A 133,659-nucleotide genomic window follows, 5' to 3' on the forward strand; every position below is an offset into this window, starting at 1 on the left:
CACATACAGGTGCTGCTTGCATGTTGTTAATGCATCAGTAATAACATAATGACTAGAAAATTCCGGAAGAAATTTTGACTGTGTGCCTACTACTTGGTGCATATCCGAGTAACACTAGCTAAGTATTAATAGCAGTAGCTGTATTGATGTACATAGGTCACGCTGTCACTGAGAGAGACAGAATAAAAATTTTTAACAATAGCAATAGGGAATGGATGGATGGGCTTACAAGACACCACAAATGCATACAGGTCAAGACCAGAGTACAGCGTAGTAACACTTACAGAAAGGTTAAAGTACTGATTATTTACATGGAGTCTGGTGAATTTAGGATACTTAAAGTACTGATTATTTACATGGAGTCTGGTGGATTTAGGATGCCTAAAGTACTGATTATTTACATGGAGTCTGGTGGGTTTAGGATGCTTAAAGTACTGATTATTTACATGGAGTCTGGTGGGTTTAGGATGCTTAAAGTACTGATTATTTACATGGAGTCTGGTGGGTTTAGGATGCTTAAAGTACTGATTATTTACATGGAGTCTGGTGGGTTTAGGATGCCTAAAGTACTGATTATTTACATGGAGTCTGGTGGGTTTAGGATGCTTAAAGTACTATTTATTTACATGGAGTCTGGTGGGTTTAGGATGCTTAAAGTACTGATTATTTACATGGAGTCTGGTGGGTTTAGGATGCTTAAAGTACTGATTATTTACATGGAGTCTGGTGGGTTTAGGATGCTTAAAGTACTGATTATTTACATGGAGTCTGGTGGGTTTAGGATGCTTAAATTACTGTTTATTTACATGGAGTCTGGTGGGTTTAGCGACACGAGCCTTAGCAATACAATATATATATATAATACCCAAATTTTGCTTATATTTTAAATACATACAGTGTTTTTTTAACGGTGAAGTGTTAAGTGTCTTAACCCTTCAGAGATAGACCTTTTTAAAACCTATTTGAGACCTTTCTGTTTACCAGAAACAGCTATGAAGTAGCTGGCACTAAACCCACCAAACTCCATTTAAAAATCAGTACTTTTAGCGTGTATAGAGCCAACAAATATTTTCACATGTAAATCAGTAAACAATGTGTTTATTTCAACCAACACTAGAGTTGTGATGGTTGGAAAAATGTAGAGAAGATGAAAAATGGCTTTTCATAGTTTTGTTTGGTTTCTGTCAACTTTGAATGGAGTGTGTTTTACGTTGCGACTATTTTTGGGGGCTTTTCCCTTTTATTATGAAGTGACAGTGGATAGACATGAAAGGGGGGGGGGAGAGAGATGGGGAATGACACGCAGCAAAGGGTAGCAGGTCAGATTCGAACCCACGCCACTGCAAAGGACTCAGCCAACATGGGGCGAACGCTCTCACTGGCTGAGCTAGATGCTGCTAGATGCCCCCCCCCCCCTATAGTTAATATCATTAGTAACAGCTGATCTGAGCTACCTTTACTCTGCTGTTTGACATGTCCTGTAAAGAGAGGTCAACACGGCCTACAGTAAAGAGTCTTTATGATAGGAGCGTAAGAGGTGTGTGTGTGTAAGAAGTTGTTCCTATGGTGATTTCCACAGTGAGGGAGGGGGAGACAGTATCTTCCATGGGTCAAACATGTCCATTTAATGATAATTATACCTCTTAAGTTTGTTCTGTAAATCAAAACGGTGGGTCCAAACAGCAAAAATATTATCATCACAAGAAAGATATAGGTCTGGGGAATGCATTGATGTGGTTTTTATGTTTATGGTGTCAAATATATGCGACACAGAGCAGGTAACAAACAGGGAACTGCCTGCGTACTTCCAGATATTTAATTTCATTGTTTCTATCGGCAGTTGGTATGAAGAAAGCCAAAAGTTTAGGTCTGGTGTATTCCATAGTTACATGTCTGCGACCGACACAAGATTTCCCACATTTTTTACCAAAAATGATGTATGAAGAATGAAAACTGTAGGGGAGAGAGCAATTTGTTTGGAAAACTTTCAGAGAATCATAATGCAGCTCCACCCTCTGTCCCCCCTTCTGGTCTTCAACATTCCAGCCACATACACACACGTGCGTGTGTGTGTGTGTGTGTGTGTGTGTGTGTGTGTGTGTGTGTGTGTGTGTGTGTGTGTGTGTGTGTGTGTGTGTGTGTGTGTATGTGTGTGTGTGTGTGTGTGTGTGTGTGTGTGTGTGTGTGTGTGTGTGTGTGTGTGTGTGTGTGTGAGTGTGTGAGAATGTGTGTGTGTGTGTGTGTGTGTGTGTGTGTGTGTGTGTGTGTGTGTGTGTGTGTGTGTGTGTGTGTGTGTGTGTGTGTGTGTGTGTGTGTGAGAATGTGTGTGTGTGTGTGTGTGTGTGTGTGTGTGTGTGTGTGTGTGTGTGTGTGTGTGTGTGTGTGTGTGTGTGTGTGTGTGTGTGTGTGTGAGTGTGTGTGTGTGTGTGTGTGTGTGTGTGTGTGTGTGTGTGTGTGTGTGTGTGTGTGTGTGTGTGTGTGTGTGTGTGTGTGTGTGTGTGTGTGTGTGTGTGTGTGTGTGTGTGTGTGTGTGTGTGTGTGTGAGTGTGTGTGTGTGTGTGTGTGTGTGTGTGTGTGTGTGTGTGTGTGTGTGTGTGTGTGTGTGTGTGTGTGTGTGTGTGTGTGTGTGTGTGTGTGTGTGTGTGTGTGTGTGTGTGTGTGTGTGTGTGTGTGTGTGTGTGTGTGTGTGTGTGTGTGTGTGTGTGTGTGTGTGTGTGTGTGTGTGTGTGTGTGTGTGCGTTAAAGTACTACACTCCCCACAATCCTAAGCGTAACAGCAACATCTCTGATTGGTGGAGATCACGGTTGCCAAGCAAATGTCTAGGGAGCCAGCAGAATAATTTATTTTTTCATTGTTTCTATCGGCAGTTGGTATGAACAGAGCAAAAAGTTTACGTCCGATGGATTCCATAGTTACATGTCTGCGACCGGCACAACATTTCCCACATTTTGACCAACAATGATGTATGAAGAGTGAAAACTGTAGGGGAGAGAGCAATTTGTTTGGAGAAAATTCAGAGAATCGTACCACAGCTCCCCACTCTGTCCTCTCTAACTATGAAGACTCCGGCCCCATACACACACATTGGGAAATCTGAAACGGTCTGAAAAGAGGACGATATGTAAACTGTGATTTGGTAGAAACCGTGCTTGATATCAGAATGCCCATTCAGCCCAATAAACGCCAAAGTATTGTCTTCGGTTTAAACTTTTAATTATATCTCCACATAAAAGTATGGCGATACAGCAAGGCCCCAAAGAGGGGTTGTTTTCAGCGATGTTAAGTGATTTCACGAAGATTTCCCATTCAACTCTACGGGGGACATTTTGTGCCGTTTTTTGCCGATTTCGTGAAAACCGTGCGGAAAATCTCTTTGAAAATACATAGCACACCATTCCCGAGCATTACACACATTTTGATGTATTTTGTGTGCACGTGTTGGCAACGCTCCGTGACTAGTTACGGGACAAAAAACAGGCGGAATAATAATAATAACTATGAGCAATAAGAGCCGATTGCTGCTATTGCAGCACATCGGCACACTGAATTACTTTTACACTTGATTCATTTTTCTTTCAAGTAGCCTACCTCTGTACTTTCACTGAATAATGGAGTATTTTTAGTGTGTAATCATTTCTACTTTTAGATGACAATATACTCCACTGGAGGAGAGCTAGTAAAAGGAATCAGCCTAACCAGTCCAAAGTTCCGGAGGCAAAATCCCCTTCATTTTCATGTTGGGTGACAGCCAAAATTGGAGCACCTCCAAGGCATTGATTAGCATGAAATGCCTAACTGCAACAATTAAGTTTTTATTTTCTACAGCTCTGATTGAGTCTATGGCTTCTTTTTCATAGCTACGGATGAGGCTCATCATAGGTTGAGCCATCCTCAAACTTTATTAACGTCTCAAGTTTATAAAATCAAAGGCCCAAATGAACAACAGATAGAGGAGGGGGGGTGTAGAAAGGGGTATAGGGTGTATAAAAACTGCAGTAGACCACAACACCATGAGTGAGTCAGGAGAAGGAAGGAAAAGAGGAGGAGGAGAGAGACAGTGAGAATAAATTCCATATGAATAAATCCCAGATGAGCTCTATATACAACATCTGTGGTCAAAGGTCACAAACAACGGACATACATTATAGGCAGTTGCAGCGTGTGACAAGTAGCCTACTGTCAGGAATCAATTGCAAAAGCTGGCATTTATGTGCAAACTATACAGTATTTTAGACTTGAGGCGGAGGTTGGTGTCAGATACCCAATGCAACATTAAAGAAGAAGCACATCACTGCAAGAGAATGTTCTGAAGAGCTCAGATGACAAGAGCTGAATGGGATGTAAGAAGTTGTGCAGCAGAGGGAGCTCTTTGGCCAGATAAGATATGAGTCTTCAACCTGCCACATCACCAGTGCAGAATGTAACTGCAGGTCTGGAAAGAACAGGAGAGGATACAGTATTTAAGACCTCTTGCTCCTCCTGAAATAGGGTTTGTTGGTCTAGGGGCATGAGTCTTTCTTAGGGTGCAAGAAGTCCAGGGATCAGATCCCAGATGAGCCCTGATTTTAGCCACTGGGGTTCAAAGTTACAAGAGCCAGGTCATACACATCCAACTTCTACAAGCCAAAACAGAGTGTGTTACTGTGAACAAGTCCAGTACTCCCTGGCCTAAAGTGGCAATAAAGTGTGTGGTTTCTGAAATGCTCACTTTAACTAGATCCCATCACCAGCCACAACGCCAAATCTGGCCAGGGGACGTAAAGTGTGTGTGACCCATCTTTGAACTCGGCTTTCATTTTGATCTCAACTACACACCTGCAAAGTTTCAAAGTTTTCCGCAGACATATAAACACCTGGAAAAGTACTCAAAACGAGCTTCTGATGTGGTTCTGGACTTGTCTGTACTGACCAACAGACAAACAACAGATATTAACATTTTCACATAAAATGACAATAAAGTAAAAATGGAAAAAAAGAAGACACAACTTTAGAGCACTGGCGTAAGGTATTTACAATAGGCCCCAGTGCAAGCAGGGACTGCCTGCGATTTTCCTGCGGAATTAGGCTACTTTTGAAATGTTGCCATTGGTTAAATGTAATTGTCCGCTAGTTGGGTAGACCAGACACACACACACATACGCACACACGCACGCACGCACACACACACACACACACACACACACACACACACACACACACACATCTTTGTGGGGACCCGTCATTGACATAATGCATTCCCTAGCCCCTTACCCTAACCTTAACCATCACAAATAAATGCCTAAACTTAACCCTTACCCTCACCCTTACCATAACCTAATTATATCCCTAATCCTAAAACCAAGTCTTAACCCTCAAACAGCCCTTTAAAGTTGTGGGGTCCAGCATTTTGGCCCCACAAAGCTGTCCGGACCCCACAAGTATACTGTATTCCCGGTTTTTGGACCCCACAAATATAGTTAAACAAGAACACACACACACACACACACACACACATATACACACACACAGAGACACACACACACACACACACACACACACACACACACACACACACACACACACACACACACACACAAATGACGTGCCCCTACAGCCAGCTGGCACCTGCCTCTCTAGCGAAGGACACTAACTAGTATGGAGTTTACAACTAGCGGGCTAACAATGAAGGATAACAGAGTTAAAACAAAAGTAAAAAGTAGGCTACAAAACAACAGGTTAGTTTGTGCGTCAGTAAATTGGTCTACATGTTTGGCAAAATTGCTTTACATGCTGAAACACTGAACATTTATGTTACTTAGATAGTAGATATTACAAAAAACATTGGCAGTTATAGAAGAGCTTGGAATGATGAAGAGCTTGGAACAAATCATCTCTCAGTCTATACAGAATAAAACGGATCCATACCAGTTACCAGTACAACAGGAGGAGATCATCTTCGGAGCCACACAAGACACCCACATTGTTCCAGTCACAGTTCACAACCAACCCATAAAGTAAACCTCATCATTCACATATATGGGGGGTGCACATAGACAGTGCATTGTCCTGGACACACCAAGTGGATTTCAACTGCAATAATGTAAAACGGAGGATTTACTTTTTAAGGAGACTTAGGTCATATGGAGCCAGTAAGAAAATTCTCTATCTGTTCTTCTGCTCGACCATTGAAAGTGTCCTGCAGTATGGAGGCTCAGTCTGGTACAGTGGCCTCTCAGACCAACTAAAAGGTGGTGGGTCACTCTGTGGAAAATTCCTTCCTCAAGAGCTGCACTAAGCATACCCACAGACTGGCGGGGAAAATCTCCATGGACCCTTCTCATGTTTTACATGACAAATACCAACTTCTGCCAAAAAAGGAGCGCAAGGAGGTGATCAACAACCCCCCCACGCACACATCCCCCCCACTTGGGACTGTGCTGCGCCCCCCCCAAATCCACCCCACTCAACACGCACTGTGATTATACACCCCCCATTTTGTGTGACCTCATCTTAAGTGTGAAACACTTAAGAGTTACCAGTTATTTATATCTGTGTTCATAAGTACATACATACATACAAAAGTAGGAACAATGCTTTATAAATGATGCATTAAGTATTTCCTAATACTTAACTGATGCTTCATAGTGTGTAGTTATTATAATGTGCTACCTATAATAAAGTGTTACCAAAAAGACTTATACAACTTATACTTTAAAAATAGCATACAGTAAACTTTTATTGACGTAATGTGTAAGCAAAAACCAAGACATGGCCAAAGGAAATGAAACCTGAAACATGAGATGATAAATTCTCTTTCTATAAATCTGTCTCACCACATTTGGTATGAATACCACACAGTATAGATTTAACTTTTGCTGTGTCGTCAAAACGGAGTTTAATATAAAGGCTACTGGTGGACACAGTGTGTGACAGTAAAGATCTGGGAGTTCCTGCTTGTGGTAAAACTTCTTTCTTAAGCTTAAGGCCATTTTATTAATCTTATTTAAGAAATAAGTTATGAAAATAGAAACATTTGTTGACTGAATCTTGTGTTTACTCTAACAACAAAAACTGTTTTGAACAGGATTGGGGAATACTGTTGACAGAGAGGAGGTCAGGTAAGGAAACTTTTAAATGCTATATTTTTTCTTTAAAAGCCTAATACATTAGGCGCCTGGGTAGCTCACCTGGTACAGCGCGCGCCCACATATAGAGGCTCAGTCCTGGACGCAGTGGCCGCAGGTTCGCTTCCGACCTGCAGCCCTTTGCTGCATGTCATTCCCCCTCCTCTTTCTCCGCCTTTAAGTCTAAGCTTTAAAATGCCAAAAAAATAATCTTAAAAAGCGTAATATGTAAAATGTGCAAACTATTTCTCATTCGTTGAATTTCTGCAGTTATTCATCCAAGAATTTGTACTAAACTTAACAATATGTTAGCATTTATTCTCAGTAACAACTAAGTCTGAAAAGGATTGAATCACTTTGAAGTCAAAGCCCACCTGTAACGATACCATGACATGGTTTCAGTTTGGATATGTTCAGCAGAATTTCAAGTTTAATTGGATGGAATTGAAAACAATATTAGTCTAAGATGACATTTCCTTTGTAATTATCTAACAGACATCAGCCGCCACCATGAGTACGGACTCGGAGATGGCCATTTATGGCAAAGCTGCCATTTACCTTCGTAAGCCAGAAAGGGAGAGAATTGAGGCTCAAAGTGCACCATTTGATGCCAAGAGTGCCTGTTACGTGACCGATGTCAAGGAGCTGTACTTGAAGGCCAAAATCCTCAAGAAAGATGGTGACAAAGTCACCGTCGAAGTCCTGACCACTAAGGAGGTTAGTATCATGAAGTCAGAATCAACCGGCAGAATCAATATGATCAGTTCTCATTGTGACAAATGTCCTGTTCCAGGAGAAGACAGTAAAAGAAGCTGACGTCTATCCAATGAACCCTCCCAAGTATGACAAGATTGAGGACATGGCCATGATGACCCATCTCAATGAAGCCTCTGTGCTGTATAACCTCAAAGAGCGTTATGCAGCATGGATGATCTACGTAAGACAATCTGCCTAATGAGAAAAGAGAACTATTGCAAATTTCTATACTTGTAGGAAACATAGAGTTAACTGTTGAAGCTCTATGATCACTTTCAGACCTACTCTGGGTTGTTCTGTGCCACTGTGAACCCCTACAAGTGGCTCCCAGTGTACGATGCTGAATGTGTAACCGCCTATAGAGGCAAGAAGCGTATGGAGGCCCCACCCCACATCTTCTCTGTCTCTGACAACGCTTTTCAGTTCATGCAAACTGGTAAGTCATTACCAGAACAATTTATCAGTATATGAGGTTTCTGTTGCAGTGAAACACAGTAAATTATTTTGTTTTTTATTCAACAGATAGGGAGAACCAGTCTGTCTTGATCACGTGAGTTTATTACATTAACATCTGTACACTTTAACCATAGTTAAATATCTTAATCAAGTTCTTATAAGTCTGTGTCTATACCTAGTGGAGAATCTGGTGCTGGAAAGACTGTGAACACCAAGCGTGTCATCCAGTACTTTGCAACAATTGCAGTTGGTGGACAGAAGAGGGACACATCAAAGGTATGTTACTGTATAATGATTACAATTCAGGGTTCTTCTGTATGAAATATTTTTCCAGGGAAAATAATTTCAGGGTTATTTTCTAATAGCAATTCTAAACCTGGATTATAGGGGTCACTGGAGGATCAGATTATTGCAGCCAATCCCCTGCTGGAAGCCTATGGTAACGCCAAAACTATTAGGAATGACAACTCTTCTCGTTTTGTAAGTATGGAACAATTTCTACACATTAGAGAGGTCTTGTTACAGATTGCCAATGTGGAGGGACATAACAAATCCTTTGTTCCAAACAGGGTAAATTCATCAGAATCCATTTCGGCACAACTGGCAAACTGGCTAGTGCTGATATTGAGACATGTAAGTAATAATACTCATAGTACATTTAAACGACTGAAATTGAGAATTGGCCAGACTGTAATTTATTAACAATATTTGTAGATCTGCTGGAGAAGTCCAGAGTGACATTCCAGCTTCCTGATGAAAGAGGCTATCACATCTTCTATCAGATGATGACTGCACACATGCCTGAGCTGATTGGTAAACAGATTGAGAGCACATTGTTTTACCTGTTTTCATATGAAACAAATGTTCTGACGTTTCCACCCTTTTGTCATGTCCAGATTTGGCACTCATCACAACCAACCCCTACGATTTCCCCATGTGTAGCATGGGTCAGATCACTGTGGCCAGCATTGACGACAAAGTTGAGCTGGAAGCCACTGATGTGAGTGATCTCCACGTCATAGTATTTAAAATATGTTTGCATTAAATGCAACATAAAAATTCCCATTGCACTTTTCTAAAACGTTTTGTGTGGACCTCTTTTGAACCCAGAACGCCATTGATATCCTGGGCTTCACTAATGAAGAGAAGGTAAGCATCTACAAGTTGACTGGTGCTGTGCTCCACCATGGTAACATGAAGTTCAAGCAGAAGCAGCGTGAGGAGCAGGGTGAGCCTGATGGCACAGAGGGTGAGTATTGAATGTCAGCTCAAAGTGTATCGCTTGGGGAAAAAGAGAAATAAATGCCACTGGTGTCTGTTTACATCATGATGGAAATCTCTGAACTATTTTCAGAGGCTGACAAGGTTGCTTACTTGCTGGGTCTGAACTCCGCTGACATGCTCAAGGCTCTGTGCTATCCCAGAGTGAAGGTCGGAAATGAGTATGTCACCAAGGGACAGACTGTACCTCAGGTAAACATGAAGTATCAATATCCTACAATAAACAGATTAGTTATGTTAGATCTAGTAAAATAATGTAGCATGTTTTTTTTGTTTTGTTTTTTTAATAAAATACAATGGTAGTGTTCAATATACCAAATTGATACTTTGGAAGACTTTTACACATTGACACATTACACATACTAAATGCATAATGTAGAATAAGTCTAGGAAAATTTTAGATTTTCTTTAAATTTTTAGATCTTTTGTATTATTTATATGACAATTGAGGTGGACGTTCAAACCATGCATGTTTGGAACAGGCCGATTGCTTGGCCTGTGGTGTTGGTGCTTGCAGCTTTCTTGAGAACTGCACATACAATCAACGCAATGCTCACACTGCGCTTCCTTGGGTCCTGAGCAATACACCTGCCATGGCATAGTTGCATCACATAACCAAGCCGCGTCTACTCACGGTCAGAAACACATTAGAAATACAGTGGTTCAGGGGGGAAAACATTAAGAGAAAACTCATTAGGCAAGTCAGGCAACTGCCTTGGGGGCCAGACGTAAAAGGGCCCCAGACAGCTGTAGATGTATTTTGATTCATGATGTAAAATATAGATTGTTACAATTCTAACTCATTGTACCCTGAAATAACTTAGAAAGCACAAAAAAAATATGCAACTTACTTCCACTTCAGTGGAAACCGTTGTACTGCTACATGTATCTGCTGCCAGGAGGAAGAGAGGCTTTGCCAGGTCAGGCATCGCAATAACGTTATAACGTTTTGCTTAGAAGTGGTGAATTTACCGCTCACAATAATTTAAATATGATACAGTGTCTTATTTTTTTGAGTTTCCTCTTAGCAAAGTTCTCACTTTGGGAGTTAATCAAAGTGTGAGGGCCCTCTTGGTTCATCCTGGTTCAGACTACGGAGCCGTGTTTTTGTTTAATTACCCTCGGCTACAGTAGTTTGCACGCATTACCTCAGAGGGCTAACTTGGCTTCCTTACTTTATTAGATCTCTTCTTTTTATACATAGAAGAGTCTGTTTTTATCCGTACGTGCTGCGTGTTACGTACTTTGCGCATTTGGGTCACCACATTCAACCGGACTGACTCAGAGATTCCTGCCTTTATTAGAGAGATTAGAAGAAATTCAAAATGCCAGTAATCCATGATTTTACAAAAAGGCTTGACTGACCTTAATCAAATCACATCCTTGTTTTTATTCAGGTGATGAACTCTGTGACTGCCCTGGCCAAGGCTATCTATGAGAGGATGTTCTTGTGGATGGTCATTCGTATTAACCAGATGTTGGACACTAAACAAGCGAGACAGTTCTACATTGGTGTCCTGGACATTGCTGGTTTTGAAATCTTTGACGTAAGCTTCATTTCAAACAACTCAGAAGCTGGTGAATTTTTCATGACAGAATCATTCTTATTGCCTTCATAAGATTATACAGATTTTTTGTCCCCTCACAGTTCAACACCTTGGAACAGCTGTGCATCAACTTCACCAATGAGAAACTACAACAGTTTTTCAACCACACCATGTTTGTCCTGGAGCAAGAGGAGTACAAGAAGGAGGGTATTATCTGGGAGTTCATTGACTTTGGCATGGACTTGGCTGCCTGCATTGAGCTCATTGAAAAGGTAATCAATTAATTTGGTGATTATGTATAATTGTTCTTAAATTGACTTTAATGTATCAGTTAATGACATACTTCTTCCCACTTTTTTCAAGCCCATGGGAATCTTCTCCATCCTTGAAGAGGAGTGCATGTTCCCCAAGGCCACAGACACATCCTTCAAGAACAAGCTGTATGACCAGCATCTTGGCAAATCAAAGACATTTGAAAAGCCTAAGCCTGCCCCAAGAAAGGCAAGGCTGAAGCCCACTTCTCCCTGGTGCACTACGCTGGTACTGTGGACTACAATATTATTGGCTGGCTGGACAAGAACAAGGATCCACTGAATGACTCTGTCGTTCAGCTCTACATGAAATCCTCAGTGAAAGTGCTGGCTATCTGCTTCCCTCCTGTTGTTGAGGGTATGATACAGTCAAATTTAACACATTTTAAGGTTATAATGTATATGTATTTTAAGGTTAAAATGTATATACATATGTTCATGTAAGTACTATGTCACTCTAACAAAACATGTCTACTTTAAATTATCAACAGAAACTGGTGGCAAGAAGGGAGGCAAGAAGAAGGGTGGTTCTATGCAGACTGTGTCTTCACAGTTTAGGGTAAGGCAAACCTATGTATACGTATATATACATATACATATATATTTATGTTCAAACTCAACTGTTACATGTCATGATAAGACTCACCATCTTGGATCTACAGGAGAACTTGGGGAAGCTGATGACTAACTTGAGGAGCACCCATCCTCACTTTGTGCGCTGCCTGATTCCCAATGAGTCAAAGACTCCAGGTAGATAGAGAACATAATCTCAAGAGATTATTTGAAGAGAGGGTTTGTTTGTTAATATGGTTTACTTTATGCTGTGCTAGTATTTATTCTAACAATTAATTAAAAAATATACTTTTACAGGTCTGATGGAGAACTTCCTGGTCATCCACCAGCTCAGGTGTAACGGTGTGCTGGAGGGTATCAGAATCTGCAGAAAAGGTTTCCCCAGCAGAATCCTCTACGCTGACTTCAAGCAGAGGTATCAATAGATATTTTAATAGAATTTTGATAAAGATTATTAAAAGAAAATGCTCACACTGACCATTAACTCTTTCATAAAAAGGTACAAGGTGCTGAATGCCAGTGTCATCCCTGAAGGCCAGTTCATTGACAACAAGAAGGCTTCAGAGAAACTGCTTGGGTCAATTGATGTCAATCATGATGAGTACAAATTCGGCCACACCAAGGTAAACACCTGGCTTTCCTTATTTAACTGACGAATAATGACCGAGGAGGTTAGGTTGTTCAGTCCAGTGTGTGTTCATGTTTTTCTGTTAATTATATAGCAGAATATGTCAAAAGTACTTACGTGATTGTAGAGTTTGGTGCCAAGGAACAAGTGATATATTTTTATTATAGAGGCAGGGAAGCCTGCAAATGGCCATTTATAAAACACCTTTGACTTAAAACCCCTGAACCATGTGGGGAAGGTGAAAATCTTTTTAGTTTTTGTTTTACAGGATGTGACGTATCTACTATCTGAGTTCATCCTACATTCATTTGTGTTTGATCAGGTGTTCTTCAAGGCCGGTCTTCTGGGTGTCCTTGAGGAAATGAGAGATGAAAAACTGGCAACTCTGGTCACCATGACTCAGGCTTTGTGCCGTGGTTATGTCATGAGAAAGGAGTTTGTGAAGATGACGGAGAGGAGGCATGTTGAAAACAGCTCATTCTAAACGATGGTACGAAAAATCAATAACAATATTGTCCCTAACAACTACTTCTTGTCTGCAGGGAAGCCATATATTCCATCCAGTACAATATCCGCTCATTCATGAATGTCAAACACTGGCCATGGATGAAGGTGTACTACAAGATCAAGCCTCTGCTGAAGAGTGCTGAAACTGAAAAGGAGCTGGCAAATATGAAGGAGAACTATGAAAAGATGAAAACTGACTTGGCTGCTGCCCTAGCCAAGAAGAAGGATCTGGAGGAGAAGATGGTGTCCCTTCTGCAGGAGAAAAATGATCTGCAACTGCAAGTAGCAGCTGTAAGTACACATCAACATACAGTTGTGCTTTTTCATGCATCTCAAAGTGTATGTGCTAACATCACCATCTGTTCTCAAATTTTTACCTAGGAATCAGAAAATCTGAATGATGCTGAAGAGAGATGTGAGGGACTTATCAAGAGTAAGATTCAGATTGAGGCCAAACTCAAAGAGACAAATGAGAGACTGGAGGATGAAGAGGAAATCAATGCTGAGCTCACAGCAAAGAAGAGAAAGCTGGAGGATGAATGCTCTGAGCTCAAGAAGGATATTGATGACCTGGAGCTTACCTTGGCCAAAGTGGAAAAAGAGAAACATGCCACAGAGAACAAGGTTCGTAAATAATAATCTGTCTATCAGATCAAGTAAGATTATAATGATTACTGTTAAAACACAAGCTATTTCTTGCACACCTAGGTTAAGAACCTGACTGAGGAGATGGCCTCTCAAGATGAGAGCATTGCTAAGTTGACCAAGGAAAAGAAAGCCCTTCAGGAGGCTCATCAGCAGACTCTTGATGACCTGCAGGCTGAGGAAGACAAAGTCAACACTCTGACCAAAGCCAAGACCAAGCTTGAGCAGCAAGTGGATGATGTAAGTTTACAAAGTCTCTTGGATTGGCAAAGCAGGATTCTTCTTCTTGAATGTGATGGTTAAAAACTCATCTTATTTCTTAGCTTGAGGGTTCTCTGGAGCAAGAGAAGAAGCTCCGTATGGACCTTGAGAGAGCCAAGAGAAAGCTTGAGGGTGATCTGAAACTGGCCCAGGAATCCATCATGGATCTTGAGAATGACAAGCAGCAGTCTGATGAGAAAATTAAAAAGTAACTACATTTTTCAATTTGTATAACCATTCTTTTAACAATTTTGGTCAACTGCATGAACTCTATGTATTTCATCTAAACTTCTCACAGGAAGGACTTTGAAATCAGTCAGCTGCTTAGCAAGATTGAAGATGAGCAGTCACTGGGTGCTCAGCTTCAGAAGAAGATCAAGGAGCTCCAGGTGATATATTGCATTACACATAGCATTTCTGCATGTGTTCCCAATTTTGTGTATTTAAAAGTGAAAGTTTACTGAAATACATCACATCTATATTCAACAGGCTCGTATTGAGGAACTGGAGGAGGAGATTGAGGCTGAGCGTGCTGCTCGTGCCAAGGTTGAGAAGCAGAGAGCTGACCTCTCCAGGGAACTTGAGGAGATCAGTGAGAGGCTAGAAGAGGCCGGTGGTGCCACTGCTTCTCAGATTGAGATGAACAAGAAGCGTGAAGCCGAGTTCCAGAAGCTCCGTCGTGATCTTGAGGAGTCCACTCTGCAGCATGAAGCCACTGCTGCTGCTCTTCGCAAGAAGCAGGCTGACAGCGTTGCTGAGCTGGGAGAGCAGATCGACAACCTCCAGCGTGTAAAGCAGAAGCTTGAGAAGGAAAAGAGTGAATACAAGATGGAGATTGATGACCTCTCCAGCAACATGGAGAATGTTGCTAAAGCAAAGGTACACAATGCATTACATGCTATTTTATTAACTAAATAAGTATAGTGAATAATGTAATTAATATTATAAATGAAATCTGATCACTGATGTCATCCTATTTTCCTTAGGGAAATCTTGAAAAAATGTGCCGTACTCTTGAGGACCAACTCAGCGAACTGAAGACCAAGAATGATGAAAATGTCCGTCAAATCAATGACACAAGTGCACAGAAAGCACGTCTCCTGACAGAAAATGGTATCTACAAGCTATCAGTGAATGATCTGTTGTGTATGTTATTGAAAAACGTGACACAAACTAATGTATCATGACATCTTTCACACAAGGTGAGTTCAGCCGTCAAGTTGAAGAGAAAGAAGCTCTTGTCTCCCAGCTGACCAGAGGCAAACAGGCATTCACACAGCAGATTGAGGAGCTGAAAAGACGTATTGAAGAGGAGGTTAAGGTAAGAAACATTTAAGTGAGTGTGTATTGGTATTATTAGTTTGTGATTCTGGAATTTTGTCAATTCAATCATATGTCTCACACCAGGCCAAGAATGCTCTTGCCCATGGACTGCAATCAGCCCGCCATGACTGTGATCTGCTGAGGGAGCAGTTTGAGGAAGAGCAAGAGGCCAAGGCTGAGCTGCAGCGTGGAATGTCCAAGGCCAACAGTGAGGTGGCTCAGTGGAGAACTAAGTATGAAACTGATGCTATCCAGCGCACTGAGGAGCTTGAGGAATCCAAGTGAGTAACATTCAAATAATGTAATGGCGGCATTTTCATTTGGAGCAAACATTTTACTCTGTTTTCATATGATCATTCAGATCCATAAAAACATGCTATTACCATAATAGCCCAAATAATAGGCTAATTAGAAATTTACCCCATTTTCCAACACCTGTTATTTTGAAAAATACTCACTATGCTAAGTGCATTATGCTTTTCAACAAATCACAATGACACTAGCCAGTAGGCTAAATTCAAAAAGAATACGTGCTGTAGTAAAGACACAAACGTCTAGTACTTAAATGTAATATGAGAAGCACCTTCCGAGATACAATTTACAGAAACGTTATGATGAAAATGCCGAGACAGTGTTTGTATCTCATATATGGATTTGCTGTTACATAATGTGGTAAGAACCCAAGTTGCAGATTCCTGTTACTAAGGCTTCAGGTAGCATAACAGTTTTTAGTTGAAAACAAATCTTTTCCTTTTTTCAAACAGGAAAAAGCTGGCTCAGCGTCTTCAGGAGGCTGAGGAGCAGATTGAGGCAGTGAATTCCAAGTGCGCTTCTCTTGAGAAAACCAAACAGAGGCTCCAGGGTGAGGTGGAGGACCTCATGATTGATGTGGAGAGGGCCAATGGGCTGGCTGCCAACTTGGACAAGAAGCAGAGGAACTTTGACAAGGTAGCATTGTTTACTCTGTGTGGCCGAGCCACACAAACAATAATCTCGCATTGCCAGACCTTCCTCCACCACGCTACGGAGGAAGGTCTGGCTAATCCACACAGCATTCCGGGATGGGAGAGAAACGTGCTCTGGTTTATTGGCATTTCTTTAAACCAATCACAATCGTCTTGGGCGGCCCCGGACACAATGACGGTTCCTCTGCAAAATAGCCTCGGGAAGGAACTTGTTTTGGTGGAACGTGTACATTCAAAAGTCGTTTTTGTTGTGCAACTCAGATTGGACAGATAGTCTAGCTAGCTGTCTGGATTTAACCTGCAGAGAGCTGAGGAGCAGTTAACCATAGTCCTCAAAAATCCACCGGAGTTTAAAATGCTAACACAAAGAAAGGGGAAAGTGTGGGACATCTGGCGGAATTTCCGGCGGCACCTGAACAATCCCGGAAGAGGAACGCCATCGATGCAGACTAAACAAACAATGAAATATGTATGTATTTGTCTTCATGTTGTTAAATAACCAACTTGACTGTGTTATTCAGGTGTTGGCAGAGTGGAAACAGAAGTACGAGGAGGGTCAGGCCGAGCTCGAGGGAGCACAGAAGGAGGCTCGTTCTCTCAGCACTGAGCTGTTCAAGATGAAGAACTCTTATGAGGAATCTCTGGATCAGCTGGAGACCATGAAGCGTGAAAACAAGAACCTGCAACGTGAGTTCTACATGTAGTAGTTACACTGTATTCACTGTATTCAAAATGTTAGAATAAAGTGTTTATATTTTATGTTTTAAGGCTTAACAATATAAAACACATGTATCTCTCTGCAGAGGAGATCTCAGATCTGACTGAACAGATTGGTGAGACTGGCAAGAGCATCCATGAGCTGGAGAAGTCCAAGAAGCAGGTGGAGACCGAGAAGGCTGAGATCCAGACAGCTCTTGAAGAGGCTGAGGTACATTTTCTTCTGGGGACATCTTCTGAAAAAAAATCTAAATCATGGACAAATATACTTTAAAAAGATGTAAAGGCAGAAATTAATATTTTATTCTTTGATATCATCAGGGAACTCTGGAACACGAAGAGTCTAAGATCCTGCGTGTCCAGCTGGAGCTCAACCAGATTAAGGGTGAGGTGGACAGGAAGCTGGCAGAGAAAGATGAGGAGATGGAGCAGATCAAGAGGAACAGCCAGAGGGTGATTGACTCCATGCAGAGCACTCTGGATTCTGAGGTCAGGAGCAGAAACGATGCCCTGAGAATCAAGAAGAAGATGGAGGGAGACCTGAATGAGATGGAGATTCAGCTGAGCCACGCCAATCGCCAGGCTGCTGAGTCCCAGAAGCAGCTGAGGAACGTGCAGGCCACACTGAAGGTATTGTTAGACACAGAGCTGTTGCAAGACTATAATGCAGGTACATTGTGGCATTCATGTGAATACTTTCCTGATATTTTGTTCACTAGGATGCACAACTGCACCTCGATGATGCTGTCAGAGCACAGGAGGAGTTCAAGGAACAAGCTGCTATGGTGGATCGCAGGAATGGTCTGATGGTAGCTGAAATTGAGGAACTTAGAGTTGCTCTGGAACAGACGGAGAGAAGTCGCAAAGTCGCTGAGCAGGAGCTGGTGGACGCCAGTGAGCGTGTTGGACTTCTGCACTCTCAGGTGACCAAGCCCAATTTTTTCTTCAATAATTCAAAAAAACACATTTTTAAAAGGGAACTATTATATAGCATTTTCAGGTTCATATTTGTATTTTGTGTTCGTACTAGGACATGTTTACATGCTTTCATGTTCAAAAAACCATTCCTCAAACTGCCCATTGCTGCTGCACCTGTATTCACCATGGATGTATAAAGAGAACGTATTCACCCTCTGTCTAAGACACTTTGTAGGAGTGTCTGTCTCTTTAAGCCCCCCTCAAAAAAAAAAAATGTTTCAGAAGTAATGTGACCTGGGGAGAATCAAAGCCCGTCTACGGAAAGCCGTTTCACTCCCTATTCAGCCCCATTGTACCTACTTTGGTTGCAGTTCCACCAGAGTTCCACTGGGGGTGATCGCGGTCCAGTGCAAAATTAATGGGACTCTATGGAGCTAGAGGCTAAATGAATGGGACTCTATGGAGCTAGACGGCTACATTTGTCTCTTTCGCCTCATTGTCGTTGAGAAATCTCAGATTTGATTGTAGTTTTTGCAAGTTCAACATGGATTATAGGTCAAAAGTTGAATGAACGAGTACTTGTGTCCTTTCGATTTCTTACAGGTTGAGTCGTTGTTGCCCATAACACGCTAGCATTCTGCTAATGAATGCTGATTGGTCAGTGAAGGACTGATTACGATCGGAGATCCCGCTTGACGGCATCCGAAGCAGAGCCAGAATGTCAGAGTGAATATGTCGGCGTGGTCTTTAAAACATTAGCAAACCTCTTTCTAGCACGTGTATTAACAGGGAGAGCCTAACCTGTCAGCTGTGTTGTCGATACCTCGAGAGAAAAAAGAGCTTGCCGTAAAGCAGTATCTCTGGCCGTATATGTGTATGACGTCATTGACATTTTAAAAGGCTTTTTAGAACAAAAAAGCCACTTTAAAAAAAATCTAACACCCAGCAGTGTGTATTTTCTTAGCCTCCCCTTTCAAATGCAACATTCAAATTACTAGACAAAAAATGATATCCTGAGAAAAGTGGATTTTGAGGGGTATAGCTCCAAAGAGTCCCATTCATTCTGCACTGGCCTGTGAGCGCCCCCTATATGGAATTCTGGTGGAACTGCAACCAGTTCAGAAGCCGGAAGTAACAAGGGAGTGGAACTTCTTCCCATATTAGAAATTCTTTGGGAGAATTTAACAACATTGGCAGCCAAGATAACAGCTTTTACTGCCGTTAGCATGTAGCTACATGGCACAATGTTAACACTGCAGTAGCTTAAAGCTCAGTCCCCCTACAGGTTGTTTCATTGGAACTACAGCACGGCTGTAGTTCGAGCGGCTGTAGTTCGAGCGGCTGTAGTTCTCACGGGGATTTCTCTGAAATACTTTTACCTCATTATTTGTAATAATACGGAAAAGCATAATGTGTCCACTTTAAATAACACGGGGAAATCAAGCATGTGATGACTAAAGTGCCTAAATCTTGTTTTGCCTATTAGAACACAAGCCTTCTGAACTCCAAGAAGAAGCTTGAGTCTGACCTGGTCCAGGTCCAGAGTGAAGTGGATGACACTGTTCAGGAAGCAAGGAATGCAGAGGAGAAGGCCAAGAAGGCCATCACTGATGTGGGTTTGCGTTTTTAATTGTTCTCACTTTTAATCCAGTATGTTTTTTCAAGACACATTGACAGCACCATTATGTAATTATCTTATATAACAGTTTCAAAATCATGTCTATGCTACACTGATTTACAATGGGGAGACTGGGGCCACTAAATAACATGTTATGCTGTCTCCTCTAGGCTGCTATGATGGCTGAGGAGCTGAAGAAGGAGCAGGATACCAGCTCCCACCTGGAGAGGATGAAGAAGAACCTGGAGGTCACTGTTAAGGACCTGCAGCACCGCCTGGATGAGGCTGAGAACCTGGCCATGAAAGGTGGCAAGAAGCAGCTCCAGAAACTTGAGTCCAGGGTAAGAAAAGAAAGAATTTGCAGAGCTCAACTTATAAAAAAAAAAAGAAAGAAAGAAAAGATGTATACTTATTTCATTATTGTTCATTGAAGGTGCGTGAACTAGAGGCAGAGGTTGATGCTGAGCAGAGACGCGGAGCAGATGCCATTAAGGGTGTCCGCAAATATGAGAGGAGGGTGAAGGAGCTCACCTATCAGGTACAGTCACTTTGATAGTTAACATGCAAATCAACTTAACATACACAAAAAATATATAATATTTTTTACTATTAAATAAACTTTAACAGACTGAGGAGGACAAGAAAAACGTTGCCAGGCTGCAGGATCTAGTTGACAAGTTACAGCTCAAAGTCAAGGCCTACAAGAGGCAGGCTGAGGAGGCGGTAAGGACAATATATATATTTTCAACACTGAAAGCTTGATACTGTGGCAGATTTATTGCACACAAAGTAGACCTTTGGTCTTTTAGGAGATTTAAAAATCTCAATATCTATGGTTTTTCAGGAGGAGCAGGCCAACACTCATCTGTCCAAGTGCAGGAAGGTGCAGCATGAGCTGGAGGAGGCTGAGGAGCGCGCTGACATCGCAGAGTCCCAGGTCAACAAGTTGAGAGCGAAGAGCCGTGACTCTGGCAAGGTAAACATATACACATCAGCTTTATGTATTAATGTAACCAAATAAAATTCCTCCCACTGTGATTTATGTCTCACAATACTTTAGTCATGACTGAAAAAAATGACCATGATTCCCTTTAAGCCTCATTATTATTATCAATGGACAAAACTTTCACAGAGTATGATGTGTACAACAAGTAATACTAGTAGTATTAATTGTTTAATTTTTTTTTTCAGGGAAAAGACGCAGCTGAGTAAAGAACTTCAGCTGATGGGCTGTTTCTAATCATATAATATGATGTGAAATATACCACAATAAAATTGTGATTTTGTTTTTAAATGGCATTGTCTGATTTTTTATTTTTTTTAAATCTGCGTCCTCTCAGAGATAGGAAATGTGAGCTCAACAAAATGTTACAATCTTTATTGCAATGGCTGGCTACAACATGAAGTACGCTGCATAGTTTTTTTTATAGGATGGGGGCTGTTTTAATGTCAACAATAAACAAAAATACAGTATATACCTGAGGTAACCATCTGTAATATTTGAGGTCTGTGATATGGAGAAAAAAAATCTGCCCCCAATCTGCATGTAACGGCATTCAAAATAAATTCTCACTTTGAAGCTTTCTTTGAAGGCCAACATTTTTGTATTTAAGAGTTCAAATGTACCCTGGCACTCCAGGTTTGGACTTGATTAAAATGCATCTAGCTGTAGAATGTGACTAGTGCAGGAATCTTCAACAGGGGGTCCGGGACCCTTAGTGGGTCCTCAAAAGCAATGCAGGGGGGCCACCAAATTATTGTCAATTTTTAAACGTTCTTTCATAAAAATTCAAAATTCTAAACATGAATCCAACATATAATTAGAAAATATAAATCCCCACTGCTTACTGGCCTATAGGTAAGGTCATAAGGTAGCCATCCACTGATACAGTTCTAAAGATTCACTGTATCACATGTATGTTGCCAGCAATTATAAGGCTATTTTAAAAGTTTAGTATTCTATGTACTAAAAAAGTATGTATCAAGGCTTTAGGACGCCCTACAAGTTATTGTAGGCCCAGTTTAATATGCAACTTCATTTTATACAATATATGTAGAAGGGGGGGTCCCTGCTCCATCTCTCTTTCAGTTAGGGACCGTTGGGTATTTATGGAATGGACCATCGGAGGAAAATAGGGGAGGGTCATGTCTTTTTATTCTTTGTTGAGGGAAGGGTCACCCAACATTTTTTAGTCTAGGAGGGGGGTCACCCAACTTTTGTATTTATGAAAAAAAGCAACATTTCAAAGTGGCTTGTTTGGTGCATATTTTTTCATGCAGCTCTTAGTCTCTGCCCTCCTTCGCTACCAGATGGGTCTGACCCATGAGTTTGCTGGGGGGCAGGGGGAGCACTGCCCCATGGTGGCTGAAACGGGTAATTGCATTGTTTAAAAATAATTAATTATATCTGGCATGACCAAATATTTTATAAATATCTTAAATAACACATCACATCAGATTTCATATACTGCTTTAGTAAAAAAAATATGACCTGGCAGACGATGGCAGCAGCAGGACGCAAAAAACGAAAGTTACTGTTGCACTAGTCTGGACATCTTGCCGTGCAACCTTGCAGTAAAGGTTTCCTAAATGCCATGTATATACATGTGACGTCAGCTTACTAATTGATTGCGGGTTTTGTGTAGATTTGGACTTTTATACGCATAATTGTTATTGTTACAATGTCATTTAAAATCTGCTTTAAAAATAAACATATATGTTTTGGAATATAATGTTCAGCTTCGGCAGCTTTACCTATGTGCTAAATATACCCTAGTGACGAGTCCATAGCAACCAGTGTTGAATTGGTTATTTCCCAGTGTCCTTTGCTGAATGGTCTCAATGTTTTATTGTTTTATTTCATGTGAATACTAGTTTACTAGAGGAGTAATTTAGTATTTGAAGTAATGCAGTAATGCAGGAAGTGCGCATTTAGTTTCCATGCTTATTGTGTTTTCACAACTATGTTAGTGAGTAAATCTACTGAAATGGCCACCACACCATAACAGAGGAGTATGATGTGTAAGATGAGAATGCAGAGGGTAACTCCGAAAGTGTCAGCAAGACCGGTAAGCAGAGGCGAAAGACAAGGAAGGTGAGCTACGCCATCTACGTATAGGCTACGAAGTTCTGAAGTAGATCCGTCCTGACACCGGCTTTTCCTCCAAGGCTATGGGCATCATGAACTCTTTTGTGAGCGACATTTTTGAGCGCATTGGCGGTGAGGCCTCTCGCCTGGCTCACTACAACAAGCGCTCCACCATCACTTCCAGGGAGATTCAGACCGCCGTCCGCCTGCTGCTGTCCGGGGAGCTGAGTACACCACCTCCAAGTAAACTTGTTGCCAGACCAACAAAACAAAGGCTCTTTTGAGAGCCACCCACTTTATCTAAATACATGTCCCTGTTGTCCTTAAGCTATATTGTTATTGACATCGTAGTAAAACTTTGATAAACGTGTAAATCTATGGTAGGCTAGTCATATAGAACAAACTGCAATCCTTGTCAAAGTCTGGAGTTCCAGGGTTCTCTTTCTTCCTTCCTTTTTTACTGTAGGCTATGCCCAAATTACAATGTATTCCTTTGCTCTGCACGTTAGATGCTAATTGCATTTCATTTTCTCAGTACCTACTGTAGGCTACCTGTTAAATCACATCTCATAAGTTAAACCTATTTACCCCCTTTATTGATTGAATAGAGCGGTTACAACAGCACAAAGACAGCAATAGTACAAATAAATAGAGACAGTAAAAAATGTGATAAGATGTAGGCTATATAAATGTATATCAAACTAAGATAAATAAAATAAAAGCTATAAATAGAAACTATACAAAAGCATATGGAGACAACATTGCAAGGTAAAGTGACAGTGGTGATCACGTGTAAATCCCTTCATGCTAAATAGAGCAACCAATAATCACAATAATCTGTCACACATAAACTATACAAAATATTCAGGTCTATGTGGTATTGTTGTAAAAGTTGTGAGATGGATTAGGCTAGATGGGGAACAAGTCATCTTCCTTACAATTTAGAGCAGCCAAACGTTGCCTGTCCACACAGGTTTTTTGACGGAGTTTCTCCCACCATACTCCCCATTCCTTTAATCCCTCGAGTCTTGATCCCGTCGATTTTTTGGTGGGTAAATAGGACATACATAGAAGCTCAAAATCCCATTGATACCCCTATCCTCTGCAAATCTCACATTTTGAAACTGCTGCTGAAAACGGGCGAATCTCAACAAAGCTGGAAGCTGACGTAAGCATCCCAACTCCTAGTCTTTGTCACGCCCCAACATTTGCATAGGCTACACTACTGACCTGAGGTCAGCTTAGTCTTCTGAATCTAGCTAGGTCATGCAGATCTCCAGAGGTCCGCTATTGAATTACTAAATTCACTTCTGAGACTTTTTTATGCGAGAAATCAACTATGTAGAGGTCAAATATGGGCCGTTTTACGAAAATTGATGGCTAATTGCAAATTTTGTCCGACTGTGTGTCGCAGTTCAGCAGGAGCTCAGCAGGCTACGTGAAGTGGCCGGTGCTGCCTCGCCGCCCGGCGTGTCCTACTTCATAGACTCCGGCTCGCTGTGAGCTAGCTGGATCTCCGTCACGAAGGGAAGCCCTGATGGAGCTCCAGGGCCTGCAGCTAGCCGCGATTCATAGGATTGAAGGGACAGTAGCAGCTAACGAAATCCCTAATGTTCACAAAAATTAATTAAATTCAAATCGGACACCATAGTTAGCTTTATAAGACCTAGGGGTACATGTTATGTAAGTGGCGTGATGAAATTCAAACTGTAAATACATGAAAGTTATGCCGAAAGTGTAGCAACGATCTTTTCCAATAGGATTAAATGGGACACATAGCCTAGCTTGCAGCTCCGGAGCTCCGCGGAGCCCCAAGCCCCGGTCGTCCAGTAGCCAAGAAACGGTGACTTTCACTGGGTATGGAGGTTGCCGCTTTCTTGTCAGACTGTGGAACTCCTGAAGTCCAACACGTCTTACTAAATCTGCAATTAGCCATCAATTTTCGTAAAACGGCCCATATTTGAGCTTTAAATCGTTGATTTCTCGCTTAAAAAAGTCTCAGAAGTGAACTTAATAACGAAATAGCCCGACAAACAATGTATACCTTTGCAGTGTCTGAAATATGAGACCTGCTGTCTCGTCTCCAATGTGTTTCTATGGGGTTCGCTCAAACCAATCAGCACACAGCTCATCTAAACATTCATGAGCATACCATATTTGGAAGAAAAGCTCTTGTTCCAAATAGAGCCATATTCACAGGGTAGTTAATGGCCTAATAAAATAGCATTCGGGCAATTTTCAGCCCAACCAATGTTACATCCCCTATTAGGAGACCTTAAGGAAGAGTGTAAAATACCCTATATAATCATTCTATCACCCCTTTAAACTTAAACAGCGAATGTAAGTCCAAACTGCCTGCGAGCTTCTCCTGTACTATACGGTAATTTCGTTAGCCTATTTTTACAAAAACATCTACTACGGAGCCATAACGTGAGATACAAGGTAATGGAGCCTTTTATACATTGTCTTGTTTCTTTAGAAATAAACAATGGACAAATAAAGTCTTTAAACGCTTCAGATGTAAAGTTATTTGCTGTCAAAGTGACGTCAAAATGAATGGCAGTCAATGGAATGCTAACGGGGGGTGAGTGCTTGTTAGCATCAAAATGGCGCCATAGGATCTACGCGTTGTGAGGAGAAGCTTACCTCCTTGGGCAAAGCAGAGAAAGGGGAGGTAACCTTGCCCCTTATGACCTCATAAGGAGGAGATTCCAGATCGGCCCATCTGAGCTTTCATTTTCTCAAAGGCAGAGCAGGATACCCAGGGCTCGGTTTACACCTATCACCATTTCTAGCCACTGGGGGACCATAGGCAGGCTGGGGGAACTCATATTTATGTTAAAAAAAAACTCATAAATTGACATTTTCATGCCATGGGACCTTTAAATCAAAATTAAAAAAAAAAAAAACGACACATGGATTTTAGGATGCACTGGTCTTAACAAGTAGAGTTTACATCAGGGGTCTTTAACGTTTTTAAGTACAAGGACCTCCTAGCTGAAAAAGAGACGGAGCAGGAACCCCCACACATATATTGTATAAAACTGAGTTGCATATTAAACTGGGCCTACAACAACATGTAGGGCAGCCTAACGCCTTTACACATACAAAACTAAGCTATTAAAAATGTTTGTTGACATATTCATATATTTATTTCATACATCATGTTTTAATGTTAAACATATAGCCTACATGTGCTGCAGTGAATCCTTAAGATTAACTGTATCTGGCTACCTTATCTATAGGCCTTCACAAATAGGCTGATTTATCTTTGCTAGTAATATGTTGGCTTCATATTAAGGACCCCTGTTGAAGCTCTCTGGGTGACATTATTTCCCCTTGCTACACATGCATGTTATGTAACAGAAGATACATGTTTATAATATAAAATAGCCCATAAATATATTAAATGTAGCAGGAATGCAACCTGTAAGTGTGCGAAACACCCTGGACAGCTCTCTCATCTGTTAGCCTACCTGTTCTCCAACAAACTAAGGGACAGTTCACAACAAAATCAAAAATAGCCTTCCTCTTTGTACTATTTATCAACCTATTTTTGCTGTGAGTTCAGAGTTGTAGATCGGCTGTAGAGATGCCTTCTCTCAATTTAATGGAACTATATGGCATTTGGCTTGTAATGCTCAAAGCGCCAAAAATATAGCCTACATTTGAATAACACACTGTTAAGTTGTTGTATTCTAATGAAGCCTAATTGGTATAGGCTAATTGGTTTTGATGGTAACATCAAAACCAATTTTTGATGATTTTAAAAGTAGGCTAATCTATAAAATACTTTGCTTTGTTCTGCCAACATTATGGACGGTTTCAGTAAAAATCAGTAGGCAGGCTGACGTGAACGTCATAATATCCTAAATAACAGTATATCCTTACTGCTGATGTTAAACACACAAGTTTGAAAAAAATGCCATCAGTTGAAAGCGGAACGAAAAGAGTTTTTACTTCCACCGTCGGACCTTAATCAGTGTGACACCCAGCGGAAGTAAACAACAGCAGCGCCCGTAGCGTTAGCTGCATGCTGCTGTTGAATGAGCTGGAAGACGTAGAGCAGATCATTCTTTCAGCTGTAACTAATGCTGCGTTCCAGACATAATTTTTAGCCCGTAAGTTACGGCTCCAAGTCACGACTCACGACTTGGTAGCGTTCAAGGCAAATTCACGACAAACCCTTTTAGCTAGCGTTAGCATTAGCTAGCGGTACCTACCGTTGACGTTAGCAAGGGCTAGCTGATACTAGCGATTTCTAGTCGGCAACATATTTTGGGCTTCATTTAATAAACATAACCTGTAGTAGTACACAATCGTGTGTGTATTGTTTTGATTACAATGTGCGGAATTACTTTACGTTGCCTATTTATGTCTATTTCTATTTCTCACTGTTAATCACAGGCGTCTGTAAAGCATCAACAGGGGTCGACATTGTTGTTTATGTGTGTGTGACGTCAAAACTGTAACTGGGAGTACAACGATCTGGGACGAGTTCACGGGTTAGTTAGTAGTTACGGGTTTGACTGTCGTTCCAGAGCACTTTCACGGGTAGAAGGTTGTGAAAACACGAGTTACGGGTTGCCTGGAACACAGCATAAGCAACAATGTCTTCAGTTGAGTGTTTGAGAGAGTTTGTCACCGAGCGACTAACTGCTGCTGCTGAAGAAATATTCAGAGTTGTTGAAAAAACTATCGTCGAGTACGAGGAAGAGATCGTTCGTCAGCGCAGACTGTTGGATGTCGTTTGGAAACCAGAAATAAAGTTACACAGGATAGGTGAGTTGGAGTTTACACTGTATTATTTTAAAGGTACCATGGCATGAAAATTTGACTTTATGAGTTTTTTTTTTAACATTAATACAGTGGTGTGAAAAAGTGTTTGCCCCCTTCCTCATTTCCTGTTCCTTTGCATGTTTGTCACACTTAAGTGTTTCGGAACATCAAACCAATTTAAACAAAAGTCAAGGACAACACAAGTAAACACAAAATGCAATTTGTAAATGAAGGTGTTTATTATTAAAGGAGAAAAAAAATCCAAACCATCATGGCCCTGTGTGAAAAAGTGATTGCCCCCCTTGTTAAAACATACTATAACTGTGGTTGTCCACACCTGAGTTCAATTTCTCTAGCCACACCCAGGCCTGATTATTGCCACACCTGTTCACAATCAAGGCATCACTTAAATAGGAGCTGCTTGACACAGTAAGGTCCACCAGAAGATCCTTAAAAGCTACACATCATGCCGAGACCCAAAGAAATTCAGGAACAATTGAGAAAGAAAGTAATTGAGATCTATCAGTCTGGAAAGGGTTATAAAGCCATTTCCAAAGCTTTGGGAATCCAGCGAACCACAGTGAGAGCCATTATCCACAAATGGCGAAGACATGGAACAGTGGTGAACCTTCCCAGGAGTGGCCGGCCGCCCAAAATTACCCCAAGAGCGCAGCGACGACTCATCCAAGAGGTCACAAAGACCCCACAACAACGTCCCAAAGAACTGCAGGCCTCACTTGCCTCAGTTAAGGTCAGCGTTCATGCCTCCACCATCAGGAAAAGACTGGGCAAAAAATGGCCTGCATGGCAGAGTTCCAAGGAGAAAACCACTGCTGAGCAAAAAGAACATCAAAGCTTGTCTCAATTTCTCCAGAACACATCTTGATGATCCCCAAGACTTTTGGGACAACATTCTGTGGACCGATGAGACAAAAGTGGAACTCTTTGGAAGGTGTGTGTCCAAGTATATCTGGCGTAGAAGGAACACTGCATTTCATAAAAAGAACATTATACCAACTGTAAAATATGGTGGTGGTAGTGTGATGGTCTGGGGCTGTTTTGCTGCTTCAGGACCTGGAAGACTTGCCGTGATAAAAGGAACTATGAATTCTGCTGTCTACCAAGAGATCCTGAAGGAGAATGTCCGACCATCTGTTCGTGTACTCAAGCTGAAAGCGAACTTGGGTTCTGCAGCAGGACAATGATCCTAAACACACCAGCAAGTCCACCACCGAATGGCTGAAGAAAAACTAAATGAAGACTTTGGAGTGGCCTAGCCAAAGTCCTGACCTGAATCCTATTGAGATGTTGTGGTATGACCTTAAAAAGGCCGTTCATGCTCGAAAACCCTCTAATGTAACTGAATTAGGACAATTCTGCAAAGATGAGTGGGCCAAAATTCCTCCAGGACGCTGTAAAAGCCTCATTGCACGTTATCGCAAACGCTTGGTTGCAGTTGTTGCTGCTAAGGGTGGCCCAACCAGTTATTAGGTTTAGGGGGCAATCACTTTTTCACACAGGGCCATGATGGTTTGGATTTTTTTTCACCTTTAATAATTAACACCTTCATTTACAAATTGCATTTTGTGTTTACTTGTGTTGTCCTTGACTATTGTTTAAATTGGTTTGATGTTCCGAAACACTTAAGTGTGACAAACATGCAAAGGAACAGGAAATGAGGAAGGGGGCAAACACTTTTTCACACCACTGTATGTGGTCCCCCAGTTGCTAGAAATGGCAATAGGTGTAAACCGAGCCCTGGGTATCCTGCTCTGCCTTTGAGAAAATGAAAGCTCAGATGGGCCGATCTGGAATCTTCCCTTTATGACGTCATAAGGGGAAAGGTTACCTCCCCTTTCTCTGCTTTGCCCGCCCAGAGAATTTGGCCCACCCATGAGAGAGCGACATCATGGCTTTCAAACGAGGAAAGTGGCAGTTGCTCAAGACCCCCAACGTCTCCTTCCAGGCAGCGCTGCCTGGAAGGCACTAGGATTAGGCTATGGTTATGGTTAGGTGCCTTGAAGTCAACGGTCGCAGCGCTGCCTGGAAGGAGACGTTGGGGGCTTAAAACACCATCGAGCGGCATAAACCTCTCAGTATACGCTTGCTCTACCCACTGACCCAACCCGGCCACACATAATATACCTTTTTAAATGAGCAATACAACCCATAAAATGCACTTTTCCACTCGAAAAGCGATTGCAGCTCCTACCTTGTGTTTGAAAGGTTGTACTGTCTCACAATGAGCTGATTTAATGATGTTGAGAAACGTGAAAATATAATGCCCTCCTGGCTACAAGCCTTTGTTGTGTAGAACACTGAATCCCAACCAAGGTTTTAGTTACGCTGTTGCCAGGGGGTTTGTGGAAAGATCATAGAGAAGGTTAACTAATTTGATTTAGAAAAAAAATTCAATTATGATTTGATAGAATATTCCAGCTGTAACATGTAAACAATAGAGGTTGCAGTTATGTAGGAGTGAATGAAGACTACTAGTAAGCAAGTGAGCACAGAAGTTTAGCTAAAATAATAATAATGAATAAATAGTAGAACTAAATAGCTGGTAATAAGTAGTACCTAATAGTTCTAATGAGTAGCTAAAAGAAGTGGAGAAAGGGGTTATAATAGTAACCTGAAAGTACTGCATTAAGCAGCTTTAATGGTTAGCTGAAAGTAGTGGCTTGATGGTTAAAACATTCAGCCTCGCTTTAGGTAGATATAGTAGTATGATTGCTAACCAAACCAACCTAAACATTTACAATTCAACAAGTATGCCAAAATAACAATATCCACTTTTATATAATGAATAATTACACAATTGGAACAGATAGATAGCACTTTATTGTACATAGACACGGAAATGTGTCTTGCAATAGAAGCTCCAACACCATAACAACCAGAAGACAAAAAGCTAAGAACGTATAGGCATCATTAAAACAGAAATAAATAAATAATATGAGGGGGGGGCCCTGCCCTGCAAGAGTGGTCATAAATAGCCATGAATATATAGATGAATGGGGAGGGGAAACTGTCACTTCTTTGCCCTCCTGTGTTGATTCAGCAGAGATGCCAGGCTCGTTGGAGATGAACTGCGTCCTCGCCTGTGAAGTGGACGAGAGCAGACGGCAGCAGCTGGGGGCGGAGACAAAAAGCCGCGGTGAAGTCGGACAGTTTTCAGCAGCCTTCAGGCTGAAACAGGAAGTCACATGAACACTCACATCCTGTTAGGTCCGATTCCGATTTAATAAAATGTTATCAAACCCATATATCAGCTCCTACACAGTCTCCAGTTGTTTTTATTAAGGACAGAGTAGCTGTCAAAATGCTCTGTTGATGATTTGAATTAACAACACACTGTAGATGATCCGTAATGTGAACAGATTTAGTCTCTCTGACTTCTAAACATCAACACAACAACAACTATCAGCCACACAACATGTGGTTTGTACAGAATAAGCCTTTAAATCAGACAAATAGAAGTTAAAATCCCTCCAAATCAAAATCAATAAAAGGTTCATCATGTTGAGTCGATTCTGAACCAATCGGCTGTTAGATCAGCGGAGAGGCTGAGCGTTTCCCAGCATGCCCTGGGTCCCCCTGGGTCTTGCAGTCGGTGAAAAGCAACTGCGCTGCCTGCGTCTCAAACCTGCGGCCGCCTTGATCTCGTGAGGTTATCGTTGCCCACGTGTGCATGACGTCAGAGCAAGTCGGGATCAAGTCGGACACAAATCTAACCGGCATGTATCGGGCGGGGATCGCCGGTGATCGACTCTGCGCAGACCTTGCTCATCTCGAACGAGCCTATTGACAGAGGAACAAATGAGTGTTTACGTTTGTTCTTTCTGCAGTCTGGGACCCTATAGCGCCTCCCGGAGGGCAGGAGTTGGTACTCCCCATGCAACACATGGGAAGAGTTCAGGGAGATTTTGACAGCCAGTCTGACGGTGTGCAGTACGTGGCTTTCAGTGAACGCGTTCTCCACCGAGTGGCCCACCAATCTGGAACACATTCCCAGAAGCCTTCAGATGAGCTGAAGGCTCCATACTGCAGGATGCTTTGAATTGTAGACACAAAGAAAAGAAAAGAAAGAAACAGGATTTCGCTGCTTGCTCCAAATGACCCGAGTCTCCTTAAAAAGTAGATTCCCTGCTGTACTTTGCTGCAGATATAGTCTACATGGTGGGTACAGGAAAGGTCACTGTCCACGTACACTTGAACGATGATTTTTGTTTGATGGTTTGATTGTGAATGGTTATTGGGGTCATGTGGCACTCATGAGAGGTGCCGAAGATAATCTCCTCAGTTTTCTGTGTATTGAGGAAGAGGGCATTTAGATCACACCACTTTACCAGATTATTCACTGTTTCCACATAGAGGTCAGCCCCCTCCCCCTCCTTCATCAGAGCTACCAGTGCAGTATCATCAGAAACATTTATGATATGGTGGTTGGGTGCACGGGTAACACAGTCATTGCCCATGTTCTGCAAGTGTGTCGCGTTAGGTCACGGCAGTTTCCTGCGGCGGTGCTATGACTATGCCCAGGAGGTGAACTGGCACCTCTCCAGCTACCAGTCCACCTCCGTTCTTTCCGTGCAGAGGAGAAGTCGATGAACAGTACCCTGCCGTATGGCTTTATTTTTGGAGCGTCCAGGTGGTTTTGAGACCAGATGCATGAGAGTGTCAACAGCATCCTCAGTGCATACTTTGGGAATTGATGAAGGGGTACGTGAGCTCATCTGACTGGACTGTGTGTGGGGGGGGACCTCAGACCAAAAAGGTTGTGAACCAGTGGTGAAGAGTTTTAAACACGTAATCCTTTTGTTCATCAACCCTGACAACAGTGGTTCCCAAACTGGAGGGCCCCCGAGTTATAACACATCAACAACTGGTCCTTATATTTAATAAATACATATCTATTCAGTTATAGGTCTTAGGTCCAACTAATCATTGACCGTAAAACCTCGGGGTAGACCTGTTGTGTGTTTTCATGTTTGGTTCAGGAGATATGATGCAAATAGGCTACATCATTTGATTTTTGATTGACAGGTCCTAAAGCATCCACTGTCTTTATCGTTTACTTTAAAAATAAACGGGAGCCTCATTTTCAAAATGAACATCGTGCTGCTGTATTAAAGAAGCCTTGAAACTAGCGATTGAGACCATAAACTCATTATGAAAAGGTTGTAAATTTAGTGAGAAGTAGGGTCATTTTCTCCTATACTCTTATAGATCAGACTTATTTTTGGAGCCAATGGAGTCGCCCCCTGCTGGAAGTTAGAGAGAATGCAGCTTTAATAAGCTTCAGACAAAGAGTATAGAAGTAATAAGAGGCGAAACTCAATAGAACGTTGTGTTGCGTTCAGTCCAAGATGGCAGAGCTGCACTCAATAGAACGTTCCATTGCAACAAAACGCACCCATGACCGAGCTGCAGCTTGCAATGGAACGTTCTATTGAGTGCAGCTCTGCCATCTTGGACTGAACGCAACACAACGTTCTATTGAGTTTCGCCTCTTGTTACTTCTATACTCTTTGCTTCAGAATTGGCTTCATTTTTCAGACCCCGGAAGCTCCGTCCATTCCTTTAAATAAACGTGTTCTGGTCTTTTCTTCAATAACCGTAGTATCATATTTCTTTTGTTGTCTGTCCCTCCAGAGCTCCCACAGCAACATGTATGTAAGGAGGAGGAGGAGGTGGTTCTCTCTGACCAGCAGCTCTGTATTCAGGAGAGGAACTCCAGTCTGGACCAAGAGGACCCAGAGCCTCCACAGATTAAAGAGGAACAGGAGGAACTGTGCACCAGTCAGGAGGGAGAGCAGCTTGCACTGAAGCAGGAGACAGATACCTTTATGTTGACTCCTACTTATGAGGAAAGTGACCACAGTGAAGGTCAGACTCTGAACTTCAATCCTGATGATGGCACTCTAAGTGCAGCAGAGAAAGAGTCTGTAGCCAACATGCCAGTCATAACCTCTGTGGTATCAGAAGGAAACCGTGACCACCAGCTCCTCTCCCACAACTCTCATGAAGCTGAGAGCCAAGATCAGAAGGGTCACAGCAACATCGTAGACGACACTAACTTGTCAGAGATTCACCCCAATACTCCAACAGGTAAAAAGGCTTTCATATGTGACACATGTGGGAAAGACTTAAAGTATAATTCATATTTGCAGAGACACCTGAGAATCCACACAGGTGAGAAGCCTTATTCTTGCAAAACCTGTGGAAAAGAATTCAGACGTAAACATAACCTGGAAAATCACTTGAGAATCCACACAGGTGAGAATCCGTATGTTTGCATGAGCTGCGGGAAAAGATTCTGTGACGCTTCAGCGTTAAAAAGGCACATGAGAATCCACACAGGCGAGAAGCTGTATGTTTGCAAGAACTGCGGGAAAAGTTTCTGTGACGTTTCAACATTTAAAAAGCATATGAGAATTCACACAGGTGAGAAGCCCTACCTTTGCAAGACTTGTGGGAAAAGATTTGTTGACACTTCCGCATTAATAAGGCATATGAGAACCCACACAGGTGAGAAGCCGTACATTTGCAAGACTTGTGGGAAAAGATTCTGTGACACTTCAGCATTAGTAAGGCATATGAGGATTCACACAGATGAGAAGCCGTATCCCTGCAAAACGTGTGGAAAAGATTTCAGACTTAAGGATGCTTTTAACGTCCACATGAGAACCCACACAGGTGAGAAGCCGTATTCCTGCAAAACGTGTGGAAAAGATTTCAGACTTAAGGATACTTTTAACGTCCACATGAGAACCCACACGGGTGAGAAGCCATACGTTTGCAAAACATGCGGAAAAGAGTTTGGGCAAAATAGCAACTTGTCGGTCCACATGAGAAGAGCCCACACAGGTGAGAAGCCGTACGTTTGCAAGATCTGCAGGGAAAGATTCTTTGACTCTTTGGCTTTAAAAAAGCACGAGAACGCACACAGTTGAGAAGCCGTATTCTTGAAAAACGTGGAAAAGACTTTGGACGTAAAGGTAACTTCACTGCTACTGCTGCTGGCTGGAATGGCAAGGAATTTAAAATGTTCATTGCCTCATCGCGCTGATGTGACCGAGCCCGACCCGAACATCATTTCTAAATATCTGTCCAAACCCGGCCTGGCCCGTCGGGTCCCGTTGGGCTCGGGTCGGGTATCCATCCTCCGTCTTCCCCCACTCTCTCCTCTCACCGCTTCGATTATAGAAGACAGTAGGCCTAACGAACGCTGAATTTTTTCACCAACCCTCAAAATATCCATATGTTCATATGTCCTTCCAGTTTAAATACCAAAACACCACCACAAAAACAGTAGGTTGTAGACCATGCACAGACCCATAAAAACTGGCAGGACATTGGATTAGCGTATAGTAAGATTTTATTTAGGCTACAACATTTAAGAAGAACATGAATTTGGCTGGCTCCTCACTGCATCATCTGAGAAGGTAAAGAGATTGTTAAATGAAGACAATCATAGGGTCGGGTCGGTTATATCATCCACTCACTCAATTATTTCATTCAATCTTAAAAAATAAAAACTGGATTTTTGACAAAGCTTCCTCAACGTACAGACTAATTACCAAAGGCAGTTACTGTGACATCAGAGTGGTTCACTCAGTAGCAGCATTATTAGCAGCAACAGCACAACAGAGAGCTAAGAGTGGCAAGTGTATAATCGTGTGTAATCGCTTGGCCAGGATAATACAAAGTAGCGCTAAGCAGCAGTATTTTAGCTACTGTTAACTACATGTACTTCGTCTTTCAGAGGCGACTTAATACAATACTGAAAAAATAACTTCTAATATTTCATGCCTAAAAGTCAACTGCCAGTCAATCATGAATGTGTTTTGTATGGTTGTGGTAAAACAAAATGTAATTGTAATTAATGCATGCATGTATGTATTTTAGCTACCTTGCATCAGGGAGTTCTCTGGTGACCCATCAGTGTCCATTCTTTTTTAGAATGGATGGAGCATGGATACTTACAGTATATGCAGGAGGGCTTGGTTGGTGGTGCTGCCTTTTCTTTACGTTTTCTTGGTGGTTCTTCTGCATCCGAGTATAAAAATGTATTTTTTTCTTCTGGATTTACAAGGGGACTAGTAGGTTTATGTTGTGATTTGTCTGTTTACATGCATTTCCATGTATTGTTTGTTTGTAAAGGAAAATAGGGAGGTGAGAAATGGTGAATGGAATTCAATAAAAAAATATATATAATAATATAGGTTGCAGAGTGGAACAATAATTTACCATCAGTGGAACCGTCTCTTATATTCAGAGAGCCTTTTTTTGTGGTGCTCTCTTACCACTTTTATATCAATGTGGATGTTTCCGCAACCAGGCGGGCCTTTTCATTTGCTTTGTTCTAGGAGTCTTGAGATATTCATTTGGAGAAAAGCATTCTCGTTCCATCCTAACCTATAGATAAAACGCATGGCATACTGCTAAGAACTCTGTTTGAAGGCTGGCTTTTTAGGTATTTTGCCGTTAAATGTCAAAAGGGATTTTGAATGAGGTTTTTGTTAGGTTGTGACGGAAAATAGCGAGGCTTGGACCCAAAATGCAGTTCAGTACAGAGTTTCAACATTTATTCACAAAAAGTGTCCAGAGGTTGGCAGAACTTAGAACAAAAGTAATCCAACAGTAAAGCAGGCAGAAAACAAGACCACGAGGAACCCGAGCCGAATAAATCCACAGACTAGAGAAGGCAGCACAGAACACAACTGAACCAGACAACACAGACCAGTACCGGACAAAACAGCACAATGATCCAACAACAGGCTAAGACAGCACAGAGACTAAATACACAAGGTAACAAGGGACAGGTGACACTAGGGCTAGGGAACAGGTGAAAGACATCAGGGCGGAGCAGACAATCAACAAGGCGGGAAAACACAAGGCAGGAAGTAAAATGATACATAACTAGGGAGAAAAACAGAGACTTCAAAATAAAACAGGAAACGTACACAACCATGACAGTTTTCCTACATATGGAACAAAATCCAAGAATTTCTTGTTTCACTTTTCAAGGAATCAAGGCAATGTATGTGTCAGTTTACAACAGAAGGTTGTACAACATCTTAACGTGTTTTTATTAATGCTGTTATTATAATAGATGTGATATCTACCTGCTGTGGTCCAGATTTTCTTTAAAGAGAGTCTCATCCATATTTTTTTATTTTTTATTTTATCAGGCTGTTCCCCTACGTTATACCCTCTTCCTGACATCCACAAACGTCCAGTAGCAAAACAAGCACTACAAAGAAGCCGGATACAGTGGTGAAAAATTCACATGTAGCACAAAAATCCAAAATGTATTTAGATGGTAACAGTACCTGACTGTTCTTTTCGACCCAGGAACTGGGCCCAACCTTAACAGAACTGTCGTCACCAAAACTCCACAACAGAAAATCGTTTGCCATTCATTTCTACCAAAACAAAAATGACAAAAGGGGAAAGATAATTATGTTGGTAAGTATGAAGACGAATACTTTTAAATACACTTCCAGTATTTACCTGTGACATCTGAATAACTTTGTCTTGTCGCTTGTACATAATAGAAATTACTCCCACTTACATTTATTGAAGAGGAACCAGTATTTGAGGAGCAAATGCTATGTTCTGAAATTATTTTGTTTCTCTAATAACACATTCAAAGTTGTTTATATGGTATTACCTTTTGTAATACGGTATACGTCTCAGATCTTTTGGATATGGGAGTACCTGCCCTTGTTCCATGAGAGGCAAAAGGGGAACCAGACGAAGAGGAGTATGATTGCTGGAGACTTTGGTAATAACGGATTATTCAGCATCACCAGTTTACAGACTAAAACCAACATCATGAAAAAGGCCAGTGACAAATTACACCCTAAGGTCGCCCTGTAGATGCAGGCTTGCACATGGAACCAGGTGAACATTTTGCACCACTATGAGAGTTACCCCAGTTGTCATCCCCATTTTTCCAATCACAGAGAGTGCGTCTCCAAAAAGCTACTTTTATGGGTCAAAACACCTAAAGATGTGTGCCAGATCTTACAAACACTCATTATGAGCTACGCGTCTGAGTGTTTGGTTTGGTTTTTAACCTCATGGTCCACTTAGGAGCCTACAATAAGTCACAGTAAAACATGAACATTTTTAACCATAGCCTTTTTTTGTATACAATCTAAATGGACCAAAAAGAGACAATAGAAAAAACAATCAATGGCAATGTGAGAAAATGATGGTAACTAGTCTGGCCCTAATTCAGGTTCATTGTTATTTTTTTTCCAGACCCCCCTCCACACACACACACACACACACACACACACACACACACACACACACACACACACACACACATCAAAGCCAAGGTTGTTCCACCATGGTCTCTGACGCTCTCTCAGCCCCACGCCAAGCGTAGCTGTCTCCAATAATCCACACTGTGGCTGAATGGAAAAACGCATTATAATAGTGAGAAACGGTGAAGTTCCAAATTCCAAGTGAAGCTTTCCACGCACCTTGCCGCAGTACAATCTTGAATATTTGTGGCTGCATGCATAAATTAACTTATCAAAATTAACCAAAGACTAATGATCAGTAGTGGCCCATAGGGGTCGATAGAGGGGCAGCCCTTCTGCCATTTGCCCAAATTCCAGATGGCCAGTCCGCCACTGTCTGAAGGTACATTATTCCTTTGGCTTAGATGTTTGCTTAATGAAATAGCAATAGAAAAGTAACTATTACTTACTTCTGGGGCACTGTGTGGGTGGGTGAACATGCCATTGTGGCTCTCTGCACTCTTGTAACTATTTCTGAAAGAGAGAGAAAGAATGACCCCTTCACATTTGAGCCCCTCATAGTTAAATATGAATGCACACTAGCATAACGTTGAACTGTAGCTACTTCATTCTTTTTTTTTTGGGGCAGGGGGACTTTTCCTCCTTTAATGGACAGGACAGGCGAGAAAGGGGAGAGAGAGAGGGGCTTAGACCGTACAGTCTATGGGGAAGACACGCAGGAAATCGTCACAGTTCGGAGCCGAACCCCGGACCCCTGCGTCGAGGCACAAACCTCCAAACACACGTGCGCCTGCTCCACCCACTGAGCCAACCGGCCACAGCTACTTCATTCATTTAACTGGGAGAATACACAATAACCCGTCTGTGTTGTACTTGTAACATTAACTTAGTTAAATGAGCTAACGTTAATTTCTGCTGGCTATTGAAGCATAGAAGCATAGAATGACGGCACCAACAGTAAGCTAGCAAGACTATTAACTATTAATTACTAGTAATAGGGCATTGCCACTCCCGTTTTGCATTTGCTGACACTTAGATAAAGTTAGGAAATGTCAACTTCGATTTGCAGAAATCATTTTAAAAATAAATTAACATTAGCATGTTTTCCCATAAATGGTTAACGTTAACTTACATACATTTACTTTACAATGTTACTCCTCTTATATGTAATATAACTGTGGACATATGCAATATGCTAACGTTACTAAGATAAGATTAATTTAACACCTAAAGTTAATGTTAGCTATAAAGCTTAACGTTACCTAGAATTGTGTAATATAATGTTTTATATCCATGGTTTGATACGTTCTCAGCTACCTCCTTCGCTCCTCCCCAGCTCCACCGTATGGCTCCACCTTGAGAGAACGGTTGCGCTATGTAGCCTAAAGTCATTGGCTGCCTGCAAGTCCTCGTTTGGGTCCAACTTAACCCACGTTTTCTCCACAGTCCGCATGCTCGAGTTAGCTTTGGGCTAACGTTAGTTAGCAGTAGTTAACCAGCATCAGCGCCTAGGCAGGTCCTGGGTTTGGAACAACATTTTAGAAAGATGGCAACCAAAGCGAAACGATCCAAGGTTACAATTTAATCAGTTTTAACAAATAAACAAACATGATACAGCTTGAGCTGTTCGTACATGTGTGTTTGTGTAACGTCCACTCACCGATGCATGCAGTGTTGGCTCATAACGTTAACGTTAACATATAATGTTGTGTGTTACAGTTAGGGACAATCTACTTAAGCTAACTAGGCAAAGTTATAAACGCAGTAGTAGTAGCAGTCTGTATTCCAGCTATTGGTGCTATTCGTTTTTCAAATAAGCTAACGTTACGTGTTCGGCAGCAATGACTGTCACTGTAACTTTAACTTAGTTTCACAGCAAAACAAAGTTTATCAGAAAGCACTAGGTTGGCACATACTGTATCATATTATGTTTACGTTTGTATCTTTGTGCTGACAGGTAGATGATGGTTCAGAGGTGGATCCTCTGCAGAACTTTCTTCAGTGGTGCAACAGAGTGGGCTTGGACCTCAGCAATAAGGTATGTTATCACAGGTTGCAGGCCCCTAAGACAGCTAGTATTCTGCCACTGACTTTGTATTGTCTGTTCTTCCCTGCCATTTCTCCTTGTTCAGTATTTGACAGGAAGCTTGAGTAAGCTGAATTGATTCCAGTCTCCCTAACCAAATTGGTTTACACACATTCAAAAAAAAAAAAGACACAATACTTGTATTGTTTCAATGTATTTAATATAGAAAGAGAAATAGTGTGTTCTGGAGAGGTCAGAAACCCTTGGGGGCTTATAGTGAAACCTCACCAGGTCACTAGAACGTAGGCTACTTTACAATAAAACAAAAAAATACAAATGAAAAAAATTGGACATGAAATTAACTAGGGTTGCATGATATATCGGCTCAATATCGTTATCGCAATATCACGTTGCGCAATATTATATCGATAGGGGTTGCAATATTTGCAATATATTGTGGAGCGCTGCGTCCTGTCCGTTGTCCGGCTGTGTGGCTTAGTTGTGTTCGATTTATATCCCGCTTGAAACGCTACAATGATCATGTTTCATTGGCCAGTTACCGTGCCACTTGCACATGTTAGTGCACGTCAGCGCACGTGTCCACTACGTGACAAACCATATGGAGCGGACCACGTGACGTGCGTATTTCAACAGAGTGACAGTGTGAGTGAAGAAATAGACAGAGACAACAAAACGGAACGAATCAGAGAAGCGAAAGAAAAGTTGTGTCCTGTTCTCTTTATTTATATATTTTATACTGTCCATCCAGTAAAACATGTCCTGTTCTGTAGACATGGTCCTTATTTATTTATTCATGTTGGACCAGTCCAATATGACCGTCAGTTGAAATAAACTTTGTGTTGTAAGAAAACTTGTTTTATTTGTTATGAGTCTATTTTGATTATTATTATTATTTTACATATGTTTAAAAAATATTGAAATTAATATCTATATCGCAATATTCATAATCTATATCGCAATGTCACATTTTGTCAATATCGTGCAACCCTAAAATAAACTCCCTATGTGTCTCTGACTGCGTAGGTGTGTGTGAGTAAAGAGGGAACAGTGGCAGAGTATGGGATGCTGGCTAAGGACAACATAGAGGAGGGCGAGGTTTTGTTCACCATCCCCAGATCAGCTCTTCTCCATCAGGAAACAACCAAGGTCTCTGCCCTGCTGGAGAAAGGTGACAGTTAATGATTACAAAGAAACGTTCCCAAGACGGAAGCTGCCTGTATCGCCTTCTCTGCTTGTAACCTCTCTGTTTTCTCCTTTTTACCTTTCACAGAGAAGCCATGTCTGGAGAGTTCGTCTGGCTGGGTTCCTCTGCTACTGGCTCTGCTGTATGAATATACCTCCCCACAGTCCCACTGGAAACCCTACCTCTCTCTGTGGACCGACTTCAAGACACTGGACCACCCCATGTTCTGGTAAGAAACTGTTTGACATCAGTGTCTTAAGTAGGGATGCACCGAATCCAAATTTTTGGGGTTCGGCCGAATACCTAATCCACTGGTTAAGATTCTGCCGAATCCGAATACCGAATCCTACTCCCATCCTCAGGCCATTAACACAGTAAACACATTAATGAAGTAAACAACGTCCACAGCAGTGTATTTTTCATTTTATTTTATTTTAACTGTAAAAAAAAAAAAAAGAATAGGCAACATTATGCCAGGAAGACAAGACTGGGAAAAACTATTTGTTCGTTGCAGGGCTAGCAAAGCTGGAAATGGTCGTCTGGTTAACACAGGTTTTTAGCTGTGACTGTCCTTCCTTTGCCGTACCTGAAGTTGCTGCATTTTGGCCGCTGTCTGTAGATTCCTTCATGCACAACTGGTATTCTTATGGATGTTTCATACGCAGATGTTGGCGCGGCGCAAACAGCGGCGATGGTGTGTATTGTTTAGGGTCCTTGCCACCACGAGACAAATCGGCATGTAGCTGGACTTGAATGGCTTTCTTTTGACTGAAAGTACTGCCAAAACAACACCTTCCCGTAATCAACGGCGGCGCCATTACGTCGACCAGCGTAGCGCGCCTAGTGCAAGCGTAGGGTTCGGTGGAAAAAAATTCTAAGGTTCGGCAGAAACCGAACCCCGTCAAATCCGGTGCATCCCTGGTCTAAAGCCCATTCTAGAGATCAAGGGAAAAGCTATTACATTGCCAACCACAGTAACAGCCTTTCCCTTGAATGTTCTGTTGGTGAAGTTTGATTTTTTTTTTTTGTAGCTTTCTTTCACAGTAATTTACGGTTGCTCCATCCAGGTCTAAAGAGGAGAGAGACAGACTGTTGAGCGGAACAGGTATTCCAGAGGCTGTGGACACAGATTTGGCCAACATCCAGAGGGAATACTCTGACGTGGTCCTTCCCTTCATCACCAAGCATCGGGACCTGTGGAGCCCCGACACACACACACTGGAGCTGTACACACAGCTGGTGGCCTTCGTCATGGCCTACAGGTCAGTGAGCATGTAGTCTGGATCGAGGACAGTTCATTTCCAGGATAATCGGCGATGTGTGTTGCCTTTGTCTAACTCTGTTCTCTTCGGGGAGGGGGCGGGGACAACAACAAATAGTAGTCTTAATTAGCTTTGTTAGCAACTCATTTGGCAATGGTTTGAATGTAATGGACGTTCATTTTTATCAAAAAGTTCCGCGCTAAAGCTTTAACGTAATCGTTCCATTATGGTTACTAAAGTTCAACCTAACGTTACATGTAGTTACTAATAGTTAGATGTCGTTAATTAACGGCATTGACACTCCCGTTTTGCATTTGCTGACACTTAGGTAACGTTAAAGTTAGGAAATGTAAACTTCGATTTGCAGAAATCATTTATTTATTTATTAAATTAACGTTAGCATGTTTTACCATAAATGGTTAACGTTAACTTTACATACATTTACTTTACAATGTTACTCCTCTTATATGTAATATAAGTAGCTTATATATAGGGTTGGGTACCGACGGACCGGACGTAAAAATATCACGCTCTCTCTGTAGTCTACCGTTAGCTAGCTACCGTAAACGTAGGCTACTTTTAAAATGCCATATTTTCCCTCTGGGCTCACCAAAACGGACGTAAAAGCATATTAACCATTCACTGCACGTGATCGCTAGTAAACACATGACATCTTTGATTTTCATCTTTCATCTTTTTCAGTTTTTCAAGAATCAGTTTAATCGGAATCGTTTTAAAAGTACCGGTTCGGCATCGGAATCGTAAAAATCCAAACGATACCCAACCCTACTTATATATATTATATATATATATATATATATATATATATATATATATATATATATATATATATATAAACTTCAAGCTAGCAAGCTACATGGTGAAAATGGCAAGATTTGATAAAGATTTGGATGGTGCAACAAGGCAGGCCTGCCTTCTTTGGGGAATGATTGTAAAGATTTACAAAGAATATGTTTCCGGCATTTACTCTCTAACTGGGACGTTTGGGGACCGACTGGTGAGGATTTGTTATGGACAAAGTACACTCAGTGATACACTGGTAAGAGCAAATTACATTTAACCATGTATCCAGCTGATTTAAATAGCTCACGTGACTGTATTGTGTGAACAGTTGACTTCATTTTATATTGTATGTGGCGTTTTCTTCTGCGGGGTGCAAAAGTTCCACCAGAACAAGTTCCTTCCCGCATTTTGCAGAGCCACCGTCACTGCGTCCGGAGCTTAGCGCCGCCCAAGACAATTGTGATTGGTTTAAAGAAACGCAAAACAACCCAGAGCCATTTTTTCTCTCCTATCCTAGAATGTGTGTGTGGTGTAGCCAGACCTTATTGCACAGCGCTGTGGAGATAGGTCTGGCAATGCGAGACTAGTGAGCACGAGACAAAATACACTCGTGATGTACATAAAGTATCTGGATCTTTTCCGTCCTTGTCGCTCTAAATTCAGCCCTGATATCGTCCCTCCCTGTTCTTCCTCCTCTCCCTAGTTTCCAGGAGCCACAGGAAGAGGACGGCGATGAAGACGATGATGAGGAGGAGGAGGAGGAGAAGGCCCCCAACCCACCGATGATGGTTCCCATGGCTGACATGCTTAACCACGTGTCCAAACACAATGCTAATCTGGAGTTTACACCGGTGAGGGTTAAGAGTTTATTAGCTTATTCCATTTTTTATTTTTCCCTCACTTTTTATAATTGTTGTTTGGAATTATTTGTTGTTGTTCCTATCTCCCTACACGCTGTCATTCTCAGGACAGTTTGAAGATGGTTTGCGTGCGCCCCATTTCTAAAGGCGAGGAGGTGTTTAACACCTACGGACAAATGGCCAACTGGCAGCTGCTGCACATGTACGGCTTCACGGAGCCGTATCCCAGCAACAGCAATGACACCGCTGACATCCCCATCACCAACATCTACAAAGTGGCCACACAAGGTGACAAGATTTACAGATGGTTAGCGCTGGGTATTGTTAAAAAAAAAAATCTCCCGATGCCGATACTGTGACTTCGACGCCGGTTCAGCGTTCTTTTTCCGAAACCAATTTCATAAAGTCCATTGTAACTGTTCGGTGTGTTCCGTGCCGTCGTCCGTCCGAGGGGCCGTCGTCCTTCATTTTGACCGATTTGACATGTGTAATCGGCGGGGCGGGCACTGCCGGCAGTCGGACTCAAATGACCCATCTGATTGGTGGAGTGCTAACCTGGAAACGGGGAGCAGGATGAGCGTGACTAGAGTCTCTCAAAATCTGACGGAAATCTTTTAAACTGACCTTTGTCGATCTGAAATGAAGACCGATTCAGCAACTGCACGGTCTATTTCTCGCTTCAAATGTTTTCAGAAACACGTTTCGTGAACTATTTTAGTACAATATGAGATCGTAATGTGAACAAGCCGCCATGACAGTCTGTCTTTGAATTTCCGGAGAAACCAGACCCACGTGACGCGTTTGTCCAATCAGCTGCTGGTTTTCATTTTTGGGCGACAAAAACAGATTAGCGCCGCCTGCTGTTATGGAGACGTATTACGTCTCGTTGCTTCGGTGTGTTCCGAGGCACTTTTTTGACCAACTCGTGTAGACTGATCAGCCCAACTGCCTTTCCTGCCCGACGGTCGGCCATCGGCTCTGTGTGTCTGGGCCTTTAGACAGCCAATCACAGACATTATTATATCTTGGTAGAAGCATGCTGCATGCTGTTCGGCTCACTGACGCTGATTAGAGGTATTGAAATTTGGTATTGAATGACGAGACATTTTTCTATTCCGAAGCTGTAGGTGGAGCTCTATAGAGAAACCTGCTGGCAAAAAGCGAAGAAATTGCCCAAGCTGCATAGCGCCCCTTTAACCCTCCCTCCTCATCTCCCCGTCTTCCTCTTCTCTTGGCAGGTGCTGGGTCTGATCTGGGCCGCCAGCTGCTGGAGGAGCAGTGGGAGATGCTGTGCCAGATGATGCAGGAGAAAGGAGCCGTTGTCTTTGGCAAACAGGGCTGCCTTACAGACACGGAGCTACATACTGTGCTTAAGGTGAGGGGGGATATATATATATCATAGCATACTTGTGAAATGTGTATAATGTGAAACGTGACAACGTTAAGTTATACGATTTTATATTTAACCGCTAACATTCAGACTCATGAATACACGCAAGTCGTCCGAGTCATCATGCCTCTCGTCAAGTCTCGAGTCATTAACTTACAAGTCCCAAGTCGAGCCTCAAGTATAGACTGTACACAACTCAAGTCATTTTTTTTTGTTTTTTGTCAAGTTGCAAGTCATCAAAATGGTGACTCAAGTGACGAATGGCCGTTATTGGAAACACAACTCTTTGCTTTGTGCATCTTCAGGTGCTGTGCATGTCAAAGGAGGAGTTCTGCGAGTTCAAAGAGAACGAAGGATGGGAGGAAGATGAGGAAGACGAGATCTCCCTCGCTTTCTCCAACGAGGGTCTCCCCGGATTAAAGGCTTCGTGGAAATGGCTGATTCATGAAGCGTCCCGTCTGACCCTGAGGTCCTACGGAGACGGGGTGGAGGGTGTGGACAGCCACCAGGCGCTGATGGAGGACAAAGTAGCACTTGGAGGACTGAGCAGCAGGCAGCAGAATGCCCTGCAGGTTCGCTGTGGACAGCAGAGCATCCTGCACAGACTGATGGAGCTCACCAAGTCATGACTTCAGCAGCGAGCTATGCAACTTTTTCTGACGTTTTTGTCACTTTTTTCCAAGGTTTCCCTCCCCCCTTTTTCCCAATGTTTTTGGGAAAAACTTCTGAGATTTTTTGACTTTTTTGTCACAAAGTTCTATCATTTTATTTTTTTTTTTTCAAATGCTGTAAAATAAAATAAAACACCCAAATTCAAAGAAAGTAGTGAACTGATCATTTATTTTCCTTGTAAAGAGCGTCGTGTGGAACCATCCACGTTATTTTTTGGGACGTTTTGGTTGATAGAAACCCAAATTTCTGATATAGAAACTTTTAGAAAATGGGTCAAATTTGACCCGAGGACAACAGGAGGGTTAAGGGGGAAACTAAAATGTCTCTCAAATGTCTTCCTGAAGGCAGAGCTCCGATTTTCAGCTGTCCTTGTGTTGCGCTCCTGTTAGTGTTGATTTGCAAGATGTTTTGCTATTATCTGTACATAAAACAAGGGCAATGATGACAGTGCATCCTTTTTGATTGTTGGCCACCAAAACATTTTTTTAAACTAAAGTTTTATTTGAAATGTCAATTTCAAAAAAAATTTGCTAAATGCGGAGGAAGGAACTTGTTTTGGTGGAACATTTGCACCCTGCAAAAGATAACGCCACATACAATATAAAATGAAGTTAACTGTTCACACAAATGCAGTCACGTGAGCTATTTAAATCAGCTGGATACATGGTTAAATGTAATTTGCTCTTACCAGTGTATCACTGTGTGTACTTTGTCCATAACAAATCCCCACCAGTCCGTCCCAAAAACTTTTTTGCATATACGGTAGTAGAAATTGATAGCCAACAAGCCAGACCCACATCAAGACGTTGGGTCTGGGAACTCGCCATTGGCAGGGCTCAATCCGAGGGGCGGGATAAACCGTTGTCTTTCAAATTCCCTTATAGTCAACCAGAGCAACGCTAGTTGACAGATTCAACTTTTGCCGTATCCGGTCGGCAAAACTCCGAACACATCTTCCTTTTTTAAGAATGACTTCAGTGCTTAACTCCAAGTCTTGCAGCCAAAGCAGATTCGAAAGACCGCTGTTCGCCAGCATCAGCAGCCATCTTCTTTGTTTTCAAGTAGCGGGGAATTCACGCAACTCTGCCGTCCTTATGTTAAGCCCGCCCACCGACTCTCTACACGATGTGATTGGCCTGACCAGAATTTGGTTTTGTTCCAGCTCGCGAGCCAACGGAGAGTTGCTAGACTGACCCTGGCTGCAAGCCGCTAGGGTGCGTCTAGATTTCTAGGCTAGGAAATTGAGTTAGATTAACTAAAGTTAGGTTGTTACACCTTTAAAACTGTTGGTCTGTTATTAGCCATTTAGTTTAACATGCAACATTTTCTAGTTCTCTAGTCCCGTCTTCTTGATGTACACGACACAGTAAAACATTTTCGCTTCTAATAAAAACAAACATGTTTCAAAAGTAGGTATACATCTACATGTAAAACTTTAGAACTTCAAAGTATATGGTAACCATGACTACGTTTACAAGCACATTCCGTTTTTTTTGCCCTTATTCCAGAAAAAAATATTCCGAATAAGTTGTTTACATGGCTAATGACAATGAATATTCCACTAAATATTTCCGTTTACATGCAGCCGTGTAAAACAGGATTATTTCAAAGTTTTCCACCAGTAGCGAAGTTGTTTAACCGTGTGAACACGGCGTCCCTCTTTCATTCCTTCAACCAGCTTCTTGAAAAGGTCGCCGCTGTGATGTTTCTGCATATTAAAGAACCCGTCTTTCCCAATGTTTAAAAATAGCTGGGTTTCTCCTTCGGAACAGAAATGCGGTCTTGTATTTTGGGCCATGCAAACTGTTGCCTAGTTGGTGTGTTTACAACCATAGCAACGCACAGAGCGGACTGTTAACACGTAAACGGGAAAAATGTAAAAAGTCACGCGTATTCCTAATGCGCTGTATAAATGTCCAAAGAATGCTATATATATATTACACGTATCAAATTTGGAATACGGTCATCTTCGGAACAGTGTGCATGTAAACATACTCAATTAATGTAAACAAGGGCTGCACAATATTTTCTTTAAATCGTCATCGCAATATCAACTGGCAATTGCGATAGGCACAGAACAGATTTGTCTTTTGTTAGTTGAAAGAAAATAGAAAACGGCACTTTAACATTTTTAGATTTCCTTTCATTTGTTTTAAACTCAACAAGCAATTTGTTGTATTGTAGAATACTGAAAGCGGCAGAAATGCAGAACGGAGTACATTTTAATATTTCTATGTATCGCGAGAAATATCGTTAAGATATTCAACGTCACAGATCGCATATTGTCCTCATATCGTGCAGCCCTAATGTATATTAACTGTTTATAAAAATAGATACCTACTTTTCAAACACCAGGTATATTAACACCATCAAATTACTCTTGTAGTCCTGAATGAACACAGATGCCTTGCAGTTTGAATGCTTTATTTCCTGTATGTATGCATACTGCAGTTAAGTAGCAAGAACTAAAGGCAAACTAGAAAGGACTACAAAATACAACACATGGACCAATACATTTACAAAACATTCAAAATGTTACAAAATGGGCTGTATTGGTCCTTCTATTGTTGTTCTTCAATTTGGATCTTTGTACAAATCGTCAAGATACGATGTCGCCGTCACTTTGCACAATTTACAAGTGCCAGGGAGAGACTTCCAGAGCCAGTTTCAAATGGACAAACCATCAGCAAACTGTCTCCACCGACACCATGAGTAGACCCCCCCACCCCCACCTGGGAGACTAAACTTCATCTTCCTGTCCCACTCAGGGATAAAAAGGAATCAAATGAAAATAGCAGGCAGCTTTTTTTTTTTTTTTTTTTTCCTTCGATCATCTACCATTCAGCCTCTGAAAGCAACAAAAAGTCAGAAAAAAGGGATTTGTGTGAGAGGGAAGCAAACCAAGAACTTTGGTAGCGAGTGGAAATATGTTTGGATGTCTTTACATGTCAGGATACATTTTGACATGTGCATTGCTCTCCACACATCTACTCTCCCGCTCTCCCTTTTTTTTCTCCAATATTTACATCAAAGCATCAAAAAAAGTATATCAAACAACATGTCCCAATCCATTCTCTCCATCTCAATTCAGCCCCAAAGGGATAAACAAAAAAAAAACAAAAACAAAAAAAAAATCTAACTCTTTAGATCCGTGAGCAGTAGTCATTCCATCCACATTTCAAATGACTGTGGTTGCCAGTTTATCCAGTGCCAACAGTAAAGAGAGAGGTGTGTGTGTGTGGTGGGGGAGTGGGTCAAGGCAGCGGCATCTCTCCCGAGGGCTACGAGCTGGCTGGTACACAGGCTAGCTGGCACCAGTGCCCTCCATCACCTGCTGGGCCTGCTTCTGTCCCATGCAGCACTGGGCTACTGACTGGAACAGCCTGAGGAGAGAGGGGGCGAACATTAACGTCTGTTAAACAGCAGCAGAGCTGGCCCAAGATAAGGCTGACATTACTTTATATTTTTATCATCATCATCAAAATACTCCCTAAAACAGCAACAACGCATTTGCTCTGCTATCAGGTATTGTCTGTGCAGGCTCAGTTATTGTAAACAAATGTGACAACGAGTCCAACATGGAACCTACTTTTCAATCTCAGGGGCACAGTGCACAAAGTCGTGGCTCCAGAACTTGAAGGCAGGGTTCTTGATCAGCTCGATGAAGGTGATGAGGAGACCCCATGGGTGAGGCCTGTTCACTATCAGCCTCTCCAACAGAACCCTGGAAGAGAGGGAGAGAGCTTTAACTGACAGCACTCGGTGCGATGGTTCGAATTATTCCTTCCGCTGAAGTTCAGACTCACCTGGTGATCTGCTCCTGGATGGCCTCAGTGTTGGCCTCAGCAAACAGATAGAGCATGGTGCAGCTGAAGTAGTGAGTGTGGCTGTTGGGGTAGCGCAGCTGATTGGCGATAGCATTCAAGAACAGGTAACGCCCTAAAAAAAAGAAATAAAAAGACATGACGGCAGAAGCCTGATCAGAGTGCTCTGCTTTTGTTAAGCCCAGATGTTGAACATCTAAATTCTGATCGCACCAAAAATTTACAACTTAAAATTTCTTGCAAATGTACTTGCAACCCACAGAAGTCGGGGGAAACCCAAGTAACGTCAACCCGTTTATAAGTGTTTTAGTAGTGACAGACTAAGAATTAACCCACAGCAGAAAGCTTGGAATTGCCCAGCACCTATCTGCTATTTGACAGAAAACTGATGTGGTTTGGATGCTGCCACCTTACCCTCAGTGTCCAGGTCCACGGCCAGGTTCTGAAAGATGTCCATGTGTGCAGAGTGGGTGATCGTGCTCATGGAGGGGGTGCTGCCTTTGTTGTGGATGTGAGCGATCGCCTGTGTGCCTACATACAACACCAGAGCATTGATCAGCTGGATGTTGTAGCGGTTTCCTGGCTCGTTGGACACCTGCGAGGGGCGAAAAATAGATCAATCGTATCGTCATTCGTTTAAGTCTAATACCACTTAACCTAAAATAGGTCTACACTGCTCCTACCTGCAGGTTGCTGCGCAGCTCAGACAAGAAGGTGACTGGAGAACGAGTCTTCAGATAGGAGTCCAGGTCCTTCTTGAACTGGGAAGGCATAACGCCTGTGAAGTTGGTGAGGATGCGGGGCGCGATGTTGATCTCACTCAGCATGTCCACCTGCAGCAGGGGTGTTAAAAAAACCCCACAGATTTGAGATCATTTGTCAGTCCAAACAAAGTTCAAACAAGGCTGAAGTAACCCTGCTTCTGTAGACTCTGTCTGTGTGTGTGTGTGTGTGTGTGTGTGTGTGTGTGTGTGTGTGTGTGTGTGCGTGTGTGTGCGTGTCTCTCTCTACCTTGAGATTGGGTGTGAAAGGGTCAGGGAGCCTCATGTTGCGTGGAAAGGCACTGAGGATGAGGTTGCGAAGCTGGATGCAGTTGGGTGGGATAACGTCACAGAAGCCGTAATGGTAGTCACACAGGAACTCTGGGAAGTCATGCAGCAGGACCAGGAGCACTCGCAGTGTGCCCTGAAACAAACGACAGGCGGAGCAAAGACATTAGCTTTTGGTTTTGTTATCGTTTCACTATTGTCAAACGTGGCTGATACAGCCAGGTATTATTACACTGAGGAATAATGAGAGAGCACCTTGTAGAGGATTTGCATAGGTTTGTTGAGCTCTACATTCCTCAGGAATGGGGCCAGGTACTTGAAGAGATCAATCAGCAGCTGTGCATACATGGGCCAACCCTGGAAGAGAACATGAGTCTATTAGACCAAAGTAAAAACAAACCACAAATATGGGCAGCATCATTTTTTACATTAACAAGAATAAATGTAAGGTGCAAATTAGATAGTCTTGTCTTATTCTTGCACACCTTCTGCTGCGGTGTGTGCGCTAGCATCCTGGCGATGAAGATACGATGGGAGATCAGTTCCAGCCAGGCGTACACAAAGCCAGGTGCTTTGGTGGGTCTCAGGATGTGGAAGGTGTTGCTACACAGGGAAAAAAGAAAACATTGAGTCCAACCCAAAGTGCAGCAATCACATATAGACATTTAAAACATCTTCATTTTGAGCACAATAGCCGTCTCTATTCCACACACTGTCCAGATATGATCGATCCATGTGGATGTCTTACCAGAAGGCGGTGAGTGTCTGGAAGTTGATGGTCTCCAAAACATGTTCGGGAGCATTGAGCTCCAACAGCAGCATGATGAAAATGCGGTGGTATGGCAGCTGTTGGAATTCTGTCTGACGGACATCGTGGTCCTGAATCAGCACCCCAACTACGATACCCAGAACCTATAAGAACAATGCAGAGCACAAATCAGAAAAAGTAAACCAGCCGGTCAAAGGCTGCCAGCAGTATCTACCGAGAAGACGAGCATTTATAGTCTGTGGCTGTTGTGAAGGAATGAAGGATTCTGAGGTGCTCCGACAGGTATTTCAATAAGGGCGATTCTTCAAACTAGGTTTTAACAAGGTAGTTGAATTAAGTTATCAGCCCTGTGAAAAGGTTTGAAAAGTCTTCAACACGCATCGCTGACTTATGTAGCATTCTTTGTAACCCTTCATTTTTAGCAGAATAAACCTAGTCACACATCTGGTGGGCTCTTGAGATCATACTTTGATTGAAAAGCCCTCCAAAATCACACCGTTCCACTACATATGAGCTGACATGGACATCCCTTCGTAGAAAGCATTTAGTTACCACAACTGAAAACCAATTTTCTATAATGTGCTATAATAGTTTATATTTTGGACTGTTCGGTCACAGGCGATAGATCAGGCACGTCCTTTGCTTGTGTACCTTGTTGAGGAGGTTGATTTTTGTCACTGTGTTGGTGGCCTCTCCAGAGTGTTTGACAAGCAGGGCTATGAGCCTAACAAAGGCATCCAGGTTGTGGTAACACTTGGCTCTGATGATGGCTGCACTGGCTGCTGGGTTGTGCTGCTGCTCAGCCTGTGCCCGATAGCTTATCTCCACACACATTTCTGTGCACAGCCGGAAGAACCTGGTGATCAGGTCATCGGTCTTCAGGATGCCCTGCTGGTGCATCTGGAGGAAAAAAGAGTCAGATGAAATTGAGGAACAAGGATCAGCACGACTTTGGTTCATTTGCACATTACCTAACTGGTAAAAGAGCGTTTACCTGGCCAACGAAGGCAGAAAAAGCTTTGGTGCTATCCCTGCCAGCAGCAGCTGAGTGGTACAGGTTGACCCATTCCCGCAGGAGGTACTCAGCCTTCTCCCTCAGGCCTGGAGGATCATCATATTCTGAAGCCTGTGAAATCCCAGAGTGCATCATGAAGTTGGGTCCTCCGTGGGCCCGGTCAATCATGGCCTCATAGTTGGAGCGAACAACATCCATCAGCTGGGGAAGGCTTGGGGGGCGGGGGGGGAGACACAACAAGATGACAGAGTCAGTTTTAACCCCTTTCACATTAGAGTAATTTGATTTTTCCCAAATTTGGTACAGATTAGACAGTGATATCAAGGTAAAGTAGCAAATAAATGAATCTGACAGGAAACTAATCTATGGCATATTAGGCATTAGGTAAATTATGGCAACCAATTGTTTTAGTGTAAAGCACAGATACATTGAATACGCACAAACATTGATAACCTGTGAGTTGTAAAAGCACCACAATCTGACCAAGTGGTATAGAAAATATATATATATTTTTTTACCAAGTTGTTGTACACCCCACTGTCTCATTTGGTGTCTTTGTTAAGCTTTGCTGTTCTTGTTCTGCTGTATGTCTATTAGTGTGTAAGTTCATTGAGAGAAACAAAAAACAGAGTCAAATTCCTTGTATGTGTTCACATGCTTGGCCAATAAAGCCGATTCTGATAGAACACAAAGAACACAAAGCCATGTAATCATGACAGAATGCTTCAAATATGGAAGTTGCTGCAAAGAAGCTACACATTCTGAAACGTGGATGCTTCACACAAATCTTTAACCCAGCAGCACAGAAGACCTATACAATCACCACAGTTTTAAGGTGGACGCCCAAGATTAGTGTCACCTAATCCGTGCTCAAGACGTGAGGGACAACCTGAAAACATAATGCCTCCAGTCGTGGCTATCGCCGGCAGTTTTAACATTGTAGTTGTTTACCCCTCAGGTGCGTTGGCTCTGGAGTGTGCACAGGTCCTCATTAAAGTTTCAATTGTGTGGAAGAGGTCAGCCTCTGTGACATGGCTGACACTGCGTTCATCCACCAGCAGGAGCTTCACCAATTGCATAGCAAATGCAACGGCCATGTAGTGCAGTCCGTTTTCCATCGACTAGAAGGAAGCAAAAAATCAACGAGCTTGTAATGGCAGTTGAAATGTTACTTGGCCAGACAAAGATAAGTTACTGAGTCACACATCTATTGATCATTTGAACTATAGTGGATCTGATTAGGACATATTAAAACTTTCAACAGAAAGAATACACTAGACTACACATCAAAGTGAAAACTAAATAGTAAGTGACTCAATTCTTAATGTGTACCTGTGCCAGGTGCAGGTCATACTGCTGCATATTCACGAGATGGTTCCTGATCAGAAGCTCCACTGCCTCTACGTTATATTTGTACTCATCACGGCATTCAATCAGACACCTGTAAACAAACCCAGGCAGAATATTACAAAATATCCTATACATGTAGCAACCTTATGTCATGCACCACAGGAGGGACATTCTAATTCTTTTCCACATTACACAAATCAAATAATTGTTCAGATTTATAATATACCCCAAGGCCAAACAAAGACATCATACGATTCAAATTAGTGAGGGTAAAGGGAGCTTAACAAAGAAACACGGGATAAATAATGGTTTGAAATAAAATGTGCCCCGACTCACCTGGTGATCTGCTTATTGCACCACTGTGGTCCATAGGCCCGTCCATCCTGTAGGGCTTTCAGCACCAGCAGGTGGCACTCCCTGTAGCGGAGCAGCAAGTCTGCATCAGCACCACTAGTAGCATCCAGAAGACCTTCCACAGCCTGGGAAATAGAGGAACAAACATATTTAAAACAAAAACAAAGCATAAAGTAATCCTCCACCTTGCCTCCTTTATACCATTTCTAAAGACTGCAATTGTAAAAGTAAGTGCCCTACCTTCTGCAGAAGGCCAAGTGCGGCGATGCCGTCCCTGGAGTTCCTAGCCAAGGCCACAGCTTCGAGCAGGCTGCGCAAAGCCTGGGTCAGCGGGTTCATGGCGAGGGCTGGAGGGATGGCATGAAGATGTTGCTCCAAGTCTGCCATGCACTTATCGTAGATCTGAGCCACATCATCTGTGGCCCATGCCTGTTGCTGTTAACAGAGAGATGGAATTTAGTTCCATGGGTTTAAAACTGCAACACCTATCTGTGACACAATGTTTTTATTTATTATTAAAACAAGTGGCACTTGGTTAAGCGCTGGCTGTTTTAGTTTCTTACACACCATTATAAGGCTTACGAAAATGATATAGGGTAATATTTAATAAATAAAAATTGTCCTTTTTAATAGGCACTTTCAAACTTACCTTTTCTAGTCTTTTTAGCTCTTAAGTTTGTTTTGGGGAGATAAAAAGAAACCTACCTTCATGGGCTGAGCCAAGAAGCCAGTGGGTTGAGAGAGATCATTGCTGGGTAAGAAACCTGGAACGTTCCTGGCAAACTCCTCATATACAGCCAGTTGCTTTGGGTCCACTCCTCCCACCTACAACAAAAAAAATGCATTTTGTTACTTTTTTACTGAGGTAACAGTAAATTATGTTTGGATATATATTGCACGACTGAACGTTACTGTCATCTTACCTTGAGTCTGATCTGCTCAGGCATACGCTCAGCCTGGTACGTCAGAACAACAGGGTCACAATAACGACGTCCCTCTTGCCGTGCATGCTTCCTCAGCTCAAACTCCTAAAAGTTAAAAGAACCAATTAAGAAATATGACACTAATCCATTTTTACACGTCATGCTGAGGTGACACTAGCAATAGTTCACGTATCGGAAATACATTTATATTAACGTCCGTTGAGCTAGTCTTCCTTAAGTCTCACCGTGGCTAGTCTCTTGTCCATTTCAGGGCCAGCCTTTTCCACAGCTGTTTTCTGAATGAAGCAGCAAGCCAATTCACAGTTGTCTTGAGCAATCCTGGCTGCTGCCTCTTCCATCATTTCCCTCTGTTGGGGGGTTGGGGCCTGAAAGAATAAACGCCTTGAGTTAAAGAAGCAGGAATGGTACATGGGAAAGGGTAAGAAAGCTCTCTCCACGCTTTGTCTTTTTATATATTATGAAACACTAACAATTAAGCACATAAACCCTCATGTAGTCATTCAGCTTACCCTTAGTGCAGCAGCAAAGCTGTTCTTAAGGTTGGTGGCGATGCTCATGAGCAGGGGCTCCCGGCAGGTGATCATGGCCATGCCAGCAGTCAGGTTTCTCATCATGTGGTGGGCAGCCACACGCATGCGGGACTCCTCTGAATCCAGGGCAAAGTCCTTCCTGATGATCTGCTCACAGGTTGTCATGGCTATTTTGATAGAGCGGTCAACCACAGGGTGCACCAGCTCCTGAACAGCTCGCTCGACTGACTGCCGTACACACTGCTTCAACTGAGGATGGGCCTGGAGCAGAGGGATCTAAAGAGAAAAGACGGGGGGAGGACAGGACAGAAAAGTCAAGAGAGGGGAAACAATCGAAAGCAACAGGAGAAAGCAAAAAAAGCAAAAGAGAAGGCGTTTGTGTTTTTGTTTTGTTTATGTGGACTTCTGCGTCAGTGGTTTGCAGGTACCCAACACTTACGTTGACAGTTATATTGATGTGTGGAGCCAGACCTGCCAAGGCATACACATTGATGTCGTGGTAACTGAACTGTGGGGTGGGGGGCCCTGTGGTTGTGCAAGTGGTGGTGGTGGCAGCTGGGGTTGAGGGAGGGGCTGCGAATGGAACAAAGTCTCCTGTTGGTCACAAAACAGTAATTTGATTAAAATCACACAAAAACATTTATCATCATTGATTATCCAGACAACATAAAGAGGAAGAAAGCACATGGGCAACAAAAACAATAGTAAGCTTTGAGTGTGACATATTTTAAAAGAATTCTTAAAGAACTTCACAGAGCAAAATATATGATATGACAAAACTAGACAAGGGGAAATTGTTAAAATCAGTATTGTAATAATCATCACAGCATTTTTTAGATATTTATATGTAAATATTTATTAATATTCATAATAAAACCGATTAACTCAAGTTCATCCTACTGACAGCGGTGGTTTTAAATGGGTATTTCCGACTTGGCCAGTATGGGCCACAACGAGTTTCTTTAATCATTTGGGAGGGCGAGTCATTACTGGGGTTTATGAGAAAATGTCCACCCTCTGGATTGATACCGACATATGCTATGCTAAAAGGACAAACAAATCCAACTTAAATTAAAGTTGTAGCTCAAACCTTTCAAAATGTAGAAAGGAGTGCAAAGTTAAAAGCTAATCTGGAGCGCCCACCTGTGGTAGACACTGGCAGCATCTCCTCTGGAGGCTTTGCCTCCTTCTTTGGCGCAGACAGCTGCTCCTCCAGGCTCTTCAGCTTATCTTTGTCCTTCAGCAAGTTTCCTGGCTTGAGATCGTTGATGTCCAAAGACAAGTTCTTACACAGAACTTCAATCTCAAACTTTAAGTTCAGCTGCAGTAAACAAGAGAACAATGTAAGACAATTTAATTATTGATAAATACTGTTTCTCTGTATTATAGTTGGAAGTGGCAACAAACAGGTTATGGACAATTATGTGATAGGCCATGTAATACAGAATCTATTGGCTGACAATGTTGGATAGAGTTGGGTTACAGTTAACAAGTTTAGTTAAATACATACTGTTTTGTAGCATGACCACTTCACATCTGCTACTAAACCAATTTTTTTTAATCTATTATTTTGATGGATTGCATTACCAAGACCTGCCTGCAGTTAAGTGGCCATATAGATATTACCTTGAGGTCATGTTCTTGATGCAGCTCAGCGAGAACATTCATGATGGCCATGGTCCAGGGGTTCTGGGGCCTGAAGACCTAAAACATCAGAGACACACACACAAGTTAAAATCACTATAAATAATCCACAGAACCTCTAACAGTGGAATCAGGTAAGCACAAGCCAATTTTATTAACTGAGTGTGTAAAAATATGACAGCATGACATACTGGCAGTGGTATGAGGTAATGTCAATGGCAGGGAGACACCTATCAGTCTACACCTATTTTACTAACCATGCTTCGTAGACTGGACTCCAAAACTTTGGCCACAAAGGGAACTACGTACAGTAGCTCCTGCTGGCCTTTCACATAGGCTTCCAGTAGCAGAGATTTGACTTCCAGATCCTGTAAAAAAGGAGAAAGATATGTCAGCCAATTTGAAAGCCGACAGGAGACCCACTACGTAACGATTCAACCAAATTATTATTATTATTTTTTTTTAACAAATTCTTACTGTGTAAAGAATAGGCTTGTTTTTGGCTAGTGTAATCATGCCCAACCAGTGGCCCAAGTTCTTCAGCAGGGAGCGATCAGAGAAATTGGCAGCTGCCTTGTCAGATGTCAACAGAACCTGAAAGAAATGGAGAGGAGTATCAGTATTTTGCTAATTATAAGTTCTTTAGCAGTGCTGCAACTGTGATCAATGGGAACAACTGAGAGATATTTTACACTAAGCAATTAGTGGCCGGCAAAACACTAGAATAAACAAAAATGATATTTATAGTAGAACATTTAAAAAAAAAAAAAACTTTGTGCTTTGAAAGCCCTCAAGTTACCATCTTATCCCCCACTGTTTTACCTTGATATTCCTGTACGTCTCATTGAGGACCATCTTCACAAACTCAGGGTTCTTGAGAGTGTCCAGAAAGTTGGAGTAGAGACCGTGGAAGTTGGGCTCAATGCTGACACGCTTCATCACCAGGTACTGAGACACCCACGGCATAAACTCTTCCTTCACCGTTTCTTTCAACTCCTCAACCTGAAAAAAAACAAATATGGTTTAACAACCTTATTTGACTATTACGGTTCTTGAGATACAGTGATGTTTTGTCTGTTTTCACTTACCTTCTGGGTCATGTTGGACTGAGAAAGGTTGTTGAAGATAAACGCAATCTTCTCCTGGACATTCTCTGGAGGCTCTACGATCCTTTCTGTTTGGTCAGTGGCCACCAGCAGGGTGTCAATGTTGGTTGTGTTTATGGAGGGCTGCAGGTGGGAACAAGAACATTTACCTTTGAAACAGGTGCAAGTCTATATACTGGACCTAGTTTTTGCATGCAGAAAAACAAACCAATCGAAAGCACTGACAAGTCACATATTAGGGTGTATAGACATTAACATTAAAGCCAAACTCACGGGGACATCCTTCTTAAAGCTGCTGGGTGTTGGTCTGGTGATGGTAGGGGTCTTGGCTACCGTGGTTGTAGTCGTGGCGGTGGTGACTAGAGTGCTGGGCTGACCTGGCTGTGGGGCTTTGGGGACACCAGGTTGCTGCGACTGAGCCTGTGCTTGGACTTGTGCCAGTGCCAGACTGCCTGGGGTGGTGATGGAGCCTTGCATCTTCACCGGAGGGTCCCGTGACTGTTGGCCATACTCGATATACTGCACACACAGGATATTGAAAGGAGCAGAGCGAGAGATTTAATTTATCTGTATTTGTGAATCATTTTCTGTAGTCATAGTTGGGATAAAATAAGACATGAAATGGTGGGCAAAGATAAATTAAGGAAACCTGGTTACCTCTTGTAAATGGTGGGGGAATTGCAAGAAGTGGGCAATTGAAGCCAGGTGTTGACAATATTGAGGATAGTCCTTTAGTCTACAAATATGAAATATATGTTAGTCTGAGACAAGATGGCTGTTACTTTCATACTCATTTTACAAAAAATAAAACATTTCAATACCTGTTTTTAAACCTATCTAGGGCGGCAATTCCAAAGTAATACATTTTGGATCCATAGGGTTTTCTTAAGGCTTCAAGAACATATCGGAGGGCCAAGCCCAGGGCCATGTAGGTGACAAGACCCTTCTCAATAATGCCACCAAAAAGGCAGGCAGTGATGTGCAGCTCCTTGTCTGGGTATTGGGGGAAGAATCTGTATTCCTCAAACAAGTTGCGAAGCATGCAATTGAACACCTCTCGCTCCCGCTTGATGGTTGAATCCTTGAATCTCTGCAGCATTTCCAGTACCTAGGAGGAGGACAATGATGTAGTGGGAGATGAGTTACTTCGAAGAGCAACATTACTGAGAATATGATCAACAGCAGCCACTAAATGCCTAAAAGCATGTGAGTGTGATTTAGGTTAGTGATTTTGGCAGAGCCAAATGAATAATAGCACTACGTACCTCATCCACAGACATAGTTGGATGAGGTGGATGGTTGTAGATGCGCTGAAAATAACTGTTTGCTTCGTCGTCTATCTCCTTACTAAAGTGCTGGTTTGCCTCGGGCCAGACCTGAGAAAGGTCAGCTGGAAAAAAAAAAAAAAAAGAAGAGTAGAAAGACAGTTTTAACCAAGACTCATTTACTTGAATGTTGTAATCAAACAGTGATGAAGCAAGAGCCAAGTTATTAGCTCATTAGTGAACATCATACTGCAACCAAGTAATACATCATGAATCCAAGAGTATTGTAACTGATCAAGTCAGGTTAGACCTCGATTAAAAAGTAGACAAACTACATTAATGTGTAATTTGTCTAAGCAGAATGAATGACTGACCTGTATTTCCTCTAGAACAGACAAATTGTATATGCAAGTTGCACAACATGACATGAAAAATAAAGTTAAGTCATACATTTAAATGTTTACAAAAAGGTTCAAATTGCTTTCAAAAATGTGTTAAAAAAGGACGTGGTAAATTTCTTCTGAAACTTGTCTTGACTGCATTTGGGAGGCACACTAAAATGCATTTGATTATTTTTTTAATTTCTTTTTTATTAACACTAAGCATTATCACTGCAGAAGATACATGGCTGAGCAGCTTAGAGTGGGCTGTTAGTCCCACTTCTACACAGGCCTTAATCTTACTCTGCTGAAAGGTAGGTGGGTTCAGGCCTGGTGTGCTCATCTTCCTGGTGCCAAAAGGGTCTGTGTTTACCGTTGGCATCCCCAGACTAGAACCAATACCAGAGCCGATGCCTGTGCCCAAAGGACCTGAAAGAAACACAACACTTTAAATCATTTTAATCCATACGTACATCACCCTCTGAACTACAATCATTTGTTCAGTTTTATAGGAATAAGGATTGAGTGACCAAACAGGGTGTTCTGCCAAATTTTTTAACCCTTACAAAATGTTTTCCCGGTTACTTTTTCTGAACTTCCCAACATGATACAAACTAATTAAGTTCTAAAGTAAGCTTTGCCATAGTTTGCTTTGGGGTACTGTATACACATTATTAACAAGCATTTAGCAACAGCGGACAAAAACAATGTGTTCCAGTCTTGTTTCTCACTGAGCTTAAATAAGATCCAAATGGCTATGATAGTGCAGTATGACTTGCTGATTTAGTATAAAAATGTGTCTTGGTCATTTGTCATGAAATGAAAGAATTAAATAGCATAGTACCAGAGTCCATACCAGGGAGCTGTGAGGACAGGCTGCCAATGCCCCCAAATGGTGTGCTGGGGTTGGGGTTGGAGAGTGGTGGGAAGGCCTTTGCTGGGGACTGGGGATTACTGAAAGCCGAACTCAGCGAGGTTGGGAAACCTTGCATGCTTTGAGTGTGGGAGGTGGCTGTGCCCCCCAGGTTCAAGGAACCCATGCCAGACAGAGAGTCCATCTAGAGAGGGAGAGACAGAGACCAAGACAGAAAATAATAATTAAAAGCAATTTTTTAAAGTTGTTTAAGTTTTTAGCAAGTTAGGAAAACCGATCTGTTTTGTTGACACCAATTTCCAACATGAGAAGGCATTACAAAGTTTGTCTGCAGACACATGATGTGGCTTCCATATGAAGATACCTGTACAGGAGAGATGGCATCCAGGCTGCTGGTGCTGGGAGCACGTCCCTTTGGCATCACCCCTGGTGGTGGTTGTCGGGCTTTATTCATTACATTGCTGCAGTTAGCAACCATGGTAAGGATCGTCTCTGACAGCTCCTGGGACACGCTCCTGAGGAAAAAAGGGAACAAATCTTTAAGTTAAAAAAAGAAAGAAAAAGATAACACTGTATGGAAGGGTGAGAGTGATTAGTGTCTATAAAAAAAACTATACTGTGATAAAAATCACATTCTTTAGATGTCAGCCTTAATGTGGTCAAAACACCATCAAATGTGATCAAAGCTGGGCCTCACTTTGAGCAAGACTGACAATAAATGAAAAGGGCAACTAATAGTTAGGGTTGGGTGTGTTTATTTATATTTATCTATCTCTCCCCCCCCATAGTGGTGCTAAAGCGATACTTTTAAAACACTGCCAGTGCCTGAACCAATATTTAAAAAAAAAAAAAAAAATTATAAAAGCAAAATTGCTAAGGCCATATGGTCAAAATTAAATGATTTATTAATAATGTAATAACTTATTTCACTAGTAAATTCCTGTTTAACGACAAAAACAACCACCAGACAGGAAAAGGGGATTTTACAATAACTTTGAATACACCACGAGGCTACCAGTTTCAGTGAACACCGTCTGTTGTTTTTCCGACAATGGCAGCTGCAGACTGTTACGCCCCGGTGTTGGAATCCTCTACAGTAAAATACAGTCACACTTTACACCGTTTAATGTTAATGCTAACAGTAGGCTGACATTACCTGCTGTCAAGGGTACTGTTAACTAGCGTTCCGTGCAGCGATGCTTCTGTTGCCTGTAACGTTCGTTTCAGAGCATCAGAGAGCAGCGTAGGCATTAGAGTGGCACCGAAATGAGACCTCAAAATCCGCGTTGCTATTTGGTCCGGTAGATACCGGTCGTTTAGGCACCAGGTCTCGGTACCCAACCCTACTAATAATACAGTGATAGGGACTAAGTCAACTAGGTTCTCACCCAGCACAGGACTGCAGGCAGGCCAGCATGGTGGCTAAGGTCTCCGGGGGCAGCTGGGCGCTTTTGGGCTGGTCCTTGTCTGGGGCCAGACCCCCCATAATGGATGGGCAGCGCCTCTTCAGGAATGTCACACACGCCTGGATAAAAGGTTCCTGACAAAACACAAAATGATTGTAAAATACAAATGTTCTTAGGCGGGTATTCTCAAATACAACATAAACAACACGACCAACAATCTATTGATTTTTTGTCTTTTTTTAAACGGTACGTAAATCAATATGAAGACATACCCCATGCTCTCTGATTTTGTCAGTCAGCCATTTATCAAGTTTGAGGTATTCACGGCGAGAGGCAAGTGCAGCAAGGTCAATTACAAAGGCAAATGGAGTACCATTCAGCAACATCGATAGAGACTGAAAAAAAAAAAAAAAAAAAAACACACACACTGGCTTACTGACCATGAAAATGATACCTACATTTACGATAAGGCGGGGAGCACCACAGGATATAAAGTGGGGACCACCACAGGATATATGGCACTATGTCCTCTAATTTGTCTTATTTTAACGTAATGTTAACTAAAACTAGTAAATCAAAAGAAACAGAGGGAAATTATTCAATGTACCAGTTTAGTGTGCTATGACACAAGTGCCTACTTATTCTGCTTTAGCTTGAAGGTTTTAAGTTCAGAGAAGTCACCATATCAGTGATTATTTAGTTTATTCGGACAAACCTTCAAGTCCTGGGCCACGTCCAGGATGCGAGACAGCTTGGCCTGGTCATACTGCTCCCCTCTCATGTACCACTCAGCCATCGAATGCATAATTAGCTGACGGATGGAGGGAGACTGTCCCTGGAAAAATAACCACCAGGTATTATAAGTACACACGTTTTAATAAGAATATAACCAAGACAACAACAAAAAACTTCAAAGTACCAAAGTGCACAGAGGACAAAATGACGACCTCTTGACTTGAAAGCAACAAGCATCAACACCAACCTGTCCATGCCAGGCGTAGTGCAGGATAATGGCAGAGTTAGGGTGGTTGCCCAGGAAGATAGGCATCAGGGTAGAGATGAGCTCATGGCGCAGTGTGTGCCAGGAGGTGGAGATCTGCAGCAATGCCAGCACCAACATGTCTGGGCAGTGCTTGATAGGAAAGCTGAACAGCTGCTTCACCTGCTCATACTGACCCACCTCAGACAGCCTAAGCAGGCTCTCCACCAGGTCCAGACTTTTCCTGTGAAGAGTTCAGGGCAGTCAGTCAAACACACTGTAGCATCACTACAGCATTGATGTTGTAACTTCCTGAGTAAATCAACACTGAACACATAAAGCAGAGTTTCCCAAAAGCATACTATAGCAATCAGCTATAGATAATGTATGTTTGACAATGGTGATTTTTATTATCACGATATATTAGACATTATATTGGATGTGCTAGGGGAAGCATTGCTTGAAATGTACAGCTGAGTCACATGCAGCAAATAAATGTTAACCGTTTTAAAGACTAGAAACTTCACAACTAAACCCAGTAAGGAGGAATAAGCAACTGCAACACCCTTCTATATAGCAACAAGCTCCATACCAGGTGGCAATCTCCCTGTTGTCATCCTCTGGTGGGGCCTTAAGGATGTCTATGGCCACAGTGTGGCAAGGGTAGTCAGCAAAAGAAAACACTTCTGGGCTCATCAGGGAGTGCTGAATGAATGACAGCTGCAAACAGAAACAAAGCAATTAGACACTAAAGAGGGAATACAAGGCTCAACCTTAAGCACTCAAACCCCACTGTCTGGACAGAGAAATCGATTCATACTTTGCATCAAGACTCTTCTTTATTAATCCTACTCTCTTAGACAGCAATACATTCCATTCAAATCAAGGTTGGAACTAGAATTAAAAACACATGAAATCACATCATCCAGATGGAGCAGATATTGGTCAGTTACCTGTCCCTCGGCGTGTTTCCATGGCCTATAGATGAGATCGACAGGAAAGACCTCCATGCCCAACCCCCTCTGGATGCCATACACCACTATATGCAGGCCTTTACTGTCCCGGATTAGAAAGCCTGGGTGGTCCAATTCGTATGTCACCTCTTTGAAGTTCAGGTTGGGATTCTAGGGAACAGACAAAAATTGACAAGTGAAACCTCAGCAGGTTTTTTAAAGTAAACTGGTACCAAGGTAACATTTCTGCAACCTTCAGTGTGAGGTTTATGACAGGCTAGTGCATGTATTACCTTGTGTACCGATGCATAATTTGACAAAAATGTAAATCCAGGGTGACACTAAAATGCTGGACACAAAAGCCTACAGTACTACTTGTTAAAGAATCAACGGTGAGAAGAGGATCCGACTTATGGCCCTTAAAAATGCAACATGTTGGTGCAGGTGAAATGCTGAAGTGGAGTTGACATGCAAATGTAGTTGTAACTGCACAATGCATTCATCCTTGCCATTTAAAACTATTTATATTTGGGGAAAGTATGTCAGTGGCAGTGTGTGGAAAGTATACAATGTTTAGGAAAAGTTACTGCCAACTATAAGCCTGTTCAGACCTGGCCTTAACATGCGTCTTGGGTGATCCGATCACGAGTGGACGGCTTTAAGTACATCAGTTCACACATGGCATCTCAACTTGCGTCTTGAGTGACTACTTGTGATCGGACCTCATTCCCTGCTCTTTATGTAAATAAAGTTTTCATATACAAAAATAATTTTTGCTGTTGTAAATTTCAGTTGTTACTCACATAAATCGTACATTACAGAAACGCGAGAGGACTAATGAAAAAGCGCTGCCTACACTATGTCGCCGAAGGACGTAACTGCCTGACAGTGATATGCGTGCAATATGTTCAGGTTTTGGGGTAGGCTTCATTTAATGACCCTAAATATAAGGATGTCTACCGACGGTCGCCACCTGTGCAAGAGACCAGAGAGAAAGATGTTTTTAAGTGCGTTCAGCTCGCAGTACTTTTGTAGCGTCTAACTGAATCCCTGTGTTTTTAAGTTTAATTTCTTCCCTGTGTCCCCGTTTGTGCTTTCAGTTATCTGCTTCATTTTACCGTTTCATGTTCGCTTTTAGCTGTATAGGAGCCATGTTAAGTTACTACTGATTAAGACCCAACCGTTTCTAATTTTGCTGCTTTATAATAACAAAATAAAAAGGGGACTTTTATTGTGAAGAATTTAGAGGTAATGAAATGTGTTTATCCACCGTTTTACGGCTGCTCCCCTTTGACCACTCACTCAGGCTCACCAGCTAAACAGCAGCCTGTGCGACCTAAAAACAGGAATTTCTTTCCATACTCATTAAATTCATGTACATTTTATGAAGCTAAAAATAAGGTCATTGTCTACCAATTGCCAACTTCCATGCCGCCAACACTGCAGCCTTTTCCAGGCAAGGGCGGGGCACAGAGCTCCAGAGGGCCAGGGAGTGATCGGATCACTCATGACAGATGTTAATGCCATGTGTAAATGGGGCCTATTTAAGATAAACTGATGGTTCACTTACCACTTCTTTCACAACATCGATGAGAACCTCAACATTCCACGTGTGTGCTTGGGAGCCATCGTTCTTATCCTTACTATCACTCCAGATACCACTTCCTGGAGCAGAGATGGACTGTGAGAGAAAACACAAAAGAATAGAAAATATAAGCTCTGGTGTGTTGAAATGTTAAGAATCCAGAAGCCAGAACACTCAACCAGAAATTAACCAATATTTGAAATATAAAAAGTTACTGAATCAAGTGACTCCTCCCTTTCATATTACTAGGGCTGGGTATCGATACTCAAAACGTACTATTTGTATGATTTTGCTTGCAGCCAATCACCACAAGCGTTCGACTTAATGCGACGTGTGATTGGCCGACTGTCTCAGCAGCTAGTGGTGGTGGCATTTTACACAAGTGAATGCTTCCACTCACATGATGGGTATAAAATAAGGTAGAAAGAAAGGGCATTAAATGAAGTACTATAGTTGCTATCGATATCACTTTAAAATGGGTACTGGTATCGTAAGTTTTTTAAACCCTACATATTACACATATCTAATGGAGGTACATTTTATTTTATGGTACAGCACACACATTTACTGTATGTCTGGGCTGCTTTCATCAATTTTCATTTGGTGTTACAAGATCTCGTCCCACGAGACAAAATGTGACAAGATTTCTTGTTGAGGTAAAAGGTGTCTCGCAATATCAGTACACAAGTGCAGAGCAGCAGCACTCTCTCTCTCCCGAGACACACGCATCTGCAGCGTGCAGTTCAGTGTGGCGCTGTCGCGCGCAGACCTCTCTGTCCTTTTTAAAATGAGTCGGGAAGCAAAACCTAACTTTACTTTTAATGATATTAAAGAAATATTCTCCGACCGTCCTATAATGGTCATAAAATCGATACTAGAGTAGCATACTTCCTTGTTTACTGCTGCAATGAATAAAATGCAGAGCAGGAGAAAAGAGCATCTGTCTTCACAAAAATCATCTGTTGAGTGTTTTGTTTCTCTCCGTCTACTGTACAATGACAAATTCAAGTACAAAACTGGTCTACCAGAAAAGGCTTGTTACGTTGTAACCTTGGTTCTCTGAATAAAGACTCTCCACCGTACATATGGAATAAGTAACTTTGTGTAACAGTTAGTCATACAGGAGATAAACCAGTCATTTGAGTTTGTGGCAAAACCTTTCAGTGCTCGTTTTTCATTTTGTGACTTGATTAAATAAAGAACTATTTTTCCTGTCATATTTCTTCATTGTAGTTTTCTTTAAAATAGTGTTAAAATCTCGTCTCGATCTCGTGAACCCAGTCTCATGTCTCGTCTTGTGAGCTGGGTGTCTAGAGGAGATCCAGGTAGCATAAAAATCAAAAGAAAAATGGTTTAAATTGCCCATACTCCTTTTAAATGTCTGGATTTATTTATGTGAAACCAAGTAAAACCCAGACTAGGTAAACATAGTTTCACCACTTCATGTTTACACCTCTTGGTTTGTAGTATGTGTGTGTAAACAGAAATCGACTGCAACTAAAACGAAATAGAATGTTGTCTTATCCTCTGGTCCATATTAAGTAAACCAAAGTAGTCAACGGACTTCTGGCAGCACATGGCTCTTACGCCAGAAACAAACGGCACAAGGAAGCCGGGAATTTTCCGCATTTTCATTTCGGTGCCCATGTTATACAATCCGTCCGGCCACAACGGCTGTGATCAGGCGTGGAGAAGCCACAGTGCAGCCGGATACTTTACAAAATAAAAACAAAATTTCAAAACACCCAGGTTTTTGGTGCCTTTGGCCGTCTTGACTTCTTAGCTGTGTCTAGCAAGACACACAATCAGGCAAACAGAGAGACAGACAGAGAGAGTTTGGAGAGGCCCTGCTTGAGGTTGTTGTTGGATAACTACCGAAAACACAGAAGAAAGAGAGCGCGAGAGAGAGCCACGCTGTAGAGTGGAGAAAAGAAAGTTTAGGTAGAGGATCACTTTGTGACCGGCCCAGAGACATGCCAGGAACTAGGCGCTGCAATCAGGCACGACTCTATGCTTCACCACGCGCGGCTCTTCGCCGGTGGTGGGTTACCGCCATTACACAAATAAAGCAACTCACCTGTAGTGGGATGCCATCAGTTAAGCCAGAGTGGGTGCGAGCCATCATGCCCAGGACCCTGGCTACCTGGCTGGCAGTGACCTCCCTCACCCCATACTGAAGGATTATGTTTCTGCATTCATCAAGACTGGAGAGACATAGGGACCATTATTTTGAACATTCACATATCAATTTAAATCCCACTGTAATTGTATATGGTATAGGACAGTCAAAACATCCAACAATTGGGCCACATTTTGCCTAGTCTGAATGCCCCTCAAGTGGTCTTTCACATAATTACACTGCATTCACTGGATGATTTGAATACACAAGATTTTAAAATGATAACTTGTGTTAATTTTAAAATGTAGCTTAGAAGAATGTAAACATGAATTCACCTAGCACAGAAGCCATAGCCAACTTCTTGCATGAATTCTGCAAGAGAACTCTCCATCATGGTCTTTGCTAACTCCCCCGAGTCTGGCAGGATCCTGTCCATGAGAATGTCCCGTTTTTCAGGGTACAGCAGTGGTGCGAGCACCACGGGGCAGCGCTCCTGGGGGAAATCTGAAATACAACACACAATCAAACAAATGTGGCACTGAAACACTGAAAAAAACACTGAAAAACAATTTATGGACAGAATTTGTACCATTTCTATTCAGTCTGACAAATGCATCGTTAACTTTAGGCATCTAAAGGTTTCAGGATCTGAAGAAGAAATGTGTGTTGACCACCGCTTCCCCCATACCTCGGCAAAGTGTCTTGAGGAAGGCGTCAATCTGCTCTTGGCCTACCCCACTGGCTCCCTTCTGGCCAAACAGTAGATGGGAGAGCAGTAACTGCAAGACCTCTATGGCAATATCTTGGAAGCCACCTTCCTGGTTTCCTCCGAGATCGGCGTCAACGTATGACCGCAGGAGATCCGGAAGTTTCTGCTTGATGAACTGCGCAGCTGAGGAACATTAACATGAAAATGTTGTCGTTTAAAGTGACGTAGGCATCCATAAACATGATTCAGATTATTTAGACACCTCATTCCTGTATGCCAATGTGTTACCAATCTTTATCACAACTTGATGAAAAGCAGTATTCACTTATAAAAAGGATGTTCATTAAATTGCTGGGTAGACAAAAAAGAAGGCCAACTTGCCCATAGTGCATGCAAAGTGTAAAAACACCCAACCTATGCTTTGCACATTTCAGCCAAGGTTTAATGCTAAAAAGGGCCATGGCAATTTGTTCCAACCTATTGTTTTAACTTTTTGAAAAAAGTCACACTTATCTGCAGTATGTCAAATATTTAGAAGTGTTGTAATAACTTTGAATGCTTTTCACAGTAACGTGTATGGCCATTTAAAAACAGATCATCTTTGCTACAGGTTTAAATAGGTCAGGCTCTACTAGAATTACTTACCAAAACCACGAAGGTCTGCGTTACTGGAGTTGAGCAAAGCAAGTCCAAATATCACCTGGGAAAAAAATTTAAAATAAAGTCTAATACGTTTCCCTACTTCAGATAGACTTCTTTAGGTCACACGTGTTGACAGGAAAATACTTCTTAAACTGACAAATGTAAACCATGTACTGTATGAACATTGTCCCAGATAAACACGTAAAGATTGGTAAATAAAGCCCACTGCAGAGCTGGCTTACCTCTTGGACCTTGCTGAGCTTAAGAACTTTACTCAGTTGAGTGAATAAGTGGGCCGATGGCTTCAAACTCTGAAAGACAGTTTGAGTCACACACCTTAATTTTCAGCCGATTGTAACCTGTGACCATTTTCTTGCTTGCTTTTAGTAGTATGTCTTTACTCAACACAGAATGCATCTATCAATCAGGGCAATCATACATTCAGGCTACCACAGTAAAAATACTGAAATTCTGGCATCTGCTCCTTACCTTCTGGTAGTGCAGGGGATTGTCAACGGCGTAACACAGAGTAGCGATAAAGTTTGGCTTTGATATCAGCGACACACACTCCTGAATCAGAAACTGTGTCTTGGGCAAGTTGAAAACCAAAACGTACCGAGAAAAAGAGAGTAAAGAAAACAGAGGCAGGTGAAGAATAAGATAAGACAGTAAGTCCGTCACAAGAATCAATATGAAACCATAAGCGATAAACATTCAATTGCGACAATTCTACCACAATCACAATTTGGGGAAAAAGGAACTATTAAGATGATAAATCGGAAATCATTTATGAAATACACGTTTCCCAGTGATGCCATTTTGAGATATATGGGCAGATATTTTTTATTTCACAGTGCCTAAGCTAAATGAACTAAAAACAACAACTATGTTTTAGTGTCATTTACGGAAACACCGTTTGTCCTCTGCGTTTCACTAAGGCAGGGCTCAGACAGACACTTTAGAAAAAAGGATGAAAGTTTGTTTTATAACTGTATTAAAGTACTTTCTTAGATAAAAACAGTGCAGTGTTGCGTTACATCAAATTCATTAATATTCATAACATTTTGATTTTTTACTGAATTGTAAAAAAAAAAAAACAAAAAAAAAAAAACCACTTCATCCACTACATAAGACACTCCTTATGATGACAAAATGTGCTACTTTCGTAAAACACAGAATTTGGAAAAAAAATACAACAGAATCTGGAATAGGCTTGGCAATCACTTCTATTTTCAAATGTCGAATCGTGGTTACTCAAGATCGCCAGTCTGACAGGAAGGCTAAATTGAACAAGCAGTTAGACATAACGTATGCGGAACGTTCGTGGAGCGGCTGCAGCAACACTACGCTCCCACTATAATCATTAAAACTAGCTACACCGGCTTGGCTGTCCTGCCTTCTGCTTGGTAAGAATGACTCGCCCTACTGTGCCTCTGATTAGCTGACTCTGGTATTCTTACCCTAATCAATCTTAGTTGTTTACGCGCTTTTCAGTTCTGTTACCTACTTTAGCTTAGCGGTTAGCGGTGGCTTCCTTGTCCCGCTCTTGCATTCAAAATGTTTAGCTCTTCCACTGCCTTCTTAGGCATACGTAGTTGCATACGTCATGTAGTTTATTTGCTGTGTTTAAGGCAAGGCTCCGAAACAAGGGAACTCGATATTTAACGTTAGCTGCTGTAACTTAGATTGCGGGCCGACCCAATGTAGCTCCTGTTAGCTAAGAAATGTAAACAAAAGCATTATTGTCAATGTCAAGCCTCATACAGGCTCTCCCTACCTCCCTCTGGTCTTTTTTATTTTTTTTATTAACAATGAAATAACAATCATATCTTAATTAATCTTCCATGGAATGCGGAGTAACGTTACTGTACCGCCGTTTCTGAACGCACTTGAATGCAGCTTTATTTCACGAAGAAAGAAAAGCTTTGTTGTTTGGCAAACATTTAGCTGGACACAAACTCCTGGGCAGTTCAGTGCTTGGGTTTTGTTTTCATTTTGCCCTCAGTGTGTTAAAACGTTCTTGTGGTACCAATGGAGGCAGTGATGTTTCCCATTTACTGTACGGGACTCGCTCATCGCTTCAAAACCAGCACGACACCTGTCACATAGGCCTACTTGGCCACTGCAGCGCGACGTCGGGTTGACTGTCTCAACTTTTCACCCAGGCCGCTGCCTTTTTTCCGGCTCCCGCCGCAGCATCCCCTGCCACCGTACTACCCCCATTAAAAATGGATAGAAAGACAATAAAGGCAGCTCATCACTCACGGACCCGGCCCCTTTCACATGAACTCTGGCAGACTCGCTCTCTCCTTGTTTTTCCAAACATGAATTAAAAAGCCGTCAAATTTGCAGGTCGCACATGGGCGATTAGTTGTAAAAAAGTACTCGCACCGTCTCAAAAAATGGTTGCAAAATACAACCATCTTGTCGCAATCTGAAGCCCTGGAAGACCAGACCTACTCGTTTCACCTGTCGAGTGAATCTGTCACAGATGCTAAACTGTCACAGCTGACGTGTAAAAGTGTACAATTGTTCTCACAAGAGATTTTAAATGTTGGAGACAAACGGTTGTTTCATAAATATTGTCGTCCAGGTCTGCAATTACGTCAATATGAAACCATTTTTCCTTGAAGCTTTAATATTACAGGTAAGACTTTTTAATACCACCTGGGATAACACAATGCCAACTTCACAGCCATATAACGGAGATTGAGTTTTGATTTTAAGTTGAGAAAATAATTATTTACCAAGGTTATCAGAATGTAAACTATTTTATAATAATACTATTTAATACACAATAGCTTTGTGAGGTGTGTTTGTACTCTAATAAAATAATTTGTCACATTAAAGGGCTCTTATGCTATGAAACTGAAAAAACTAAGTAGACTTTTGCAATAAAACTGAAAATACAATTTAAGTGCCGTTACAAGTAGTTCCACCTTGGCTAGATAATACGTCACGTAATATAAGATGCCGTAGTAAAAGCCAATTGCTTCAGTGATTGTTTCATCCCCTTCCTAATGGTCCTGTCTGGGTTAGTTCGTTTACAGCTACAAGCTGATATTTCTCACTCGAGTTCCATGTCGGCTAGATCTCTCTACGGTCTATCAACATGGAGCATGTGGTAAAAAAGTTACTTTATTTGCTTACAGCAAAGTCTTGCATGCCATGGACATGAGAACAGCAACAATGTATGTGAATGATCGCCAAAAGCTTCCCTCAAGCTTTGATAGACTCACATTTGCCAAGGAGTCATTACTCACTTTCTTAGTACTGCCCCTCATTTGTTTTTTGAAAAACTTCAGATTTGAACCACACACATGAATGACCTAGTTGACCCTAAAAACAGCTATTGTCGCCAAAAAGGCAAAGAGCGCAAGCCAACATAACAGAGCATGACAGGTGAGATAGAAATATACATTTACATTAAATATGTAGCAACTTCAGAGTCCACACAGTGTGACATGACTCACATTAAAAGCTATTGTACAAGGTAAACGGTCATTGGTCATTTTTTTGTATTGGTGGAGAGCTTATTGGTAGGAGAAAAACAATCATGCCAGCTTAACTTCTCCATTGGCTCGACTATATATTTCTATTCATTACTTAGGTGTAAAAATAAATAAGACAACTGGCCTCTTTTTGCGTACCTTAAAAGTAACAACTCCTGCCAGTGTAATTTGATGTCGAAATGCGTGAAGGTTGGCAGGTCTGCTAATTTAGGGGGCTTTCACACCTACCTTGTTTGGTCAGGACTTTCTGACTTTTTAGTTTGATTAGAACCCAAATGACAGGTGTGAAACCTCCCTCGGACCGCGGTCCGAACAAAACAGATGGAATTTGGTCCAAACAAATCTCAGTCCAGATTAAACTGAACCATTGTCCGGTTCGTTTCTAGTGTGTTCTTTTGGATGGTTCAGACTTATTACAGGAAGTTCTGGCAGGCTACAGTCGTGTTATAAGAGAAGCGTAGCTCCTTTAAGGAATAGCTCAGTGCTTAGTGTGTACATGAAAGAGTGATGTTGAATGCTCTCAGTGCAGACAGCAGTCGGCAATCAGAGCCGAGATTTTTTTTGTTTTGTTTACTTGTTAAATGGCAGTAAATGTACAGTGTAGGTTTCAGTTTGTCTCTGAATAAATGGTGTAGGTTGTCAAAACCAAAGTAAAGTTCCTGTGTCTTACTTTTCAACAACGCAACAAAATGAAAAGCGCCGCGGTGGCACGGGGAGAGCAGCAGTCAGTTGAAAAAACTCCCGACCAGAGAGGATACAGGAGGAAGGAGAAAACCGTCTACAAACCAATCAATTACAAGTATCGGGAGATGCGGTTCACGTATGCAATGGCGACGGAACGTAGCTTGTCAAGTGTAATTCTTTAGTGCATTTGCCTAACTGCAATTTGAAACCAAAACTAACCAGATCAAAGGCATACAATGCAACGAAAACATGAACCTTAATCCAGACCTTCAGGTGTGAAAAGGCCCTTCATTCTAAAAGAGGTAACACTAAATGCTAGACCATTGTATTAAAAAGGGTAACTGTTTTTTTTCAACCCTATTTTCTTATGTTTGTGTGTGTAAGTGACTGATAAGAACAATAATCTTTGAAATTGATCCAGTACTAAGTGTGAACGCTGAACCTTTCTAAAACCTATTTAACCAGAAACAGCTCTGAGGTCTCTAGCACTAAACCCACCAGACTCCATTTTAAAAAATACGGTAAACTATGCGTTTATTTCAACCAAAACTAGAGTTGAGCTGGTTGGAAAAGTGGAAAAACGACCCAAAACAAGCAAGTGGCAAAACAAGCACTTTTGTGAAGATAAATACAAACTGCACAATTGCCCTATTAATTTACATTGTAGCTTGTTTCCCCGCTGCTGACTGCAGCGATCTCGCTTAATACTGGACCAATGTCACTTGGACACAAAAACATAGAAAAATAGGGTTGAACAAAAAACAGTAGTTAACCTTTAATGTGTTTTCTGCTGCCTTGCTGCGTGCATATCCTGGGAAATCCGTAAATTGCTCAATGAATTTAACTATCAAGAAGAGTAGTCCAAATGTAGTACAACTGTTCAGAATTTGAGAGTAAATTTAAGGAAAACCAACAAATGCAGTGTCTGAAATGCCATTTGCCTTGTTTTTTAAACACAAATTATGCAGCAACAGTACCAACAAAGAAATGGGAGGAAAAAAACAAAAAAAAACAGTATAAATTAAACCAAAAATGAATGTGTCTAATCAAAAATTACCTGGTGAAAGTCCTTGCCACTGCTTTTACCATCGCCACTGAAATCCACATGAGAGAAGAGACAGCGTAGTAGATGCCTGTCTGCCTCAGGACCGTGACGATTTACAATCTGGGAGAGCATAGGCAAAACACAACACGGAACATGTGGACACATGAAGATATTCACATAGATACACTTAAGAGCATAACAACATAACATCTCTGTTGACAGATGTACTAAAATGTACTTGATGTGTGTGGTACCACTTACATGCTGTATTTCTTGCTGGCTGGCTCGGTAGTTTTTCTTTGTTAAATTGTCCACCAGATAGCTGATTTGAGACAAAGCCAGCGAGAGCGAATCAAGATTCATTGCTGGTTGGGGCGGAAGCAGGCGGCCGAGCACGGCGCAAAATCACCATTATTCCCCTTTAGTCACTTCAGTGATAGGTTACTTCTGCTCCCCCCCCCCCCAAAAAGATGTGAAAAATATTGGCTTCCAAAGTCAGTAGCTCCCGGTGTTAGGTAGAGTCCTTCAGTTTAAAATAGAGTTCAGCATCTGTAATGAAAGGACAAACTAATTAAATGTGTTTTTTACCCTAACACACAAACAAAAAGGAGGAATTCATTTTATGAACAGCACTAAACTTAAGAGTTCTCTAGCCTTATTTTCATGCAGGACCATTTTTTTTTTTACAATCAATTGTCAACACAAAATATTGTGACAGGCTTTGAGGCCTACGTGAATAACAGACACATAGGTGTAGTGGAATATATTTTTAGCGTCTGCTGTCCGGGCATTTTTCTGCCAATAGATTCCCAAACTACAGTCAAAATGAGTTGACGTGGATTAGTACGCTACCTTCACAGATATATTGTAGTTATATAAACTTGCCGTGCCAATAGTTTGCACTAGGCCTCGAATGGACCCTAATATCTGGCTTACAGAGTCAAAGCTAACGTTAGTTAAGTTGCTCACCAAACTGACCAACCTTTCCGTTTACAACAGCACCATGACTGCCGCAGCTTTATCAACCAATTCAGTGGTACGTAGCATTAAAAGCAGCTAACGAGGAATTTGTAGTAATTAATGGACAGAGTTAAAAAAAAATCACCCATTGAAACAAAGAGAAAGCTAACGTAGGTTAGCAAAATTACTAGCAAAGGCTCTAGATGCTAACGTTACTTAGTGTTTAGCAGTCACACCTTTATCAGACACCCTGAATGATTTCAGGATAAGTTAGTAAATGGATTTAAAACAAACGTCACCTTTCAGGGACAATACTCCTGTGGCAAATGGGGAAACCTAGCTACTCAAGCTAACATTACCATGACGCTGATAAACACTTGCTAGGGGAGTTTCAACGTTGGCCAACATTTATTGGATAATTATGATACCGTTAACACTAACCGTTACCATACTATAGGCTTGTATCTCTACTAATCGGAATAACATACCAGTGGTTAATATCTAGCTAGCTAACATTAACCTCTGTGAAATGTTACCAACTCCCTGTAGGCTACGAGCTAATGCTATCATATTAGCATTTACGTAAAGCTAACATTAGCAACATGAGCCCGCAACAAGCTGGTGTGTATAATTACGCAAAACTAATTAACATTGCGTTTTTACTGTTTTTAACAGCCATTTTGACTAGCTAACTGATCACTAAGTTTTCGAGACAGTTACCGTTACACATGCCGTGAGCGTGAAGGCCGCAGGTACTGCGGATGGGTTTTGCGCGATCGTGCCAGCTACCGTTAGCATTAACCTTGTTAACGTTAGCTTATTTCTGAGGGGGTCTGGCTAATCTATGAAATTGCTAACATTACATGCTAGTTTCACATGCTACTTATCTTGTAAACGTTAGCCCAAGCCAACGTCAATATCGTCTGAAGCAAAAATGTGACTAATATAGTTATAGAGAACTAGCTACGTTATCTACACTCAAGAAACGTTCTAAATTAAGGAATTGATACTTTTTTTGATGTGACCAATATGACAGCTGTTTTTCAGCAAATAGACCTCCCCGCACTGGTGGCTAGCGGCCATCCTCCTTATCAACATCGTTGCTTATGTGTTGTATATAGCTCTGTCGACGGCTGTCCACCAAATATATTATAAATCTCACCGTGCTCCCAAGAAAGTAATTCAGATGTTCATCCCTTCTTGTTTCGCACACAACAAACTTGACGAGATGGAAGAGTCGCTGTGTGCTCCAGTTCAGTTTGATTTTCAAAATAAAATGGCGACTGTCACCACCGCGGCTGCGCGCTCACGTCTGGAGACTAGTGCGTGAGCTTATCCGCGCGACACAAACGCAAGGTGCTCGCCCAGTATTTCACATTTCATCCATGGTAGACACCTCTGGTCCGTGTTGGCTGCCATCTAATTATGACATAACGTTAGTTCAATCTAGATGACGAAAATGAAGCACCGTTTTGATTTTTTTTTTTTTATAAATGCAAAATGAACGGGCCTGTTTTGTTTCATATTGAGGGAAACCGGATCCACAAAAAAATCGAAACCACAAGTATACTAAACTATCAAATCAGGCAATGTCCAACATGGATGTAGCCTATGTCCCACCGACCGTATATGGTCGTGTCTTATGTGTCTCTGAATGGAGCTTTTCTAAAGAATAAGCATTTAACAGGCAGGAGGGTCTAATGACAGACGCTATTGAGTTGCAGACTATAGGTGTAACAGTGTGCATCCAGCGTTTTTGGTGATTGAACCCCATGATGTGCAATATTAACTTATTCTGAACCCTTAATTGTTGAACAATAACAATGTTTTTATTTATAAAGGATGCATTTACATTAACCAGTGCTGATTTTTAAGTGAAGTATAAATAGAGTTATTGCATACCAACACAGTTTTGACAATTTTTTTTTAGCCTACATGTTGGCTGCATACATTTAATTGCACAATACGTCGACAAAACATGGTTTACTCTAAACAAAGCATAAAATACATATGTATACATAATAAGAACACCCTGCTGTTTGCTTTTTCCATAGTTGCTCTAAGATTCACCCATAGCAATAGTGGGAGCGGGGCTGCTGGTCTACAGTGCCCAGGTGGCCCAAATTGCTGTAGCTGACAGAAAGGATCTGTTCCCTTTTTTACACAATGTTGCACACTCCCATTACGCCCAGGCAAACATCTCCCTCATTAATTATGGGGCTTTAGTACTTGCATTGTTCCCTGGCCCCAGTTTTCACTTTGGACATGGGACTGCGTTCTGTACTGCCCTTTCGGCACATGCCGGGCCACTGTCCTCTGGAGCAAAGGCATCCACTGCTGTTTTGACAACATCCCAAAGGACAACCTGGTTGCTGTTCATATAACCTCATAGGTGGCTCTTGGACACTAGATGATGAAATAGCAGTTACGGTTGTTTATGGGAGCCATTGTTGTAGCTGAAGTAGGCCTATTTTTTTTGAACATCGAGTGTAAAGATCCAGCAAATCTGCCCTGCTTGCCTCACACAGGAATTGCACATACTGTGCTAAACTTGTGTTTTATTTCCAGTATATATCCACAGGAGGATGGTTCCATACAACAGGCATTGCGGTAAAAAAGTCCCCAGTTGGAATCGAACCTGAAGTGTTGCAGTTATATGGTATGTGCCCTAAAACAGTAGGCTATGTCTAATCATTCTCATAGCTAATCATAAACCATGACCAAAACCTTACCTAAACTAAGTAGGGGACAGGAGCTCAGCTACAACCAGATAGTGTGTAATGTAAATTTGCAATGACCTATCAACAGATATAGATAAGGTCAGCACTCCATCACTGGTCCAATCATCAATATAGTGGTGCTGAAGAGCTCCTTGTTATACCACAAACAATACTTTGTTTCCCCTCCAACTGTTTTTGGGTGACAGTAGTAAATCTCATGGGCGCAAAGGCTTATCTCAAAACCTCAGCTGATAGCCTACTCTGAGAGATATCAAAAACATTGAGGGGGGGGGGGGGAGATAACTCCTTAAGGACAAATACAAATGGGTAGCATATAATGTGTATAATGGTGTGTATGGGGAAACACCACGAAAGTATAAAAAAAAGTTGTATACTAAAATGGTTCAAAGCATAGACTGTAGGCCTAGTCTATGGTTCAAAGGCATCATCAGTTTTACAGTCTATTCGCGTTTTATTTTACAGCCAGTAGGTGGCGTGAAGGTAATACAACTGCTGTAAACTGGCTAGTCAACCGCCTGAAGAAGAGCTCCTCCTCCTCACTACAGGGGGATGTAGCGCGGATCACTGGTGGAGTAACCTCGGGAAATATTTTCTCCTCTCCCTGTGATTATAATCTTAGGTTTGTTTGGTTGAAGTTGCAGTACAGATAAAATGTCGTCTTGGACGAAATCGTCTGCATCAACCCGGCGGCCACCAGCTAACCCAAACGGAAGGTAAGCGGAATGGTTCACTGTAGCAAGTTTAGCATTAGCTAGCAGCTGACATGCTAGGTAACGTTAGCACCCATAACGTTAGTAGAAAAAAAAAACTGCGTGGGTTCTACAAGCTGACACCTACCCCTCTTCCACCAGTTAACGTGAGTTGTATTTGGTAGTAAGGCACCCATGCAATCCCTTCTTGTGTTGTGCAGTGCTCAACAGCTGCGTCTGTTTCGGAGAGCAGCGCCTTACCCCAACAGAGAGGAGAGGACCGAAGAGCTCAAGGATGCCCTGGAAAGGTACCAGCCTTACAATTCAAAGCCTCTGTCTCTTAACATTAATCCGGTAGTTGATGGATATTACGTGAATCATAATCCGGGCCTTTTTTTTCCATCAATATCTCTGTTTTCAACATTGGAAAAATGGACAAGAAAGTGGCTTATTTAGATGAGGCTGTCAGGACAACCCGTTGACAGCACAACAACAATGCAACACAACTGGAGTGGAAAGAGGAATACAAACATTTCAGTGCAGTCTGACAACATAGCCTTGTTGTTGTTGTTGTTGTTGTTGTTGTTGTTGTTGTTGTTTGTGTTTTGGACCAAATAACCAACCAGACTGCAACATTGAAACCTGCAATGTAGATTAGACCCAGTGTCTTTGAAGCATACTTCACTGTGAGGTTTGGAAAGAAACTGCCACTCGTTTGGATCTGAAGTCATGATTTCAGTCTCTTTTTCCATTCTTCATAACCTTTTTAATTATATCAAGTCATCCCATATAATGGCCTATTGAACAGTAGGCATAGAAATGCCTCCCTCATTAAAATGTAACGTTGTGTAATGCTCCTGTTTCATTACCTTTTTCAGTTATGAAGATATAGACCAAATTCAAAACTACAGTGGAAGTGTGAAGTACGAGGGGTACAAGCATCAGCCAAATGGTGAGACTTTTTGTTCATATTAATCACTAAAAGCGCAGTAACAATGCTGTATTTGTATGCCCTTTTTTTTTTTTTAATCAGAAATCATGAACACAAAGACACCATTTATTTTCTTTTTAATTCCTTGCTACTTACAATGCGAAGAACCCATAACTTAAGTTTTTATAAGCTGCAGAACCGAAAAACTGAGCTTTTAGGAAGACAAAAGTGGCAAGAAGAATGAGGAGACTTTGAGATCCGATATGCCCGACATGTTAGCTTAATTTACAGAAATATAGTTAGCCTGAAATGGGCTGCACGATATAACCTAAAATCTAAATGACGATTATTTGCACATTTAACCTAAAAACCTTTTTTTTTGTGATTTGTTATATTTTGTCCTCATAGTTCATTGGCAAGGTTTGTACTGTAAATAGGCTCAAATATTGAAGGTGAGATATGTTTTTCTTATTGAAAAGTGCTTATTTTTGTGATTTTTATTTTTTTAATTTTTTTAAATAATTGAAGGAAACACACAAAGTGGGGAGCTATTATGGCTATTTATTGAAAATGTATGAAATTAAAATGAAAGCACACATTGCTTGAAAGAAAAATGTCTTGTGAAAAAAAGTCACATTTTATTTTTATGAAAATTATCGAAATTATCGTCATGGGAAAAATACGCTGATAACAGCTTCAGAATTCTTCCTGCTGATTCCTCACATGTGTATCCACTTTTGTCTTAATGAAGGCTCAGTTTTTCGGTTCCACAGCTTATAAAAACTTAAAAGCACCTTGAAACCCTTAAATTGCCTCCTTGAGTCCTCCACCTGCCTCGCGTCTTAGTCCCTCCCACGGAGGAGGCACGGGAGAGACGCGAGGAAATCATGGGAGGAGAGAGGCAACGAGCAAACGGGTTTTAGAGGGATAAGACGTCCTTTCCTCTTAAGCGTCACGTGAATTTGTCGGCTGTGTGGGCGGAGTTAGCAACTCCTTCAGCTGCACGGCTTCCGGGAAGGCTGCTCTCGTGTATTCTCGCCTATAGCTCCTCGGTGATCCCTCCTCGACGCTCGTTCCTTGGGGCATAAATAAGGGCTTTGAGACGGCCTTCACCGAGGAGGGACAGAACAACTTCCGGTTCAACCGAGGAGTCGAGGAGCTATCAAATAAGGGTTATGAGATGTAGCCCAAGTCAATGGAGAGCGGAGAGTTGTTTTCCCCTCCGATGGGCATGGCTTTTCCAGTATGACGCAGCGTGCTCCTACTCTATTGTGCCACTGCGTATCCACAATCGTAAATGAAATAAAACCGCATTTATTCAATAACTGGTACCCCATCGGTTTACACTTTTAAGTAACGCATCTCGTCTTATGGTGCGCCCCAATATGCAGTTTACAGGAAATACATTAAGTTAAATGTCGTTTTATTGGCCTTGCTTACTGTTGATATCAAATTAACCAAACATCTGCACTCTTTTCTCTACCTGCAAATTCTCTTCTCCCTTTACTCTCTCCACTCTGTCTCCCCTTACCTCCCCATCACTGTCCCCCAACTACCTCACCATGTCTCCCCCCACCCCCCAAACACACACAGCCAAGCCAGACGGCTGCACCCCAGCAGACCGACGTAAAGCCCTGTATCAGAAGTTCTACCGACAGGTGCAGGACGAGAAGAAGCCGGCCGACTGTGTGGTCCTCTCTGTCACCAACCGGTGCCTGTGAGTACTTATAACAAAAATAACAAGCAGTTGAAGTGGACATTTGCTTTTACATGCAGGGTTTATACTTTGCTGCCAGTTAGCAAGAGACCAGACTGATGGATGTCCTTTTTAATTGTCCATTTATTTATTTTGGGGGTGAAGAAGCCAAGAACATTCGGCTCCTGTATTTATGCTCACCTGAACGCCAATTGAATCAATGTAATATGTAATGATGTAAGAAGACAAAACGAAACATGTTCTTATGCAAATTGTACCAAAGGGTAATTAGTCATTTTACACCGAGGCCTCGTTTTCCTAGACTTCCCCGTCATGTCGATTTGAATAAAACATGTCCACACTCACGTTTGGGTTTCTATGCCTCAATCAGCAAATAACAGGGATTGTATTGTTTCACTAGTCATGTTTCACTTAACAATAATGCTTAACGTCTTGGTTTACTTTTGTGGCACCTTTCCTTCTTTCTACCCCCTTACTTCCACCATCAAAATATCTGACATATATATATGTCAGATATTTTCATTGTATAAAAACAGCTGGCAAAGTACTTAAAGTGCTCATATTATGATCATTTTCAGGTTCATAATTGTATTTAGAGGTTATATCAGAATAGGTTTACATGGTTTCATGTTTCAAAAAACACCATATTTTTGTCGTACTGCACATTGCTGCAGCTCCTCTTTTCACCCTGTGTGTTGAGCTCTCTGTTTTAGCTACAGAGTGAGGCATCTCACTTCTGTACCATCTTTGTTGGGAGTCGCACATGCGCAGTAGCTAGGTAAGGAAGGACTACTAGCCAGTCAGAAGCAGAGTATGAGGGCGTGCCACGCTAGCAGCTAGGCGAGCATTAATAACCTGCGTTACAAAGTGACGCACGTTCGTCACGGAAGTAAAGGCTGGACTACAACAGAGCTGTTTGGAGCAGTTTGTGAACAGTGTTTTCTGTTGGAGATGCTAAGTCCCTTTGGGGTGGACTTTGGGCTTTTTTGTGTGTGTGTAGCCGTACGTTAACAACACGACTTTCAAAATTGTCAGGTGGCTATATTATTTACACTACACAACTTGCTGTCTTATAATTAGGAGTTGTGAAGTCATCGTGGTTTTCACACTACATAACAGACCGGCGACAGCTGGTCACACACTGACACTACAAGATCTTTCACCAGGAAAAATCCCCTGTGTGTGTCTGGGTTTCGCTACGTTTTGTTACACGGCCGGGACATAACGTCCAAAAATGGATGTCCGACAGATTTCAAGCTCCCAAGTTGTTGGTGCAACTTTGGACCGTGTTGCAAATGCAACTAAGAAAACAAGGCCCAGGTTATCTTTTCGTAATGGTTGACAAAGCTCAGTGTTTGTTGTGTTGGATGATTGCCTGTCCAATTAAGTTTGGTTTATGATCACAGACAGACAAGTACCCCTTTCTCTCCTTCTGACAGCAATATATCTGACTCATGCCATTGTCCTTAAATGTCTTAAAGCCAGTTTGAGACTACTACATGAGTTTTTTTCTTTTATACTCCTGGTCTCCTCAGAAGCCTATTTTGCAGTAGACGAACAGTGACTTCTGCTAACACCTGATCCAAATTTCACCCACTTCATTTAACATGCAATTTTATTACAGCACCAGATTTGTCGAAATAAAAAGACAAGTTTCTGTGTGCCATTCATGCTCACCCAAAGAAAGTAGGAACATCAAGAGCTATGTTTTTAGTGTTCAGCACAGTCATTTTACAGTCTCATACATCAAAATGTACAGTATCACGCAGGTCTAACACAATTCACAATCTTTCGCCAAATCCACACCCATGACTAAATATAGACGTATAATAAAACAAAACATTCAGCATTATCTTTTAAGCTCATAAATGAACACCATTAAATTGATCCGCCTTTACCCCATTTGGTGACAAATGATTAAACACACGCTAATTTGTAATGTTACTGTTGCATCCTATTTACAAAGCAATAGTAGACACACACAAAAGATGTGCACTCACTACACAATGCAAAAATGAATTCATGCACAAGATACTCGTACACAAATGGCGACTATGAAGCTTTACCAAATATGGCAGCCGTGTCATCATAGCACTAACGCTGCTATGCTACTAATTTATGATCCCTAGTGTGCCAATTAAAGTGAATTATTAATAATTCAATTAAACGGGACATTGCTGGTTATCAGCAGGCTACCGATTACCTAAACAACAAAATGGACTGGATTTATCAGTGCCATAACATGCTTAACAACTGTTCATTATACTTTTTAAGTTAAAACAAATACATGGTATGTCAATGAGCTGTATTTAAGTATGCATACATGTTACATTTCTTGTTCTTTTTATAAAAACATAGAGCTTTTGGTTTTCATTTAAAATACAAATGTAAAAGTAGTACAGACGTTAATGGTACTACTAGACGGTAATGTGGTTCAATTGTTCAACTTGTATTCTGGTAACGGTACTATTGTTGCATAGTGCATTCATTCAAAGGGCTATTTGCCGCTCTGGGACACATTAGCTAATGACTAATAGCCAGTGTTACATGCCATAAGAACGTGGTATCTGCAATATCAAATGTGTATTGCAGGTGTTGGAGGAATAATCCTTTTAAAAAAAATCTTGTTTTGAATAGTAAACGCTGAACCTCTGTAGGTTTAAACGGTGGCTCTCGCGGCTATAGTCGGCTTGGATGCTTTGCATTAACGAGGCATTCCAACGGCCAATTAAGATGTTCATACAAACAGTAATTATTTATTTTTTTGTTTGCCCAATTTTTTGCCTTTTTTGCTTTGCCTACTTCTATGTCTGTGGATGCCTTGCCAAATTTACCAGAGTTGGTATCTCTGCCTCTTCTAACAGATCTTCCCCTTGTATGGTTGTTGAATGTTAATCTACAGTAGCAAGAAGCCCGTGCTCCATGAGTTACGGCAACCAATATGAAAACATTCCCATTGACGCTTTAGAAAGATGTAATGGTAAAATGCCACCAAACCCAGCCACATCCAGCCATTTCTCCACAACTATATCAAACAGCACCATTCAATAGTGGTGACTTTTTCTTGCAAATTCCAAACACATTCGCTCAAGTAGTCCATATGAATACCATCTGTTTGACCTGATGTATTACCTAAACACATACTACTACAACACTAAATACATCTGAAAGAGCACAAAACCGTGTGTTAGTGCCACACAAAGCTCTACATAATGCTACGCCAAGTCCTGTCTAATCAAAGATCCACACAAACCGATTTCACCACACAAAAGGAATGATGAGCTCCGATTACGTTTTTGTTGTTGTTGAACCACACTATAAATCAAGAAATAACCCTCTGTTCCTCTCAGAGATATAACTTAGGTTTCTCTATATGCCATCTGAGTCACTTAATATAAAAATGTCAAGTTAACAAAGTGTTTCTCTTCCTCTCAAAGGGATTACCCCAAATCGCTAAGCCAGTGCTTGCAGGAGCGTGGCCTGTCAGTGGAAATGCTCTACCTTCAGGCGGAATCGGGCCTGACCCGGGCTCTGCAGGATGTCCGAGCAGAAGGCTCCCCGTTATGTATTCTGGTGGAGCAGACAAACGTAGCTCTGTCCTCCTGCACTGTTATCATATTCTCAGAATCCCTCAAAAGTAAGTCCCTGCCCCCATTCCTTCAAGCTTAGCCAAACCACCTGAGTTACACCCCTCCATCCCTTTTCAACTAATGGTCTAATGCAGTTTACGTGTTGTGTAGATTCTACCAACATCTTTGGAAAAAAAAAATAAATATCTGAAATAGATTTAGCACGAAACCCAATAAAAACAATGACTAAAACATCAACATTTACAGATCTGCACTACAAGATACAATTCTGCACTCCACTGGGGAAAAAAAACCAAAAAAAAAACCAATCTTCTCAAAATCCATCCAATCTACACAATATTCATGGCACTCTGTTGGCACATCATCCGCTGTCTGCCACTGGTATATACTTTGACATCACATAACCGTACATACTTAAACTAATTGAAGCCCAAAAGTAGCAGAGCAGGTGTGTAAAAGGTAGTTGGTTTGATTTTCTTGCCAAGAGTTAGAAATTCCACTAATTAACATGTTTATATTGTGTTTGTTTAATCTGTACAAAAACCTCAAAAAGGCCAGAACAAAGTGTAAAAACCCAACATTGGGTTTTACAAGGGGTTATGTGTGCGGCTATTTTTGATCTGTTATATGCTGGGCAACCAGTAGAGACTTTAGGAAGTTACTGCGCAAATTATTCTGCCTTTGGACAAATCCAGGGTAGCTGTTTCCAGTCTTTATGCTAAGTTAAGCTAAGCGGCTGCTTACTGTAGCTTCATATTGACTGTACAGACATGAGTGGTATCGAAAGGGAATAAGCAAACTTCCCAAAGTCTCAAACTACGAGGAAAACTATGTTTTTTGTTTGTTTTTTTACCACAACTTGGGTTTTATTTTCGTAGCTCGGGCCATCAGCTGTATTGGTTATGATAACATTGTACTCGACAAAGTAATTTCTGAGGTCTGTGAACGCAGCTGCATCGCTAAAAATCAGAAACGGAAGTGGTCAGACAACGTGTTACCAAGCTCCCAGGTTAGTTCCAAAGTCAACTTATTTGGAAAGGAAAATGAAGGTGAACTAAAGAAATCGTGACCAGCAACTATTAACCAATGTAACTGGTGGCCAGAGCTATGAAAATAAAACCTAAGTTATTGAATTATTTAACTACAGTTATTTCATGTGGAATGAAATACACGTCACTGAGTGTTCATAAGTTAAGCAACCTGTGTGATTCAGATGTCCCACAAAAACTGATATTTCTGAAATCTGCATAATACAAGTTGCAAATATGCATTATACATAACATCAAAACTGCAACAAGATGTCATTGTTCCACGATGGTGCTAATGTGTAGCTTACGAAAAAAGAGAAACCAAAATACATTCTTGTCCACACAACCAAAACAATAAATAAATAATAAAATCAATGTAATGCATGTCCTTTTTAAAGCAAATATAATAAAGGAATCATTTCAATTAATCCAAATAAATAATAATTATGTCCAGGAACATAATGCAGCAAATGATAGTTACTAGTAAATGCACATCTACAAATTGCATGCTCTTCATCGCCCCTCCTCTTACAACGAAGTGAAACTTGCATTCAAAAGTACTCCCTAAATGTATCAGTTGAATTGGCTGACCCTAAATGCATCGCATTAAAACGAGATAGATGTCAGTATGGCCTGAGTGTCCTGTAAGAACCCCATTGATTTTACTGTTATTTCTACGGTGTTTGGCTTGTCTTATTTCACCTCTTTCTTCCCCTTCAGTCCCCTGACACCTCACCATTAACATTCCAATTACCCCCCCTCCCCCTCCCGCCAGTCCACCGCAACATGCCGAAAGACCAGGCCATGGACTTTGTTGCAGCCGAGTACAGTCACAGGCGCGTCAAAGAGCGCCCGCCGAAGGACCCGGCAGACAGCGCTGCCCAGGCGTCACAGCTGCTGGATGACTACCTGGACCGGGAGAAGATTGACCGCCACACTGTTCCCTCCGAAACCCGTCAGCTCCTCTTGCTGTTTGCTGAAGGGGTGCATCTCTACCCCGAGGAGATGGAAACCATCTCCGAGTATGTCCGTTCCCGGCAGGAGCACCTACAAGGTGGGATGCTAATTTAAGCTGAAGTACCTCGAAAAGCTGGTGCTGGGTCAATATCACTGATTGCACCTTCATTTTTTTTTTTTTTTTTTTTTAATCTGTTCTTTCCTTCCTCTTTGGGTCATACTTTTCCAGCCTTTTGTCATTTTTTTAATTTTTATTTCTGTCTCCAGCCTCCCACACGGAGGGGAAGAGGGGTTACATGTTACCTCCCGGACTGGGCAAGCCGCCTCCTCTGCTCCCCACTCCACCCGGACCCCCTCAGTCTGCCGGAGCAGGGGGGCCCATGATGAACCACCCCTCACCACCCGCTCCTCTCCTGCCTCCACCAGGTTAGACTGCAGAGTTGACAACTTGTTTGATCATTTGAAAGGGTCTTTTTAATCTCTATAAAAGTTCAAGGGTGTAGGAACCATAAACGAGACATTCATATTTATTTAGAAATATATAACTTTTTTTCTTTCCTGTGTTTGCATTACAGTACGTTGTATTTTCATGCACCTGTGTCAGAGGCCTCTACATGAATTGCACTTGTATTGTCTCCAAGATGTCCATCTTATGTCTTACACTACCGACCGTTCTGTCACTCGCAGGCTAGGGCTGCACGATATGAGGAACGTATGCTACACGCGATAACATTATTAAATATCGCAATAACGATATTACTTGCGATTAATAAACAATTACTTATTAAAGGGTACTCGGTTCTGCTGCTTTCAGCATTCTGCTAAAATACAACGAATTGCTTGTTAGAAAAAATAAATAAATCCAACATAATTTTATTAAACAAATTGAACATTGAGTTGAACATAAAAGGCACCCCTAAAAACAGAATGACAGTTCAATTTTGGAGTGCAGTTTTCGGCTTATATTTTCTTTCAACTAACCCAAAAAATCACTGAGTACACATAATTTACATACATACGCATACACATAATTTCTCATACTTTTATCCGTAATATCTACAACACAGATGTGGTACATCGTGTCATGATGTCCTGTAAAGACGTTTTTCGTTCTTTTTTAATTTTTTTTAATTTTTTTTTTTAGGCTCTCATCCCAAAACCAAACCTCCTCCGCTGCTGTCCCTGCATCAACCTCCTGGTCCTTCATTAGGGGCCTCAGCTTCCCGAGGCCCCCTGTCCTCACACAGCTCTTACTGTGGCCCCTCTATGCCTCGTGGGCCCCTACTCCACCACCCTCCTCCATACCACCAGGGCCCCAGGGGCCCTCACACAGGCAGAGGAGCCCCACCTTCTCTAAAGAGTTGCCGCCCTCCACTTCTCGCTTCTCCAGGTGGGTAACTTCTACTTTTTTATTATTTATTTTTATTATTATTTTATTATTATTATTATTTTTTTTGGTGTCCATTTGAGATGTACTGTATATACACTGACCATCATTTGCCTGACGCAGTGCAACACATCTCCTTCGCATAGAGTTGATCAGGTTGTTGATTGTGGCCTGTGGAATGTTGGTCCACTCCTCTTCAATGGCTGTGCGAAGTTGCTAGATATTGGTAGGACCTGAACATTTGAAACACACTGTCGTATACGCCAATTCAGAGCATGAGAACATGCTCAATGGGTGACATGTCCGGTGGTTATGCTGGCCATGCAAGAACTGGGATCTTTTCAGCTTCCAGGAATTGTGTACAGATCCTTGCAACATGGGGCCGTGCATTATCATGCTGTAACATGAGGTGATAGTCGTGGATGAATGGATTATCTCGGCAAAGGAGAAGTGCTCACTAACAGACTTAGACCGATTTTTGAACAATATTTGAGAGAAATAAGCCTTTTGTGTACATAGAAAAAGTCTTAGATCTTTGAGTTCAGCTCATGAAAAATAGGGGCAAAAACAGAAGTGTTGCGTTTAATAATTTTGTGTGATTTATCATTACGTCTTCTCACAGGCTCTGTTTTGTAAATTGATTTGACCGCATACAGTTGTTAAAATGATATACTGATAATCCAATAAAAAAAAAGAAGAAGAAAAAAAAAAAGAAGAGAAATACTGTGAAATAATAGCCTGGTCCTACCAGCCTCTGGTACATTTCATTTGCACAGAGAGTCTGGCCACTCTCCATTGACAAGTGTTAACTTCCTTGGAGGCGGGTACTCCCCGAGAAGTTTAAAACGATTGGATCTGCCCAGAGCCACTCCAGATCTGCCAGAACCAATCGCTAACGTTTGGTCGTGACGTCGGCTTAGCATCGCTAGCGTTAGCCTTAGCCAACGCCTTCACCACTAACGGAGCGAGCTGGAAAATCTAACTTTTTCCGAACCCCGTGGGGAGGAGGGCCACAACACCATGGCCACCAACAAAACTCAGCAAAGATTGTTCTTGCTCGGGCTTTAACTTGTGGATATTCGGCAACGTTGCCACAACGGACCGAACGGCTTCGCTCGCATCTTTCTCCGCCGCCATTAGTACAGAACTCGCCGTAGGTTACCGAACCTCAACGTCATCATTCTCAGCCACTCCCTCTGTTCGCTGATTGGACCGCCAAATATTTTGCCGGAGAAAACCCGCGAATATACCGCAAACCCAGGCGGAAGTACGTAGGAGGGCGGAGCCAGGCTAGTGAAGTAAAGCAAACATAAAGACAATAAACATCAATTTAACCTTGTTGTGGTAACATTGCTTCTTTTTTTTCTTCTTCTCCTCCTCTCTCCCTCTGATCAGGTGCTCCTCTTCCACGACCGGGTGGCCCCCGACACTAAGAAATGACACAGACATCCACACACACACACACACACTGTAACACATGCAGGCTCCGTGGGCCAGCAGTGTTTTGAACATTTCACCTAACTGGAGAACAGAAGACTCGTGGCGCCTGCGTAGGAGGCATACCTGTTCGGACTATAAAATAGTAAACCACACTCAGAGGAAAAAGATTGTAGTTAATGTTAGATATTATCTTATTGTGGATAATGACTCATTTTAAGTATTTTTCCCAACATCCCTTCTTTAGTATGTACTGTGCTTCTCATTCAAAGAGAAAAGAGAAAAAAAGCTAACAATGTATGTATGTATTTTCTGTTTTTTGTGATGGAGGCTATAGTGACCAGCTGCACAGGATAAACCGTGAACATCTGACCTGCTTAGCTGAATGCACTAAAGATCCAGGTCACCAATGGACAGCTGGGTATTGGTAGTCTCACGTGGCTATAGGACTTTTTAATGTTTCTGTATATAATGAATATAGCAAGTAGCCTACCTGCTGTATATGGTGTTTCAAGATGGTGCTTAAGATTTCACATGGATTTCTTTAAAGATTCTCTTGACCTAAGAATTTCAATATAAAAAAAAACAATTAAAAGTTTGTTTTCTTACATGCTGTATTCTTGGCTCCAATTTAATTCCATTCATATCAAATTTTATTTTTGACGTACAACTTTTGGCACAGCAAATTCATCTTCTAAAATGTATTACACTCCGTTTTCACTATTTCACATCTATATTGTGTGTATGTCCTCATAAATACACTCTTAGAATGCCTTTCATGCTTTGTTCAAGTGAGAGTAGTGACACTTGGACCTAAGAACAACTACCATATATTTGTGATATACATTGGCAATAAAAGCACAGCAACTTTTGTTGTCCAGAATAAAAATGGACAATTTTGTATAACATTAAAAGCACCAGAGGCAGCTTGTAATAACCTAAATATTTAATATGTTACATTACATTTAGCTGAAGCGACTTACAATTGCCATATATGTCCGAGGTCACACGCCTCTGGAGCAACTATAGGTTAAGTGTGTTGCTCAGGGACACATTGGTTGATGTATCGCAGTGGGAATTGAATCCAGGTCTCCCACACCAAAAGCATGTGCCATCACCACCCATGGATCTTACTCTATTATTCTTTGTCACAAATTTTTGCAAATTCCAAGTGAACAAATATTAGATTTCCTTCTCAGAAGTGTGTCTAATCAAGAGAATGTCTAATAAGGGGAGAACTTCCACTCTCAGAAAAACTTCCGGCTTCTGAACTGGTTGTGGTTCCACTCTGGTTCCATATGCGCTCACGGGCAATTGCAGAATGAATGGAGGTCTATGGAGCTATACCCCTCAAAATCCACTTTTCTCAGGATATTATTTTTTGTCTAGTAATTTGACTGTTGCATTCGAAAGGGGAGGCTTTTAAAGTCACTTTTTTTGTTCTAAAAAGCCTTTTTAAAATGTCAATGACGTCATAGACATCGTACGGCCAGAGACACTGCTTTACAGCAAGCTCTGAGTCACTTCCTCTTTTCTCTCGAGGCATCGGCAAACAAAAAAAGTTGCTGCGGACAAAAAAAGAACTTGGGCGAAAAATTCCACCTTAACATTCTCAGAGAATGCCTGTAGACATTCTGGTTCTGCTTCGGATGCCATCAAGCGGGATCTCTGGTCCTTCACTGACCAATCGGCATTCATTAGCAGAATGCTAGCGTGTTATGGGCAACTACTCAACCTGTAAGAAATCAAAAGGACAGATTTCTCAACGACAATCGGGCGAAAGAAACTAATTTAGCCGTCTAGCTCCATAGACTCCCATTCATTTTACACTCACCCGAGATCACCACCAGTGGAACTGGTGGAACTGCAACCAAATTCGGTACAATGGGGCTTAATAGGGAGTGAACAGGCTCTCCATAGACGGGCTCTGTTAATACTGAACATTTAGGAAAGCTTCACTACAACATGTCTGGCTAAGCATGTGTGTTGTTGTTATTAAACCCACTGTCTTTCAGTGAAATTTCTCTGACGCACTTTAGAAAAGTTGATTGGTTTGATGTAATACTTTACTTTATACTCTTTATTGATCCCCAATGGGGAAATTATGAGATGACGTTCACGCTCTCTTATTATAATTCAGAGAAAAACTCAAATAATATTGTACTGTAATTGTGCTGTTGATTGTTTTAACAACTTTTGACCCATGGCCCGAGACTAAAATATTCTGATTTGCTATACTCTGTGTGTCAATAATTAGTTCTAGTTCAGATAAAGCAACAATCCAGTTCTGAAGCCCTCTCCCTCTGTCACTGTAAATCAGTTCACAGCCTGTACTCAGTGTACTTGTGTTTGTTAATTTGGTTGTGAGAAATCCTCTTAATATTAGTGAATGTGTTTAAAAGTGATTTCAAGATGTTTTATTTAGTTGGAACTAGAGATGGTCCGATGCAATTTTTTTTCTTCCCGATACCGATTCCGATACCTGAACTTGCGTATCGGCCGATACCGAGTACCGATCCGATACCAGTGTGTTATATATTTTATTATGTTTTAACAACTGTATACTACTATCCCTGTATGGATGTGATATTATTTCTATCTTTGTTGTCGGTCTGGCTCAGGTTAAACTCTTTGTGAAACATGAACGCCCCAGAACGTTCTTTTATTATCCAGTTTGACAGTCAGTTATAACGGAAAAATAACATAAATAAACTACTTTAACGTAGATTTTCTTTAGGGCTTTATTACATGGTATCGGATCGGTGCATAAACTCCAGTACTTCCCGATACCGATACCAGCGTTTTAGGCAGTATCGGAGCCGATACCGATACTGGTATCGGAACATCTCTAGTTGGAACCATCGAAGCGTAACAGGTCACAGATTAGACGCCTGAAAGAAGTAATTTGTGAGAACAAACGTTCTTTTAAACTGCTTAACATTTTCTTCTGTGTTGTACATAGTGTTTAAATCTTTTTGTTGTGAGTACACCCCTATGTTAAAAGATATTACATTACATTAAAAGATATAATGAAATATTTACTAAAATGTAAGGGGTGTACTCACTTTTGTGAGATACTGTGTATATATATATACACAATATCTCATATATATATATATATATATATATACACAATATCTCACAAAAGTGAGTACACCCCTCACATTTTAGTAAATATTTCATTATATCTTTTAATGTAATGTAATATCTTAGGGGTGTACTCACTTTTGTTGCCAGCGGTTTAGACATTAATGGCTGTGTGTTGAGTTATTTTGAGGGGACAGCACATTTACACTGTTATACAAGCTGTACACTTAATACTTTACATTGTAGCAAAGTGTAATTTCTTCAGTGTTGTCCCATTAAAAGATATAATGAAATATTTACTAAAATGTGAGGTGTGTACTCACTTTTGTGAGATACTGTACATATAAATTGTACATATTCAACAACTTTGCACTGTGGGTTAGTTTTCTTTGATGTGCTGCTGTGTTAATATTCAACAGGTATGGAGGGAGTCTTGAATGTATTTTCAAAGAAAACGTCTACAAATGTCTGAATATTTTTGTTATGATTGGTTTTTCTTTTGTTCGAGACACAAGTAACCAAAAGAAATAAAAATGACATTTATTAAGTATACACTCCCCTTGTCAATACAGACTGAAGTACCGTTTTCTACACTGAATCACACTAAATGTTATTAGCGTTTTTTAGCACTAAGCAACGCATAGACTTTAATCTCAAAGGAAGAAGCCTGAACAAAATTGGTCTAAGTTAGGTAGAAATAAACTGCATTTTCCGCTTCCACGCCAATATTTAGTAGACAGGGTTTCTGGAAGTTTTTACCAAATCAAATTTAATACTTTTTAAGACCTTTATGTATGAAATTTAAGACCTATATCACGACATAAAAGTACAATGAAATGCAGAGTCACAAAAGTACTTGCATAGTGTGAAGAAATAATTAAAAGTTGACAGTTAGCATGCAAGTGCCTATATTCAACCAAATAAGGATACACCAAGGCCCTTATAATCAATCAGTTATGATGACATTCTTTATTATAATTAAAGGGAATATATTGGTTTTGACTACAGTTAAGACTTGCAGCATGAAGACATTCCATAAATTGAGTAAACACTACAGGGAAGCTATGTGTTTATAGGTACGCTCCTCCCTCAGAGGGCGACTGAAGAAGCCACTGGACCAGGATTGCGCAAAGAGGCGTGGACACGCCTATGCGCCGACAAGGGGCCTATGGGACCTGGCCCCAAGCCATTCCGAGGGGAGGAGACGACACCCAAGTAAGATAGGATGAAAAACTCTCTAGATCAGGAAAGTGGGCCATTCTGCGTAGCTTTCAGATCGAAGTAGACTTTTGCCCACAGCTGTGTATCCTGTAACCTTTTCGCCTTATTGCTTTAAAATAAATCTAAATCGAATGAGAGAAGATGTAGAGATTTCAGTATCTTTTCCTCAACTAATGGACACGACCGTAGTAAATGAATGTATTCAAATTGAATAAAAGCGACACAGAGTTGTAATGGACAACCGAAAGAATGAAGTACAACACCAGAAAAAAAAACAAAAAAAACATTTCAATGAGCATTAGAGGGAGCTTTGCATAGATGTAGGAAAATGTAAGACCCTGGTAGAGACACCTGGGGAAACAGATAAGGCCTTGCGCCAAAATGCCTCTTACATCAGCTTTGCTTTTGCCGGATGTGGTTTTTCCACATTCTTCGCAAAACCACTCTAACTGTAAAAAAAAAAAAAAACACCTTCTACCTTACCAGACAAAGCACTTTACATTCAGGAGCAACTTGGGGTTCAGTGCCTTGTTCAAAGACACTTGGACATGTGGCTAGGAGGAGCCGGGGATCGAACCACCAACCATGCGATCATAGTACGACCTACCTCATGAGCCACAGCCACCACAAGTTGTATGAGGACTGTGAGCGAACAGCAAACTTTAAGTCCTGCCACAAGTTCTGGATTCCTGTTTTGCTTTGGATTACACCATATGTAGTGTTCAGTATGATGGGCAAAAACATAATAGCCTGTGTCCATGTTATCTCCTTACATATACCTACGCCTCCGTCTCTGCAAGATTGGGAATGATTGCGATTTCTCTTGGCACAGCTACCAGAAGACTTCCAACTTTCAGACACGTTGCTCACGGAACATTTACGTCGTCTCTCTCAGTTGGAGGCTGCTCAGTAAAAGGAAAAGTGCTTCTAATGGCCTTCACTGGTCTCCGTCCCAGAGCAACGGGATCTGTTGGTCCATTCTATATACTTTCTATGACGGCGAGGCTGTTGTGTTTTTTAAAGGTTCTTACCGTAATTCTAGGCCGAAAAAAGTGTGTCTGTCAGTTGGGTACAGAGTGCCGCGTGAGCACAGGCTTCTATGACTGTCAGTATAGCCAGCATCTAACATTAGCTACTCCACTGTGCTGTGAAGTAATGTCTGGCTATGTGAGACAAGCGTCTAGCAACATTGTTGTGGATGCTGCGGTCTCAGCCTGGCAACCTCCGTGAACTTCCAGTCTGGGGAGGACTCTCTCCAGTATTTTGAATTTGTACTGCAGTAACTATTTAAAACACTAGCTGTCAGTATTACATTTTGCACCTTTAAAGGAACATGCCGACTTATTGGGACTTTAGCTTATTCACCGTAACCCCCAGAGTTAGATAAGCAACATACATACATACATACCCTTCTTATCTCCGTGCGTGTCTTAACTCTTTCCGACGGTTCCACCGGTAGCTTAGCCTAGCACGGATCCTGAAGGTAATCGGTTCCAACTAGCCTACTGCTCCGAATAAGGGACCGTTGGGTATTTATGGAATGGACCACCGGAGGAAAATATGGGAGGGTCATGTCTTTTTTATTCTTTGTTGAGGGAAGGGTCACCCAAAAATTTTTAGTCTGGTGGGGGGGGTCACCCAACTTTTGTATTCATGAAAAAAGCAACATTTCAAAGTGGCTTGTTTGGTGCATATTTTTTCATGTAGCTCTTAGTCTCTGCCCTCCTTCGCTACCAGATGGGTCTGACCCATGAGTTTGCTGGGGGGCAGGGGGAGCACTGCCCCCATGGTGGCTGAAACGGGTAATTGCATTGTTTAAAAAAAATGAGTGGAATAATTAATTATATCTGGCATGACCAGACATTTTATAAATATCTTAAATAACACATCACATCACATTTCATATACTGCTTTAGTAAAAAAAATATGACCTGGCAGACGTTAGGAGCAGCAGGACGCAAAAAACGAAAGTTACTGATGCACTAGTCTGGACATCTTGCTGTGCCAACCTTGCAGTAAAGGTTTCCTAAATGCCATGTATATACATGTGATGTCAGCTTACTAATTGATTACGGGTTTTGTGTAGATTTGGACTTTTATACGTTTATTCCACTTTTGTTTAAACGGGCGAAGTGGAGAGGCCTCGTTCATTTGTTTGGAGCTGGCTGGTGAATGTGACGCCTTGCTGGATACACCGTGACTCTGTTTGTGGATCTCCTGATCGCTGTGGACTTTTTTTTCGTGTCATTGGATTACGGCAAAATACGGATCTTTTTTTTCAACGTGTCTTAACGTTTTATGGTGAGTTTGGAGAGGCATCGCAACAGACTGGAGGTCCAACACTGATTGTTCACCGTTAGGCACGTCTGTCTATTGCGTTCCAAGACAGCCGTGCCGCGATTGGATTTCATAAGGGCGAATTGTTATTGTTACAATGTAATTTAAAATCTGCTTTAAAAATAAACATATATGTTTTGGAATATAATGTTCAGCTTCGGCAGCTTTACCTATGTGCTAAATATACCCTAGTGACGAGTCCATAGCAACCAGTGTTGAATTGGTTATTTCCCAGTGTCCTTTGCTGAATGGTCTCAATGTTTTATTGTTTTATTTCATGTGAATACTAGTTTACTAGAGGAGTAACTTAGTATTTGAAGTAATGCAGTAATGCAGGAAGTGTGCATTTAGTTTCTTATACTATGTTGGTGAGTAAATCTACTGAAATGGCCACCACACCATAACAGAGGAGTGTGATGTGTAAGATAAGAATGCAGAGGTTAATGCCTGTAGGCAATGTCATGACTAAAAAAATCATATGGTATCTGTATATCTTTGCTAAGCGCAAGCTAGCACGAAAGGGGAGGGTCATACTTCTTTTTCAAATCATTTTGGCGGGTCATCGAAAAATTATTACCGGCGAGTGGATGGTCAATCCTTTTTAGCCTGAAAGTCCCAGAACTCCTCCGGTAGCCCCTTAAATAAATAACGCCAACATGTTCCTATTTACATGTTGTGATTTGTACAGTCACAGAGTATAGTTACAAATAACACATGAGGCACAGCCATCTTCTAACCCATAGGCGGCGCTAGGCTATTTTTAGGGGTGCCGAAGCACCTAAAATTCATCTCAGCGCCCCTGATCCCCTTATCATTGTGATTTTGTGAAATTGAAAAAAACCTGATTTTAGCGATGGAATAGGATAAATGACGACAGGCTCAGCTCAGTTGTAGCCTAAAGAATCTGTGATTCCCTGAACGAGGGCGCCTCAGCCTACTGTTCAGTCTGCGCAGATAACTTTGGAGAACAGTCGTCAGAGTATGTCTACTTTCAACCACTGAAATGGTAGGCTATGGCTAATGGAGTGAAAATTGAATGATAAGTAGGCTACAGGTGTGGAACCAATCTGTGATTCCCTGATCACAATGAAGGCAATCATATCTGAATTAGCCTAGCTTATTCACCACGGAGTCCAATTTTGTTGTGCAACATTAGACAAATTGCTAACTATAGGCAAATGTAGCTTAGGAGTAGCCTACAACAAGTTTTTAAAGTGTGCTATTAATAGCCTGCTGTAATGGCTTAAGCGCCGCCGCTGCAGTTACCTGCCTACCAGACACTTTCTTATTAACTGTCAATGCCAATGAAAAATAAATAATTCGACCTGACGGATCATCAGACTCATTCATATCAGAACTGAAACACTGGAACAACAAACCCTGACTCACAGTCTGTTTCCCCATGGATGGATATACGTTTCTTTTTTTTAAAGAAAACAGCCAGGTTCAGGTGAGAAAATATAAGATAAGTCTTTAACATTATGCCACTGCACTGAATAGCAACCCCATATTCACATATGTTATAAATAGGTGAATATTTAACCGTTGTTAGCCTACACGATACATTCTCTGTTGATTAGTTGATTACATTTGTACGGTGGCCGACAGGGGCAAACGCCCTGCAACTTAAGAAAACACACGCAAATAGACAAAACACAAGCAAATTAAGAAAACAACTTCATTAATTTGACAACACATGCGCAGCATTCCACAAACGCACTGCAAATACACACAACACAACCAAATACATAAACGCGCTGCAAATATACACAACACAACCAAATACTTAAACGCGCTGCAAATACACACAACACAACCAAATACATAAACGCGCTGCAAATATGAAACGATGCAAAAAGAAAAGCACACAAACCCAGAAAACAATTGCAACACAAAAACGCTGCAGATCCAGATTACACAACGGAAGTTCTCCAGACCTCTAGATGGAGCAGCTAGTGGAACAGCTGGATTTTCAAGAGAGAGAGAGAGAGACAGAGAGAGAGAGAGAGAGCAACTACATAGACTGTAACTATGAAGTCTATGTTTGAGATATGTTTTCTCTCGTTTGGTGGGTGTGTCTCGGCTCAGGTCACAGGTGATTCTCAATCAGCAGAGACGTCTGTAAACTCGTGGTAATAAAACATTTAAAACTGCATCAGCGTTTAACGTTGACGTTTGTTTAAGCCATATTACATAAGAGGGTTTAATTTCGAGGTCCGAAAGGCGCATCACTGAAGTATAGGCCTCCTCAAGTGTAATACTGTGATTATACAACAACGGTTACCAACAAAATAAGTGATCAATCTGTGTTCATATTGTGGAGCAATTTGCTCTTGAAATACAAAAAACAGACAGGATTTCTAGTCCCTCCCTGTTTAGTAAACCAGCCAATTTACCGTGGGATTTATCAAACTGAATAAATCCCGCTCGCACATATAAACACAAAACTGCTTTGCTAACTCCATCGTGTTGAAAGTAAGACATCTGCTGAAAAAGTTATTTTATTTATTAGCATGATTGCCGTACTGTTTAGTTCACAAACATCCAACACACCAAAGTACAAAGACATAGTGGACCAGACGGGAGCTTTTATTTTGAAAAGCCGAAGCTCGGGGACGGCACCAGCCGGGAGGGCATGAGACGGGAGCATAGACTGTATATTATTAATATGTTATGTTATTAATAATAGTAATAATAATAATAATATGAATTTAATATACAGTCTATGGAGTTCTCCAGGCTGCAGCCATACCCGACTCTAATAAAAAGGCAGAGCACTCTCCCCCCGTGGGGTCGAAAATCCAGTTGTTCCACTTAGCTGCTCCCTCTAGAGGTCTGGAGAACTTCCGTTGTGTAATCTGGATGCTGCGTTTTTTTTTTTGCATTTGTTTTCTGGGTTTGTGTGTTTTTCTTTTTGCATCGTTTCATATTTGCAGCGCGTTTATGCATTTGGTTGTGTTGTGTGTATTTGCAGCGCGTTTATGCATTTGGTTGTGTTGTGTGTATTTGCAGTGCGTTTATGTATTTGGTTGTGTTGTGTGTATTTGCAGTGCGTTTGCTGAATGCTGCGCATGTGTTGTCAAATTAATGAAGTTGTTTTCTTAATTTGCTTGTGTTTTGTCTATTTGCGTGTGTTTTCTTAAGTTGCAGGGCGTTTGCCCCTGTCGGCCACCGTACATTTGCCTTCTGGTTGACAGCTGAAAGGAGTGAGGAGAATAGAGAGGGAGAAGGGCAGAGAGAGCAAGATGAACAAGGTGAGAAAATGGCTAGGTAGCCTATAAGACATAATATATATATACTGTATATATAGTAGGACTATTGGTTTTCTCTTTTATTTGAAGATTATTTTCTAGTTGATTACAAAATGTTTTGTATGTGATTGTCAGTGATACGACAGAGGGAGGGGGATAGAGGAGGATGGAGAGAGAGAGCAGGATGGAGAGAGAGTGGACAAAGAGAGGGACCTGGAAGAACCAGATGAGAAAGTGGACATATATTGTACGGGCAAAAACACTTAAAACACTTAAAATATTCCATTCACATTATAATTACATATGCATTTCATGGAGGACTAGTTTTCTTCCCTCTTTAAGTGTTTTTTTGCTATATACATATAATACATATTATTCATTGGCCTCTGATTGCATAATATTGTTTTGTGGCTCATCATTAAAGTTGGTCTTCTCAGATTTATTGATGTCTTACTTATCATATAATGTAGTTGTTGTATTAGAGTAAATTATTGTATTATCAGGCTCAGGCTCTTAAGAAAAAGAGATGTTGGATTCTCCCCATCTGGTTCAGAGGCATTATTAGATTACATTATTCATCATTTAGCTGTATAACCATATCAGTTTCTATCAATGATTTAAATGAAAAAGTTGAAAATTAACAGCCGAAAAAAACATGAATAATTCTGTCTAAGAATATGTTAAGTAAATTTCTGGGCCCTGTAGAAAGGCATTTTCTATGGGCCCCTCCCTGCATCCACAACTATTCATTCTAGCATCTTTTTGGGCCCTCCTCACATGAGGGCCCTGGGTTCTCAGTCCCCTTTTTCCCCCTAGTCCAACGCCCTTGGGTATGTGATGCAATAATCATGCTTTGTAGTTGCCATCTTTTTTTCACAGCAGATGCCTTGAATCTGTTGATATTTTGTCATAATTGCATGTCTCAATCTGTCTATTTATTTCTCCAAAACTCAGAAGTCATGATTTAAGGGTTTAAAAAATATATATATCTTACAGGGGCATGCACCCGGACCCCCCTAGCTTAACTGCTGTCAATTGCTCATTAGGGGCTGAGCCCCCCCAAAGGTCAGATCCTAGAATCGCCCCTGTTCTAACCGTATATAAACTGGGAACTATATTCTCAGAAAGGCGAAGCAGTGCTACTTCTGCTACTTGGGCGGAGTGATATGCTTGTAGCACCTGAGAAGCTCCGAGCAGAGTAGCAATGCTTCGCCTTTCTGAGAATATAGTTCCCAGTTTATATACTGTTAGAAGATGGTTGTGTCTCATGTGACCTTGTTATTTGTACATGCTGTGACTATACAAATCACAACATGTAAATAGGAACATGTTGGTGTTATTTTGTCACTTATGGCTTACAATTTGTTACTGTATTGTGTGAACAGTTAACTTCATTTAATATTGTATGCAGCGTTTTCTTTTGCGGGGTGCAAAAGTTCCACCAGAACAAGTTCCTTCCAGAGACTATTTTGCAGAGCCACCGTTGCTGCGTCCGGAATTTAGCACCGCCAAAGACGATTGTGATTGGTTTAAAGAAATGAAAACAACCCAGAGTGTTTTTTTTTCTCCTATCCCAGAATGTATCTGCGGTGTAGCCACACCTTACTCCACAAGTATTACAAGTTGTACAACTGTAGGTTTAAATATGCAAATGAGGCATTATCTAATGCTATGTTTTGGTGAATTTAGGATAAATCTACATTCACAAATATAGACAAAGTGTAGAAGAATAAACACCTTAATGTGTCTTTTGGATGTATTCTTTCCACTAGTCTGAAAGAAGACATGTTATGGAAGCAAAATAGTCTTAAATGGTCTTTTCTAGCATCTGTGCTACAGCGTCATTAAACAATAAAAGATGAAAAGGTCTAGGTTGGATATTTTTATTGACTTTTATCCAATAAGTGCATTCAACCATGAAGGTACAAACTCAGAACAGCAAGAATCACATGGAGGTACATTCATTTCATTTAAGCCAATACAAAGTGCAACATGTAAGTTTTTTATAACCATCATCTTCTTAGTCAAGGGGCAGTGAAGAGATATGTTTTTAGGCTCCGGCGGAGGATGTGTAGACTTTCAGCTAGTCTCGCGTTGCCAGACCTTTCTCCACGGCGCTGCGAAGGAGGGCCACACAGCATTCTGGGATGGGAGAAAAACGTACTCTGGTTTATTGGCATTTGTTTAAACCTATCACAATCGTCTTGGGCGGTGCTAGGCTGCGGGAAAAGCTGAGTCGATTCTGAACCAGTCAGCTGTTAGATCAGCTGAGAGCCAAGCGTTTCCCATCATGCCCTGGGTCCACCTGCCCATGATCTTGTGAGGTAGATGCTAGAACGGATCCGCTAGACGTGTCGACATCACAGGATGTGCTTCGTGGCCTGCCTCATTTTGCCTTATAATGCATCTGATTGGCTTACCCTGTTATTCTTACCCTAACCAATCCCCACTCCTCTTGCCTAAACCTAACTACGTTGACACATCTAGCAGATCTGATCTAGCATTTACCGATCAAGTCGGACACTAATCCAACCGGCGTGCATCGGGTGGCGATCGCCGGTGATCGATTCTGCGCAGGCCTGGCTCATCTCGAACGAGCCTATTGTCTTAAAGTGGATACGGTACATGTCAGGCTAATAGTCTGTACACACCCACACAGTCCTCTGAAAAGCTCCTATCAAGCAAAATCAGTGAAATAAACCTGTATGCCTGTAACAAGAGTGCACTTCTGAGGATTCAGAAAACTAAACTTACTTTATTCTTTGTAACTTTTAGTTTTGAGATATATTTATGAAATGTTCTTTTGTTACACTGTGAGCAGGTGTGATGGAAAGATAGAATGTGCATTGCCAATTAGCCAAAGCCTAGAGTGAATTCTACAACTCAGTGCTGATGGGGGGAAAAGTGAACAAATAAGCTTCTATGGTGAAGTTATGCATTTTAAACTCTAGATGGCGACGTACACCTGCTTTTATACTTCGTACACCAACATGTAGAAACATAAAAGTTTGTACTTCCAAGTCCTCAGCCTCATATGTTTTTTAGTCTCAATGTACTTCTTGCTGTTGATATTTACAAAGACTGACTTGTGAGACCTGGCTAGAGTGAGCAGGATCACCCAATATACAGAAATACACTCCACTAATTATATGTTTATACAGTAGTTATACATACAAATCATAAAAAAATATGTTTTAGAAAAACCTGCTTACACTACACAGGGAGGGTATACTTTAGGCCCACATGTACCTTTTGTATTCTAATAATTTGAGTTTAGATCTAGGCCTATATAATCTAATGATTTAGATACGTTCTTTTGAAAATCTCGTCACGTGTTTTAAATATATCAGAAATCAGTACTTAGTGCCCATCATCTGGCGTATTCATTAACACTCCAAACGGCTCGTACTGCGTTGTGTATGGAGGACCTCAAAGGACATGGAAATTAAAATAGAGCATTTATTTATTCAACATCTAATTGTACATTCAAGGAATTAATACATTGGTTTTCAAATATGAATGAATCCATTATTAATTATAATAACTAATTCATTATCAATGTGTTTTTAAATTATGTATTTAGTTACTGTTGCAAAGTTTAATTTGGAAAATCTTTTCATAGTGCCTCTATTAATAAAGGATTAGTTCATGGATTTTAGAACCAATTTCTTAATTCCTGTATTTAGATATTAAATAAAGAAATGCGCTATTTCAATTTACATCCGTCCCTTGAGGTCCTCCATAGTTGTGTATGTTACGTTTGGTACACCTGCGTTGTCTGATTTGTGGTGTAAGCAAACTACACACTAACGCGGTGGGGAGGACTGTGAAGGGCCACGTGCAAGCAAGATATGCTGTGTAGTAGTGTAGATGCTTGTAGTGTGGGTAAGCCACGGCTCCAAATCCCAGTCAGACAACAAGTAACCAGGCATCCATGCATGTCCTGTTCTGTGTGTGTGTGTGTGTGTGTGTGTGTGTGTGTGTGTGTGTGTGTGTAACGCAGCACAGCAGATGGGATTACGCTGAAATAAATTGAAAGCCCTCTGCGTCTGCATGAGTCGCTAAAGGAGACCTGTTGCGTCCTGTAACTACTGTAAAGGCCTCTTTACAGTCGCCGTTCCCAAACTGTTGTGACGTCAAAATGACGTAGATCTCACTGGCGCGCCAGGATTTAAAGTGCGCGACCAGAGGTCTAATTTTTTCAGCGCCGCGTGACAAAGCGGAAACAGGAAGCATGGACGAGTTTGAGGGCAACCGGATGCCAGGACTCTCAGAGTGACTGCAAGTCTCTCTTGTAAACTTACTGGGTTAAGATGAGTGAATGAAAGGCTTGATCCGACGAAGTAGGTCATCAAATCGTTATGCAGGCATTCTAAAGTATTCAAAATGCCAGTTCTGCCATTGTTGACTTTTTTCTTCTTCTTCTAGTCCGTAGAAATATCAAAGTCAGTAGCCTTTACTTAGTTGCGCCCACCTCTGTTCAGGAGAAGACTGCAACCAGCGTCGCGACCACCACGCGCGAGCATAAATAGTTACGGCGCTCCCATGACGTCACACTGTCGCGTAATGAACGTTTAACGCCAAAAGCCCCTGACCAAGCGTTGGTTTTTGACGTGCTGGGAGTGAGACTGTCTCTGTGTGTGTGTGTGTGTGTGTGAGAGAGAGAGAGAGGTAAGGAAAAATAAAACTGAATGAGTCTACTCAATGAGATCAAGATTTGGTTCACTAGTTCTTAATTCTGTGTTTCCAGGTATTTGCTGAACATCTTTACGGTACAGCGATCTGAGTTACAACCTGTTTAGTCAAATAAATAAAAAATGAAGTCTTTTTTTAACCTGTAGAGGTAGAACAAACTAAATCCATGAATCAACACATTCTATTTTGTCTATAGTTGGCCAAACCTTTGCATTCAATAGTTAAGACTTTCTTATGTTTTAAATTATTGATAAAGAAAAAAACTGAACTGAGCTTTTAACATCCTATAAGTGTATTGTTGCTTGAATTCACTTGTACAACCGTCTTGTGTTGCTTTTCCTATTGTACTAGTGCGATCAGGCTGTTTGCATTTTAAATTGTAATGAGCTTCCTGAAGAACTCAAGTTAGCAATAACTGTATACAACTATGGAACTCTGTATTGTGGTGAATTATTTCTCTACTATTTCCATGTGTTTTTCTATATAAAAAGTCCTAGCATCTTTGAAAACTGCTTTATAAACAAAGTTTAGTATCATTATTGCTATTATTAAGTAAGAGTGGGAGTCAAAGACACAAACACACACAGGGTGAATATATGAATGCGTCTTATATTCTCTCCTGGTTGGTGCTTCTACCTCCTCCTCCTCCCCTCTTCCAGCTGTGGGGCGCACTGCTGCGAGGAGCCCATCAACTCAGGATGTAATGGACAACTGTCTCCACCTCATTACACACACACACACACACACACACACACACGCACACACACACACACACACACACACACACACACACACACACACACACACACACACACACACACACACACACCCATACAGAATTGTTTGTGGGTAGAACACCAACAGCATACTGTTGGTGTTCAAGTATTAGAAGTATTTGTCTTGCTTTCTCAAGTCTTTAGAGAGAGAGAGAGAAAGAGAGTGTGTGTGCGTGTGTGTGTGTGTGTGTGTGTGTGTGTTTTAATAATAAATAAATAAATATCCAAATGTTTACTTGTTTTGTTAGTCACAATGAATTAAGTAAAAGAGCATTTCAAAAAAGTGTGTTTTTAAAAGAGTATTAAAAGAGTACCAAGATGTGGCTTGCCTGATCTCTTCTGGAAAATCATTCCAGAGTGACGGGGCAAAGGTCCGGTCGCCCGTGGTTTACAGTCTAGATCAGAGATCTTCAACAGGGGGTCTGGGACCCCTAGGGGGTCCTCAGAGTCAATGCAGGGTGGCCTCCAAATGATTCATTTTTTTAATTTTTTTTCAAAAACTAAAATGTCTTAACATAAATACAACATATTATTAGCAAATATAAATCCCTTACTGGCCTATAGGTAAGGTAGTCACTATAGTCGCTTTTCCATTACGTGGTACCTGCTCGACTCGCCTCGACTACTCGCCTTTTTTGGTTTTCCATTACGAAAAAAAGTACCTGGTACCTGCTAACAGGTACTTTTTTTAGTACCACCTCAGTCGAGGTTCCAAGCGAGCTGAGGCGAGCCGAAAAGGTGACGTGAAAGCGACAGACGGCGGTGTCCTGAACAAACGCGCTTTTTTTAAATAGTTTAGCCAGCTGTGTTTTTTTTTTGCTGCCTCCAGCTTCATTTGAAACTAAATGTGTCTTCTGGCTGTGGCAACAACAACACGCCTTCCACGTTCTGTGTGTGTGTGTGTGTCGCGTTAGGTCACGGCAGTTTCCCGCGGCGCCGCTTGTTTTACAGTTCTGCGGAGGCTCCAGGCAGAGCTTTCGCCATAGCCTACGTACACACACACATGGCCGGCTCGACGCACGCACCAGCGCACAAGTATAAACGTCAGGAAACTTACATAGTATACGGCGAAAGCTCTGCGTGGAGCCACCACAGAACTGTAAAACAAGCTCAAGTGGCCTGATGTTTATACTTGTGCGCTGGTGTTTGCGTCGAGCCGGCATATAACGACCAGCCACGCTGAGGCGGTACTAAAATCTGCAATGGAAACACGCACAGCGTGTCGAGTTGAGTCGAGGCGAGTCGAGCAGGTACCATGTAATGGAAAAACGCCATAAGGTAGCCACCCACAGATACTGAAAGAGCCATTTTCATCTATTTAGTGTATAGGACACAACTTGTCCACTAGGTGTCACTATTGTGCTTTTGAGTCCCATCTATTTAGGTAGGAACCTTTCAACAGGTAACAGGGGGTGCTGTATTTGGAGGAGCACAAATAGTTTTTGACCGTATCGCAACATAATGCTCATGCAAGGGGGTAAGTGAGCATCCGGAAAGCATACCTCCTATGGGGAGATTCTGAGGCTAACAAGCCATTACCTTCCGTTAGCATTCCATTGACTCCCATTTATTTTGGCGTCACTTCGACAGCGAATAACTTTACATCTGAAGCGTTTAAAGACTCTATTTGGCCATTGTTTATTTCTAAAGAAACATGTATAAAAGGCTCCATTGCCTTGTATCTCACATTATGGCCCCGCAGCAGCCGTTTTTGTAAAAATAGGCTAAAGATTGTGTCACAACCACACGACTTTCTATCGCACGGCAGAGAAATTACTGTATAGTCAGGAGAAGCTCGCAGGCAATCAGGGGGACGTGGAGGCATACAGTGAAGGGAGAAGCCCATAGAGAGTCCATGAAAGCATCGGAACAAAATATTTCAGCAATGTTTTGATGGATTGGAAATACTTCGGTATGTGGCAAGTGAATTCATATGAAGTAACATTAATCCATGAACAAACAGATTTCTCTTGGCACAGCTACCAGAAGACTTACAACTTTCAGACAGTTTGCTCACGTCACATCTACGTCGTCAAGCTCAGTTTGAGGCTATGCAGCAGCTGAGCAGTACGCTCAGCCATCACCGGAAAAGTGTTTCTAATTGACTTCACTGGTCTCCGTCGAAGTCTATGGCGTCGCTGTGTCCATTTCTTTCTCTGTCTATGCGTGTATGAAATGTTTGTCAAAGCTATAGTGTGTAGTTTCTGTCTCCTCCATGAGGAATTCTAACTAACTAACTAATCTAAACCAACAAGAATTGGCCATGAATTTCACGAGCCAATCACAGCATGACATCCCTGCTTTAAATCTGTTTTTCTCTCTGCTGCTGGCAGTTATCATTTCAGGCAAAGCGTGCAACCCTCCTCCTTCCACCTCCAGTCATCGTCACCCACGGCACCCTGGGTCCTCCGGCAGACCGCTCCCGTCGGCTCCTTCGGTCTGGTCTCCGGGCTCCTTCACCACCACCACAAGTGTCTAGACTCCATTGGGGGGATATGTCTTGGTTTCTCTACCCCTTTAAAAATGATTTGGAGTGTGGAGTTGGAGTTTGGAGTCTAATCTCTAAATACTCTGTACATTTCATACTATGTATATGTACAAATAAACCTTTGCATATCTGCAACGAAGTCTCTCCTGATTGAAATACAGAGAGAGTTGTGTGGAGCTGGTAGTCTTCATTGGCTGGAATGTAATAGACGTTCGTTAATATAAAAAAGTTACGCACTAAAGCTTTAAGGAGCTCGATCGACACGTATGGATTCTTGCATGTTTAATTTGAAGGCCATTGCGGTGAGCAATAAACATTCATAAAACTCACAAAGACGAAAAGTTGGAGTGTGTGATTTCAAACAGTACGGAGCGGTGTAACGTTAAAGTGAGTGCGTCAGCTAGTTCACTTGCCATAGTTTGTATTCACTCCATCTCTTTCAGTTAAGGGGTCCTTAGTCTATATCCACGTTCCACTTCAAGGATTGCTCCGGTGCTAAAGGTAATTCCGCCAGATGCATGTATTTTCCGTTTCCTTCCGCTTTCTTTGTGTTGTTGTGGTGGATTTATGAGGACCATGGTTAACTGCTCCTCAGATCTCTGCAGGGTGAATTGAGACAGCTAGCTAGACTATCTGTCCAATCTGAGTTTTCTCTCGCATTGACTATTTTGCCGCGGCTCTGTGCGGAGTTTAGCACCGCCCATGGCGATTCTGATTGGTTTAATTAAACCTGAGCATGTTTTCCTCCCATCCCCGAATGCTGTGTGGAGTATCCAGACTCTCCTTCAGCATGCGTTGGAGGAGGGTCTGGCAAAGCGAGACCCCTGATCTAGATCTTGGAATCTCTAAAAGGGACCCACCAGAGGATCTCTCAGACTCATATGGGATTAAACAATCATTGATATACTCAGGCGCCAGTCACATCAGGACCTTAAAAGTGATCATTCAAATCTTAAATCGATTCTAAAAGCACAGGTAGCCATTCAGCGCGTTTACATGCAGTTTAAAAAAACGATTATATTCAATACCCCGATTTCTCAAACGCCATGTAAACACCTTACCCCGGTTAAAATCTTCTCATAACCCGGTTAACAGAGGTATAGAACTCCTTAAGTGACTGGGTTATTCCTCACCTTACCCGGGCTATGATCGGTTTAAGCGTCTACGCATGCTTCAACTGCCCCTCCCCACTCAACTTGAGTGGTTTTGAAGTCAGCGCTGCGAGTAGTTGTTGTTGCTATGACACCATACAACAAAACATTATTAACAATTAGCGGGCCATCGGCAGAAAGAGCCTGCGGTCCATCTGTTTTACTCCCCGCCGAGGCAGCAGCGAACTCCGGTAGATGGCTAAACAGATTGTCCATCTCCAACGCTGTGGGGGACAGAGCAACCCGAGCAGCGGCCGCTGGCTAACATTAAACGGCGCAAAATGATCCTAGGGGTTAATAACATATGTGTACCGAGTCGATCGTTCTCTGGGATATGTTTTCATGCTAATCAAATGCGTCTGTAGCTTCAAACAAGCTAACGCAAACCGGTGATTAGCTGCTAACGCTAGCTTTCGGAGCAGAGGACCGAGACTCCGAACGCTGTGTTTGAGCTATGTTACTGGTTACTGGTTGATGATAATGATGAGATGGCACCAGTACAAATGACTATTGCGATCAGCTAACCGATTCTTAAAATAAAATCATAGAATTTTCTCCCATTTTTTTTATTTCCCATTTCTTTCAAGTTCATTTAGTGCAGTTTCTTACAAAATATAATAAAAAAGTTACATCATGTTGCTAATGTCCACTTATAAACCTTCTGGTCATTCATATCTAAGTTTGTATTTACACATTCAGGAGCATGAAAGAGCTGAAAAGAGACAATGAAAAAAGTTGGATTCAATATTTTTGGTTTGTGCTCACACACACACACACACACACACACACACACACACACACACACACACACACACACACACACACACACACACACACACACTTGGTTCTCTCCCCCCATCCTCTCCTCTACCTCCCCCTCCTTTTAACACTGTTCCTCCTGTTTTCCCACCTCTGTCTGCACCCTCATCCTTCTGTCATTTCTCCTCCACCCCCTTGCCTCTCTCCAATCAAGTCATTTATTTGCCATTTCCATTGCCTTTGTCACAAGGCAACAGTCATTTACAGTTTTTTCCAGCTGCTTACACACGTTTTCAAAAGTATCTCTCCTTTTTTTTTTTTTTTTAACTCTACACACAATTCCCAAAACTGCACACACAAAATGCAAAATGCCTCACATCTCCTTCAAAATGAAACACTGCATTCAAAATACCATAAACACATCTCAAAATGAAGCATTTTCATAATAGTACATTTTTGGATATACCATGTACACACTAAATCTAAATTCTAAATCTAAAGCTCCGATGTCTTTCATAGGCTTATATCGACATGTACAATGTTCTAGAGTGAAAGTAATCTGCTGAGAGGGGTTGAAAAGTGCACTGTAAAAAACAATGTAATGTTACAGTAAAACAGAAAATATTTATTGGACAAAACATCACGTTTGTAAGAGGAGCACAGTGTTGTATACAGTAGCATGTGTGTGTGTGTTTGTGTGTTTGTGTGTTCTTGTGTGTCGTGGCGGGGGGGATTTTATGCACAAACAAAGTCTGATTGATTTCTAATGCTGAAATAGTCATTAGATAGTTGCATGCAGTATGGACGCCACTGTAAAGCTACTCAAGATGGGCTTCTCTCGTTGGTCAATCCGTGGTTGATCACATGATGAATAAGGGTGGCCCTGATCTCATCAGAGATGGCTCTCCTTCCTCTTATTCCCTCCTCCTCCTCCTCCTCCTCCTCGTTGTCGTCCCCTGTCTCCCTCGTCCTCCCCTTGCTCTCTGTCTATTGTTGCCATCCATTGTTGAAAACAGGTAATCTGACCTTTGACCTATGTATAGGCCTATACTAAAGCAGTGATTGGTTAGTGTTCAGTTATGACATAATGTGTTTGCACATGTGAGGAGTGTGTGTGTGTGTGTGTGTGTGTGTGTGTGTGTGTGTGTGTGTGTGCGCCCTGGTAAATAAGTGTAGCATTTTGATTGGTTGTGTTTAGAAAAGGAAAGCAGGTCACTTCCTGTTAGATTTTTGTGTCTTAGGTAGAGAACTGTGTGTAGTGTTTTGAAAAAAGTGTTTTATGCAATTGAAAACTGAGTGAAAGGCTGAGAAATAGAAAAAATCGTGTGACATGAAAAGATTTTGTGTGTAAGCAGTTGGAAAAAAAACTGGTGTGTAGAAACTGGATAAACAGAATGGAAACACATGATTGAAAAGGTGCAATTAAACAAATTCTCTCTACTTCTCCATCATTTTCTGCACAGCCTGGCTCCTATACTCCTGACATCCTCATCTCCCCTCGTTCGTCGTTCTATGTCCTTTTTCCTTTTTACCTTTCGGTGCCCCCCCCCTCCCATTTCACTGCTCCCCACTGGATATCAATCAGAATCTATCACTCTGACTATTCCTGCTGCCATTGTGTCAGAATTCACAGGAACTTCATCAAACTGGGAAACTGTTTCATTGTTACATCGAACCCTCGCTGCATGTGTGAGTGTCGGGCCTGCGTGGTAGGATTGATGGAATGCACACAAACGTATTCACCATCCAGCATCACGTGAAGGCTTTCACACACACACACACACACACACACACACACACACACACACACACACACACACACACACACACACACACACACACACACACACACACACACACACACACACACACACACACACACACACACACACACACACACACACACACAAACATTAGGGTGTTAATTGTTGTGATAACACCTTCCAATAACAAGGCTCTAATTATCAACATGTTTGGCTGTCGGAGTGTGTATCTGGCACTTGTGTCTGGATCATGGGGTGAGTGTGTTTGTGTGTGTGCCAGTGTGGGGTGTGGCACCAGGGGAAGAAGGTTTGATGATTTTGAAATATGCTGCTGTGTGTGTGTGTGTGTGCGTGTGTGCCGTGTACGCTCTCATGTAGGGGGTGATGATGTCTCAGTCTCGAACCACATTTGCATATTACAAGGGGTCTTTTGTCCTTTGGTTAATTGAAAATCATCTATTTGAGAAATTAGACCATTGCTATGCAAAATGCATTACAGACAGACGCACAGAAATTACTATAGAATTCTCATGTGTTTAACAAATAGCACACAAAATTCACTTTAGCCCTTTCTGACCTGGAGTGTTGGTTTTACAGAAACGTGTTAACGTTTAAGGCTACCAGAGGCACAGGAAGATACACGAAGAGCACTCCAAAGAGCACATATCTGAGATCTTTATAAAGTATGTCTAAAGCAGGAACATTTGACATGGGGACTTAATATTCAATACATTGTCAGTTAAAGGATACTTTCAGATTTCCATCTTAATGCCATATGCCCATATTACATAGGAGGAGTTATTGACCGTGAGTGGGCACCTTTGCAGAGTGACTTGTAAGAGATTCGTTCAGAAGCTGCTTGTGCTAAGAAATGGTAGAATGTCCGCTGAAAAGAAGTTCAAAGCCAGGTTCAACTTACTAGACGACCCTGCATTTGTTATCTGGCAGGGCACTGCAGTGGCCAGTCAAATACGGGCCAGCGTACATTACTGGTAGATTACTTTAAATGAATGCTGTATTTCTACGGTTAACCTCCCCGTCTGTCGCAATAATAGATTAAATACATAATTGCCGGCGTAATAACTTTCCAGAGTTTAAAAAATCCATTTGTGTGATATTATGAACCACAGTGTTGTGGTGTCTGATGAGCCTTTAAACTCTGTGACTCAAACTGGACCAACACAGCCCCTTGCTTTGTTTTAATGCAGGGCTGTTTTTTGCAGTCGTAATGCCTGTATTGGCCAATTAAATATACATGCAAGATCACATTCGTGATAGATTACTTTGTAACGTGAACAGCTTATTTCTACGGTTTACCTTGCAATCTGATCCCCTAGTAAGAAATTGGGGGCAAAATCCACAGTCCTTGTTCTATGCAAAGTTCATAATACGAGGATTTAGCAATCTGAATTCGCCAGATAATATTGGAATTTTCCAAAGTAGTGCGACTACAGTGTATGTTAGTGTCGCATTGCCAGACCTTCCTTCACAGCGCTGAGGAGGAGGGTCTGGCTAGTCCACACAGCATTCTGGGATGGGAGAAAAACATGCTCTGGTTTATTGGCATTTCTTTAAACTAATCACAATCGTCTTGGGCGGTGCTAAGCAGAGCCCCGCTGCCGCTGCAAAATAGCCTCGGGAAGGAACTTGTTTTGGTGGAACATGTAAGTAAGTAAGTAAGTAAGTAAGTAATGTATTTGATATAGCACCTTTCATAGACAGAGTCACAAAGTGCTTCACACAAAAGACATTTGATTAAAATACAATAGAATCCAAAACAGAAAATAAACAAGCAACAACAAATGCAATTCCAATGAGGATCAAAAGAATAAAACCCCAAATTACAAACATTAGACAAAAGCCAGTTGAAACAAGTATGTTTTCAGTTGCTTTCTAAAAGCGTCAACCGAGACTGCAGAACGTAAGTTAACAGGTAGGGCGTTCCACAAGGTCGGAGCTACCACTTCAAAGGAACGATCACCTTTAGTTTTAAAGGAGTGCGTGGGACCACCAGTAGTCCCTGGTTAGAAGATCTGAGTGACCTGTTAGTGATGTATGGATGGAGCAGGTCAGAGATATAAACAGGCGCCTGTCCATGCAATGCTTTATATGTAAGAACTAGAACCTTAAATTGGATCCTGAACTTTATTGGAAACCAATGTAACATGGATAACACAGGAGTGATGTGTGACATTCTGGTGGACCTGGTCAACAGCCTAGCAGCAGAATTCTGCACTAGTTGCAGACGGTACTGGGATTACTTGTTAAGACAAGTGAAAATGGAGTTGCAGTAATCAAGCCGTGATGAAACAAAACCATGAATGATCATCTCAAGTTCACCTTGCGAAACCACAGTCCTAAGTTTAGCAATGTTTCTCAGTTGAAAGAAACACATACGGGTCAAATATAACACCAAGGTTTCTAAGATTGGACTGTACCACTGAAGAAAGGGACCCCAAAAGATTAACAACTTTGGAGGCTGTAGTATCCGGCGCAACAATAAGGACTTCGGTCTTATCTTCATTAAGCTGCAAGAAATTGTTTGCCAACCAATCCTTAATGGAGGACAAACAATTGAGCAGTGCTGACACTTTGTTAGTTTCCTCCGGCTTAAAAGAGACATACAGCTGGATGTCATCAGCGTAGAAATGATAACGTATATCTCCAAATTGCCTAATTATGTGGCCTAGGGGAAGCATAAACAATATAATGTGTAATGTTTAAAAGTTGTTTTAGTCGTGCAACAGAAAACTCAGATTGGACAGATAGTCTAGCTAGCTGTCTGGATTTACCCTGCAGAGATCTGAGGAGCAGTTAACCAGAGTCCTCGTAATTCGACCGGAGTTTAGAACGCCAACACGAAGAAAGCCCAAGGTAACGGATATCCGGCCTAAATGAGGGACATCAGGCGGAATTTCCGGCTGATGTATATAGACTAAATGTATGTTAACATCTGAACATCTGAAGATCTGAACTTATCATTTAAGAATCTATTTTCTTTGTTGATGATTCAAGTGAACTCCATATGGGCCCTGGATAATTCATGTTTTATTGATTTTACTTTTTAGTAAGTGACCACAAACCTAGAGATGAAGAGCAAAAGATGTATAAATAAGTACACAGACAAAAGGACAAACAACATATTTAAAATTAGATCATGTAATAATAAATATCTTATGACAATGTTATCTCAGAAACAGTAATATTATTCATAAATATTTCTGATTACGTTGCATCATACTTCCTTATTAACCTTACCTGTTCCTACACTGTATACATAGCAGTGGTGATTTTAGACCCTTTTTAGGGGGGTTCAACCCCTAAATTTCATCTCAGCACCCCTAAAAATTATAATAATAAAAAGCAATTTAGTATATATATAATAGAGATACGAACTTGTCTGTTAGTGACAGAGGACAAACAATTACAGGTTCAAGGGGCTTGAAACAGGTTTAATATCCTGTGTGTCTGTTGCCGATGCTATCCACCTGTAACCCAGTCAAGGAAAGGGTTAACAGAAACGTAGTTTTGGCCAATCGGAGGAGGTTGTGCCAGACTCCCACCTTTGGCTGAGTCTCTGTCTAATCTGCGAAGTTTAACGTTGGTAGTCCCCAGAGAAAGAGAAGAAGTTGGTAATGTCATGGCGCAGATTAGAACCCAAAATGAAACGTAGGCAACAAAAATTGCTGAACGTTAGAACATTGTGTCAAATTGGTCGGTATTACTGTGACTTATGAAGCGTCAGGTTTAGTTACATCGTGTTAATAGTGTCAAAAAACGTTAGCTGACGTTGTTGTTCCGTAGCTAGCTCAGAAATGATCGGCTAATGAAATTACTGATTTAGCAGTGGGGGGGGTTAACACTTTTGCAAGGCACTGAATCTCCCCTGATACATAGTATATATGGAGCTGGGTAATATAGTTGAGATGAGCTTTACAATGCCAACAAAAACACTAGAAGATCAGTTCATAAACAGAGGTCAAAATCCCTTCCAAGTATAAAGAGGCTGGCTGTCTGACAGAACGCCTGGCTAACTGTTTAGCAGCCTGGTTTGCTGGCTGGTTATCTGTCTGACTGCCAGACTGGTGGGTGTACAATGTAGGCAGCTAGTTGCTTTTCTTGACTGTTTGACTGGCTGCTGGCTGACTGAGTGGGCGGCTGGCTACTTGCCTACTTGCCTGCTTGCTTGCCTGGCTGACTGGCTGGCTGTGTGCCTGCTTGGCAAGCTGGCAGCCCCAGCTGCGTCCTGAGCCAAGCCCCTACGCCCCACCAGATCTTAATTGGGTTAAGTTTGTCCGCCACAGATAACACTTCCTCTTTCTTTCCCAATGTAAGAAAAAGAAGGAAAAAAATGGCCTGGCACTAATGACGCTCTTTAGCGGGGCTCTTTTCTGTTTAGGTGGAGGGAAATTAGAAAGAACGGGGTGGGTTCCCCGCAGAGAGAGATCACCGAGGGAAACGTCCCATTGTTTGGTGCCGAGCGTTCAATGAGAAAGAATATGAAGAAAGAAAGAGAACGAAATAAAGTAGATTTGGTTTGTGCTGTAGTGCTGTCACATTGCCACTGTTTCTTTTTAACAGCCCCTTGTGATTGAGGCAGGCAGGACCCTGAGAGATGGAGATACGCACACAGGAATACAAACGTGTCATTGTATGCGTCCATACCAGTTGTACACACAATTTCTCACTTTTTCGTTAGAGCACATACAAAGAATGTGTTCTGTAATTACTTCGGCTGCACCAGGAACTTGAACAGACCTTGATGAACAATAATAACGGTTTTCGCAGTCACAGGTGTCTTAAAGGGAAGAGAGGTGTGTGCAGTGATGGCCACTTCTGAAGGTTTGGTTTCAGGAGTGGGGACGGGGGGACCCAATGAAGTCCTTTGTTCTTCAAGTATGCAAATCAAACTTCCTATTTTGTAGTCTAAACAAGAATAACCTGGCTCTTTCCCAAAGGTAATAAAATCTGCCTACCAGCCCATCTAAAGCTCACTAAATAACACATTAGGAGTGTTCGAAACCGCTTCCTATCACAGGAATAGTGCACTAAACAGTGTGTTCGCCATTTTGTAGTGGTGTTTTAATTCTCAGCGGATCATTTCATTCACTATATAGTCCACTATAAAATACCCACAACGCGCAGCTAATTTGAGCGAACATACGAGGTGCCCTACATTTTTCTCCTGCATACCACAATGCAATGCAGTCGTGTTTTCCCGGAGGAGAAGAAGAAGCAGAGTTAATGTCTTCTTCTCCAGCGCTGGCCAAAAGAAAGAAAGGCCGCAAAACGGACGGACGTTGTTTTAGATTGGAAGTCAAGCAGCCAGTCAAAGCTGGCTCTATGTATTTGACACAGATATCCACCAATCAAAAGCAGCGTGCTGGCGGTCTCCGTTACCTTTCGACAGTAAATAATGTACCTGCGCACACACCTCACTGCAAACATCTTTCTTATGAAATACACTTTTTGTCATGGTTGTGGTTTTCTGTTATAATTTTTCCTGTTTTATTGTGTTAATTTATTCCCGGTTTCCTTGTTGTTTCTCTTGTGTTCTCTCTTGTGTTTTACCCTGTTTTCATCCTTTACATTTTATGCTTCAGTTTCCTGTTTTATTTTGTAGTCTGATTTCTCCCATGTCAGGTCTTGTTTTATGCTGCGTTCCAGGCACCCGTGAAAGTGCCCTGGAACGGCAGTCAAACCCATTACTTACTACCCGTGAACTCGTCCCAGATCGTTGTACTCCCAGTTACAGTTTTTGACATCTCACACGCACATAAACAACAATGGCAACCCGTGTTGATGCTGTACCGACGGCGGTGATTAACGGTGAGAAAAATAAATAAATAGACATAAATAGGCAACGTAAAATAATTCCGCACATTGTAATCAAAACAATACACGTACGATTGTGTACTACTACAGGTTATGTTTATTAAATGAAGCCCAAAATATGTTGCCCACTAGGAATCCCTAGTATCAGCTAGCGCTAGCTAACGTCAACGTTAGCTAGAAGGGTTTGTCGTGACTTTGCCTGGAACGCTACCAAGTCGTGAGTCGTGACTTAAAGTCGTAACTTACGGGCTAAAAATTGTGTGTGGAATGCAGCATTACTTCCTGCCTTGTGTTTTCCCGCCTTTGTGATTGTTTGCCCCGCCCTAATGTGTTCCGCCTGTTCCTGAGCCCTCGTGTCACCTGTCACTTTAGTCTCTGTGTTGTCTTTGTCTGTTGTCAGATAATTGTGTGTATTTCTACCCCGTTTGTCTCTGTGTTCCAGTTTATTTTGATGCCTGGTCTTTTGTTTCCTCAACATTTTTTGGAACTATTTTTGCCTGCTTACTTCAGGACTCTTTTTGTTGTATCCCTTTTTTTATTTATTAAAGGCCCTGAACACCCACACAGGTGTTTATAGTTAATGTGGCTGATTGGACCTTTTCCAGGACTGTGTGGGTGTGGTTAGACTGATTGATTGACATCTTCCTGAGTCCACTGTTAGTGTTGTTGCACCTGTTAGGGCGGGACAAATGACACCTTTGTCATCCTTATTGGTAGAATGAATTTGTGACCTAATAAGTTCCCCTCAAAGCTCCGGCCCACCTTCAACCTGAAAAGAGTCTAATCAGCCAGAATAACTGAAAACGCCTGTGGGTGTTCAGAGGCTTTAAATCCTCGAACTCAACACTGCCCTGTCCTCTGTGCATTTTTGGGTCCGCCATTTCTTCTTTATCCTGACACTATTACAGTGAGAATCAGTCATACACCTGCACTCAGCACTCAGCACCTGGCCATTTGTGTGTTGATGTGTTTTTTTCATTTACATAGTCAATATTATAATTACATCAGCTGGATAATTGCATTATAACGATTTTTATGTAATCCACCTCAAATAAATGTCAACAAAATAAGTAAGTAAAACCAACAAAATAAATATTTATTTTTATTTTTATCATACTTTTTTTATGCTTAGCAGATGCTGTCTCTTGATATTGTACCCTAACCTTTACACAAAGCGGTACGTACATGTACCTTTTAATGATGGGAACATACATTATATATGTACCATTTTATGCCACTAAAGGTACATACACTTAGCTTGAGGTCCAATAATTAGCCCTAGGGGGTACATACAGTGTAGATTGTAGGCCATCTTGGGTCTGAGAGTGTATAGGGAACAGTGAGTGAGTGAATGAGGGAACGGTTTGGAACACAGCTATTATATCATATTTGTTGATTTTCTGCAAAAAACAAAGCGTAAAAACGACACATTATGGTGTATGAGCTGGACTATTCCTTGGCTGGAGCAGTCTCTTCCTAAAATTCCCTGCTGCTTTCCTAGCAACCTCACAGTAACATATCTATTAGCGAGCTTTAGAGGTGTTGATAGGCAGATTTTATTACCTTTGGACGAAGTCAGGCTAGCTGTTTCCCCCTGCTTCCAGTCTTTATGCTAAGCTAAGCTAACCAGCAGCTGTCTGTAGCTGGAGAGCAACTGCACAGACGTTAGAGTGGTCCTAATTTCTCAGTGGTGTATTTCCCAAAAATGTTGATCTATTGCTTTAAAGGACTGGCTTCCACTTTCTCAGTGCCTCAAACACAATGAAAAATATTTGATTTATTTCCTGTAAAAGATCGTAATCAAAACTGTAACTGCAGCTCGGGCATGACAGCTCTCTTGTAATCTACTAGTCATAAATATGAATAGGAAAACAATCACAGTGAGCCACTAAATGTGCTGTGTACAGCCACATGCACTCATTGGATATGTGAAGACAAGTGAAGGGAAGTTCAATTTGTGAACACAATTTAAATGAAGCGCCCCTACATTCATTTACTTGAAACCCTGAGCCTTAGTTTTTCAAACAGTGCCATCATCATAATGATACCAACAATAACCACAAAGTGGTTAAAATAGTGATCATCCTCGAATCAGCAAAATCATAATCACCGTTGGTATCATCATCATTATCATTACTACCATGTTTTGTTTTCTATAGAGATTTCAGACAGCTGGCATCCTGTGGCAGTCAGCTTCCACTCTATTTGTCTCACACGCACATACAGTGCATACACACTAATACCTCAGCAAAGACCTTGTGGTTGGCAAGTGAGACTGTGTATAGAATAATAGGCTTAACAAATGCTCAAAACAAATATTAAAAATAACATTGATCTTTTTCCTGTGTCTCCATACTGAATATTTATTCATAAGTAACCGCAGGCTAAATGTTCTCCCTTGTTCTCACCTTCCCGATCAGATAATGAATGCAGCCCCCACACACACACACACACACACACACAGACACACACACACACACACACACACACACACACACACACACACACACACACACACACAGACGTTTAGAATAATGTAGAAGATCAACATACCTTTTACCCATACCACTGCTGAACTGCATAACAAATAGCAATTACTTTAGAACACACACACACACACACACACACACACACACACACACACACACACACACACACACACACACACACACACACACACACACACATGCACTTTACACCTTTGGCATTGTGTACCCAGGCCACATTAAGTGGAGACAAAAAGAATCTGGTTTTGCAGTATTTAAATCAGTTATGTGTCTAATTATTCCATTTAAAAATAGCTGATATCTAGGGCAAAAGCAATGAGATGGAACATTGTTGTCTGCAGAGGGGAGACCTAGTGGAGCTGGCGAGAGTTCAACACAGCAGAAGACAGGGAGACAGAGAGAGATGGGGAGACAGAGCGATAAAGGAAAAAAGGGAGAGAGTGTGCTTTAGGCAACATAAATATAACATGAACTCTATCCACTAGTGGCAGGCAAGCAAGCAGCACAATGGGCCGATGTTTAGGAGTGCTTTGGGAGGGTGTGGAGAATACATCCTGATACCTCCTCACCTCAGAATTATCAGGCTTTGATACCTGAGAGACGGATAGAGTGGTACGAGGGAGAATATGTGCGTATGGACGAAAGACAAAAGGAGAGAATTTACTAGACAAATGCAGTTTTTTCTGCAGGTTACACTGATATGGAGACCCTGCAGTCAACTCTCAGCAGTGTGTGACCCTGACTCTGCACTCAACAGACTTTGCTTGTAATGGTTCGGCTAAGGATTCTTATCGATTGTCATTGAGCATGTCAACACAGTTGGTTTAATGAATGTTTTTCAAAACCTTGATGCCTGATGTCTCAATTTTTGTGTGTGCACATTTCACCCTCTGTATGTCCATGCAAAATGTTGTAATTTTTCTCAGTGGCAACAGTCTGGATTTTTTTTTTTACATAGTAACTGTATGTTGGGAAGTAATTCTTCAGAAAGCCAGCAATGTCATTGATGGCAGATGCAGTCATACATTCACGTCTCGCATTTTATTGTTCTACGAGCACAGAACAATATTCACACTATCAATATCAAGTGCCATGAAAGCACTAAAAAGAACAAAGGAAAATGCCAAGAGCAAGACAAGGTACAGCGATGGAAGCTTTATGGAGATAAGCAAACTCGCCAAACAAACAAAACTTGTTGAACTAATGGCCGAGGTTAAACAACTTAAAACGCTTATCAAGGAAAAGGACAAGAAAATTGAGGACTTGGAAAAAAAGGATCGACGACTTGGAAGAATACACGTGGATAGAAGATGTGATTATAACCGGACTGGAGACCAAACACCCAACTAAGGTGAGGACACACCAGTCTTCCAATCTTTGGAACAACAAGTCATTCAGTTTTTTGAAAAACAAAGCATGTCAATTGACAGCAAAAACATCTCAGCCTGTCACACTCTTCACCGGAAGGACAGTAGGCCTAAAAGCTATAAGGCCATAATAGTTCGCTTTGTGAATCGGAAAAGTAAGATTGAGTTATTAAGACAGGCGAAAAAACTGCCTGGAACTGGTGTGTACCTAAATGAACACCTGACCAAAAAGAACGCGGACATCGCCTGGCCGGCACGCATTCTATGGAAGCCAAACAAAATACAAGCCATCTGGACGAGAAATTGTAGAGTGATGATTCGGCTGAACGGACCTCTGGAAATCACTAAAGTGGTCATGGTGAGGGAAATGAAAGACCTGGATCCGTACAGACAATGACACAAAAACATACGGACACAGAACATACAATTTGCTACATGGAAGAGGTATCAATGACATCAGATCGGGTTGTGAATGGATCTGCACTACGACAAGTCTATGACATTGTAGAAATGATGCAAAATGATTTAACTGCACTGCTGAATGGCGACAACGATGAGACCTGATAAGGATTATTCGGTAACACTTTACTTTAAAGTATCTACATAAGAGTGACATGACTCTGTCATGAACACATGACACTGTCATGACACAGTCATGACACATGAACCCTAACCCTCTGACTCTAACCCTAACCATAACTTGTCATGACAAAAACCAAATGACACTTACTAAAAGAAGCGTTATGTCATGAACGTTTATGACTTGTTTTTAATGTTTATGACACGTTCATGACAGTGTCATGTCACTCTTATGTAGATACTTTAAAGTATTACTTTCAAGTGTAACCGATTATTCCTTCAGATTTAATGACATGGAAGGTGACGACCTTGGGGAATTTGGATCACCTAACTATGTGAGTAGTAGTTCACATGAAAACTATGAAAACCTGAATCTGAAAACATGTGACCTCAAAGAACATAAACGGTATGAAATGGAGAACAACATTGATCCTGATAAATAAACTTAGCACAAAAAGTAAGGAAATTTGTGTTTGGTAGATTATTTCTCTGTGGTAACAATGCTTTTTGGCAATAAATCTTATACCGTTGGAAAGCCTGTTTAGTTCTCTTTCAAATGGTGCCCCATGACATGTAACTACTGCTTTTTTGAACCTGGACCCTATTTTCCTATGTTTTTGTGTGGAAGTGGCTGATGGGAACAACAATCTTTGAAATTGGTCCAGTATTTGTGTGAACACTGTAACCGGCAGCCACAGACCGGGCTGCAATGTAACCCTATGGGGCAAATGTTCATCGTCAGTTGTCAGACACTTAGAATAATAATCTGAGCTTGCAATGTCAAAACAAGCACTTTTGTGAACGTTAATACAAGCTGCACAATTGCCCATATTAACTTACATTGTAGCTAAATTCAAAATAAAAGTTTAATTTGAAGCAACATTTGAAGCTGTGGTGGAGAGGAGGGCACTGAAAAAACTGTTATCTATCATGGATTACTTAACCTGGTTCAACAGCGAAGCACCTTCTCTAAGAGGCTCCGACAGACAAAAAAGATATTCTCACACTTAGATCTATCACTTTCGATCTGACAGACCTTCATCAGAGCATACATCTCAACATTGGATAGGCAGGCAGAAATAACCAATCAATCGCATTCCAATTACTGGCAGTAACAACCAAGGGGGTAAGCCAGCCTCCGCAAAGCGTAGCTCCTATGGAGCCATTTTGTTGCTATCAAGCCATCACCCGCCGTTAGCATCTCATTGACTGCCATTCATTTTGACAGCGAATAACTTTACATCTGAAGTGTTTAAAGACTCTATTTGTCTATTGTTTATGTCTAAAGAAACACGACAATGTATAAAAGGCTCCATTACCTTGTATCTCACTTTATGGCTCCGTAGCAGACGTTTTTGTAAAAGTAGGCTAACGATTGTGTCATAACCACACGACTTACTGTCGCATAGTAGAGGAATTACCGTACAGTACAGGAGAAGCTCGCAGGCAGTTTTGACTTACATTAGCTGTTTAAGTTTAATTACTAATGCTAACTAGCATTTTAGTTAGCAATAATTAGCCTGTGCCTATTGTTATCTCCTTACATATGCCTACGCTCTCAAACTCTGCAAGATTGGGAATGATTGAGATTTCTCTTGGCACAGCTACCAGAAGACTTCCAACTTTCAGACAGGTTGCTCACGTCACATCTACGTCTTGAAGCTTAGTTGGAGGCTGCGCAGTAACGCTCAGCCATCACCCGGAAAAGTGCCTCTAATATACTTCACTGGTCTCCGTTGAAAACAACGCCGTCACTTTGTCCATTTCTTTAACTGTCTATGATAACAACACACACAACACATCCACTTCCTGGGAATTGTGGTTTTTAAGTACTGAATGTACTGTGAGGAATTCCAATAGAAGCTACTTGCCCCTTATATGATTGCTAGTCACTTGTAAAATGCAAAATACATCATATGTAAGCCGTTTGAGGAATTAAAGAAGGAACGTGTTTCTATTAGTGTTAAAAACATAACTGTAAAAACAAAAACATATAAATTAGTATATTCCGGCTCAAAAGCACAACCCATCGATGTTTCTTTACATTGTAGGAAGAAATCTCCAATAAAGAAGAAGTAGTTCAGTTTAAATACCAATACAGCAAAAATAAATGTACTGGGTAGGAGTGCTTCCTTAGTGTGGCCTTTTAGATAATTCTCCAGAGCCTCAAGATACCTACATTCAAGTAAAGATACCTACATTATACTTCATCACATTAAGTCACACACAATTAAAAAACAAACAGCTTGACTGAAGTGCAACAGGTGCAAGTCTGTTGCAGGCAGCTTAATTGCTCGTTAACCCTGGTGTTGTCTTCCCTTTTGTGTATACAACCCTTGTCCTCTGGGTTGAAAAAGTACCCGCCTTCACTAAACCCCCTAAAATAAAGCAGCTTACTGTAATTGAGTTGTGAATGCCAAATCTATTTAGGATGAAGAAACAAGTCATTGATCACAAAGTGTGTGAATATCTGAATGTTTCCTCTTCACAGTGCAGTAAGACTACATTTATTCAGTGAAGACACCAGTTGTTTTTATACAAGCTCTGTCATAATGCTTTTCTTTAATAAAGTAGAGATTTATTATAAATATTTTAAGGTGCTGCATATGTGATTAAGAATATTTTTGTGTCAAGACTGAGATAGTACTTTTGGATCTCTGCATCCCAAAGACTAAATTCAGCCTTGCCTCAGGACCTGTGTGTGTGTGCTAAGACAGGCAGGTCAATCTCATCCATCCTTTTGCAGCCCTCAGGTAGAACATTGAGGCAATGTCCTGGGCATGGGAAACAGCATATTATCCTAAATCCAAAAGACAAAAAAAACAATGTATGCTACGTAATATTTTGTATTATGGAGGCTACTATAGGCCTATATTCGGATTGCTCGGCCGGCGGCAATCTGAAACGGAATGACGCCTATCCATGACAGACGGCGCAAAACCAGGAGGCAAACGAGTCCACTCACCCACCCTGAAAGAGTTCTTGTAAAGTATACTAGCATTGTATGTTCTGTGGCGGATCTCTAATGGGAGTTGTAGTTTGAAAAATACCGTGGTATATTTTTTCGCAAGTAAAAAAAGTTGGCAGTGTAAAATTATGGATATGGTTTTTCGGGATGGTGAACACACTGGCGTCATAAGATTTTGAAAATCGAATCGTTAAATAGGTGAAAATAGCTTATGAGGTACTGTCACATATGTGCAATATATGGTTAATATTAATTTTCAACCATTAAACAATTACATATTTATTTATTTATATTTAGTACAAATTCAAAATACTGGAGAGAGTCCTCCCCAGACTCGAAGTTCACGGAGGTTGCCAGACTGAGACCGCAGCATCCTTAGTCTCGCTTTGCCAGACCCTCCTCCAAAGCGCGCTGAAGGAGCAACCACAACAATGTTTTGTTGCTTACTAATGGTACAAAATAAAAACATATTTGTCATGATGGTATATCTCTGTGGGTGTTTTGATGTCAACATGAAAGTGTGATAGTTACCCTTTTTGTAATATTGTCCATTTGCTAACATTGTATATTTAGGCAGCTTAATAGTATTGATGTCAGCCATGGCACACGCTATACTTTTGACAAAACATTTATTTCTCATACTATGTACACACTAGCCAAATGCAAATATATAAAGAAAGCTTGTACAGAAAAGAAGAAGAACTAAATAAACAGGAACCACTGTACAAATGTGCAAGAAAGAAGAAAAAATGCTACACTCAATTGTGCCTCCCTTGCAATGCGACAGAAAAATCTTTCGGCATGACGCAACCATCCCCCTACAACAATCTGCTGTGATATCCTCACTACCAGCATGCATTGCACCTAGTAGACGGTCAACTTTTACAACAATAACATATCACTATTATGTATAATATATGTGTGACAGGTTATTGTTATTGTTGGTTTGTAAAGTTTGATGGATGATGTTAAAGCTAGAATGTCCCCAAAAAGGCAGCAGTGGAGCAAAAGGTGGTAATGTTATCTTGATGAAAATAATTTATAATTGAATAGTACATTTATTGAATAAAAAAAAACATAATTGTTTTATAAGCTACACAAAAAAGAAGAAATGACAAAGAAAAGAAAATGGAAGAAATGACAAAGAAAAGAAAATGGAAGAAATGACAGGAGTCTTTGCATGTTAAATAGTGGTAGGTGACCCCCCCCCCCCCAGGCTTACAGAAATGGTTTAACCCTACTGCTCAGCAGCCAATGGGAACTTAGGACATTCAACCATTCAAACTGGAGAAGTAGCCAAATGGCTCAAAATCACGTGAAATTAACGCGTAAACAACATTGTCAACGTGTTGTTAACGTGTTGTTTACGCGTTGTCTATGTGTGAAAAATCAACGTGTTGTTTACGTGTTGTTAACGTGCTGTTTACGTGTTGTTTATGTGTAAGAAATCACGTGTATTTGGACAGTTTGGCTTTCCATACTATACTCGAGCCGCGCCTGAGACGTGCGTGTCACGCAGGCAGTGTGCAAGCTCTAACATGTTAACATGGGAGCCGAAATAAAAACGGACACGCCACGCAGCTGACACGCTCACTCCACACATCCAGTGTGTAGCCGGCCTTACAGTGCGGATCCATTTTTGCAACAAGACTGAAGCGTGGTGTCGCGACGTAATACATCCATGGTTGATGCTCCACGCCCTTGACCGGCAGCTGATTGGACGAACGCGTCACGTGGGTCTGGCTCAGTGTTGGGGAAGTTACTTTTAAAAAGTAGTGTTTGCTCGTTACTCGTTACTTCTTAAAAAAGTAATCCGTTACTTTTACGTTACTTTTAAAAACAGGCACCTCTGACAGAGACTGAAGTTAATTATACAAAAACTATCTTTGACCATAAAGCCAATCTATGGTTTATCAGTGAAGTGTCTGAACTACACTACAGACTGGATTCTCTACTCACAGAGTGACGGCTGATTCATTATGAACGAGTCCAGCATGGGTTGAATGCACATCAGCAGGTAATCGGCATTACACGGTGTTAGTGTATACTATGTAATGTGTGTATCGATGTAAGAAAGTCCCAATTTGTCGTAGGTTTGTCTCGGTCCCACTTAGTTTTGTGTGAAACTGCTCAGTAAACTACATATCTTGTCTCGCACAATATATGTTGCCTTGTTTGGTGCTAGCTAGCTTATGTTCCACAACACATGTAATGTTATCTTACCTGATGTGTTTTATCCAGCCTCTTTTTATCAGCTGTGAGGCGATATTATGAATCCCACTAATGCCACGCCAAGACCCACCCTTTAATAGCATTTATTGGCCAGGCGTCCATGCTTATGCAAGGTAATGTAACCCCATGTGTACAGATCCTATCCCCTGACCAATCGGCTATCCTAACCTTAACCACTCAAAGGTCAAATGCGTAACCTCAACGAATGGAGCTGCTTCGTAGGGCGGGTCTTGGCGTGGCCATAGTGGGATTTGTAATTTCGCAGAGGAGGCAAAAATACGAAAAACATACAGGCAACATAGCTTCAACAAGACCTCACTTATGCGACTTTGGGGTGAGTAGTCTTCCTAATTACGTATTTTCACAGTCTTATGACAAACTGTGACTTTCTTGACTTGAATCACTAATTTGACGAACATCACGTGTAATCCATGGCTCAATTAAAACAGGATCAAAAAATAACTAGAACTGCAAGCAGTTATGACGATGCCAGTCGCCCTCAATGCCCCGGGGAGCGCGCGAAAGCAGAATCCAAAGCCTGACGGTGGGGAGGCAAACGTCAGTAAATATCGAGAGGTGTGAGCCGCAAGGTCTGTGGTACATTGCCGTTGCAAATGTACCGGTTTAACAGTTCTCCTCCATGCATATACAGACTACCTTCACCAATACAAAAATGCCCTAAACACTGCCCGGTCCTACTACCACTCACATTTCATACACTCCAACTCCAACAACCCCAAGACTCTCTTCTCTACAATAAACAAACTTCTTAACCCACCTGACAATATTTCTACAACCTTCACAGTGGACAAATGCAACTCTTTTCTCAAATTTTTTCAATCCAAAATCAACACCATTGACAACAACTTGACCACCTCCCCTGCTCCTTCAACCACCACACCTGTCTTCCCCCCTCCACCCTCTCAGTCACTCTCTCATTTCTCTCTGCTGTCCCCTGTGGAGCTTTCACATTTCACCACAGGTATGAACAGCTGATCCCATCCCATCAGCTTTCATTGAAACCTGTCTACCATCCATCACCCCGCTCATCACTACATACATATTGATTTCATACACACAGCAATAAAAGCTAAGCCAAGAGGGAGTCAAACAGTGAAAAAAGAAACATTGTAACTTATACAGTGGACAAAATATCTACATTTTTTCAAAAAAAGTCCAGACGCTTTTGTCCTCATGACATTCACTTATGTCAATACTCAAAGTAATAATGTCACATTATTGATATCACACACACACAGCAATGCCACACAAGCCTTTGTGTTGTTTAAAAAAATATATTTGGAGTCATCCAGTGCAAAAACATAATGAACATTATAACTCATATAAAGGACAAACTATGGATGTAACAGTATGGATTAATTGCACAAAGACCCCGAAAATTCTGGACTTCTATGATGGATACAAAACCTTCTGTAAGGGCTAGGAAGACAACAAAGGCATAAGCAGAACGGTATGACTGTTAGCTTTTAGCTCCAAAAGACTGTATGTTTCTACTAATTATAATTATAAAGTTATTAAGTTATGAATCAGAAGTGCCGTTTGGCATCGTATATGACGCGATCGACCTCGGAAGGAGTAAAAGGGCCAAAACTGGTCTACGTTGACTATAGCGCCCCCTAATGACCAATCTTCACCAAATTTGGCATGCCTCAAAGTGGCAAACAAGCATTACAAGTTTCATGTTGATAGCAATTACTATGACAGAGAAATTGCAATCGCAAATGTCCCATTTAAATGCGTTGAGTTATTGGCCGAAACGTGTGTACATTGATTATAGCGCCCCCTAATGGCCGATCTTCGCCAAATTTGGTACAGAGCCTCAGAGTGGCATGTCAAACAATAATCTCATCTAATTTGGCCGAGATATGCTAGCTAGTCGTAAATTGCGCATAGTTTTACGTAGCAAAATTCTTTCCATAAATTTTGGTCAGGTCCATCTTTTCGTGCAAATTGGTCGCACGGCCTAGGACGAGTTTGAAAAAGTTGGTTTAGCACATTGCGCGATATTGCGAATAAACTTCTTTGCGGAAATGGGCGGGGCCTATATCCTGTGATTCAGCTTGATTCAAGGAAGACGGGGATGTAAGGATGTCTAATGTGCGATGAGTATTGTGGGAGTTATAGGCAAAAACACGTTTGACGTCATTATAGTGCCACGTAGTGGTCCACATGTGTAGTTTTTGGTATGTAAGGTCCATGAACCATTGTACATCTACCCTCCAAATATCGTAAAAATCAAATGAGCTGTTCATGAAATATAAACTTTTTGTACTTGTAGCGCCCCCTAGTGGCCACTTTTTGTTAAAATGTGTGAGACACCTCCAGAGGGTCATGGCAAACAAGAATCCAAAGTTTTGCGTTGATAGCATTTATTTCGGTCAAAGTCATGGCAGTTGGAAGTTGGTGTTTTCATAGTTACACAAATTTGTTTGTGCGTAATTTGCGCAATTATTATCCTTTAAAATTTCTTTTCATAACTTTGTGTCAGGTCAGTCTAGAGAAACTACGTGTCAAATTTTATGCGGATCAGTCGCACGGTCTAGGAGGAGTTCGGCAAAGTAGGTTTTCGATAAATCGCGATTTTTCTCGCATAAAAGTCTAGGCGGAAATGGGCGTGGCTCCTATATCAGGAGATTCAGTTGGAGCCAGGGAACACGAGCCAGGGAACACGAGGATATATGGTTTTTGAATGTGTGATGTATGGTTTGGTAGTTATAGGGCCAAACGCAGTTTTTTCTACTATAGCGCCACCTAGTGGTGTAAGTGGGTCAATTGTTGCGCCTGAGGTCCTTGTAGGGTTCTGGACCAGTCCTGAAAATGGCAGCCCCCCCGCCCCCCACCATGTACATATTTCTTCCCAAAACAAGGTCCCATGGTGGTTCACTGGAAGGGGAGGAACTTCGCCTCTCTATTGATGAAAATACACAAAGTTTTGTCCCCTTATTTTCTGTGTCATAATCTTGGTGTTCTCACAATACACATCACCGTATAAACCAGACTGCTGTAAGGTGTTAAGGTATGAAATCTTTAAGCCAAATCCCCATTTCTGGAGCTGTAATTTTACATCTGCCCCAGGTTTCGTCTATTGATATCCTGTCTTGTATTCCCACTGCATGCCAGTTGGCCAACTTATTCAGTAGCTGTTACTTGATGTTCTCTTGTGTGTGTATGAAAAAGCCAAATCTGCGCGGAGATGACAGAGGGTGTAATCGCTAGCTATGTGATTCAACAATACGACTCTTAGAAGCTATTCAGACTGGGGCCTGTCCTTGACCCGTAAGGAGCTTGTAATGTGGGCTTTTCCCCCTCACTCTTTGTATTTAACAGCAGAAATGAGGAGGGGGGACCAACCACTGAGTGAAGGCTTTTGCCCCTCCATGCCAGCGGCAGTCACACTGGGGAAGCTATGCACATGCACACACACACACACACACACACACACACACACACACACAGAGAAATGCACACACCGGTCTCCTGGCGTGCACTCATTTCATAGGAAGGGAGAGGTGAAGGTTGGAGGGTGAGGCAAAGGGAGACAGAAGGGGAGGGGGCAGAAGGGGAGGGGGCACAAGGGGAGGGCATAGAGACAAGAGCCCCCCACCTTCCTTAACCTGGCAGGGGGTCAATCTTAAAGGCTGCTCTGTCTCTCCATGGGAAGACGGGGTGGGGGACAGCGAGGCTCAATCTGCGGAGGGCAGTGGTCCTGCTGGTCAGCACAGGGAGCTCCACGTTACCCAGTTATCCATGACAACCAGAGAGAGAGAGAGAGAGAGAGAGAGAGAGAGAGAGAGAGAGAGACACAACATGGAAAAGCTCAGCTGCGGTCAGAGAGCGCTCAGTTGGAGCAGAGAGTGAAGAACAAAGCACCCAGTGATTTTCATTTTTCCCCTCTTTGTCTGCTTTATATTGTCCACAGACGTGTCCCTCTTTTCTTTACTGGAAATAAAGGAGCTTTGAAGAAGACACACAAACACACACAAACACACACACACACAGGCGTGGTTAATTGAATTATGTTTATACAGTAAGTCAAACGGTTTATTTTCCCTGTGACAGAGAGTTTCCTCTGATGTGAAAACAGAAAAAAAGGTTTCTTCTTGGAGGGGCATATCCAAAGCACAATAGCAAAGGGCAATGGAGGACACAGAGATATTTCCCCCCCCTTTTTTCTTTTAAGGAAATGGCTCAGGAGATTTTAAACAACAGGTCTATGTTCTTGTATGCCTATGACTGGATAGAAGCAAGACATTTCATGTGGTCTCGATCTAAAGTGCGGAAAATGTTCATTTTGCACGGATACGTTCTGCTCAGCCTAAATGAATAGGCTTAAACTAATCCTGTCAGAAACTGTCCCAAAGAAAGTAATCCAGCAGAAATGAATGAAATGATAAACACTCAAGAAACTGGAAACATTTCAAGATGAAAAATGTCTGACATTCCAAGACACTATTTTATAGAAGGAACGGACCATTACAGGGTGAATCAATGCCTTTTTTTCCCCCTGCAAGCGTACTATTGCTATTCCTGCCTTAAATCTTTTTCTGCATTCCCGAGCTAAAATACTCTTATATAAAAATGTGTTACTCTACAAAACAAATTCCAAATTGTGTCTGCATTGGGATTGCAGTGGGCATTCTTTTGGAAGCCTACACAATGCCATTCGGCTTCTCTGACTAACATTATGTATACCACCAACTTTAATAAAGGAGAAGGATGTGCACATCCACAATTCTTTTTCAGTGCTGTACAGAGGATAGATACAAACAACAAAAAGTAAAGAATGTCTGTAACATTGAGGCTTTGCATATTAAATTAGACACAAAGATTTTTTGACCAAAATGCACTTTTTGTCGACAAGAGTAATGATGGCTACTTACAGATAAAACATTATTTTTTTAATGATAGTTTACAAGTCTGCGGGTCAAATATGGACTGTGAAAATATTGAGAAGTGCGAGTTCAAATCAAAGCGGTACACTTTGGCAATTCCTTACTGCTTACCAACAAACATGGCATCACATTCATGAATAAAGTTATTTCCTCTGTCCACTCATGTAGGATTTTCATCCACTGCCATTTTTATTCTTTTTGGAATTCTGGTTTGTAGTGAGTGAGTAGGCTTTAAAAAGACACAGGCTACTTTCTGTCACAGCTTGCAGTGGCCTGTAATTGGCCTAACTAGTAAAGCCACACAGAGGGGTATGTGTGTTTGTGTGTTGTGACTATTATATAGGCCTACTGTAAAAAAAATTTAATTTCCTTTTGGGGGATTAATAAAGTAGCCTATATCTTCTTCTCCTATTTCTGGCTGACAGCATAGCTTATCCTCCATAGCTGAGCAGTGTTTTATGATTCGATTACTTGTGCTGTTCAACCACCCTCATTTGTTCGTCAAATTTAGCCTACTTTGCACGTTTTAACTTTAGGGTTTCTTCCACATCCCACTTTAATCCAAGTCCATATTTTCCCTCAGTCTCCTCCCTCTGTATTCTCGGAGTCCCCGTTGTAGTTGTGCCGGTCGGCCACAGCTTGGCGCTGTTGCCTAACTCACCCCCTGCTTCCCCTCTCTCTCCGTCATCCCAGCCTGCCTCTCTCCTGCCTCTCTGCCTCAGCCAACCCGGGCTGTGCCGAGCTGCTCCCTGCGGGATCAGAGCGCTCCCCCGCCGGGACCCTTCTCTCACATCCCCCTGCTGGGACGCGGCTACATTTCCAGCCAAGCACTGCCTGCCTTGGCTTTATTATGTGTGTCTGCGCCGCAGCCCCGCCAGCAGAGGCAGGCAGAGGAGGAGGGAGACTGGTAGCCAGAGTCAGGACAAAGAAAAAGCAGGGAGACAGAGGCTAGCGAAGGGTTAGACTGGTAGAAATATTAGGCTGCTATTAATACCGCCGGTAGGGCATTGAGAAATATTAACAAAAAGAAAGCTTGGGTTAAAAGCAGTAGGCTATTCTCCTCGGGGTGGAGATGCTGGGGAAGAGCGCAATGTTCATGCCACCAGACCACCACCACTGTCTAGTGTAGAATAGCGGGACGGAACACAGGAGGCTGGTCGCTTCGGTGCAGCTTTCCTGAAGGAAAAACCAAACCACAACAGACTGAAATAGTTTCGATAAACTAAAAAAAGCCGCGAGGAGCGCGGGGGGGGGGAAGACGCCACGTTTCATTTCGAAGGCAATTTCCCAGAACAGTATCCGTCGCCTCTCTTCACCTGGACCGTCACGAACCGCTGTTGCACCGCCACCTCGCACTCGGACGGTGCCGCTGTCACTTTTCTTCAATACCGCGCTGGGACCTGCTCAGGTGTTTGCCGCGCGCGTGGCTGGCAGCTCGCGCCCCGGTCCATAGTGCTGACAGAAGCCGGAGCGGCACGAGCGGCCCCGGCTGCACCGGAGAAAGCAAAACGTGTGCGGGATAAAAGAGAAGAAACAAAAAAAAAAGCGAGTCTGTCGGCGTCGAGGCACGTTGTAAC

General features: G+C 41.6%; 5 protein-coding genes and 1 pseudogene across 18 annotated transcripts in view; 5 read left to right on the forward strand and 1 right to left on the reverse strand.

Moving 5' to 3' along the window:
* The first annotated feature begins 7,614 nt into the window (after window positions 1–7,614).
* LOC144522761 (myosin heavy chain, fast skeletal muscle-like) lies at window positions 7,615–22,982 on the forward strand (annotated as a pseudogene).
* Window positions 22,983–26,692: 3,710 nt separating this feature from the next.
* On the forward strand, window positions 26,693–35,702 carry LOC144522598 (uncharacterized). 3 transcript variants are annotated; one of them, XM_078257808.1, is made up of 3 exons: window positions 27,389–27,480; window positions 30,542–30,705; window positions 33,133–35,702. In XM_078257808.1, exons 2-3 carry the CDS (start codon window positions 30,684–30,686, stop codon window positions 34,431–34,433), a joined length of 1,323 nt encoding a protein of 440 aa, XP_078113934.1. In that variant the 5' UTR covers window positions 27,389–27,480; window positions 30,542–30,683; the 3' UTR covers window positions 34,434–35,702. The 3 variants fall into 3 exon arrangements, with proteins under 3 accessions (XP_078113933.1, XP_078113934.1, XP_078113935.1); XM_078257809.1 differs by having other exon boundaries at window positions 27,390–27,480; window positions 30,539–30,705; XM_078257807.1 differs by lacking the exon at window positions 30,542–30,705 and having other exon boundaries at window positions 26,693–27,480; window positions 33,133–35,699.
* Window positions 35,703–39,146: 3,444 nt separating this feature from the next.
* Window positions 39,147–46,423, forward strand: setd6 (SET domain containing 6, protein lysine methyltransferase). Its single transcript, XM_078257810.1, has 9 exons — window positions 39,147–39,333; window positions 39,718–39,798; window positions 40,831–40,975; window positions 41,078–41,219; window positions 42,058–42,252; window positions 43,760–43,907; window positions 44,024–44,204; window positions 45,155–45,291; window positions 45,612–46,423. The coding sequence occupies exons 1-9, from the start codon at window positions 39,307–39,309 to the stop codon at window positions 45,933–45,935; spliced, it is 1,380 nt and encodes a 459-aa protein (XP_078113936.1). The 5' UTR covers window positions 39,147–39,306; the 3' UTR covers window positions 45,936–46,423.
* Window positions 46,424–48,385: 1,962 nt separating this feature from the next.
* Window positions 48,386–76,965, reverse strand: cnot1 (CCR4-NOT transcription complex, subunit 1). 12 transcript variants are annotated; one of them, XM_078257814.1, is made up of 50 exons: window positions 76,839–76,965; window positions 74,978–75,265; window positions 74,729–74,836; window positions 69,965–70,063; window positions 69,718–69,786; window positions 69,479–69,533; window positions 68,813–69,016; window positions 68,460–68,628; window positions 68,083–68,209; window positions 65,991–66,101; window positions 64,421–64,591; window positions 64,060–64,187; window positions 63,471–63,711; window positions 63,204–63,317; window positions 62,761–62,883; window positions 62,471–62,622; window positions 61,447–61,597; window positions 61,053–61,266; window positions 60,512–60,637; window positions 59,829–59,953; window positions 59,385–59,671; window positions 59,221–59,299; window positions 58,837–59,091; window positions 58,546–58,686; window positions 58,280–58,459; window positions 57,935–58,051; window positions 57,715–57,825; window positions 57,440–57,517; window positions 56,957–57,134; window positions 56,253–56,407; window positions 55,793–56,089; window positions 55,508–55,648; window positions 55,263–55,367; window positions 55,045–55,164; window positions 54,580–54,774; window positions 54,322–54,464; window positions 53,968–54,076; window positions 53,587–53,756; window positions 53,154–53,225; window positions 52,615–52,846; window positions 52,272–52,520; window positions 51,600–51,763; window positions 51,337–51,454; window positions 51,107–51,208; window positions 50,814–50,987; window positions 50,486–50,635; window positions 50,217–50,397; window positions 49,785–49,917; window positions 49,568–49,702; window positions 48,386–49,361 (listed from the first exon to the last, which is right to left on the reverse strand). In XM_078257814.1, the coding sequence occupies exons 2-50, from the start codon at window positions 75,077–75,079 to the stop codon at window positions 49,283–49,285; spliced, it is 7,239 nt and encodes a 2,412-aa protein (XP_078113940.1). In that variant the 5' UTR covers window positions 75,080–75,265; window positions 76,839–76,965; the 3' UTR covers window positions 48,386–49,282. The 12 variants fall into 12 exon arrangements, with proteins under 12 accessions (XP_078113940.1, XP_078113944.1, XP_078113939.1 ...); XM_078257818.1 differs by having other exon boundaries at window positions 58,837–59,082; window positions 61,065–61,266; window positions 63,204–63,323; window positions 69,965–70,057; window positions 76,839–76,964; XM_078257813.1 differs by having other exon boundaries at window positions 63,204–63,323; window positions 69,965–70,057; window positions 76,839–76,964.
* A 1,978-nt stretch (window positions 76,966–78,943) lies between these two features.
* Window positions 78,944–90,284, forward strand: LOC144522602 (uncharacterized). The gene is made up of 9 exons (XM_078257824.1): window positions 78,944–79,130; window positions 79,328–79,414; window positions 79,985–80,058; window positions 81,631–81,754; window positions 85,192–85,391; window positions 87,148–87,426; window positions 87,597–87,755; window positions 88,474–88,719; window positions 90,112–90,284. Exons 1-9 carry the CDS (start codon window positions 79,069–79,071, stop codon window positions 90,147–90,149), a joined length of 1,269 nt encoding a protein of 422 aa, XP_078113950.1. The 5' UTR covers window positions 78,944–79,068; the 3' UTR covers window positions 90,150–90,284.
* Window positions 90,285–132,803: 42,519 nt separating this feature from the next.
* The window catches only part of znf423 (zinc finger protein 423), a 166,358-nt gene continuing 165,502 nt past the window's right edge, over window positions 132,804–133,659 (forward strand). Inside the window, exon 1 of the mRNA XM_078257825.1 lies at window positions 132,804–133,659. This exon is cut by the window's right edge and continues 359 nt beyond it. The gene's annotated coding sequence lies outside the window, so the exon portion shown is untranslated.

The sequence above is a fragment of the Sander vitreus genome, chromosome 8 (assembly GCF_031162955.1).
Source record: "Sander vitreus isolate 19-12246 chromosome 8, sanVit1, whole genome shotgun sequence".
Classification (NCBI taxonomy): Eukaryota; Metazoa; Chordata; class Actinopteri; order Perciformes; family Percidae; genus Sander; species Sander vitreus.

Excerpts from the sequence above, each read along its gene's own strand:
- cnot1 (XM_078257812.1), bottom strand. The coding sequence starts at position 75,079 with ATGAATCTTGATTCGCTCTCGCTGGCTTTGTCTCAAATCAGCTATCTG. Across the intron at positions 59,092-59,220 it reads TCCCCCACCATTTACAAGAG|TGTGTGCAGTATATCGAGTA; the intron begins GTAACCAGGTTT and ends TTCAATATCCTG. Across the intron at positions 54,077-54,321 it reads TGCAATAAGCAGATCACCAG|GTGTCTGATTGAATGCCGTG; the intron begins GTGAGTCGGGGC and ends GTTTGTTTACAG.
- LOC144522598 (XM_078257807.1), top strand. The coding sequence starts at position 27,309 with ATGTCTTCAGTTGAGTGTTTGAGAGAGTTTGTCACCGAGCGACTAACT. Across the intron at positions 27,481-33,132 it reads AATAAAGTTACACAGGATAG|AGCTCCCACAGCAACATGTA; the intron begins GTGAGTTGGAGT and ends CTGTCCCTCCAG.
- setd6 (XM_078257810.1), top strand. The coding sequence starts at position 39,307 with ATGGCAACCAAAGCGAAACGATCCAAG. Across the intron at positions 39,334-39,717 it reads CCAAAGCGAAACGATCCAAG|GTAGATGATGGTTCAGAGGT; the intron begins GTTACAATTTAA and ends TTGTGCTGACAG. Across the intron at positions 44,205-45,154 it reads CTACAAAGTGGCCACACAAG|GTGCTGGGTCTGATCTGGGC; the intron begins GTGACAAGATTT and ends TTCTCTTGGCAG.
- LOC144522602 (XM_078257824.1), top strand. The coding sequence starts at position 79,069 with ATGTCGTCTTGGACGAAATCGTCTGCATCAACCCGGCGGCCACCAGCT. Across the intron at positions 79,415-79,984 it reads CTCAAGGATGCCCTGGAAAG|TTATGAAGATATAGACCAAA; the intron begins GTACCAGCCTTA and ends TACCTTTTTCAG. Across the intron at positions 87,756-88,473 it reads TCCTCTCCTGCCTCCACCAG|GCTCTCATCCCAAAACCAAA; the intron begins GTTAGACTGCAG and ends TTTTTTTTTTAG.